The 144,179-nt window shown below is 30.0% G+C and overlaps 7 protein-coding genes across 7 annotated transcripts; all 7 read right to left on the bottom strand.

Moving 5' to 3' along the window:
- Window positions 1–2,353: 2,353 nt before the first annotated feature.
- On the bottom strand, window positions 2,354–3,651 carry LOC129971962 (gastrula zinc finger protein XlCGF8.2DB-like). The gene has a single exon (XM_056085942.1). It carries the CDS (start codon window positions 3,649–3,651, stop codon window positions 2,527–2,529), a length of 1,125 nt encoding a protein of 374 aa, XP_055941917.1. The 3' UTR covers window positions 2,354–2,526.
- Window positions 3,652–17,820: 14,169 nt separating this feature from the next.
- Window positions 17,821–18,840, bottom strand: LOC129971961 (zinc finger protein 85-like). Its single transcript, XM_056085940.1, has one exon. The coding sequence runs from the start codon at window positions 18,838–18,840 to the stop codon at window positions 17,821–17,823; it is 1,020 nt and encodes a 339-aa protein (XP_055941915.1).
- Window positions 18,841–32,703: 13,863 nt separating this feature from the next.
- LOC129971960 (zinc finger protein 235-like) lies at window positions 32,704–57,644 on the bottom strand. Its single transcript, XM_056085939.1, has 2 exons — window positions 56,944–57,644; window positions 32,704–33,334 (listed from the first exon to the last, which is right to left on the bottom strand). Exons 1-2 carry the CDS (start codon window positions 57,642–57,644, stop codon window positions 32,704–32,706), a joined length of 1,332 nt encoding a protein of 443 aa, XP_055941914.1.
- A 7,905-nt stretch (window positions 57,645–65,549) lies between these two features.
- LOC129971959 (gastrula zinc finger protein XlCGF8.2DB-like) lies at window positions 65,550–73,764 on the bottom strand. Its single transcript, XM_056085938.1, has 2 exons — window positions 73,642–73,764; window positions 65,550–66,386 (listed from the first exon to the last, which is right to left on the bottom strand). Exons 1-2 carry the CDS (start codon window positions 73,762–73,764, stop codon window positions 65,550–65,552), a joined length of 960 nt encoding a protein of 319 aa, XP_055941913.1.
- Window positions 73,765–92,808: 19,044 nt separating this feature from the next.
- On the bottom strand, window positions 92,809–94,387 carry LOC129971957 (zinc finger protein 2-like). The gene has a single exon (XM_056085937.1). It carries the CDS (start codon window positions 94,385–94,387, stop codon window positions 93,311–93,313), a length of 1,077 nt encoding a protein of 358 aa, XP_055941912.1. The 3' UTR covers window positions 92,809–93,310.
- A 5,662-nt stretch (window positions 94,388–100,049) lies between these two features.
- Window positions 100,050–100,859, bottom strand: LOC129971956 (zinc finger protein 624-like). Its single transcript, XM_056085936.1, has one exon. It carries the CDS (start codon window positions 100,857–100,859, stop codon window positions 100,050–100,052), a length of 810 nt encoding a protein of 269 aa, XP_055941911.1.
- Window positions 100,860–141,811: 40,952 nt separating this feature from the next.
- LOC129972863 (zinc finger protein 836-like) lies at window positions 141,812–143,128 on the bottom strand. Its single transcript, XM_056087160.1, has one exon. It carries the CDS (start codon window positions 143,120–143,122, stop codon window positions 141,995–141,997), a length of 1,128 nt encoding a protein of 375 aa, XP_055943135.1. The 5' UTR covers window positions 143,123–143,128; the 3' UTR covers window positions 141,812–141,994.
- Window positions 143,129–144,179: the final 1,051 nt, after the last annotated feature.

Genomic DNA, 144,179 nt, shown 5'->3' with positions numbered 1-144,179 from the left:
CAGTATTCTACTCTATTGACACTTCAAAAAATATGCAATAAATCTTTGAAACATTAGAAGAGCTTTCTTATTTAACTATATATTTTATCATTACTTTGTTAGAAATATCTTTACTAAATTTATCAAGTTTTCTTTCCTTTCCGGTTTTAGAACAGCTTTTCAAACTGTCATTTAATTATTCAATAACACATTGATTGCAGACCAAATTACCAATCTATAAACATTTTCTGGTTTATGTTCTGAAATACATTCGCCATAATCATGTATTTGTTCCTAATTCATTGAACTATTGAAAATTATCTCTACTGCTAAATACTTTTGATTGGATTCAAAAATTCTTCTTCATGTATGGTACATAATTTCATAATTATAATGTAATAATATAAAATTACATTTACAATGCATTTTTGGGGGTATAACATTTTTCCTCGACTTAAATTTTGAATGAAAGAAGTTGAGCAGTCCAGTTCTTTTTCATTTGATAAAAAAATTCCAGAAAATGCTGCATTTCAACTTTTTAAGGACTATGTGGATGCAGTAACCACCTCAATAAACCAACACTGGTAAAACATCTTCTAATTTTTTAAAATCTTCTTTTGTAAGCAAAATGCTACATACAGGTAATTTTTCAGAAATAGAATTTTTACATTCTTCCCAATTTTCGTCAACTGCTTCCTGAAAAAGTTCGAGATTTCCATGTTTGTTCGATTTTAAACAAATTTTTAAAGTACTTTGCATTCTTAATTCGTTTTCACCTTCAAATACCTGTCGGAGTGAAACATGATATTGTGCTCCTGCCAGTTGTCTATATAAACCAAAGCGTGCCTCTAAATTGTCGGTCTGCAATTTTCCTGGGAGAATGTACTTCAATCCGAATGCCACGTGGTAATATTTAGTTGTTTCTTTTAAAGCAAATTAGTCATGAAAAGAGCAGAATAAGTTTCTTTTGTTAGCATGCCGGTATCACATTTCACAATTTTCCTGTCTTCCAACCAGTTCAAAAATCCATCTAAAAACTTGTATCTTTTGTCGGTTTCAGATGATGGTTTTTTTATATATATTATTTTCATGGATTCCTGTGAATGGAGTTTTTACATTAACAATATCCCCCATCTATTTATTATTCTTATATATTTTGCTGTTTCTTTGTAGTGTAGAAATTCATATTTTTCTCCCAAATTCATCAGACTTTCAGGTATAAATTTATTGAAAATTTTAAGTACTAATTTGACATTTTGTTTTTCTAAATTATTGGGCTTCAATGCCTTTAATGATAAATTGTATGCATATTTAACGATGTTATTCTTTTCAGTTTCATACAATAATTTTAATGTTTTGAAGGATACTGTATTAAAATTCACTTTATTGTCAGATTTACTACTAAAACCCTGAATTATTTTATCATTAGAGTGAATGACATTGTCATTAGTTTCTAGAGCATTTTAATACAATCTTTTGAATTTTTTTCTGGGATGGTTTTTTAAAAATTGGGGTAAAACATACACTTATCAACATTCTTCTAACTGACCCAGTTATTGAGAATATTCTTCAATAAATGGAAAGTATCGATCATGATTTTTTTGTTTGTTTTAGTTATATTAACGTCCCGTTGTAAAGCAACACTAGGGCTATTTTGGGACGACCTCGTAATTTTGAACCACGGTTAGATGACGAGGACGACACCTGAGCAGGCATTTTTTCCTTAATTCCCAAAATAATATTTCATATTGGCCCTGAAATTCGGACGAGTTTTCTTTCATCAAATATTTTTTCATCTGAATTTCTTCCTTTATTCAAAACTACAAAAGAATTCTAATTAATAAATGTAGTAGTTTACAGGATAAATACAAAACGATAGCTGAGCAAGAGATTTACGTTTTTGAACCTTATATGATAGTATGAAAATGGCCTTAATTAGAATGATTCATGTACAAAATAAACAAAACTTAATTTAGATTATCAAAATAACACATACTTTAATAACAAATATTTTAGCGTAATTATGGATATGAGATATAAATGATTCATCTGAAATTAAGTACAATCATTGTTTCTGGTGAAACAAATAATCGTCTGAGCTGATATGTATAAAATAATGAGGACAATAGATGACAGTCTAATATAAAAATTCATATTATTATTGAAATTAAATGCAAAATACCATCATTTTTTAATTACATATACATTTAAGAATAACAATTCTGAGTAAAAACTTCAAAGAATTGAGTCAAATATTCAAAAAAAAAAAATTTCAATGACTTTGAATTCATATTCGTCAAATCAATAAAATATAAAATGTCAGTAAAAAATAAAATGACTGAAATTATTAATTAATATTGATGGTGGAAAGAGGTTGGATAAGTAAAGCATATATCTCCAGAAAAATTTCCACAGTGGTGCTATTTTTTTCTTTTTTAGTTTGATGTTCGGTCTATTAACGATATTTTCTAGATTCTTCTTTTACTTATATTGATAAATCTTCTCATGATTTGTAGGCTTCTTTTATACAAAACTTTCTTTCCATTTTTAATGTTTGTCTTCTATGTGCTTGTCCTCATGATTCTTTAAAGAACTCCTTTGAGTATATGATTTTCCGCAGATTTTACACGAAAATTTGATTCCAGCGTGGATATTCATATGTTTATTCAAATCAGATTTTTGTCTAAATCCTTTCCTGCAAATAACGCAAGTGAACGGTTTCTCACCTGTATGATGCATAACATGCATCTTCAAAGAATACTGGTGTGTGAATGATTTGCCACAAAAGTCACATTGGTGAGGTTTTTCTCCTCCATGGATAAGCATATGAGATTTTAGATAATATTTTTTTCTGAATTGCTTCCTGCAAACAAAACAAGAGAATGGTTTCTCACCTGTATGAATCTCTATGTGCGACTTTAATCCATACTTTCTCAGAAACGATTTACCACAAACGTCACATCTGTGTCTTTTCTCTCCCACATGGATTTGGATATGCGATTTTAGATAATATTTTTTTCTGAATTGCTTCCTGCAAACAAAACAAGAGAATGGTTTCTCACCTGTATGAATCTCTATGTGCGACTTTAATCCATACTTTCTCAGAAACGATTTACCACAAACGTCACATCTGTGTCTTTTCTCTCCCACATGGATTTGCATATGGCGTTTTAAGTGATATACTTTTTTGTATACTTTTCGGCAAATGTTGCATGTCCACCGTTTCACATGAGCAGGCTCTGCATGGTATGGTTTAGGTTGAAATACTTCTTGAGACACACTTCCTTTGCTTTCATTGAAGGGCAAATGGGAAGGACCAGGAACTGCATCGACATCACTCACGGAGCGTGTGGCGTAAGCCTCAGATTTTTCTGGAAATGAAACAGGACTTGAACCGATTTGTTGATGATTTTCAGAAGTCACATCTTTCGATAGACTGGAATCGGCTTTAGGATCGGAAATTTTGTTGAATATTTCACTACAGACGGATGATAAGTCAGGTAATTGCTTGCGAGCCAATGAGATAAACTCATTTTCAATTAGTCCATCAACAATATCCTCCGATATTTTGTTTCTATCCTCAGTTACTAGCATCCAACGGCTATTTAAGCAGCGATGTCCTTGTTGACGGTCAAAAGGCTGATTGCAGTTCAAACACTTGAGCTCCTTCATTCTTTATCCGAGATTCTCTTCAATCTTTATGTTTCGTTTTTAAAGATAAATAAGTGATTCTTCTTATTTTTTTTTCAATTCACTTCATAAAAAAATTCTTTAACACAAATGATGGAATATTCTTCTGACAGAGGTTTAACGCCAAATTTGATAATCCTAGAAGGCTTATTTAGCACATATTAAGAAAATATTATTTAGTAATTTAAATTTTCGATGTTTTGCAATAGATAATTTAAGATATCAACATAGGTAAATTTTCTGAGTTATGATAATAACTGAGTTCTAATAATAATCATTATCGTTCTAAAAAATCTTTAGGAAAACGTTTACAACAATATGAATAAATCTGTCTAGTCACTGCTTCAAGAAAATATTTGAAGTGTAAGAAGGCATTGAACTTCTAAAAAGATCGTATGCTTAAAATATATCTTAAACATTGAAATGAATATATTCTTCAATGGCCGCCAGGGCTGGTCTTCAAATTACACTAGGGCATTTGGAAATAACCATTTTTAATTTTATTTCAAAATGATTTTCATTCGCATTTGACTCGAAAATTTTCTTTAGGGTTGAAATCACAGACATTATTTCAGGAAAAAAATATTGTATACAAATATTTTTTTTACAAGATATTGAAAAATACCTAATATTTTTATGCCGAGAAAGCTGTGAATATTGAGGACAAAGGGTTCTTTACATTATTTGAATCCGTTCAAAAAGAAATTTAAAGTCCTTCCTGCTTTATTTTGTAGAGCTTCAAGTCAGTTTTTTTCTACATTCAGAAATGAAATCACAAAAGCAAGATAGAATGAAATTCTGAATACGCGAGATTACGAATGCGGTTCAAGTATTTATATACAATTACTATTCAAGAATACATGTTATCCAGATAATTTGAACCCGTGCAAAAAGAAATCACACAAGCAAGATAGAGTGAAATTCTGAATACGCGAGATTACGAATGCGGTTCAAGTATTTATATACAATTACTATTCAAGAATACATGTTATCCATATAATTTGAACTCGTGCAAAAAGAAATACTTTAATAAAGAAGTCTTTCCTACTTAATTTTCTGGCCGTTCATCAAGCAAGCTTCTTCAGCATTCAAAAATGAAATGACGAAACGAAGTTAAAAAAAAATTGAAATCACTCATAAAAAAATGAGATCATTCTTGCTTTTAAATCATACAATATATGTTTTATTATTTAAGCACTACAAAACTGCAAAGTAGTCAGTTTTCAACTTTCATTTGATTTCGTTACATGGCATGTGTTCCCAAAACAAAATATATGATTCATTATATTATAAATGAATGTTAGATATTCTTTTTTAATATTCTCTAATAAAGTTGCAATTCAAGTACACGAACGTTTATTTAATTTATAATTAATGTATTATAATTTTAAAAAAAATGCTTTAAATCAATTGTACTTTTCTTGCAAACACAACTATGATTATTTTGTACGGTATCTATGATAAGAAGAAGTTTTTCTAAATTAGGGATAATAATATCAGTAATAGATTTTATAGATTGCTGTTTTAAAAACTTCTTACGAATCAAAACCCTCAATAAAATATTATGTTGATCAATAAAGTAAAAAAAAATGAAAATTTCTCATTTTAAAATACTAATGGAAAGCAGAGATATTACGGAATCTTTAACTGTGAGTTGCGTATATAAGAGTTCAGAAGAAGTTCGAGAAGGTAAATTTGATTCCGAATACATTTTTATAATAAAAAATCAGATCTTTATTTAGAAATAAAAAAATAACATGAGCATAGGACATTTAGAGAAATTTTTTTTCTCCTTTGGATGTTTTGAAAATAGTACAAAAAATGCATTTAAGTACATCAAGCATTTGTTTAACCCTTTTTCAGATGGATTATCACCTGTCTCTAAAGAATTTCAGAGCTAAAACGAATAGCCCCACACCATGAATGCAGTGCCTGCAATTTAGTACTATTAGTTTCTGAGAATGGTCTTCAAAAATTGACTAGTCTCCAATTTGTTAAATAATCATGAATAGTTAAAGCCATTTTCCGTAATTCTATCGGTAAGACTGAATTGATCTATTTCTTAATTTACTGATCATTGACGCTTTAAAATGCCTATCGCATTATTTTCAATAATAATCAAATTAACAGATTATTTCGTTACGTTTTTCTGTTTCAAACTCTATCACTTCTTCAATACTTATTGTAGTGGATTTTTCCCTTTACTCTCTTGCCGCATCATAAGGTGTCTCAATACATGCATCGTTTTATTGATTTTTTAGTATTTATATCTGAAATTAAATGTAAGTGATACGGCATTTAACTTGCAAAAATCACTAGGTAAATCCATCATTCTTGGTTATCCATCTAGTTTTCTTATCTTGTTGCTAAGCAACGGTCACACTATTGCGGGCAATCGAAGGACACGCCTACTTCAGAGAGATCATGTGACCGCATGGAACAATGGCAAATAATTGCCCCAATGAAATAATCCATTGCCCCAATGAAATAATCCATTGCCCCATTGGGTTCACGTGATATTACTGAGTTGGCTTGCAATAATTTCCTCCTCTGTGAACGATGCCTTATAGTATTCACTTATATGGAACAACCGGACAAACTTTCTTTCTATGAATTTACTTTACTCAAAATTCGATAGAGATCTAAAAATTTGTTGATAGGTTATATCAAATTTCATCCATTAAGTTCAAAGAAATTTGATTAAGAATGTGTTCAAGAAATGTGATTTTCCATTTTTAGGGAGGTGTAAAGCATGGAGATGGTAAAAAAAGCCAGTTCCAATATTTTGACAATTTAATTTCCTATGAATGAGATTTTATTGTGTATGCTCTGAACACTTATCAGAGTTTCCATTTACAAACCTCAGCATTGAGATTAAGATGAATCCATAACAGATTTGTAGAGTCTGTAGATTTTATTTTTTAATCTCTCAGTTTAGGAAGTGTTATTATGATGTGGGAACTTGAAGAGAAAATATGGATTCCAGAATTTTGCATGACTAAGTATCAGAATTTATCTTTTACATATAAAGTATTTTAGCTTGTAATAATTCTGATCCATTTGAAATCAAACTGCGATTAAATGTAACTATATTGAATTGGAATGAGTTTACAATTTTGCACTGGCTATGATGGGATGGTTGGTTGACTCTATTTTTTTGGCTCAAAAGCCATGTTTAGCCATGCTGCGCCAAGCAAATGGTAAGAAAATAAGGCAGACAATAAAAACCACGCATGTTAATATATAAGAACAAAAGGTATCAACTTAAAAATGTAAAAAAAATTAATGTGCAAGTATGTTAATAAATTTAAATGAAATACTGATGCAAAAAAGTGATGTAAAAAGTCAGACTTTTATCAGGTAATTAAAATGTGGTAGGTAAGGGACAACTTAACGTTGCAAATCGGAAGTCCTTTGGTCAAAAATGTCGAAGCAGATTTTCCGACTCGATCTGTTTCCTCATTCCCTAAAATGAATATATGAATGGGAAACCAAAAAAATACGACATTAAAATCAGCTTGTTTTTTAATATGCTCAACGGGAGCAAGATGCGGATAGCAATTGGATGCATTCAGGTTGTGATAATTAGAAAGTGCTTTCAAGTCACTCATGCAATCATAATAAATAAGGATATAATGCTAAGCAGGAGGCGAAATTGACGGCGTCCTGAATTAGGGGTAGCGTGTCTTCCCCATGATCTGGGCATCCCGGGCTCGGGTCCTAGTTCGGACATGGTTCTTCACCTGAGTTCTATCTGTGAGGTGTGTGAAAGACCCCCCCCCTTTCCCTATAGAAAGGCGTTGTACAAGAGATTGTGGGATTGTCATCTTCATATGAGCTAAAGTCAGACTTCCGCCCTCGGTTGCTCAGAGGCCTTTTCTCTCAGAAGCTACTTCACCCCTCTTTCTCCGATTTCTTGGATTTGGTTTGAATTGGTGCACAATATAAGGGGGATAAGCAACAACAACCACAACCCCCGATAGACAACGCCTCTGCGGTCTTCCGTGACGTCACAACGAGACGTGACACTTCATTCCCTTAACTTTAAGTCTCTGCGCGCTAGAGAGTCAGGATAAATTACTTTTTACTTGTAAATATAATTTCATATACATCCATATCATTCAATTCAACACACATATATTGCAAAATTCCTTAATAATTAAAATGCAACCGCTTTCTACACCACCTTGAGGTACGGAGCTTGGTATGCATTACCTTTTTTGCATTATGTGCAGGGAAGGTTTCCCAGTAGGTAAAAATGAATGAACAAAAAATTTTTTTAGTGAATTTTAAAACAACTCCAAACAAAAATGGTTTTATAAATATTTGCTGTGGCGTCAAGTCCAAGAAAGCAATAAAAACAATATTTCACGAAACAGTATTCTACTCTATTGACACTTCAAAAAATATGCAATAAATCTTTGAAACATTAGAAGAGCTTTCTTATTTAACTATATATTTTATCATTACTTTGTTAGAAATATCTTTACTAAATTTATCAAGTTTTCTTTCCTTTCCGGTTTTAGAACAGCTTTTCAAACTGTCATTTAATTATTCAATAACACATTGATTGCAGACCAAATTACCAATCTATAAACATTTTCTGGTTTATGTTCTGAAATACATTCGCCATAATCATGTATTTGTTCCTAATTCATTGAACTATTGAAAATTATCTCTACTGCTAAATACTTTTGATTGGATTCAAAAATTCTTCTTCATGTATGGTACATAATTTCATAATTATAATGTAATAATATAAAATTACATTTACAATGCATTTTTGGGGGTATAACATTTTTCCTCGACTTAAATTTTGAATGAAAGAAGTTGAGCAGTCCAGTTCTTTTTCATTTGATAAAAAATTCCAGAAAATGCTGCATTTCAACTTTTTAAGGACTATGTGGATGCAGTAACCACCTCAATAAACCAACACTGGTAAAACATCTTCTAATTTTTTAAAATCTTCTTTTGTAAGCAAAATGCTACATACAGGTAATTTTTCAGAAATAGTATTTTTACATTCTTCCCAATTTTAGTCAACTACTTCCTGAAAAAGTTCGAGATTTCTATGTTTGTTTGATTTTAAACAAATTTTTAAAGTACTTTGCATTCTTAATTCGTTTTCACTTTCAAATACCTGTCGGATTGAAACATGATATTGTGCTCCTGCCAGTTGTCTATATAAACCAAAGCGTGCCTCTAAATTGTCGGTCTGCAATTTTCCTGGGAGAATGTACTTCAATCCGAATGCCACGTGGCAATATTTAGTTGTTCCTTTTAAAGCAAATTAAAGCAGAGCAGAATAAGTTTCTTTTGTTAGCATGCCGGTATCACATTTCACAATTTTCCTGTCTTCCAACCAGTTCAAAAATCCATCTAAAAACTTGTATCTTTTGTCGGTTTCAGATGATGGTTTTTTTATATATATTATTTTCATGGATTCCTGCGAATGGAGTTTTTACATTAACAATATCCCCCATCTATTTATTATTCTTATATATTTTGCTGTTTCTTTGTAGTGTAGAAATTCATATTTTTCTCCCAAATTCATCAGATTTTCAGGTATAAATTTATTGAAAATTTTAAGTACTAATTTGACATTTTGTTTTTCTAAATTATTGGGCTTCAATGCTTTTAATGATAAATTGTATGCATATTTAACGATGTTATTCTTTTCAGTTTCATACAATAATTTTAATGTTTTGAAGGATACTGTATTAAAATTTACTTTATTGTCAGATTTACTACTAAAACCCTGAATTATTTTATCATTAGAGTGAATGACATTGTCATTAGTTTCTAGAGCATTTTTAATACAATCTTTTGAATTTTTTTCTGGGATGGTTTTTTAAAAATTGGGGTAAAACATACACTTATCAGCATTCTTTTGATTGACCCAGTTATTGCGAATATTCTTTAATAAATGGAAAGTATCGATCATGATTTTTTGTTTGTTTTATTTATATTAACGTCCCGTTGTAAAGAAACACTAAAGCTATTTTGGGACGGACCTCGTAATTTTGAACCGCGGTTAGATAACGAGGATAACACCTGAGCTGACGAGGATGACCCAATATATGCATATATTTCTTAAAGTTACCGGATGAGGTAACAAAATATATGCCAGACTTTCTGACAAATTTATATGCATGCGGAGCCTTTGAATAAAATAATGAGCAGAATATCATCATTTCAGTGGAGTACCTTTTACTATGTTCATTTTGAATAATCAAGGCAGATTGCTCAATAAATGCTATAACATTGGTTAAACTTTCTTTTAATATATTTAAACTATCCATGAAACTGTGAATCTGGGATATATATAGGAATATTTATCCCAGATATAGGAATATCTGAATTCAGCTATGAATTATTTGTCTTCATTTCTGGCAGATGCTCTAATATTTCATTTAAATTGATGTCATTGATTTTTATTGGTAAAGAATAGATATTTGGAATATTTGACAGGCTTGTTTTGTCAACAAAAACTGACGCCTCTAATAAATCATTTTTTACAACAGACAATGCAATTTCAGGAGCAGAACTTAATTTAATATTCACGAATAAAATTTTGTTTTCTTTATGAATGATATTCCAGAAATTTTTCAAATTTACTAAAGAAATGCACTGCTTTAGTTCTTCCAAATTTTTAAATTCTCTTTTCTCCTCTTATTTCTTTTTTTCTGTTATGCTTTCCTGGAGAGCTTTCTATATATAGTGTTGCTCCAATTTCATCTTTTTTATTTCTGGATTTTCCCTATGAAATGTTGAAGATGACATGTAAGAGGCTCAATTTGGCATCTTAGATAGAATTTAAAGACTAGTCTCGAATATTTAAGAGGGACACTTAATAATTTTCCTGACTTCGAATCAAATAGACTAGTGTCTCTTTCAATATCATTTGTTTTAAACTGTAATTCACAGACCTACAGTAAAGAAAATTATTCGTAAATATTGACTTTTTTCAATGTGCAATTTAAATACAGTAACAAATATACAGCATAAAATAATATATAAGTACGAAGATTTTTTATTTTGTTTACTCTTAGGTTTTTATCATTATGTTATACAATAAAATTTAACTATGCAAGCGTAATTACAGATATAATAGTAAACAAAGCATGTATACATAATTATGGTAAATATTATAATTATTATTGACAATAATACTGCTACATTACAGTATTTTACGAAATAATTCTTTATATAATGCACTCAGCGGTTAAATTTCTAAAGTGAGAATAAAGGATTTTTCATTTAGAAACATTTGGCATTACTTTAAAATAATTAAATGAGCTTACTCTTCTATGCTGCGTCAGATAAAATCCTTCACGATGTATGGCACTTAACCATTTCTTTTTAAGCTCTTCATTTTTAGGAAAGGCAAAAACACTTACTCTTGGATCATTCCTGTAATTTCCATTACAGATTGGAACACAAAAGATCAAAGGCATTTCTGTTCCTTATTTTTAGTAAATCCAAATGATTTTTCTTGCAAATAAGAAAAGGCGCTTCCTGTATACTCAATCACAGAAGCACCACTGGCTAAAAAAAGGCGTGGGAAGGGAAGAGTTCATTTCTTATCAGTAAACTTGATGAGACCTCAGGAGAGATGAACGGGAGGAACCGTACACCCATAATCAATTCGGGAAAGAATAACTGTTTCGTGTATTACAGGAATCGGAGCATATTTTATTTGAATTTTGGGATCCTGATGACTGTTTCTTTTACGGCAGAAGTGCATGCAACTACTCTACTCCGGGAAGATATTGTGACCATTGTTATTGCACAAGATTACCAATTTATTTGCAGCGTTTTGTAATTGCCACTCTATTAGTGTCATTACCTTGGCATGATATCAGCAGGTCATCAACATATAGTGTTCCAGTAACAGATGAAGACAAATGATTCAAAATATGACATAAATGAACAATAAAAAGTGTGATATTGAGGACGCTTCCCTGGGGAACACCCTCAGCTTGAGCAAAATGATTAGAATAAAAATTACCAATTTGAACATGAAAGGCATATTGTGTTAATTTTTTTTTGTAAAACTATGGGCAGATTTTTTCTAAACGCAACGTTAAAAAGGGTATAAAGTATTTAGGTTTCCAGTAATACGAGGTTGTCAAACATCGATCGACCTCTATGTAAACATCTATCTCTCTGCAACAGGGAGAAGCATTTGTGCTTCTCCAGATCGAAAATTAGACTACTATTGACCATAAGCTTGAAGGTCTTATAATGGCAGTTTGTAAGAGCAATTGGTCTGTAGTTCAGAGAGAAAGATGGTTCTTTGCCAGGTTTTAAGATATGAATCCCTATAGGAATCGCCGTTGTGAAGGGTATCTCTGCTCAGTCTATATTCTGTTAAAAAGTAGTAACAAGTTGGAATGGGAAATCGTATTCAAATGGCAAAGCATGTTATATGTGATTCTATCTAGCCCAGGACTGGTATAAAAGACAAGGTCATTTCCGGTTCAAACATCCAGAATTCACAGTTATATGGAATGGGGCTTTAAAACGCAGAGGCACCCATTTCATGCGATTCTTAATTTCCAGAAAATCAGGGCTGTTAGAATTAGTTACGGAAACTTGTGCAAACGCTTGGCCGAGAATGTTAGCAATGTCTAATGGACTCGAATGCATCATATTACCAATTTTTTAAAACAGGAATAGAAATTTGATGATAGATCCCTTTAGCAGCTTTTACTTTTTTCCATTAATGATTACTGGAAGTAGAGGATGCGATGGATGAAGCAAAGTTAGTCCATGATTCATGTACCATTCAATTCTCAGTCATAGGGTAACTTATAAAATATTCTGCATTTTTCTGGTTCTTATGACTGTCACGACAGGCGTCATTCCACCACGGGCTATGAAATATTCTTAGAAGTGAGGAAGTTTTTGGAATGGTGGTATTCGGGGAGTTCATTATCGCATCAATGGTATTTTATACTGCTTTCGAAATATATGCATCACTGACCATAGCCTCAAAGATAACTGCTGGTTGGGAGAATGTAGTCTGCCCGCTAGGAAGAAAAAACGCGGAGGTCAAATAGCCACACCGCTGCTCTTAACATGGCATATTAGTAAGGGAAAATGATAGCTGTTATGCAGACCAACCCCAGCTCTCAAATTCAGTAATGGTAGCAGATCAGGAGAGCAGATGACTTGGTCAAGAAAATGGAAACTACGTGTGGGTGCTACTTGGAAGTACGTTTGCTCGTCATTATTGAGCAGGCAGAGACAGTTATTAGCAAATAAACTGTCCTAATCTGCTGCCCCCGAGGGATTGTATCTGGTATCGAACCCCACAAAATGCTATATACATTGAAGTCGGTGAGTATAATAAATTCCTAAGGACGCTGGTTTACTAAGGTGCAAGATCTTGTTGACGTATGATATTATGAGACGGTAGATAGATACAGCAGACTGACCAAAGATCATATATGACCCTGTGCGGCCACAGTCTGAAGAGACGTATGTAAAATAAGATGTGTGCTCGGATAAACTTTTGAAGTGAGGATACAGATACCACCGGGATCATGAGATTCAATGTATACATCATTCCGAACTCAGCTATATCCGCGTAATATGATAAGAATGTTGGGTGTCAAGAAGGTTTCTAGAACACCGAAACAAACAGGATGAAAATTGTTAATAATAGACTTGATGTCCTACAATTTGGACCGAATGCGGCAACAATTCCAAGAAACGAAGATACCCATTAAGAAAAATGTTTGCTGGAGAAAGAATAAAAGCATTTGTTTGAGTTGCCAATTCATCGCAACTCATTTCTTCACTCTCAGAGCGATGTAATTTTGTGTCAGATCGATTAAATGTGTCCGCAAATAGAGTGGGCAAATCTTTGTGGACATTACCCAGCGTCGCCATCGCCAAAGCGACGAAAATTTTGAAAGTTTATTTTTTTAAATTTCGTAGAGAGAAATACCAAGTTTTTCAAGTTTTAATGTAAGTGAACTTCGTGTTTTGAGGTTAGACTTAGTCTTTACAACCTTAGGTGCTCGGAAGTGCTATTGTTAAATTGCTCTGAATCGGAATCTGTAAGGTTTTCAGATGATTTGGACTTTTAAAGCTTTTTTCACACATTTTACGCATGAGCAGTTTGGACAAAACGTGTTTTGAAGTGAGAAAGCATAACTTTAACCAGGGATAAAGTAAGGTAAGGTAGGGGTAAGGTGCTTGCGCTTGCACCTTACGTCTGGCTTCGGGATACGTAAGACCTTCATTGAACTTAACAAGAATATTTCTAATATCGCTTTAGTAAGAATATCCGATAAATTAATTTTTTGGGGTTAAAAATATAGAAAGTTAATGTTATTTTCTTATTTTGAAATTTATATCGTTTATGTCAAGAAGTATAATGAAGATCTGAGAGGGTATCTTTGACCTAACTTTTGCTGGAAGGTGTATCATTTTCAAGCGCATTAGTGTAATAGGAATTCGGTTCTCGAAATGAGTTTTATTTTCTTTTGATTGAATCGGATAACATAGAAACGAGAACGAAAAAGAGTCCTAGATTTGATGGTTTGTTTAAGATAAAATATTTATCTTTAGCTTTGTTTCTTCTCTTGAAAGATTGAACATTCTTGAACAATAGAAAAGTCGACAAACATGATTTTAAAAAAGTCATACAAAATGTAACATTTTTCTAGTTATTACTATTCATTATTTTAATAACATTTACCTTTATAAAAGAATCTTCATGTTTTATATCATAGGAAGGAAAAATCTTCAGTTGAGATTTCCACATTTATACTGATAATCTATAGCTGAAAGAGAGAAACAACATTATCAATTTTGAACCGATATTTTTAATTTTAAATATTTTATTATACATAAAATACTGAAGTTATCTTAAGAATCTATCTATTTATGGAGTTTTGAATATTACAATTATTTTAACCTCAATTTTTCATAACCTCAGGCCAATAAGCTTTGGAAAAATTGTAGGTGCTGATTGGCATATCCGCTTTTTAACGGTTGATGGAGAGATTTAAAATCAAAAGAGGTTTTCATTAGACTAAAAACCATTTAAGATGAAGATTAAAATCCACTAAACGACTAAAAACCATTAAAGTGGTTTTTATAGGATTAAAAGCCACTTTTAAATGTGGTTCTTTAGTGAGAGCAAGCTTTGCACAGTTTTAGTCGCAATAGAGTGTATATTTCTTTTTTTTTAAACCTATTTCCTCTTCGTGACCAGCTGGTTACCTGGAAATATTGGTTAAATTTAATTTCTATAATTTTTGTTGATATAACACCATGTCTATGATTCCAGCAATTTATCCGACATTAAAGCTGTGTTATTTTAACTGTCCTTTATATATTCTTAGTTTATTGAGTACGTTATCCTTTCTAATGGAAATCAGTTCCCGACATGGCGTTATTGAAAGCGCATATATCAGGTTGATATATCTTTGACATTTCGCTATATTGTAAATTCACTTCGTTATACATCTCACAATTTACTTATAAAGTACAGACTTTAATAATAACAGAAAAAATCATACGATTATATACTTAATGAAACAATTAAAATAGTTGGAGCTTCAGTGCAAAAATGTAAATCAGGAAAAATGTTGGAAATCAAACAAGTAAATATTTTTTTAAAAAATTCCAAAATTCAGCAAAAACCGGATTACTAACACAGAAAAAATTGATTTTAAAAAAAAGGAGCAGTTTTTTTTTTCTGATTTTTTTGAAATTTACGTTTTTAAATATCAGTTAAATTGAAATTGAAGTTATTCGAAATCTTTTGGCTGATATATCATTGTTTTTTGTAATATGCTTTTTTTAATGAATAATTTCAAAACGAAAAAATGCAGTTCAAACTGTATTATTTTAACTTTGTCAATACTGAAATGCCCCAAACACCAATTGAATGAAATGACGGTTGGTGCCTGAGATGACAGGATGTCACTGCAGAATTTCATCCTGTTTAGTTAAGTGAGATTGCTTGAAATCAGAGGTATGCATTCTTTTCCATAGAGACAATTGACCAGAGATATTTTGGGGCCACTTTGGATTTGTGGTAAGGTCTCGTCTTCGGAATCTTAGGCTTCAGGTTCGAGGCCTTATTAAACCGATAACCATCGTGTAATCGTGTTCGGTGAGCGTTAAACCCGTCCGAGCCAAATATCATTCCGCTGGTGTGGTGTGGTGTGGTAGCTTGGTGAGAGGGTGCCAGCTCAGATGTCATCCTTATCATCCGACCGCGATTCAAATTTACGAGATGCGTCTCAAAGTATCTCTAGTGCGGCTTTAAAAATGGGATGGTATTAAAACTAAACTTATCCCCGGGATGTTTTGTGAGTAATCTCAAATTATATCCGATCATATATTTGTTTAGTAGCTGTACGATAAGTGGACTCATCTTTTAAATATGGACCCCCTTAAGAACACTGATTATCAGACAATTCCTCTTGTTTTTGAAATAGAAATTCGGTCCTCCCAGTACATGGACTTAGAAATGAGACACCTAAACTTGCATTAAATCTGCTATTGTAAATAGGAAATAATTAAATGCAAATATTGAATACTTATTCTAATAAGCTTCATAAAATAGAAGCAAAGTTTCATTTACCATTTTGCTTACAGGAATGAATAATATTTGATATAGGTGAGGGAACATGAAATTTGTGTTCATTCATTAGGTTAAAAATTACTGATTTTCATATCGTATAAAATTTGTATTTATCACGGGATTTTTTCGTATTTTGTGAGAAATTAATTTTTTTTTACAATACAGTGGATAACTCATATTATAGTTTTTACTGTGAAGAGTATTCATAGGATCCTGAAAACATCTCACAGAGTCGTGTTTTTGCTATTAACTTTATTATTAGATGCCCAGATTATTATGAGAAATAAATGAGTAAAACGTTTAAAGTAAATTTCTTTATTTCATATCCTCAATTAAAATAACCTAAATCTGAAGAATAATTGATCCTTTAGGGGGATTGTGTCAGATTATCACAGAATATTCTAAGTAACAGTTAAGTTGAGTAAGAATACATAATTTTCTTATTATATCCAGGATGAACTTTATATATGCATTAATGTATTCTATGTTATTAAAGTAATTTTCGATGGCTCTTTGGTATCATGAGAATTGCATATAGATTAATTTATGCATATAATAAACAACTTAACTAAGGCAATTAAAATAACACGGTTTAAATGTCAAACAGTTTAGAGGAATCAAAGACATGAAATTATACCTAAACAATTCTTCTGAAATCAAATACAATCATATTCATTTCAAACCAAATTGTTGTTTGAGGTAACTAGTGTAAAATAATGATATATTAGATGATATTCAGATTTACAAATCTAAAAAACTCTTGAAGATAAATGCAAATTTTATTTGTTTTAAAATACATATAGAATTCAAAACAATTATAAGCAAATACACCAAACAATTGAGAGATATAATCAATAAAACATTGCAATGTCTTAGATTTCATATTCGTCAAAGGAATAAAATATAAAAATCTTTTTCTCTAAAATATCAATAAAAAACTAAAATAATACTTAGAGATAATTCCTCCAACAAATAAAATTAATGGAGTAAAAACATTAGATAAATAAATCGTATTTTTCTACAAAAACGTTTGAAATGTTTTTCTTCGTTGCTTGATGCTATTAACGATATTTTCAAGGTTTCTATTTTTACTTATGTTCATGAATCTTTTCATGTATTTGCAGACTTGTTTTATACAAAAACATCTTTCCGCAGATGTCGCATTCATATTGTTTATTGTCTATGCTTCTTTAAATAATGCATTTGAGTATATGATTTTCCGCAGATTTCACATGTAAATTTTTCACAAGAGTGGTTAATCATATTATGTCTCGTCAAATCTCTTTTTCTTTTATATCCTTTCCCGCAAACATCGCAAGTGAAAGGTTTTTTACCCGTATGGTTCCAAAAATGCATCTTTAAAGAAGAAATATCTACGTATGATTTACCACAAATTTCACATTTGTGTGGTTTTTCACCTCCATGCATATGCATATGCCTTTTTAAATGATGTTTTTGTCTGAATCGCCTTCCGCAAACGTCACAAGGAAATGGTTTCTCACCCGTATGCGTCCGGATATGAATCTGTAAAGAATTCGTTAGAAGAAAAGATTTTCCACAACGTCACACCTGTGTTTTTTTTCCAATAGATGAGTTTGCATATGTCTTCTAAAACTTGGGATTTTTTCGAATACTTTTTGACAAACTTCGTAAGTCCACCCTTTTACATTAGTATTCAATGCTTGGCATGGTTTGGGTTGAAATTCTTCTTGAAACAAACTTCTTTTGCTTTCATTGAAGGGCAATCGGGAAGGACCAGGAACTGCATGGACGTCACTTACGGATCGTATGTCGTAAGTCTCAGATTTTTCCGAAAATGCCACAGGGCGTAAACTGTTATGTTGATCAGTCCCGAAAGTCACTTCTTTCGATAAACTGGAATGAGTGCAAGGATCGGAAATACTTTTGAATATTTCAGTGCAGACTGTTGATAATTCAGGTAATTGCCCGCTACCCAGAGTAATAAACTCATTTTCATCAGGATCTAGTTCATCATCAATATCCTGTAATATTGTGTTTTCATTCGCACTTCTCAGCCTCTTTCTGATTTCAGTATGCCTTTTAAAATTTTGCCTCTCTTTGAATACTTTTCCACAGGTTTCGCGTGTATCCCGTTTGACATTCTTCGGCAATAAATGGTATGGTTTCTTTTGAAATTTTTCCTGACACAAGCGATTTTTGCCATCATTGAAAGGCAATCGGGAAGGACCTGGAACTGCATGAGTATCGCCTACAGAGCATTTGTTGTACATCACAGAGTCTCCCGAGAAGAGAGAAGTCTGTTGATCAGTCCCGGCAGTCTCTTCTTTCAATAAATTGGCATCAGTGCTAGAATTGAAAATATTCTGGAATATTTCATTGCAGACTGATGATAATTCTGGTAATTGCTCACCTGCCAAAGAGATAAACTCATGTTTATCAAGGTCAAGTTCAACCGCAATATCCTCTAATATTTTATTTTCATCCCCATTTTCTAGCATCCAAGGGCTATTTAAGCAGCGATGTCCTTGTTCAGCGACAAACGGCTCATTGCAGTTCAAACACCTCAGCTCCTTCATTCTTTAACCAAGACTGTCTTCAACTTTAATGTTACATCGTTTGAGATAAATTAGTGATTCTTATTATTTTCTTTTCACTTTACTTCACAAAAAATTTCTTTCACGCAAATGTTTGAATATTCTTCTGACAGAGGTCTAACACAAAATTTGATACGACTTTAAATCGTATTTTTTAGCATAACAATTTAAATTCCCGGTTTTTTGCATTATGTAATTTAAGATATCAACATCGATGAATTTTCTGAGTTACACTAATAATGATTTTTAACGTACTAAAAAAAAACTGCTAAGAAAAAAATTTACAATATGAATAAATCGCTCCAATCAGGGTTTGAAGAAAATATTTGCAGTGAAAACAGCTATTGACGTTTTAAAAGTGTTGTATATTTAAATTATATATTAAAGAATTCAAATGAATGCATTCTTCCATGGCCACCAAGACTGGCCTTGAAAATACCCTAGGGCATTTGTACATAACAAATTTTAAATTTTTTTCAAAATGATTTTCTTTCGCATTTAATTCACATTTTTCTTTAGGGTTTAAATCATAAAAATTAGTACAAGAAAAAAAATATTACAAAATACTGTAAAATAGTTCATTTTCTTACGATGAAAAAGTTGTGAATGTTGAGTAAAAAGCGTTGTTCATATTATTTGAATCCGTTAAAAAAGAAATATGTCGTCCTTCCTGCTTTATTTTCGGGAGATTCAAGTCAGTTTTTTCTACATTCAGAAATGAAATCACAAATGCAAGATGGACAAAAATTCTGAATATACGAGATTATGAATGAGGTTCAAGAATGGAATTCCAGATACTGTTCAAGAATATATGTCATCCAAATTATGTGAACCTGTGAAAAAAGAAATAGAAAATCCTTCCTACTGAATTATCACTCATCTTTTTAACTCACACATTATATATTTATCTATTAAAAGTCTTCAAAACTGCAAATTAGTCAGTTTTCAACTTTTATTTGATTTCGTTACATGGCATGTGTTCTCAAAACAAAATATATGATTCATTATATTATATATAAATTTTAGTTACTTTTTAAATCTGCTCTAATAAATTTGCACTTCTAGTACATTAAAGTTTATTTAATTTATCCTTAAATTATTATAGTTTTAATAAAATTTGCTTTAAACAACTACGCGTACATCTCAAACATATCCATAAAATTCCCTTATGGAGTATATATGATAAAGAGAAGTTGGTGCTTTTAAATAGGAGTAATAATTCTAGTTAAAAATTATATAGATTTTGGTTTTAAAAACTTCTTTTCAATTAGAAACCATCAATAAATTGTTATGTTGATCAAGTAAAAGAACGAAAATTTCTTCTTTTAAACATCACCGTTAATTATTAACTTCAGCTGCGCATATAAGAGTTCAGGTTCAAATTTTTTTTTAAGAATTCTAAATACATTTTTGTAATAAAATATCGGATATTTATTTATGAAAATAGCATGCGTGCAGGAGAATTAGAGAAATTTTTCTGCTCCTTTGCATATCTTGAAAATAGTACACAAAATGCATCTAAGTACATCAAGCGTTTGTTTAACACTTTTGAGATGGATTGCACACCCGTTTCTAAAAAGTTTGAGAGTTAAAAAGAAGGGCAGCACGCCATGGAGGCAGTGAATGCAATTCAATAATTGCAGTTACTTGCGATGGTCTTCAAAAAGAGCGTCGTCTCGAATTTGTTAAATAATCATTTATAGCTAAAGCCTTTTTCCGGAATTTCTGTGTTTAAGACTGATTTTATCGACTTCATGATTTTTAATCATTAATCAGTGACACTGTAAAATATCTATCGCATAATTTGCAATAAAAATGAATGTCTGAAATGAAGAAATTATCTGATTTTTTAATTAGTTTTGTGTGATTCAACCCTACGGATTCTTCATTCCAAATTAAATGGATTTTCCATTTAGTCTTGAGCCACCATGACGCGACTCAATACGTGTGTCAAATATTTCAATTCTTTGTATATAAATCTGTTGTGTAAGTGATTCGGAATTTAAATTGCAAAAATCACTTGGTAAAGCCTGAATATCATAAGCATCTTTTATGTTATTATTAGGAATGGAATAGCAATAAATGTACCTAGGATATGCCGTCTAATTAAGAGGTTAAATAAATTTGTAGAAGAGATTAAAGCTACAGCGATTAACACTATTAGCATGAAAGGCCCACTAACAAAAATATGGTGTCTTAATGATATTGGCAGTGATTCAGAATATCGAAAAACATCGAGAAATCATAGTATAATACTTTGTGCTAGTGGAGGAAGCAATAATTATTTTAAATGAATTCAGAGCCAGTTGTAAATTCTGATGCATTCATTAGCATATTTGTTAAGCTAACAACAAGTGTTAATTTAGGAGTAAATGTAAACAAATATTCATTATTTTCTTGAGTTTCGACAACAAACTATCCTTATTAAAAATATCAAAATCTTTATTCCTGCCTATATTATTGACAATAACGGAATGTGATTTGATCATGTTGCGAAAGTTTTCAAATTTTTTTATATCGGGAATTTGAGATTCAAATGTATTGTCATTCCCATTTCTGTTCAATGGAATGTGAAAATTTTCCAATGATAAGAATTTATAAAATGTTTTTCGCCTTTCAAATTTGATTGCCTTGCACTTGGTTTGCCTTTCAGATTTTCAAAATTAGTTAGTTGAAATATCATATAATTGTTTTGTTTAAATTTAGGTATTTTTCTTTCGTCTTAATTTGTAGAATCTTTAATATTAATCAATTAATTAATCTTTAATATTAATTTAATATGAATCAATCTTAACAATATTGATTCAAAAATACAAGAAATAGTAAATTTATCACAATAGTTCATCACTGATTCAACAAAATGAATTTACTAATTCTTGACAGCTCGTGGCATTGGACAATAATTATTTCAAATACAAGCATAGGACACAGAATTTATACATTTGAAAGAAATCTTGAATTATCCAGAAAATCCAGAGTGATCTCGAGTTGATGAAAGAAATTTTAATATTTGACATGAGACACTATAACAATCATATATTGTGTAGAAATGAATAAGCACAATTGATGGAACCAAGAACTAACATAAGAAATGTATGAAAGAATTAACAGAGGGCTTTTTGACAATTGCTTATGATCGTGAGAGCTAAATTTGAACTAATATTAAAAAGTAAATAATAAATAATAAAAGTAAAATTTGTATTCCATACATTCTAATGATTTTCTTGAAATGGAAGGAAAGTTTGGTTTAACATTTTACTTCTACTGAACCATAATATTTGACATAGGACAAGCAGTGAGGACTTTAAATGATATTCATCAGTTTTGTGATTTTTTTTTTCATTTGACAAAAAAGTTACCTCGCTTCAAAACTTACAAAATTCAAATTAATCAAAAACGTTTCTTTTTTGTGTTTTGAAATGTGCTAGGAAATAGTAACATTTTCCTTAATAATATTTGAATTTAATTTTTTTTCAATATACTGGACATTTTATGCACATTTCATAACTTATTTCTATGAGGAATAGATATAGCATCATGAAAATATCTTACAATTCTGTTTCTTTTGATTTTAACCTGTTTATTAGATGCATCGATCATTATTAGGAATTAATGTTTGAAGAAGTTGAAATTTTTTATTTCGTATTTACAACTTAAAGAACGTTAACATGAAGAATTAAATTATCTTTTCTTTCTGATGATCATAGAACATTTTTTAGCAACTGTTGAGTAAGTATATAGACTTTTTATAATATTTCCTGGATGAATATTGTATATGACTTAATATACTGGTGTGCAAAACGTAAACAGCAATGTAAATTTTAAGCAGGTAGCCATGAAATTGCAGAAAAGGGGTGATTGCGATCAGTGCAATGAACACGCAATTCAGTAGAAAGGTGATGCATATGCAAATGTCAGGAACAAAACATCATAGGCGACGTGAGTTTACGCAAACAGCGTACAGTTGGTGAGCGCATCTCAAGACTAGAAGGAAAGGAAGAACGGTTGAAGACATTAGTTGCAAGTTCAAGTTAGTTCGTTTGTGAAATATGGCTGGAAAAAATCACCTGGACGAGTTCACATGTGAAAGAATGATCGGAAAGCTGGAGGAGGGGCGCAGTTTGACCAGTGTAGCTGAAGAGTTCGGAATCAACAAAAAAGTCGTTTCGCGAGCTTGGAAAGCCTTCCAAACCATAGTTGCAAGTGTTAGAAAGGTTGGTGGTAGCCGCCCTTCAGAAACAACTGCAGTCGTCGTGGTTTATTGCGACCAGTGAAATATTCGCCCACCGACCTGGACGCTTATCCCTTTGAAAGATAGCAATTGTTGGCATTATTTAGAATGGTATAAGCAGCACAAAAACTGGACATCTCATCAATGGAGTCGTGTCCTCTTTACGAATGAGAGTCGCTTCAGTGAGACAAGTGATTCTCAACGCCAGTTGATTTAGAGAGAGGTCGGGACACGGTTTCATCTCCGTGACATCACGGAAAAAGACCTGGAGTTGTCGTCAGGGAGACATTATACTGGATGGGCGTACTGAGTTCCCTGTTTTCTACAGATATTCTGTAATCAGAGATAGCTATTGTAAAGTGGTGATCCTTCCCAATGTACGTCTGTTCCGAGGTGCTACTAGAACAGACTTCGTTTTTATGGATGACAATGCACGGCCACACCAGACTGCTGATGCTTAGTATGGACTGGAAAGTGAAGATATCACTCGAATGGATTGGCCAGCATTCTCTCCTGATTTAAATCCCAAAGATCATATGTGGGATGCTTTGGGGTTTGGGCCTTGCTGCACGATTACATCCTCCGAGGAACATCCAAACACTAAAATAGATTCTGATTGAGGAATGGGCACTATTACCTCAAGAACTGTTGGACAATCTGGTGCTGAGTATATAGAGATGGTACGAAGCAACCATTGTAGTAAGTTGAGGGAATATTCCATACAAAGGAACATCTGGTTGTTGTTCTTCCGCTCGGACAGACAATCATGTGTAACGATACTATGAGTTCAATAAATCCTTTTTTTGTTTGATTCCATACTAAGTGCATCGTATTCCTTTTTGGGCAACTATGCATTCGTCATCGTTTAAGTACAAAATGCTGTCTCTCATATGTGAATTTCAAGTCTTTCAGAGGATTTCTCATGGCAAAAATAGCACCTGTTGCTGGTTTTGCACACCAGTGTATATTTTACGTCACTGAATGAAAATATCTTTTTAATGACTAAAGGTTTTATGAAATAAGAAGAACAGTAAGAACAACTGAAAGATGATAAAGAGGTTAAAAGAATCAAACGGATAAAGAATGATACCAAAATTAATAAACATCTATATACAAATCTTCAGTTATAAATATATTATATACAAAATAAAATTTAATAATTGCATTTTTAAATTTCTTTAATGCTCAGATATTCTGCTAAACGATGTAAGATTGACTATATAAAGATAGATATCAAAAATAATATTAAATAATTTCGAAATCAAGTTGTAATTTTAGTTGGCGATAAATTGCCAAATGTGACAATCTTCTGCATTATTTTCTAATAAAACTAAAAGCGAAAAATTGATGCCTCAAAAGCGATAAATCGCCATTTTGAGGCTTCAAAAACCTGAAACCAAAACAACATCATGGTCTCGATAAAATGAATTACAAGTACAAAAAAGGAAGAGATAAGCCAATTCTAATGTCAATACTTGAAATTTCCCAGCATTTTATTTCTATGATTAACGATTTTTATATAACAGTATTTACAGAAACAGCTCTGACCTTAATCAAAAAAAATTATTGAAAACTTCCTCAGAATAAAAGTAAATCATAATATGAAAAAAGAAAAAAAAAAACACCTACCAACACTAAAATAATGTCTCAATCTCAATCTACACACACAAAAGTAGATTGAAATACATGGAAATCTAAGACTAACTCGCAATCAAGAAATTTCATGAGTGTAGCATTTCACAACAGAAGATATTCTATTAGATCTGATTGAAATATATTGTGATGCAATATTTCTGTTCATAGGATTACTTAAATAATAGAAAAATATAAAGATAAAAAATTAAAATCGTTAGCAATTAATTTTTTGTAAAGTAATGAAGTAAAAGGTTATTTAAATTAAAGCACTAATTTTCACGGAAATTATGTATGTCACTAACGCATCCTTTTTCTCATTTAATTTTGCAGAAGCAAAAATGAAACAAAAAAAAAAGTAACTAAAAATTGTAAAATATTCTGCTAGCATAATATTTGTAGTGAAAAATGTTTATATTTCCGAAATAGAAATAAAATGGGAAGTTATTAAATAGCTTAGCATAATTTTAAGTCAGTAAGTCAATAAAGAAGTGTTATTTCTTATTTTTTCATATTCATTGTGAAACCGTACTTTTGTCTACAGAAACTTTATCCTGGATAAATTTGAGAGCAACAACACAGTTTAAATGTTAACTTCTCAAATGTTTCAAAATCTTGAGTTCAGTTCTTTTCGTTGATTATGCTTCACTAAGGGGTAGCACGCAAATTGATGAGCCTTCTAATTCAGTGAATAATATGAATTCCCATGATTTCTAAATGTAAACATCTCCTTTCTTTTTTTCTGACATATTTCTGGCGAAAACATGCATCTTGGCGTATGCGCAAAAGGTACCTAAATGCAAGAATGAATAATGAGTTTGAATCAAAACTTGCAAATAGATATGGATTTCGTTAAATATAAAACACAATTACTTCTGAAGCTACTTTTATCAGAAAATGATTTTATTTTTTTATTTTTACGAAAATGAGTCGCTATAATAAGGTTAAAAACGTAGAATATTAAACAGATCTGCCGTTTACGATACGTAAGTTTTGTCCATTATTGTCAGAATGTTTCTAAATTGTTCTTTAAAATGTAGATAAGAATATTTTTGAATCCTCGTCAATATATAAGAAAACATTTATATTTTAAACTTTTCCGAATAATTTTTTGTTAATTTCGGAAATATAAATACAGAAAATTAATGAATTGAACTCATTAACGAAAGTCCGAAAGAAATAAATTCGAAGCTACTCATAGTTTTAAACACGCACAAAGTATATTTTTCTATTTTATCCCTTCAAAATTGTAAATCAGATAGTCTGAAATTCTTATCTGATTTGTTACAATGCATGCGTTTCCGATTCAAAATAAATAATTCCTTATATTATATATAAAGGCTAGTTATTAGGGTATTTATAGTTTCTGCCTTCTATATTCTATTAAAGTCACATTTCAAGCTAAAATTAATTTAAATTATGAGTAAACTGCTATTTCATAAGTAAATTCGAAACATGTTTTTAATTTATAAGTAAAATGATATACTTGATTTACAGTTACTTATAAATGACTGTATTTATAAGTGAACTGCTATTTCATAAGTGAATTCTAAACATGTTTTTAATTTATAAGTAAAATGATATACTTGATTTACAGTTACTTATAAATGACTGTATTTATAAATGAACTGCTATTTTATAAGTAAATTCTAAACATATTTTAATTTATAAGCAAAATGATATACTTGATTTACAGTTACTTATAAATGACTGTATTTATAAGTGAACTGCTATTTTATAAATAAATTCTAAACATGTTTTTAATTTATAAGTAAAATGATATACTTGATTTACAGTTACTTATAAATGACTGTATTTATAAATGAACTGCTATTTTATAAATAAATTCTAAACATGTTTTTAATTTATAAGCAAAATGATATACTTGATTTACAGTTACTTATAAATGACTGTATTTATAAGTGAACTGCTATTTTATAAATAAATTCTAAACATGTTTTTAATTTATAAGTAAAATGATATACTTGATTTACAGTTACTTATAAATGACTGTATTTATAAATGAACTGCTATTTTATAAGTAAATTCTAAACATGTTTTTAATTTATAAGCAAAATGATATACTTGATTTACAGTTACTTATAAATGACTGTATTTATAAGTGAACTGCTATTTTATAAGTAAATTCTAAACATGTTTTTAATTTATAAGCAAAATGATATACTTGATTTACAGTTACTTATAAATGACTGTATTTATAAATGAACTGCTATTTTATAAGTAAATTCTAAACATGTTTTTAATTTATAAGCAAAATGATATACTTGATTTACAGTTACTTATAAATGACTGTATTTATAAGTGAACTGCTATTTTATAAATAAATTCTAAACATGTTTTTAATTTATAAGTAAAATGATATACTTGATTTACAGTTACTTATAAATGACTGTATTTATAAATGAACTGCTATTTTATAAGTAAATTCTAAACATGTTTTTAATTTATAAGCAAAATGATATACTTGATTTACAGTTACTTATAAATGACTGTATTTATAAGTGAACTGCCATTTTATAAGTGAATTCTTAACATGTTTTTAATTTATAAGCAAAATGATATACTTGATTTACAGTTACTTATAAATGACTGTATTTATAAGTGAACTGCTATTTTATAAATAAATTCTAAACATGTTTTTAATTTATAAGTAAAATGATATACTTGATTTACAGTTACTTATAAATGACTGTATTTATAAATGAACTGCTATTTTATAAGTAAATTCTAAACATGTTTTTAATTTATAAGCAAAATGATATACTTGATTTACAGTTACTTATAAATGACTGTATTTATAAGTGAACTGCTATTTTATAAGTAAATTCTAAACATGTTTTTAATTTATAAGCAAAATGATATACTTGATTTACAGTTACTTATAAATGACTGTATTTATAAATGAACTGCTATTTTATAAGTAAATTCTAAACATGTTTTTAATTTATAAGCAAAATGATATACTTGATTTACAGTTACTTATAAATGACTGTATTTATAAGTGAACTGCTATTTTATAAATAAATTCTAAACATGTTTTTAATTTATAAGTAAAATGATATACTTGATTTACAGTTACTTATAAATGACTGTATTTATAAATGAACTGCTATTTTATAAGTAAATTCTAAACATGTTTTTAATTTATAAGCAAAATGATATACTTGATTTACAGTTACTTATAAATGACTGTATTTATAAGTGAACTGCTATTTTATAAGTAAATTCTAAACATGTTTTTAATTTATAAGCAAAATGATATACTTGATTTACAGTTACTTATAAATGACTGTATTTATAAGTGAACTGCTATTTTATAAGTAAATTCTAAACATGTTTTTAATTTATAAGTAAAATGATATACTTGATTTACAGTTACTTATAAATGACTGTATTTATAAATGAACTGCTATTTTATAAGTAAATTCTAAACATGTTTTTAATTTATAAGCAAAATGATATACTTGATTTACAGTTACTTATAAATGACTGTATTTATAAGTGAACTGCTATTTTATAAGTAAATTCTAAACATGTTTTTAATTTATAAGCAAAATGATATACTTGATTTACAGTTACTTATAAATGACTGTATTTATAAGTGAACTGCTATTTTATAAGTAAATTCTAAACATGTTTTTAATTTATAAGTAAAATGATATACTTGATTTACAGTTACTTATAAATGACTGTATTTATAAATGAACTGCTATTTTATAAGTAAATTCTAAACATGTTTTTAATTTATAAGCAAAATGATATACTTGATTTACAGTTACTTATAAATGACTGTATTTATAAATGAACTGCTATTTTATAAGTAAATTCTAAACATGTTTTTAATTTATAAGCAAAATGATATACTTGATTTACAGTTACTTATAAATGACTGTATTTATAAGTGAACTGCTATTATATGTGAATTCTTAACATTTATTTAAGTTATAAGTAAAATGATATAAATTTCTGATGGATATCAATTCCTTGCCATCATCATGATAAAAACGAATTATACCGATCATATTTAAAATAGTTTCTAAGAAATTAAAAACGGAAGATCAGAACATCAAAAAACCGATACAGATAAAAGCGCTTTTTTTGTGTGTTTCTATAAATTTATTTTGGTAAATATCAGTTAAATTTGAAATACAGTTTTTTCCTAGCATTTTTTATTGACTAATTAATCATTGATAATGGTCATTTACTAAAATGTAAATGTGTGATTCCAACTGTATTATTTGAACTCTATCAATAATGAAACGCTCTAAACGTCAGTTCAACGAATTACGGAAGGTGCCTCGGACGACTGGATATCTCTACGAAATTTCTTTTTCTTTCCTTAAATATGATTGATTAAATATGACGGCATATACTCATTTCCTCAGAGGGAGACACTCCCCCAGGGATGTTCTCTATTTAGTCCGAAAGGATGTCCGAGAAAATATTTGCATAGTAGCTGACAGAAAGAAAGCTGAGAATTTCTTTTATATATCAACCGCCTTAAAATCGCTAATTGACAAAGCAATTCTAGAGCGGATAGGCAATTTATCTTTAAAAAAAATTCGGGCGTGTCAGTATTCTAAAGTACATGAACTTAAAAATCAGACATCTAAGCTTGGATTAAATCCGCAAAAAATTAAATTCTAATTTTGAACTCCACTCATTCATAAAATCAAGGAAAAGTTTGCTTTACATTTTTATTTATAGGAATAGATAATATTTGATATAGGGTATTGAAATAAAACATGATATTCGTTAGTATGAGACTTCTGTTAATTAATAAGAGAAAAAATTACTACGCTTCAAACCGTATATAATTTTTATTCATCAAGTAGGGTTTTTTTTTTGTATTTTGAGAATACTTGTTATTTTTCAAGATACACTGAATATTTCCTGTAATACCTTTTGCTGAGGAGTAGACAGAGTATCTTTAAAATGTATCACAGCTTCAAATATATAATATATCCAGTTCAACGAATTACGGAAGGTACCTCTGTAGATTGGATATCACTACGAATTCGTCTTTCCTTAATTGTAATTGACTGAATATCGCTTCATATACTCTGTTCCTGAGAGACGGTTTCCCAAAGATGTTCTCTATTTAATCTGAAATTAAGATCGAGCATATATTTGCATAGTAGCCAACATCAAAGCGGGACTTTCTTTTATACAATCCACCTCCTTAAGATCGCTGATTGATATGCAATTCTAGAAAGGGTAGACAATATCTCTTATCTTGAAAAGAGAAACTTAGGCACCTCAGTATTCTGAAGTGCATGAACTAAGAGATATATAAACTTGGATTAAATCTGCAAATGCAAAGAACAAATAATTTAATGTAAATTGTGAACTCCACTCTTTCTAATGAATTTCACAAAAGCGAAGCAAAGTTTGGTTTACCTTTTGCTCATAGGAATATATAATATTTTATATACGGTAGGGAAAGAAAGCACGATATTCGATATGAGACTTCTATTAATAAATCAGATAAAAAATTACTACGCTTCAAATCATATAAAATTTGTATTCATCAAGAAGATTTTTTTTCGTATTTTGAATACACTGAATATTTACTGTAACACTTTTCGTTGAAGAGTAGGCATAGCATCATTAAAATATGTGACGGTGCTGTTTGTTTTGCTGTTGACTTGCTTATTAGATGCATTAATATTAGAAATAAATGAGTAAAAAAATGGGAACTTATTTTATCATTTTATATTCACATTAAAATAGCGTTAATGTGATGAATAATAGATAATTAAAATTAATTATTTCTGATTATCCCTGAAAATTTTAAGTAATTGTTGAGTAAGAATATATAGTTTTCTATTATATTATGTTTGATATATGTCTGAATATATTATATGCAACTAAATAAAAATTTAAAGAATCTCTGCTTTACTTATTGAGGTACACTATTTTAAAGAAAATAAAAGCTCCACTTGACAATAAATTTAAAAACATGAGATAAATACTCTTTTAGATTAATTAACATAAAGCATTACTTAAAAATTGAAAAACAAACAAAACATTTCAATGAGTACCTTGTTTACCTAGTAAGTCATACATAATCTCACCACATCATACCTTCAAAATTAGTATGAAACATCAACTAACGTGTTTCATTTTATTAAAAAACAAGTTATTCACTCGTAATGTAATAAGTACCCTTAACTCACTAGTACATTTTATCTGTATAAATTTTTTTCTCATATATTTAAGTTTTTATCGTTGATGCCTACAATTTTGAATTGCGAAAGAAACTGTAATCTGCTTCAAAAATTCTACTAAAAAATTCAAGATAAATTTTACTAATATAATGATCAAAAGTAATAGTAAAAATGGATCACAAAAGGGGAAGAGATTAACCAATTCCAACACCGATACTTGACATTTCTCAGTCATTTCTTTCTATGATTAACGATATTTAACTAACGCAATTTACAGAAAGAATCAAGGTCTGACACATTATTCTGTCAAAAATTAAAGTGTGTGTTTAATTGCGTATAAGTCTAGTGACTTTCAACCGGCAAAATGGTTTGGACTACAACTTAAAAATTATTTTCTTATTTATACCTTGAAGGATGAGAATGTAAAACTTGCAAAGATATTTTTGAAATTTTAATTAAATAAAAAAAGCTTAATTTTTCATTTTTCAGCGACAACATCAAAACTATTATTGCTGAAAAATGAATGTTAACCATCATAAAATTTTAAAACATTATCTATTTAATAATATTAATCTGGTAGTCAAGCAGTTTTTTATTTATTTTGATAACTTTTTGACAGTTTAATTCCCCTTATTCCCAAAATTATATTACATTGCTCACATGAAATTTGGGCAAATTTTTATTCATCAAATATTTTAGCGCATGTTCTTTTTTCCATTGTTCAAAACCATTGCAGAATTCTATGTAATAACTACGGAATTTTCGAGACAAAGAGAAAAAAACATAAACCAGACTCGTACGATTTTGATAGCTCTGCGATTTCATGAGAATTGTAAATTTAGATGATTCATGCACATAAAAAGACAGAACACATTCAAACATTTAAATAAATATGCCTTTAATGTCAGAAAGATTTGAGGAATCATAGACGTGAATTTGCCCCTTAAAAATTAATCTGATATCAAATACAATCATATTCAATGCAAACCAGATAGTCGTCTGAAGTTACTCGTATAAAATAATGATATTATATGATAAAATATGATATATGATATGATAATGATATGATAAAATATGATATATGATATGATAATGATATGATAAAATATGATATATTAGATGATATTTTAATATACAAATCTATATTATTCGTAAAGTTAAGTGCACATTTTATATTTTTTTAAAATACATACAGAATTTAAAATAATTATAAGCAAATATTACAAAGAATTGTGCCAAATGCCATTTCAATGACTTTGAATCTATAGTCATCAAAGGAATAAAATATAAAACCATCTCTTCTTTAAAATGTCATTAAAACAATAAAATGACTCTTGGAGCTTATTCAATTGAAATTGATGGATCAAAGAGGCTAAATAAAATAAGCACATATTTCTATAAAAGCAACTACAATTGTGATTATACAATTGTCAATGCTACTCAGTCTATTAAAATATTTTACTTGATTCTGCTTTTACTTATGTAGATGAATCTTTTCATGCTTTTTTAGATCTCTTTTATACAAAATTTCTTTCCGAAAATGTCACATTCTTATTGTTTTTGTCTCTGTGTTTGCAAATATGTATCTTTACAGAATACATTCGAGTAAATGACTTTCCACAGACTTCACATGAAAATGTTTTTCCAGTGTGCGTTATCATATGACAGTTCAAATTAGGTTTATGTCTATATTTTTTTCCACACACAGCGCAAATGAATGGTTTCTCATTCGAATGGCACATGACATGTATATTTAACGAATTCTTTCGTATGTATGATTTACCGCAAATGTCACATTTGTATGGTTTCTCTTCCCCATGGGTTAATATGACTCTTTAAATCATCGTTTGTTTCGAATCGCTTCCCACAAACATCACAACTGAAAGGTTTGTCACTTGTATGACCCCTTGTGTGTTTCAGTAAATTCGACTTTAGCAGGAACGATTTTCCACAAAGATCACATCTGTGTGTTTTTTTTCCTCCATGAGTTAGCATATGTTTTTTCAAATAGTTTCTCTTCAATACTTTTTGGCAAATGTTGCATATTACAATTTTCACATTAGTAGGCACAGCACGATATGGTTTTGGTTGCAAATACTCCTGGCAAAGACGGCCTTTGTCTTTACTGACCTGCAATTGGGAAGAACTAGGAACTGCCTGGATGTCACTTACGAGGCATTTCTCGTAATCCTCAGATTTTTCCGAAACTATAACGTAGCTTGAACGAGTATGTTTATCAATCCTGAGAGTATCTTGTTTCAATAAACTGGAAGCAGTGTAAGAATCTGGATTTCTGTTGAATATTTCAGTAGAGACGGCTGATAATCCAGGCAGTTGCTCACTGGCTAATGAGACATATTCTCGTCCTTCAAAGGCTAGTCCATCCGAAATATCCCGCACCATTTTTCTTCCATCGACAGTTCTAAGAATCCAACGGTTGTTTAAGCAGTGATGTCCTTGTTGAGGATCAAATATTTCATGGCAGTCCAAACACATCAACTCAGTCATTCTTTAATTGACTCTCTCTTGAGATTTCATTGTCAAAGATAAATAATGTAATCCTATTATTTCCTTTTCAATTCAGTTCAAAAAATTCTTTAACACAAATGCCTGAATATTATGTTGACAGAGATGTATGCAAAATGTCATACATTTTTAAAGCATGTTTAGGAAATATAATTTGGTGATTTAGATTAATCTTGATTTTTAATGCATTCAAAGAAAGAAAGTATTAAGAAGGAAATGTTAGAATAAATATAAATGGCTCAATAAAATATTTCAAGAAAATATTTGCTGTGAAACCGGGATTAAAATGTTAAATGTACCATATATATTTAAATTATGTCTTAATGATTCAATCGAATATATTCTTAAAACGCAACAAAGACTGGTCTTAAAAATAACCCAAGGACATTTGGAAATAATCATTTCGAAATTTCTTTCAGAGAGTCGAATTCTTAGCAAATATGTAGTAACCTATTTCTCAATGTATTTGAAATAAACATTAAATAACTATATCATAATTTTACTGGATTATATCTAAGTCATAATCTTATATCAGTATTATATTTCATTACTATTCTACAAATAATAATGCATGCAATTAGAGTTTAAATATTTAGCACTATTTTAGGAAAAAAATATGAAAAATTCTACAAAATAGTTGAGAAGGTTTTAATTATTGAAGAAGATGTGTTATTTAGATTATTTGAATTCGTGAAACAAGAGATATGAAATCTTCACTACGAAATTTAGTGGTGCTTCATAAGTCAGCATCTCCATCATTCAGAAATGAAATGACAAAAACAAGATTATATGAACTCGGAATAGCTGGGAGTATGAATGCTATTGGAGAATAGATATTCTTCTTCTGTATTGAAAAAATACAAAAAAAAAAAAAAAAAAATCTGCAAATAATTATCTGTAATTTAATAATGTGATTACATTAGAGGAAAGGGAGGAGGCTTTATTCTGTTTCTGTGGGTCTTTTTCTATGCTAGTTCCTTTTATATTTTTGGTATATGAATGCCAAATGTGTTCAATTATAATATCGTCGTAATGTTCTCTATCTTAGTACGTGCATTTGTGAACTAACACATCATAAGCGCATACTGTGTCAGTGAATTTCAAGTAAAATGAATAATATTTCCAAACCAACGTTTGCATTTCGAAGTGAGGAAAGCGATTTTGAACTACTTCTTCACAAGAATATTAGTGTTTTTTGATTACGACGAATTTTATTGAATTATATACATTTTGAAAATTTCTCCATGTTTAAAAGGAAACATAAAATTTTTATATAAATATATTCCATGCGTAATTAAATTATTTATTTTGTTTCGAAAACACGTAAACTTTTCACAGTGGAGCTTTTCTTTATGCGGTCACATTTCTCGCATAGAAACATTCTTTAATATGATGTAAAGATAATATTTAATCCTCTTTATGAAGTTTTTTAATATCTTTCATGTCGATTCTTTTAATCGGTCCCTGTCTGCCGTACCAAAATAGATTTGATTGTATTAGATACAGTTGTTGATCTTTTTAAATTAGTATTCGATTAACTAAATTTGTTTACTCTACGTTTCGGTGAGTATGGAATAATTTTGAATGGTTGTTTTTAAAACTGAATATAAAACAATTCTTTTAGTCCAGATATGTAATAAAAACTAATTATGACAACAACGTTTGTCACTTAAAAGGAAAGCTCTCATGCGTCATAAATAATTAAATAAAATAAAATGTGAAAGCTGAAATCCTCTACAAAAATTAAATATTAAAACAAAATCAAACAAGACAACCGAAATCCTCAATAACTATTAATAAATTAAAATAAAACTAAATAGGAAAACTGAAAACCTCTTTGTATTGCAATCTTGAATTTTTTTGGTTATTCCAGTTTTCTGCGATAAAAGTATATTTTCTAAAAATTAAATTGAACTCAGATATTAAGAATTTATTTTTATCTGATACATTGCTGTGATTGTATGTTCAAATCTTTTTCCTAGATATCGATATAAAAATGCTCCTTCAATCAATCAATGTCTTCTAATGGTCGTATTTATTACGTAAACGCAACTGAAAACGCAATTTTTTTTTCCATCTTTGTTAATATTTAATACTAAAGAAAATAAAAACATCAAGCTCTTTCGCTATAAATTAATGCAGAGAAGTATTTATAGCGCAATCCTTTAAAACATTCATAAACAAGACAAATTCTCGCAGATCATTCGAAAAAGTCAAATGTTTAATTTTTTTTCTTAATTTGTAGGTGACATTCTTTAATAGAACTTACAGGCTTTGCTATTATCAGCAAAGTTTATAAAGTAATTTCACGATCGTTTTTATTTGAATTCTTTTGAATGGCAATATGAATGGAGTTTAGTTTAGTTATATTAACGTCCCGTTTTTTAAAGCAACACTAGGGCTATTTTGGGACAGACCTCGTAATTTTGAATCGCGGTCAGATGACGAGGACGACACCTGAGCTGGCACCCCCTTCTCCATACCACACCAGCGGGAGGACGTTTGGTCATGACGGATTTAACATGCAACAGATTCCCTTACACGACGGTTCATCGGTGGAATCGGGTCACGAACCTGAAACCTTACCGAAGCCGAGACCTTACCACCAGGCCACTGCGGCCCGCAATTTGAATGAAATTTGAATGACAGTGCAATTCTTGAAATGATAGACAATTTTTATTATCTTTGAAACAGAAACTCGCACTTCACACTGTTCTGAAGTGCAGGAATTAAAGAAATGAGACAACCAAACTTCGATAAATTTCTACAAATGCAAACAGTAAATAAAAATTAAATGTAAATTTTGAACTCCACGAATTCTAATGAGTTTCATAAAATTAAAGCAAAGTTTGATTTATGTTTTAATTTATAGGAATTGATAATATTTTATATAAGATAAGGAACGAAAACGAGATTTTCGTTAGGTAGGAGACTTGTATTAATTAGTGATACCGGAAATTACTAAATTTCAAACCGTATAATCTTCGAATTTATTTAGAGACGTTTTTCGTATTATCAATGTACTAGCTATTTTTTTATAATACACTGAATATTTCCTGTAACACTTTTTTAACATTTTTTTGTTGCGAGGAGTGACATAGGATCTTCAAAATATCTCACATCGATACTGGCTTTTCTGTTAACTTGTTTATTAGATGCACCGATTATTATCAGGAATAAATGAGTAACAAATTTCAAGTTTTTTTATTTCATATTCACAATTAAAATAATGTTGATGTAAAGAATAATTGATCATTTAAGTTGATTGTTTCTGACATTCATATAATATATTCAGTAACCGTAAAGTTGAGTAAGAATATATAGTTATGCTATAATATTCTGGATGAACGGTGTATATGTTTTAATATATTCTATTCGAGTAAATTTAAACTTGAAGTATATCTGCTTAACTGCTTGAAGCACATGATTTTAAAGGAAATAAAAATTGTAGTTGCTGACAAATTTTGTAAGAAAAACACGAGGTAAATAATTTTTAGATTATTTAACATAAAGTATGACTAAAAAACAACAAAAAAATAACATTTCAATATTTTTTTTACATAATTCAGACCCTTCCTAGCTTCAAATTAATTTAAAATATTAAATATCGTTTTTCTTTTTGCTAAATTAAATTTATTCACTCATTATAAAACAACGCATACCGTTATGAACGAAAAAAATCAGTGCATCGTGTAATTAGCTAGTTTTAATCGCAGCAACACTCACAATTTCTGGATTAGTTTTGATCTATATAAATTTTTTTCCCACGGATTTATGTTTTAACCGTTTGTGCATAGCTTTGACAAATGAATGAGAAATTTTGAATAAAATCTGTATCTATATTCTGCTTCAAATATTCTGCTAAATGATGCAAGATAAACTATATTGAGATAGCGATCAAAATTGATAGTAAAAAATCGTTTCAAAAGTGGAGGAGATTAATCAATTCCAAAGATGACAATTGAAATTTCTTAGACCTTTCTTTATATGGTTAAAAAATTTTAATTAACACAGCTGACAGAAAGAACATGGGCCGTAGATATTATTCTGTCAAAAATTAATTTGATGCATCTGTTGACGTTCTGTAGGCCAGTCTACAGACAAATTTTTATTATTCATACTTTAGAAAAAAAATGTACTACTTGGAGCAATGTTTTTAAAATTTTAATTAGAAAATAACCTGAATTTCAGCAGTTTTCTATGGAAATTTCAAAAATATTATTGCAGAAAAATGAATTTTATAACATCTCAAAGTTTAAAAAATTATTTTTTTTAATAATATTAGTTTAATAGTTTAGCAATTTTTCCCCTTATTTTGGCAATGACTTTATAGATTTTTTTTCTTCATTTCAAAAATTATATTACAATGTTATCCTGAAATTGGAACCGTTTTTCTTTTTTTAAAATATTTAATCGTTGATTGTTGAAAACTGGAGAAGAGTTCTGCTTATTATCTATCTAATTTACAAAACAAATTAAAAAAGACAGATGAACCAGATATTTATATTTTAGACAGCGCTATAAGGTCATAAGAATCGACCAAGTTAGAATTATTCAAGTACATATTAAACCAAATTTCATAAATACAATTAAAATAACGCGGATTCACTGACAGATGCTTTAATGTAATTATGTACGTAAAGTTTAAGCAGTATTCCTGGCAAAACAAGTAGTCCCCTTAGGTAACTTGGATAAAATAATGATGACAGTAGATAACATTCTATTATAAAAATCGATATTATTATTGAAATTAAATGAAAATTTTCATCTGTTTTAAATAAATATAGAATTAAAAATAATAATTCTAGCAAATACTCCAAAGGATTGTGTCAAATATTCAATAAAACATTTCAATGAATTTGAATTCATATTCATCAAAAGAATAATCTTTTAAAATATAAAGCATTCTTTTCTTTAAAATTTCAATAAAAATAAATTTTTCAATCAAATTAATTATCAATTAATTTTTTTCAATAAAAAATAATGATAGCGAACAAAAAAAATGATGAAAACACTCAAAAATAATAAATTTTTAATTAATAAAAACTGTGAGAAAAATTTCAAAAATTCGCCCCGAAGCTCACCATCCCGCGCTCCAAAGATGCATGCACATACACACAAGTAGACACGCACACACTCACAGAAACACACACACACACAGACAGACAGACAGAAAGAGTCATATTTATTAATAATTTAAACTAGCTTCAATGTAATTAAAAATGCAAGGCAAGAAGAGCAAAAAATAGATACTCATCAAAGCGTAATTTTTTGTCTTTCTATATATTTATTTTGGTAAATACCAGATAAATTTGAATAGCATTTTCTCCTACCATTTTAATTGACTAATCATTGATCATGGTAATTTACTAAAATGTAAATTGCTATCCCAACTGTATTATTTGAAATCTTTGAAATCTATCAATAATGAAAAGCCCTAAGCGTCAGTTCATCGAATTACGGAAGCTGCCTCAGACAACTAGATATCACTACAAAATTTCTTCTTCTTTCCTTAAATGTGATTGATTAAATACCGCGGCATGTATTCTGCTCCTTAGAGACTCTGTAATCAGCAAATATAAATAGCAAATACTGACTTGTTAATAAATTATATTGATATAACGATCAAAATGTATAATAAAAATAAATTTCAAAAATGGTAGAGATTAACTAATTCCAACGTTGATACTTGATATTTCTAAGTTTTTTCTGTCTATGATTAATGGTATTTAACTAAAGCAAATTTACAGAAAGAGTACGGATCTGACTCATTATTCTGTCAAAGATTAATGCATGTGTTTATTTGTATATGAGTCTGGTATGTTTCTACAGATAAGACGGTTTGGCCTACAACTTATAAATTTTTTTCTTATTTATACCTTGAAAGATGAAGATATAAAACTTGCAGCAATATTTTTGTAATTTTAATTAAATAAAAAAAACTGAATTTCTTCATTTTTCTATGACAACATCAAAATTATTATTGCTTAAAAATAAATGTTATACCATCTTAATTTTTTTAAAAAAAATATCTAATTAATAATATCAATCAAATAGTCAAGTAATTTTTATTCTTCATTTTGGAAATTTTTTAACAACTAAATTTCCAAAATTATTTTACATTGATCTGAAATTCGAGAAAATTTTCATTCATCAAATATTTCAGCGCGTTGTTTTCTTCTATTGTTCTAATTCTAGAGAAATATTTTGATTAATAAATATGCAGTTTACAAGACAAATTAAAAATAAAAGATAGATAAACCAGATTCTCACGATTTTGATAGCACAATAAATTCATGTGAATAGTAAATTAGAATGATTGATGTATATAATGAACAGAAATTAATTAAAACTATTAAACTATCAATGCATTAATGTCACACAATTTAGAGGAATCATGGACATGACGTAATATCTAAACAAATCATCTGAAATCAAATAGAATCCTAATAAACCAGAGAGTCGTCTAAGGTAACTTGTATAAAATATTGATGGCTGTAGAAAACATTCTAATATACATATCTACAATATTCTTGAATTTAAATGCAAATTTTAATCTTTTTCTATATACATACAAACTTCAAAATTACAATTCTATGTAAATGCTTCAAATAATTGAGAAAAATAATCAATAAAAAGTTTCAATGACTATATATTCATATTCATCATTTGCAATAAAATATAAAATATTATTTTTGAAATGTCAATAAATAAAATAAAATGACTCTGTAAATGACTAAAAGCAAATACATTAATATTCAGTGCAAATCAGATAGTTGCCTGAGGTGACTCATATAAAATAGTGACACATTAGATGATATTCTAAAATACAAATTAACATTATTCTTGGAGTTAAATGCCGAATTTTATCTGTTTTCTAATAATATAGAATTCACAACAATTTTAAGCAAATTCTCCAAAGAATTGAGTCAAATAATCTATAAAACATTTTAACGAATTTGAATTCGTTCTCGTCAAAGGAAGAAACATTCTCTACTTTAAAACGTCAATAAAATGTGAGATGAGTCTTGGAGATTAATCAAATTAAAATGGTGGTGTATAGAAGTTAGAACATCCGCAATGTTTTTCTTCCTTTCTTGATGCTGGGAATATTAACGATACTTTTCTGGATTCTTCTTTTAATTCTCTAGATGAATTTTTTCATGTTTTCGAAGACTACATTTGTGAAAATATTCCTTTCCACAGATATGACATGTAAAGGTTTGTCCAGTATGGATAGTCATATGTATATCGAAATCACCTTTTCTTCTAAATCTTTCCCCGCAAACTTCGCATGTGAACGGTCTCTCAGCCTTTTCAAATTGTTCTCTTTCATGGATTTGCATGTGATTTCTAAAATTGCCTTCTAGTTGGAATACGAAATTGCAAACTTTGCATGTCCATTGTTGTCCATAAGCTACATGCTATGGTTTGGGTTGACATTCTTCCTGACATTCATTTCCTTTGCTTTCATTGAAGGGCACTCGGGATGGCCCAGGAACTGCATGGGCGTCACTTGTGAAGCTTTTCTCGTCGTTCTTAGATTTTTCCGAACATGAAATGGTGCTTGAATCAGTAGGTTGATTAGTCCCGAAAGACACTTCTTTCGATAAACTGGAGTCAGGGACGGGATCGGAAATTGTGTTGAATATTTCAACGCAGGCACTTGATAATTCAGGTAATTCCTCGATATCCAAAGAGATAAACTCATTTTCATCAACGTCTATTTCATCCGCAATATCCTGCAATATTCTGTTTGCTTCACCTGTTTCCAGACTCCACGGGCTATTTAAGCAGCGATGTCCTTGTTCACGCTCAAACGACTCATTACAGTTTAGACACCTCTGCTCCTCCATTCATTAACACTCTCGTCAATTTTTATGTTTCATTTTAAAGGATAAATACGTGATACTTTCAATTCACTTCACAAAAAATCCTTTAACAGAAAAGTTTAAATATTCTTCTGTCTGAGATGTAACGTGAAATTTCATAAGCATATATTTTTTAGCATATATTTAGAGGGAATATTTATAACTAAACAATTTAAATTTTCGATTTTTGCAATAGATAATTTTAGATATCAATATCGATAAATTCTGGGAGTAAGATTAATAATGATTTTTTAAGTACTAAAGAAATCATTAAGAAAAACTCTTATAAAATGAATAATTCGCTCCAGCCGTTGCTTAAAGAAAATATTTGCAGTGGAAGCTGGAATTGACATTTTAAAAGTATCGCATATTTAAGTTATGCCTTAAAGATTCAAATATATATATTCATCAATGACGACCAAGACTGGTCTTAAAAATAATCTAGGGCATTTGGAAATAGCCATTTTTAAATTTCTTTCAAATCATAATATATTTATTCATAGATATTATTTCAGGAAAAAAATTTTACAAAATGTTGTAAAATAGTTCATTTTCTTATGCTGAGAATGTTGTGAATGTTGAGGGAAAGACGTTTTCACATTTTTCGAATCCATGCAAAAAGAAATGTAAGGGCCTTTCTTCTTTATTTTCCCAAACTTCAAGTCAGTTTCTTCTACATTCAGAAATGAAATCTCTAGATCAGAATTTCGCATATTCAAGATTCTGAATATCTGACAATATGATTGCGCTTCAAGAACAGATGTTTTCCAGATTATGTGAACTCCAGCAAAAAATAAAATAAAATTATTCCTACTTCATTGTCACTCATCCTTTTAAATCTCGCAATATATATTTTGCTATTGAAGCTCTTCAAAACTGAAAATTAAGCAATTTCCGACTTTTATTTTATTCCGTTGTACTGCGTATGTTTCCAAAACCAAATGTATTATTTATAATATTGTAAATAATGTCAATTATTCTTTTTTTTTAAATCATATGTAATATAGTCGCATTTCTGGTACATTTACATTTATTTACTTTATAATTAAAGTATTATAATTTTTTTTAAAATTTTTTCTTTAAATCAATTGCATTTTCCTTGCAAACATAACCATGAAATTGTTTTTTGCTGTATATATAATAAAATTTTTTTTTTGAATTTAGTAATAATAATTCTTGTCATAGATTATATATGTCCCTGTTTAAAAAAATGGGCTTAAAACTACAGTTCAGTTATTATAATAAATTTAGTTCTATTTTATTTTAATAATAAGATAAATTACATTAAAATATAATATACTAGATATATTATAACAATATATTAGATATTGGAACAGTCTGTGCAACAGGAAATATTTAATAAATCCTATCGTAAATTACAACTCTTCTTTATATTATAATTAAAGTATACTGCAAACAAAATATCTGAGGTTTTTTTTTTTTTTTTGTAACAACTATTACATTTCTTTTGATAAAATCATAATACAAAAGAAACAAATGCGTAAGTTTCTATGCATTATTGAAGGGAAAAAAATTCTATTGTTTTAACCCGTAACTTCAGACGGGAGTCAAAATGACTCTGCGTTGTTCATTAGCTCTGATTATCACGTGGCATTTTGTCCTTGAATACAGTCATCTCCTCTGTACCTTCAAGTTCTTCTTTCAGCAGTATGTTGGGTAAAGTATGAGTATGAACACGTGCGCATAGCTGAATTAATCTTTTTTCAGAATTTCTGTTGCTATTTGAGATGACATTGACTCTGGATCTGCCTGTAATTTGATTAATGTAAAAATAATAAAGAAATATTCTTAAAATAATATTTTAAAGTATTGTATTCATCGCTTTTCTTTGTTAAATTTTAAAAGTTATTAACATTAATGCCATTCCGTAATATCTAAACAAAGTAATTACACATAAAAAAATGTTTAAGCGTTTCTTATAACATCTTTAAAACATATATAATTATAACACTTAACATTTTAATATAAATATTTAAATATTTTGATAACCACATGATTTCCAGAATGTGTTGTGTTTCCAAAATAAGTTCCAATGCTGTTTACAAAAGAAAAAAAAATGAACGAAAAATCAATGTTTTCACTTTGACTCTAGACTAGTAAATTGTTCGCGTGAAAAGATTAACATCTCCAATTACCGGTTAAATAAATACACAAATATTTATTCCAAATAAGGTACATTGCAGAATTTGACTGAATAATACCTTATAAGACAAAAACAGTCAATACTATGTAATGTTTATTAACCAATTTTATAAAAAAGAAAATTTCTGCATTAAAAATACTTTTGGAAAGCGGATAAACTGAAGAATCCTTACCGTTAGTCAACTATTATTTACTGTGAGTTGCGAATATAAGAGTTCAAAAGTGATTAAAAAAGTCCGATTTCGAATGCATTTTTAATAATAAAATATCTGATATTTATTTTGAATTCAAAATAGCATGCATACAGGAGATTTAGAGAAATAATTCTGCTTCTTTGAATGTATAGAATATAGTACGCATAATGCATATAAATACATAAAGGATTTCTTCAACCCATTCCAGGTGGATTTGGCACCTGAATGAAAAGAACTTTAGACCTAAAAGGAAGTGTAGCAGACTGTGGTTGCATTGGCTGCTCTTCAACAATTTCAATTTCGTGGTCTTTAAAAAATTGCATCGTCTTTAATTCAAATAATCATTAAACGTTTAAAACTGGAGCCCAATTTCTGTTGGAAAAACTAAATTTGCCTACTTCTATTTTTTTATATATCGACACTGAAATTATAAAATGTCTATGATATTCAAAATCAGAAACGATACCTGATATGATGAAATTATCTGATTTTTAATTAAGTTTTTTTATTTAACCGTATCTATTAATCAATACAAATTTTTAAAGATTTTTTTTTTGAATTTAATGCAGCAACCGTCAATGGTAATTCCTTGTTTTTAAAGAAATTAAAATTCATATAGAATTTCTAAAGCATATTTTAAGTTCTTAATGAGCTTAAAAAATTAATTTATTCATTCTAGACAGCTCGTGGCATTCGGCAATGAAGATTTTAAATACAAGCACAGAACACAGAATTTGTACATTTGCAAGAAATCTTGAATTATTAAGTATACTAGCCGCCTTTGGCGACCAGCCGGTTCGCCAATCTTAATGTTCGTTTAAATTTTAATAATTAAATAGGTTGAACCGAAGTTTAACCCCCTTCTTATCCAAGTTGCGATAACGCGCCAAAGCTGGCAATCTTTATTATGCATTATAATTGAACATCTGCTCCTTTGCTTTTGAACATTTCGCAAGGCCGTTGTTGGCGATTTTTAAAAATTCCGCTAAGCAAGGGGTTAAACTCCGGTCGTACCATTAAATATTTTACGCAATTCCAACTTTAATAGATTCTTCAGCAAAATATTTTAAAACTTCAAATTTTGATAGTCATATAATTAATTCACTCATAATATTATAAAGGCCTTCAGTCATAACGTGATATGTATCTCTCTAATTTTCTGTTACCCATCGTAGAATTTATGCTTTAAATTAAAGTGTAAATGATTAATCTGCAATTAATATAATAATATTTTTTACTGAAACAAAGCATTTTTTTTAATAATATGATTACTGATAATAGAGTCACTGAGCGTTTAAACTTTATGGGCACTAAAGAATCTTTTTTAATTTATGTAATATCTCAAGAATTTGTCAACAACATTTTCTCAGATTCATCATGAACAGATCGATTAATTAACAATGTTTCATTTTAAATGCATCAAACACTAAGAAAATAAAATGAATCGTTTAAAATAATCGGTCGAAAACCGGTTTAAAAAACTACTTAAAAAACGATGTACTTAAAACTATAAGCATATACCAAAAAATATATAACTAACATAAATACAATTTACTTACAAAAGCATGCAACTAACCTAAAAATAATTTAAATCATCCGTTGATAATGGTTGTCATGACAACAATCAGAACACAACGAGCATGTGTGAGTTTTCTTCGCTAGTTACGGTAACGCAGATGTGTGAATTTTTCTACGCCAGTTGGGGCAAAGCTATGCAGATTATACATTTTTAATTTCCTTTATTCTCTGTTATTTTAATTCAAAAGTATTAAGTATGGATTAATTAACAATGTTTAATTTTAAATGCATAAAACATTAAGAAAATAAACAGAATCGTTTGAAATAATCCGCCGAAAAATGTTAACCCTAGCCTCATTACTGTTGGGAGAAAAAAAACAACTGAAGCCTTTTTTGGCGGAAAAGTTGGTGGTGGGGAAAATGGGAGATTTTTTTGGCGTGAAAGTTAGTTTTTAATTAATAATTAAAATTCTAATTAAAATTTCAAAAAAGGGACCCCGGGTGCACATTCCCGACCTCTAAGGTATACATGTACCACATTTGGTAGCTGTATGTCAAATGACCTGGCCAGTAGAGCGGCAACACACACACACACACACACACATACACACACACATTGAGCTTTATTATAAGTATATAGTTAAAGAGTGATCTCGAATTAATGAAAGAAATTTTATTGTTTGGCATGAGGCACTATAACAATCATTTACAGTATGGGAATAAATGGGCGCAAGACATGGAATAAAGTCCAAACTCAAGAAATGGATGAAAAGATTAATAGAGTGTTTATTTCTAGCTTTCTCTAGAATTGCTTAGGAATGAGAGAGCTAAACATGGATTAATACTGAATAAGGATACAAATTGGATTAATACAAAATAAGTTTCAATGCGGTTTCCAAAAGATAAAAAAAGAAAAAAATAACAATAGATTCTTTTTCACTGCAGGTCTTTTCACTTCAGTTAAGGGTGAACCCTTAACATTATGATGACTCCTGCCAGGCACCATTCAAGGCGATTTTGAAGCTTTATTTATTTATTTTTCTATTTTGATTGTTAAAAATGCCTACAGAGTGGTAAAAAGTCATAGATTAATTTTTCGCGGAAATTCAACTTAAAACAATTGCATATTAATATTTTTTGGAACAATAAACAAGTTCTTGTATTAAGTGCATAGTTATGCATCTTCCTAATTTTCAGAGTACAAAGGGTTAAATATATCCGGAAATAAATATTTTAAATAAGATACGGAAAATGATTTGATTAATTAATATCTTATAAGACAAAAATCGCCAATACAATATTATATTGATGAATAAAGTAAAAAAATGAAAATTTCTGATTTCAAAATACTGATTGAAAACTGATATACTGCGGAATCATGAACGTTAATCAGTTATTATTAACTGTAATAAGTTGCGCATATAGCAGTCCAGAAGAGGTTCGGAAAAAAATATGATTTTGAATACAGTTTTTATAGTAAAATATCAGATATTTAATTAGAAATAAAAATTACATGCTTACATGAGATTTAGAGAAATTGTTCTGTTCTTTGGAGGTCTTCAAAATAGTAGTGAAGACCGGGGCAGGTTGATTCCAATTTTGATTGAGAATAGTTTTTTTTTATTTTTTGATGATGATTAAATAGTATATGATATCAATTGTAACACATTCTTACAAACTTTGGCTGGTATAAAAAGGAAGTAATAACAATTTGGTTAAAAAAACTAGCAAGATATAACGAGTTGTATGAGCTGACTCCATCGTTGTCAACTTGCCCCGGGACCGGGGTACGTTGGCACCATACGAGGAGCAGATTGGTATTGTATATTTGCACTTTTCTTAATTATTTTTTTTGTACTTATCTAATAAAAATGTTCCATTTTGGACCTTTTATTGAATAAAGTTTAAATAAAATTTAACTAAAACTTGGACTTTAATTTTCGTATTTAGGAAAATTTAATCAAGATACAAGAAAATTATATCGATTTCAAAGTGCAAAAATGCTTTTTTTTAATCTCTTTGTTGATAAATGTCCAAAGGCAGTGGCAGGACCATTTTTAATTCAGCTTTTAAGACAACTGCTACTTCAGCGTTTTTGGGGAAAATAAATACATTCGTCATTTTAGATCTTTTCTAGATCAAATTCTTTTCATTTTTGAGAGCTCTTTTGATTCAAAACTTTAGAATCGAAAAATTTCAAATTTTTTATCTTCAATTAACATTTTCATTAATACAAAATCATTACCCTCTGGATCTTTTTCAAATTTAAATATTCCGAGTCCTCAATCAAATCACAATCGATATCAAAATCGTTTTCATCATCATCCTTCTTCTTCACTCTCAGAATGAAAGATTTGCTTCCTGAATTTCATTTTCTTTCTCTGCATTTCTTATTTTGCCACTTTTCTACTTTTTAGCTTGCCTTCTCCTTTTTTTTTATTGTGTGCTATTTTTGTCTAGGTTTTCTGGTGAATCGCATCATACACACTCGCTACTCAACTGGGTAGGCCCATTAATACAACATCTAATAATACCTCACCACACAACAGCCATATCGTTCATGTCACCTCCGACTTACTGGAGGGAGAGTACTGTAGGTGAATAGCATATAAGCCAGTTAACAACTGTTCTACCCGACAGCTGTTTTGGTAAAATGGGTTACTGGACTAGTAACCAAAAGGTCCCAGGTTCTATCCTGGCGCGTCCCGTACCGCTAAAGTTTTCACAGTTTTAAATTTTGATTATCGTAACAACTTGATTTTTGTATGAAGTGCATCTTTCACTGGGGTATCTGCAAAATGACAGCCTGCCTCTTTCATCCTCTTCATTCGTTTTCTTATTTCTCGTCTTGTGCCGGCTTTTCATAATGGCCATAGTTCTTCAAACGGTGAAACAGTGTATGAGATCAAAACTTAGGATAAGGAGGTGATAACACTTACAGCAGTTGAGTGTCATTTCTTTCATACTCTGCAGCAGACAGTTTCGTAGTGATCAGTAGACATCAGATTAGATCAAATGCAATCCACAAACGAAGATACATTAGATGTGTCTTAATAAAGGTTCGCTACGTACCATGAAAGAAATTCCGAACTGAGAAGTACGTCTGGGTTTAGTGAACTTATTCCAGAAGCTAAAATGCCGCCTGTTATATTGATGTCGGTGCTAACCAGTGGGAGTTAGCAGTCGCTATGGAATATGGAATATGTATGATCCATATTTCATATGTCCGCAAGTCCAAAACTGTATTTGTTGTAACACTACTTTAAAAAAATTGAGCAACGTTGGTTTTATTAAATGAGGTATCCAGACAGACACTCGTTGCGTCTGTCCTTATATTGGATAAAGTACAGTTCCTTTTATAAAAATAAGCTGTACCATTCCACGCCTACTTATTGATTTTCCATCCATGAACCAGGCATTTCACATTTTAATGAAAGAGCGAACTAGTAAGTAAATTTTAGTACATTTTTCACATCGAGACCAAATTAAACATCTGACGCTCTTTTTACATATTATGCGATAATTGCTTCTCCTGACAGCAGAAAAATTTTTGTATTGGCAGGTAGCTGATAAGCACTCCTGTATTTTGAAGCTTTTTGGGAGTAGCGTTTTAGAGAAAGCAAAGATGTCCCATACTTTTAGCAGCCTTTGAATACTACCATTCTTTATGAAGAATCTGTTTTACTGTTTCAAAAATGACGTCCGATTATTCGAAGCTCGATTTGTCGGAGTCCTGTTCCTAACCATGCTTTTGAAAAAGAAATACTAGTGGTCGACATCATTCAAAACACAAGGCCAACCTGCTCCACTGGTGCCTCTCCCGGTTTGATGCCAACATGCCCCGTCAGCCTATTTTTATTTTTATTCCATTTTTCTCCAGAAATATTAAATTAATTAAAAGACATATTCTCATGAGTACTTTCATGAACGTCAAAATACTAAATATAACACGCAATAAACTTCATTGCTAGTATTGTTTACTCCAGAAGAAAATCAAGTGAGTAGTAAATAATTACTTTTCATGCAAAATATAACAATTTAACCTTTAGCGTCTGGTGATCTATATGAATCTAACTAAAAACTTCTGAGCGTATGAAGTCATACTTCCTGTTCATTCTATTTCCACTTCTACTGTCATTTAGTGGTTTTTAACTGCCCTATTAGACGAGTGTCAAATCGTCCCTGGTGCAAATAGCCCTGGTCTCCCCTACAGAAAAATAAATCTAAGTACTTCAAGCAATTCTTTTACCCATTCGAGATGGATTGCGCACATACCTGTCAAAAATTTCAGAGCTAGAAAAAAGGCAGTTCGTTGTGGATGCATTGACTTCATAATTAAAAATATGAAACAACCAAAGCAAAATAGACGAAAATCTGAATAGGTGAGATTAAGAATGCCGTTCAAGAATGAATATCCTTAACTGTATTAAAAAATGCAGAAGAAAATTATCTGCCCAAATAAAGCAGTAACAGCAAAGGGATGGAAGAGAAATTAATTTTTTGTAGTCTTTTTACATGCGAAGATTGTTAATTTTTGAGGTAAATGTATGCAGAATTGTTGAATAATAATATCGATGTAAACATTTCTGTCAGTAACTAATGTATGGATATTCATACATTACTTATGGTATACAATGTATTCAGTCGATTTCATAACAAAATGAATAATATACTCCAAAATCAAATCAATTCTTGCATTTTAAAGTGACGAAAGGGATTATGAAATTGTTCTTCAGAAGAAAATGCTCATTTTGAATTCCAACGAATTGTATTATATTATGAGAATTTTGAATATCTCTCATGTTTAAAATGATAGATAATTAAAAATATAAACTTATATTTTTATGCGGTCCACCTGCTCGCATAAAAATTTTCTTTAATATGTTGTAAAAAATTATTTGGTATAATTTTTTACAACATATAATTATTTCAGAATTTTTGGAATATTTTTATGCGGTATTTTTTAAGCGGTGCACATCAATCACACAAAATTGAATTTCTTCGATGACTCCAATTTGTAGCAAATAAAAGTATATCTTCTAAAAATTGAAATCAACAGAAATATGAAGAAATTGTTTCTATCCGATACATTTCAGTCAATTTATGTTCGAAGCCGTTTTCCGATGTATGAATATAAAAATGCTCCTTCAATCAACACATATCTCCTATTTTTGATATATGTTACATATATAGCAAGGTTATAATATTTTTCTCGAAAACACAATATAATAATTTTTTACAAATTTATTAACACTTATTGCAAACTGAAATAACAGCCTTAAACTCATGCGCTATAAATTAATGTGGTTAAAGCATTCACAACTACAAAAATTCTCACATATTTTTTCATCAAATGGATTATTGGATTCTTTTATTAGTTTCTAATTGACATTATTTTACAAAATTTAAAAGATTAGCTTATGTTTTCTAGGATTCAGAACAAACTCCAGGATTATTTTAGTTCAATTTTTGGCCTTTTCATTTGAACCTAAGTTCTATTCATATAAAATTTCCAGGGTGTTTTCAGATTCTAGGTTCAGGCTTGGATGGGTAGGTAGCGAACAATTGTGGTAGAAATATTCACAACCCAGATTACAATCCATTTTTTAAATCATAAATAAAGGGTGAATCAATTCAATTGACTACTAGCTTTTAACAGTTAAATGCGTATGGAAATTAAAACATAATGAAATTATAAATTTTGAAGTACGGTTATCTGCACAAGAGCTGTGCAAATTCATGTTGCAGAAAGCTTTCCTCCCCTCTGCTCTTCCGGTCAAGCTAATATGAAATATTTAGTTTTATTATTGAATTGTTCGTTTTCTTTGAAAGACAAAAGTTAGAATTTTTAATGATTTGCTCCGTATTCGTTAATAGAATATTTAATTTCATAGAATAGCAGTCTTAAAATAATTTTTAAAAGTAATTTTCTTTGCAAATGCAATAAAAAAATTTGGGTATATTAATGTAAGTGTTTTTCTTTCCTTGATAATTGACCATCTGTTAGCGAAATAGCAGGTTTTATCTTTTTTCAGTTAGTTGTCTCCTGTGGTGCCCCTCCCCCTTCTCATTGTGACAGACCACTTGGGCTTTTGGCAACTGAGAGCATGGCAACTCATGACAAATAAGAAACCAGAGCAATTCTATCACAAAAAAATTACTACACCAAAATATTCTTTGAGATTAAATCTTTAACCAAACCTTTGAGATTATATTGTCTCTATTTCGGCATCTTTGGGAAGTACCGTTGAGAGAATATAATCTGGAACAAGGATTCTATTAACTAACCATTTACTGAAAGGTCAATAATTTTCACTAGCGATTCAGGAAAGGAAAATATAATCTTTTTATTCAATGGCATACTTTAAGAATACTTTACACACAAGAAAGATTCCTAGATTTGACGTTTTATGAAATAAAATACTGATCTTACAGCCTTTTTGTTTCTTAAAAGCTATAATATTCTGGAAGCAACAGAAAAAACGATAAACACGGTTTTATAAAAATTCATGTAAAATGTACTGTTATCTTAATATTAATTCTTAACTGTTACTCTTAGTTATTTTTAATAATTTATCATTATTAACTAAACGCATCTTTATTTTTTGTTTCGCAGGAATCAAAAGTTTCACCTGAATTCTACGCAACCACACTGATGATATCTAAACCACAATATATCTTGAACTGGAATTGACTGTGGAATTTGTGACTCATTTCATAAATGTGATTGATTGAATACCTCGCCATAATTTTTTTTCCTTACAGACGCTCGTCTAGGGATGTGTTATGAGTATACTGAAAAGTGTCGGAGCATGCATTTGCTTAGTAGCCATCAGCTAAGCGGTGTCCTTTTCTATATATGAAATCTCTTAAAAACACTGTTTGTCATTCCAATGCTTGAAGGGGCAGAAAATTTTTATCTTTGAGAGAGAAAGTCGAAGTACATGAACTTAGAATTAAAGAGTGTAACTTGGATTAAATCTGCAAATTGTAAATAGCAACTAATTAAATGTAAATTTTGAACTCCACTCAATTTACGAATTTCATAAAATTGAAACAAAGTTTAGCTTATTATTTTGCTTATAAGAAAAGATATTTAATGTAGATCAGGTAACGAGAAGCCCATATTAGTTAAGTTTGAGATTTGTGTTAATTTATACGAACAAAAATTGCAATTCTTCAAAGCTATAAAATTTGTATTCATCAAGAAAGAGTTTTTTTCGTATTTTGAGAACACTTGTCATTTGTTTTGCAATACACTTGGATATTTTATGTAACATGTTTTGTTGTGAGAAGTAGATATAGCATCCTGAAAACATCTCAGTTTTGTTACTTTTGCTGTTCTTTCAATTTCACATCCACAATTTAAATAATGTTAATGTGAAGAATAATTGATTTTTGCATTGATTTTTTCGATGATGATAGAATATTATAAGTAAACGTTCAGTAAGAATATGTAATTTTGTTATTATACCTGCACTAACATTATATATATTTCAATATAGTGTATGTGAGAATTAAAACGTGAAGAACGTCTGCTTTACTCTTTGAAGAACCCGTCTAATAAAATTATATATGTATATATCTATACTTATAATAAAGCTCAATGTGTGTGTGTGTGTGAATGTGTGTGTGTGTGTGTGTGTGTGTGTGTGTGTGTGTGTGTGTGTGTGTGTGTGTGTGTGTGTGTGTGTGTGTGTGTGTGTGTGTGTGTGTGTGTGTGTGTGTGTGTGTGTGTGTGTTGGCGCTCTATAGGCCAGACCGTTCGACCAACAGCTACGAAATTTGGCACGTGTATACCTTGGAGGCCGGGAATGTGCATCTCGGGGTTATTTTTTCGAATTTTTAATTAAAATTTTATTTATTTAAAAAATAAGCGAAATTTAGTGTGTTTCTGCTATAACTTCCGAAAATATTACCGCACAAAAAAGATTTTTACATCAAGTTAAATATCAAAAATTTATCTTTTAAATGATATCAATGTTTTAACCTTCAAATTAAATTTCTATTTTTAATTAATTTTTAAATAAATTATTTAACTATATTTTTCAACAATTTTTTTCATACAAAATAAAAATAAAATTTAAACTGCACGAGCACGTTTCGCATTCATGGGGAAAAAATTAGCTTTTTTCAAAGTGTTGCCATCACATCGATTAAAGCTCTATTTAAAAATAAATTAAATCTTTTTGGAAATGAAATCTGCAAAAATATGATTTTCGTCACGTGTCTGTAGGAAATGAAACAAATATGAAATATTATTATTTTTTTAAAAATAAATTCAAGAAAAATTATTTTATGATCTTTTACACTATCTGTATTATTAATCCAATAAATCAGTTTTATTTTAAGGCAAGTTTTGTTTAATATGAACAGGATATCCATTCAAATCAGGGCCACACTGCTAATTTGTAAACCTTTAGTAATAGACACAGATCAGCTAAAATGGTCTAAATGGAAAATGATTATATTTTATGTAACTTGATCCAATAAATACGCTAATGTATAACGAATTTTTGATTTTACATAAAGCTTCTGCTGTGGAAATCACATTTAACAAAATGTTCTTGAAACACTAATATTTTAAATAAAGAATTAATTTCCAATCAACAAAATCAATCACTTAAACTGACTGATTTATAAAAATTTAAATATCACTATTCAAAAAAAAAAAAAAAAAGGATAATTTTAGATTTTTCATCGATTGTTTTAAAGAAAATACGCCAATCAGCGCGCAGGTTTCTCAAGATTAATTGGCCTAAGATTATGAAAATGTTGAGTTTTTCTAAATTTTTAACATTCAAAACTTCATAAATCAGTCTTAGTTAATCGTGGAAAATAGAAACATTCATTCATTTATTTAAAATTTGGCGTGTCCAGAATATTTCTCAGAATATGATACCTTACTGCATAAAATTTAGACTTCATAATTTTTGAAATATATTTATAGGCCGGAACAAAATATTATTATTTTCATTTCAATCCTTTTGAAAGCAAAACTAAAAACTGTAATTTATGCTGAATCTGAGAAATTTTTGTTGAATTATTCTTTGAGATATTACGCAAATTATGAAAAATATTTTGTAGTTAACATAAGACTTAAATACCGAACGATTCTGTTTGCAGTACTCATATTCAATAATAATAATAATAAATAAAAAACAACAAAAATGATGAATAAAATAAAACGCTTGGTTTCATTAAAAAATATCTTTACATTAATTGCAATTTCAGCATTTCCACTTTAAATTAAAGTTGAAGTTTTACCGGAAATGACAACAAATTAGCAAAATATATATAGTAAATTGAACGAAACGATCTAAATAACAGTATAAGTTTGGTATGACTATCAAAATTTGAAAATTAAAAATTTTTTGTTTGAGAAGCTATTAAGAGACAAGTTACTTAAAATATTTAATTGAAAATTGTAGCGAGCGATAATACTGGTGAACCGGCTGGTAGCCAAAGGCGGCTAGTATATATATATATATATATATATATATATATATATATATATATATATATATATATATATATATATATATATATATATATATATATATATATATATATATATATATATAATATATTGTAGTTTCTGATAAAATTTATAATAAAAACACATTCCATTAGATTATTCTATATAAATTATTAAAGGAAAATAAGAAAAAAATGACTTCTCAATATATTTCCCGTCTTACTCCTTAGTCATAGGTAATCTCACTACTTCATAGCTTCAAAATTTTTATGAAATATCAAAAAATGTGTTTCTTTTCATTAAACATTTATTTATTCACTCGTAATAAAGCGGCGTATACGTTATAGACAACAAATTCACTGCATCACATACAGCACAAATTTGAACCACAATAGTACCCAAAACTCATGGATGCGTTTTAATCTGAATAAAGTATTTTTTCACTTAATTATATTTTTACTGTTGTTGCATGGAATTCACAATTCAAGAGAAACTTTGAGTCAAATATTAAACAGTATTCTGCTTCAAATTTTCTGCTAAAAGATGCGAGATAAACTGTATTAAGATAGCGATTAAAAGAAACAGAAAAAATGGGCCTTAAATGTGGAGGAGATTAGCTAATTCCAACGCCGATGCTTGAAATTTTCATTCATTTCTTTCTTTCTATGATTAACGATTTTGAATTAACTCACCTTGCAGAAAGAATATAGGTGTTACATATTATATTCAGTCAAATAATAACATGGGGGGGGGGAGGATGCGACTGATGACGTTTTGCTGTCAAGACTCTTTTACTACAACTTCCAAATTTTTCATATTTATAACATGGAAGATGAAATCTGCAACTTGGAGCAACTTTTTCCAAATTTTAATTAATTAAAATATAAGCTAATTTTTTATAATTAAAAAATAGCTGAATTTCTTATAATTAAAAATAAGCTGATATTTTTTCCGTAACGACTTCAAAAATATTACTGCACAAAAAATTAATTTTATACCATCTCAAAGTTTAAAATATTTTCTTTTTAATAATACCAATCTAATAGAGAAGCAATTTTTTTCTTTAATTTGGAAATTTTTGATTAGCCTTTTTCCATGATTTCCAAACTTATTTTACAAATTGTGCCTTAAAATTCGATCAGTTTTTCTTTCATTTCCTTTCTTTCTACCACTGTTGAAAGCTAGATTAGACTTCTATTTAATATATATGTAGTTTGCAAGATTACGGAAAAAAGATAGATGAACAAGACAATTACGTTTTTGAACGCGATATAAGAGAATCGACTAAATTAGAATCATCCATGCACATAGAGAAAAAAGCTTGAACATTTAAAATAACACGTCTTTAATAGCAGATATTTTAACATAATCATGAATAGGAAATATAAATGATTCATACGAAATAAAATGTAATCAGTATTCTTGTCAAACTAAATAGTCACCTGACGTGATATGTATAAAATAATCAGGACAGTAGATGGCAGTCTAATATAAAAATTCATATTATTGTTGAAATTAGATGCAAAATGTTATCTTTTTTTAATTACATATAGAATTAAAAATAACAATTCTAAGGAAACACTCCTAAGATTTGTGTCAAATATTCAATAAAACATTTCAAGGATTTTGAATTCATATTCGTTATAGAAATAAAATATAAAATATTCGTTTCTTTAAAATGCCAATAAAAAATTACTCGTACATCTTATTCAAATGAAATTGATGGAGCAAAGAGGTCCGATAAGTAAAGCCTATATCTATAGAAAAAATTCCGCAATGGGGCATTTCGTTTCTTTCTTTTTTTTCCGCATGATCTTCGGTTTGTTAACGATATTTTTTAGATTCTTCTTTTACTTATATTGATAAATCTCCTCCTCATTTGTAGACGTCTTTTATACAAACATTTCTTTTCATAAATGTTCCATTTTTAATGTTTGTCGTCTGTGGGTTTGCAAGAATGCATCTTTAAATAACGCATTTGAGTATATGATTTTCCGCAGATTTCACACGAAAATTTGTTTCCAGTGTGGTTATTCATGTGTCGCTTAAAGTCACCTTTCCATCTATATCCTTTCCCGCAAACTTCGCAAGTGTATGGTTTCTCACCCGCATGGCTCCTAACATACATCTTTAAAGAAGAACTCAGTAGGAATGATTTTTCACAACTGCCAAATTTGTATGGTATACTGTTTAATATTTGACTCAAAGTTTCTCTTGAATTGTGATATGGTATTTTTCACAAAAGTCACAACTGTATTTTTTTTCTTCTCCGTGGACTTGCCTATGCCTTTGTAAACGATAGTGTGTTATGAATCGCATCCCGCAAACATCACAAGGAAATGGTTTTTCACCCGTATGCGTCTTGACGTGTGTCTGCAGATTATTCTTTCGATGAAACGATTTTTCACAAAAGTCACATGTGAGGTTTTTTACTCCTTCGTGAATTTGCATATGCCTTTTTAAGTGATATTTCTTTGTGAATACTTTATGGCAAATTTTACATGTCCGCAGTTTTACCTCAGTAGGCACTGGATCAGTAGGATTTACTTCAGTAGGTTTGAATTGGAATTCTTCCTTACAAAAACTTCCTTCGCTTTCATTCAAGGGCAATCGGGAAGGACCAGGAATTGCATGGATGTCGCTTACGGAGCGTTTGTCACAAGTCTCAGATTTTTCCGAAAATGAGAGAGGGTTTGAATTTTTATGCTGATCAGTTCCGAAAATTACTTCTTTCGATAAACTGGCATCAGTGTCAGAATCGGAATTTCTGTTGAATATTTCAGTGCAGACTTTTGATAATTTAGGTAATTGCACGCTCACCGAAGAAATTACCTCATTTTCATCAAGATTAAGTTCATTCTCATTATCCTCCAATATTGTGTTTGCATTCTCAGTTCCCAGCATCCACGGGCTGTTTAAGCAGCGATGTCCTTGTTCACGCTCAAAAGCCTCATTACAGTTTATACATCTGAGCTCCGCCATTCTTTAATCAAGACTATCTTCAATTTTTATGTTTTCATTGGTCTTTATTGGTCTTTGCGATTCTTAGTATTTTCTTTTCACTTCACTTCACAAAAAAAATCTGAATATTCTTGTGACAGAAGTGTAACACGAAGTTTGATAAGCCTTTAAATTGTATTTTTTAGCATGTACTTAAAAAATATAATTTAAGAATTTAAATTTCTTATTTTTTGCAATAGATAATTTGATATATATGAACATCGATAAATTCCCTCAGTCAGACTAATAAAGATTCTTAATGTACTAAAAATACTATTAAGAAATAATTTTACAATATGAATAAATCGCTCCAGAAACAATTTGAATAAAGTATTTGCAATCAAAGCAGAGATTTTAATTTTAAAAATTTCATATATTTAAATTACATATTAAAAATTCAAATGGACATTTTCTTCGATGACCACGAAGACTGGTCTTAAAAATACCCAAGGGCATTTGGAAATTACCATTTTCAAATTTCTTTCAAAATGATTTTCTCTCCTATTTAAATCGCATTTTTCTTTAGGGTTTAAATCATAGAAATTAATTCAGGAGGAAAATACTGCAAATTATTGTAAACCGCTTCATTTTCTCTCACAGAGAAAGTTGTGAATGTTGAGGAAAACGCTTTGTCAAATTATTTGAATCCGTGCAAACAAAAATATATAATCCTTCCTGAATTATTTTATAGGGATTCAAATTATTTATTTTATACATTCAGAAATGATATGACTGAAGCAAGATAGAGTGACATTCTGAATATTCGAGATTATGAATGTGGTTCAAAAAGGGATGACCAAATACTGTTTAAGAATAGAATTTTAATCGATTATTTGAACCTGTGCAAAATGAAATACAAACATCCTTCCTTCTTAATTTTCTGGCCTTTCATCAAGCTAATTTCTTCAATGCATAGAAATAAAATGACAAACGCAAGATAAAAAAATTTGAAATCACATATGAAAATATTAGAAATTCGAAACCACTCATCCTTTTAAATCACACAATATATATTTGGCTATTCAAGCTCTTCAAAACGGAAAATGAGGCAGTTTTCAACTTGAATTTGATTTCGATATATTGCATATGTTTTCAAAACCAAATATAAGATATATTATATTTTAAATGAATATTAGATATTCTTTTTTAAAATCTTTTTTAATAAAGTCGTATTTCTAATACATTAACATTTGTTTAATTTAAAATTAAAGTATTATAATTTTAATAAAATTTGCTTTATATTAACTTACTTTCTTTTAAAGACAACCGTGAAATTAGTTTGTGCGGTATGTATGAGAAGAAGAGTTTTGTTTTAAAATTAGTGATAATAATACTAATCATAGTTTATATAGATTGCTGTTTAAAAAAACTCACCCGTAAAAAGGCCGTTAAATTATTTTAGTAAATTTGATTGTATTCTCTTTAAAATATAAGGTTAATGACATCAAAAAATAAGATGATTTAGATATTACAACAATATATTAGATATTGGAACATTCTTTGCAACAGGAAATATTTAATAAATCCTTTCGTAAATTAGTCCTCTTCTTTATATATAAAAAAATTACACAGCAAATGAAATATGTCACGTTTATTATAACAACCATAAAAGCATTTTAAGTGACAAAATCATAATATGAACAGAAGAAATGTTGAAATTTCTATTCATAGTTAAATGAAAAGTAAAATGTTCTAGTATTTTAAATATACCCGGGTGTAATTGTTCGAAATAAGATACATTAAAGAATTTGATTTTGAGTAAGGACCCCTGAGGATTCTCAGTAAGGACTTCTGAGAGTAAGGACCCCTGAACACCTCACTGATAGGACACAGGATAAAGAACAACCAAGCCTGAACCAGGACTCGAAATTGAGACGCTCAGAAGATGGGGAAGAAGCTCTACCTCTGGTCCAGGATGCCTGCTATTGTTTTTATAATAGTCAACAATTTCTCTTTGCTTTATCTTATTACTTGGAAACTGCATTTAAACAAATATATTACAGTGAATTTAGATCTTATAATATCTATGTTATTTAAACAAACATGAATAAAACTAAATAAAACTGGTGAATCTTGTTTTATCCACTTACAACTAAACTTATTGAACAACTATCGAATAGAGATCGTAATTTTGAATGTTGTTCAAGGAGATATCCAAAAAATCTGTGACAATTCCTTTTCCTCCAAACTTTTGCACCATATAAGCAGTACAAGTTACATCTTTCATGCAAATATACATCTATATACATCTTTCATGGAAAAAAAAAATCTTTGTTAAAGCATGTTTAGAAGTCGTGAACCAGCCATACTGACTCATATGCTGACTATAAATATTTAAATAATGATCAAATTGATTATTGGGAACAATTAAAATATAATGATTTCGTTCCTAGTCGATGGCATTACCTTGTAAATGCTTTAGCTCCTTTTCTGAGTTCGAATAGTATCTGACTTCAGTGCCCAATCTCCAATAAAAATATTGTACAAGAATATTTAAGGATAGATAATGAATTTCTTTAATAAAACACAAAAATAAAACGATTAAAACAATATTAAGACAATTATAGATTTTAGAAATAGAAGGTGATTTTGGAGACTGTCGTAACTTCTAGAGGATGAACCATAAGGAAAAACTGGGTGAACCAAAACTGGAGCTGAAAATAAGAACCGCAATTCAACTTCAATGGCAACTGGAATTCAAGCTGAAACACGAGGGCATATATAACTAGTTTAGATGCATCATTTCATTTTATTTTAAGCTTCGGCAGCAACACTAATAAGCCTAATTAAAACACACACGCGCGCGCGCACATACACACACACACATTTTTGGATGCATTCTTACAAACAAAAAAACTAATTGTTTACAAAATTTGCCAGAGAGGTTTCAAGTACAAAAGTAATTTGAAACAGCATAAGTTAAAGCATACAGGAATTAAATTTCACAAATGTAAATTTTAGGAAAAATCTTCCCTTCTCAAGAAGCACCTAACTCTACACGCCATTGTTCACACAGCTAACAAACCGTTCACTTGTAATGTTTGCCTTAAATGATTAAAAAAAAAGTAAATCCTTTAAGGCAAAGGATTCATTCAAAGGAAGTGAAGTGAGCTCATACATAGACATCAGCTCACTAGAGAAAAATCTTTCAGATGGAGTTTTTATGGAAAATATCCAGACAGAAGCAACATTGAATCAAATCAAACCATAGGGATAAATTCTTTCTTTGCGAATTCTGCGGATTGTCATTCTCATTTTTTAAATTACAACCTGTCACGTTCTTATCACAGAACAAAGCGGTATAAACACTGATTATTGCTACTGGTTGTTCTGCTCGTTAACTATCCACATTTTTGCATAAGGAAACAACGGCCAACAGTAGTTCAAAGAATTTTCAAACTGTTGATAAAAGGATATAAATCTTTCCCATTATTTCTTTTAATATTTTTTTTTCCCGGGGTATTGTAACATCGTGTTACTATAGATAATGAGGCTCTCTCTCATTTCTTTGAGTTCGACACATTCTGTTATGCAGTGCTGAAATGAGGATATTTCCCCTCTATTGTCTTTCTACGTCTCTTTATATTGTCTTTCTTCTTTCCGAATCTGCAGAAGCATTCAGGAAATCTTCCCCGTTCAGAGATAATTTGCACTATCGTAGGGTGAAATATTCTTTTAATAATTTTTGGTGCCGTTATGAATTCATATGTCATGCGTCCTTTGCACAACGTAATCTGTCTATCCCACCACTGCATAGTCATCTCTCTTCTAATTTCATTCTTTAACATTTGGAATGATTTTGGGACTACAATATCTATTTTTTTGTGTGCAGCCTTTTTGCATATTCATCTGTTCTTTCGTTTGAATATATTCCGATTTGAGCCTTAATCCAGTTTAATCTAATCCAAATCATTCTCATTCAAAGGGAACTTAATAATGCATCAAAGAACTCACAAATCTAAATGAAACAAGTAGGAGTGATCCCCGCAAAACTTTATCGCTTTCTAATGAAGGTATTATGCTCCTTTCACATTCGCTCCACATAAAATTATGGATCACAGGTAAGACCACGAATGCCATTCAGGGTGTAGGAGAACAATAGTTGCGAAATATTGATCTCTTAACAAGAATAAATCATTTTTGCTGAATCGATCGTGTGATCCTTGTGGATTCATCCCTGGCATTTAGCAATTGATATTCAAAAAGTGAATTGCATTTTAGATGCAATATTTGAAACAGAATTTTGACGGAGAGCTACAATTGTAATCACAAAATCACACACCAAATTTCATATATTTAAATACTTTTGTTTTTAAACTATCGCGTTTTCATGCTTGTGAAAGTGTCGACTAATAGATGATCAATCTTTTGACGGATTTGGTTCAAATTTTGATACAAACTTACATTCTGTGTATGCCAAATTTTCCATCTATCTCATTTTGCCGTTATCGTGTTAATTTATACAGAAATAAAAGGCAGAAATCTACAAATTTAGTGAAAAAAACTACATTTAATTTTCATCCGGTTAACTCATAGCGTTTTTAAAATATCTTCGCCACAGTCATATGGACATATAGACATAATGCAAAAAATAGTGCTTTTAGAATTCAGGAAAGTTTGAAAATTTAAATTTGTCAAAATTTCAATTTTTATTATTATTATTATTATTTTTATGATTCCTATACTTTCTGTACTTTTCGTATACGAGAAAGTGAAAAATCCGTTACCAAAACCTTGATTTAGATAGTTGCATATTTCATTGTCTAATATTTGAGTTAATGCTACCTGTCCTGAAAGCAAGAGTCTCTGAATTTGACAAATATATCCTTCTAGAAGAGACTGGTTATGTTTTTTATTACTTTCAGATCTGATTATATTCATGAATTAATAAACACAATCGAACATTTGATATCAACTATTGTATATAATTAAAATCTGTACAATTACATATACATTATTATTTTTGCGTTTTGTATGGCAAATAGTGCAACTACTGTTAAATTTTAGTAAATAATCCCGAGTTTATTACTATGCATGCGCGAAAATATATATTGTCAATTTCAATGTGAACTGTACTATGATGGCACCATATACATATAAATAATTGTATATACAGGGAATACATAGAAGGAAATGATGTAGGAAATTTAATTCTTTTTTGTACTTATTGATGGCAGTACTGCTTCAAATTAAAGTTCTGAATTAAAAAATAAATTTGAAATCATTTAATTTACTTTTAGCTTTTTTTTTCTTGATGGTTATAAAAATATAACTAATACTAAACAAATATATACAAAAGAAAGATTTTTCTGTAAAATAAAATAATCATAATAGAAATTCTAGGTGAGACTTCTTTTTCGTAATGACCCATCTGCCAGAGTGACTTAAAAAGATGCAAGCATCAATTTATACGCAAATAATTATGTAAGCAAATAGTTTATTATATATCGTCTAAAAATAAAATAATTATCATGAAAAAAGGACAGTAAATGAAAGTATTTAATGCAAAATATCGAATCTTAACTTTCGTTTAATTTTTAATTATTTTTAAACTTATATACAAAGCATTCCTAGCATTTTTAACTGGCTAATTTATCATTCATAATGGTAATTTACTAAAATGTAAATGTAAAAGTGTGATCCCAACTGTATTATTTAAAGTCTATCAATATTGAAACGCCCAATGCGCAAGTTTATCGAATTACGTAAGGAACGAAAACACGATGTTTGTTAGGTGGGAGATTTCTGTTAATTAATAAGATTACAAATTACTACGCTTCAAACTGTATAAAATTTATATTCATGACGAAGATTGTTTTTCATATTTTGAGAAAACTTGTTATTTTTCACGATTCACTCAATATTTCCTGTAACATTTTTTTATTGAGGAGCAGACAGACATCTTTAAAATATGTCACAGAGCATTTTTTTATGTTAACTTGCTTATTAGATGCATTATTATTAAGGGTTAATGAGTAAAAAAATGTGAACTTATTTTTTATTTCATATACACAATTACAATAACGTTAATGCGATGAATAATTAATCATTAAGATTTGATTAATTATTCAATAGAAGATGAATAGAATATTTTAAGTAACTGCTGAGTAATGATATATAATTTTGCTATTATATCTTGGATGAACGTTGTAAATGTCTTATTATATTCTATTTGACTGAATAAAAATTTAAGGAATCTGTGCTTCATTCTTTGAAGCGGACTATTTTAAAGAAAATAAAAAATCTAGTTGCTGATAAAATAAAAACATAAAACATGAGATAAAAATTCTTTTAGGTTATTTAACATACAGTATTATTGAAAAATAAGAAAAAAATAACATTTCAATAAACTGATTTTTTACCTGGTACCATACATAATCCCACCACTTCATAGTTTCAAAATTAGTATGAGACATCAAACAGCATGTTTCATTTCATTAAATACGAATTTATTTACTCGTAATGTAGTAAGTACTCAAAACTCAAGAATACGTTTTGATCTGTATAAATTTGTTTCCCACATATTTTAAGTTTTACTGTAGACGCATACAATTTCGTATAAAACTGCATTTGTCTCTAAATGTTCTGCTAAAAGATAAATTATACAGATTTAATGATCAAAAGTTATAATAAAAAAAAGTTTCAAAAATAGAAGAGATTAACTAAATCCAACGTCGATATTTGAAATTTCTCAGTTCTTTCTTTTTATGATTGACGATATTTAACTAACGTAATTTACAGAAAGAATACAGGCCTGACTCCTTATTCGGTCAAAAATAAATGTCTGTTTTTTGTTGTTGTTTTTTTGTGCATGAGTCTAGTTACTTTCTACAGGCAAGTCTGTTTAAATTACAACTTATAATTTTTTTTCTTATTTATACCTTGAAGTATGTGAATATGAAACTTGAAACAATGTTTTTCAAATTTTAATGAAATGAAGAAATAAAGCTGAATTTCGTCAAGTTTCTGTGACAACCTCAAAAATATTATTGCACAAATACGAATTTCCATCTCAAAATTGAAAAAAAGAATCAATTTAATAATATCAGTCTAATAGTCAAGTAATTTTTTCTTTGGAGTTCTTTTTCCCTTAATTTTCAAAATTAAATTACATTTTTGACCTGAAATTCGGACATTTTTTTTTCTTTCATCAAATATTTCAAAATGTGATTTTCTTATAATAATCTAAATTTGTGAAGATACTAGTTTCTGTTCATTTCTCTTTTAAATTAGAAGACAAATGAAAAATATAAAAGCAGATATTTGTATAAAGTAGATATTTGCATTTTTGATAGATAATAATTTGATCAGATAGATTTCATAGATAAAGCAGATATTTCTATACATTTATTACAGCAGAAATTACATGTATATAATAAACCGAGTTTAATTAAGACAATTAAAATAACGCGTCTTTAATAGCAGAAATTTTAACGTAATCATGGATATGAAAAATAAATGATTTATCTATAGTAAATAAAATAATTATTCCCTGCAAACCAAATATTCGTCTGAGGTAATATGTATAAAATAATGATGACAGCAGGTGACTTAATATAAAAATTGATACTATTATTGATGTTAAATGAATATTTCCATATGTTTTTAAATAAATAATAGATCAATCAATTAATCAATAATAGAATTAAAAATAATAATTATAAGCAAATACTCCAAAGAATTGGGTCAAATACTGAATAAAACATTTCAATCAATTTCGTCATATTCGTCAAAGGAATAAAATATAAAAATTCTCTTCTTTAAAATGTCAATAAAAAATAAAATGGATATTTTAGGTCAGTCAAAAAATACTGGTTTTGTAAATAGGCTATAAAAATTAATCGTATACTTTGATAAAAACGTCAACAATGTTTTTTAGCGATATTTTCATAGATTGTTCTGCTCATGAATCTTCTCATGTTTTCGTAAGTTTCTTTGATACAAATATTGTTTTCCACAGGTGTCGCATTCATATAGTTTTTCGTCTGTGTGTTTGCGAGCATGCTTCTTTAAAGAGTACATGAGATCAAATGATTCTCCACATTCTTCACATGAAAAATTTTGTCCTTTGTGAATTTTCATATGCGTCTTTAAATTACATTTTTGTGTGAATTTTTTCCCGCAAACACTGCAAGTGAACGGTTTCTCACCCGTATGCGTCCGCACATGAGTCTGTAAATTATACTTTCTCGAAAATGATTTTCCACAAAACTCACATCTGTGTTTTTTTTCTCCCTCATGGATTTGCATATGCCTTCTAAAACTATTTTTTAGTTTGAATACGTTTTTACAAACATTGGAAGTGAACACTTTTACATCAGCAGTCTCTGATTTAAATGGCTTGGGTTGAAATTTCTCCTGACACACACTTCCTTTCCTTTCATTGAAGGGCAATCGGGAAGGACCAGGAACTGCGTGGACGTCACTTACGGTGCGTGTGTCGTAAGCCTCAGATTTTCCCGAAAATACGACCGCACTTGAACCGATTTGTAGACCAGTCCCGGAAGTCACTTGTTTCGATGCACTGGAATCTGTGTAAGGTTTTTGATTTCTATTGAATATTTCTGTGCAGACCGATGATAAATCAGGTAATTGCCCGGTATTCAAAGAGATACACTCATTTTCATCAATGTCCAGTTCATCTACTATATCTTGCAATATTCTTTTTGCATCCTCAGTTCCCAGCATCCACGGGCTATTTAAGCAGAAGTGTCCTTGTTCACGCTCAAATGGTTCATTGCAGTTCAAACACCTCAGCTCATTCATTCTTTAACCTAGACTCTATTCAATATTTACACTGAATTGCTAAAAACTAATATAGATAAGGGGGCCTTATTTTTATCTCTTCAACTCATTTCACAAAAATTTATTAATGCAATTAGATACAGATAATTAATGTGAAATTTGATAAGAGCGTGATACTCAATTTTTATCAGATGGTCAGGAAATATAATTTATCAATTTAAATTTTCTATTTTGAGCAAAAGATATTTGAAAGTTTAAAAATTGGTAATTTTTTCTCCGGCTGGGGAGGAGTTTTAATGAAAAATAATATATATTTGAAAACAAATTCTATAGTGTGAATAAATCGCTGAATAAATTATATCATGAAAATATTTTCAGTGAAACAAGTAATTGAAATTTTAAAAGTATCCTATATTTAAAGGTTATCTTAAAGATTCATTCCAATATGTATTTCAATCGCAATCAAGGATCTCCTTAAAAATGATCCGAGGACATTTGGAAATAATCATTTTGAAATTTCTTTAAAAAAATTTCGTCCGTATTTAATTTGAACATTTATTTAATTAGGGTTTCAACAATCAACAGCATTTCAGAAAGAAAAAGAAAAATCATTTAGCAAAATAGCTCATTTTCTTATGCTGAGAATGTTCGGAATAATGATAGACCGTGGGGTTCATAGTAAGTTCTCCGCATTATAACCAGAGAGTTTCAGGTTCGAGACCCGATGCCACAAAGGAACCGATATAAAAGCGGTTTGGTGCCCGTTAAAACCGTCGTATCCTAAAATCATCCCGCAGCAGTGGTACGGAAGTTAGGGGCAGGGATGCTCGCTCAGGTTTCGTCCTCGTTCGTGAATAATAATGAAAATCTGACCGCGGTTGAAAATGGCAAGGTTCTTCCCAAAATAGCCTCAGTGTTGCTTTAAAACGGAACGTTAATATAACTAATCCAACCTGATGGTGGATATGGACGAAAACGCGTATCCACATTATTTCAGTTAGTGTAAAGGGAGGCAAAATCCTTCTTACTTAATTTCCTGGTGCTTCAAGAAGTCAATTGCTTCCTCATTCATAAATGAAGCAACAAAAGCATATCATGTTTTTGAATGAAACTCTGAATAGGTGAGATTATGAATGATGTTTAAGAGTAAATGTCCTTAGCCTGCATTGAAAAAAGTACAAAAAAGAATTTCCATAAAGAGGAAAATTTTATAACAGTAGAGGGAATCAAGGGATGTTAAATCTCTTTTTTGGCTTTTGTTATGAGATATTTCTAATTCTTGTTGTATATGAATAACAACGGCGTTGAATTACATCATCGCTGCAATGTTCTTTAACATTGCATACACACGGATTGACAAAATGTATGTGAATACTGTGTTAGCCAATTCCAAAACAAAATGAATAATATAGTCCAAAAACCAAATCAATTCTTACTTTTTCAAGTGACGAATGCAATTTTGAACAAGTTCGTCAGAAAAATGCGCGTTTTGGATTACGTTGAATTATATTAAATTTGGATTACGTTCAATTGTATTTGAGCGGGTTATAGGGACTGCAAACAGCTCAAATCCATTAAAACCGCATTAAATTAGATTGTTGTTTTTTTATTTAATTTGTATGCGTTTAAATAGATTTGTTTAAGCTACGTTTGATCAAGTATTTAAAAGATTTTAAAGGTTGTTTTGAAAACTAAATAGAAAGCAAATCTTTTAATCCCCATATGTAATAAAAACAATTATGATAGCATCTTTTGCCTCTTAAAAGAGAAGTTCTTGTTTTTCTTATAAATCCATATAAAATCAAACGATAGAACAGAAAACTTAAATAAGAATTGAAAACTACATAAAATAAAACAAAGGAACCGAAATCAACCGAGTACTGAAATTTTGAATTTGGTCTATTTGTAGAGTTTGTTGCAGATAAAAATGTATCTTCTAAAAGTTGAAAGGAAGGCGTTAAAAGTTTCTTTTGTCCGATAGACAGCTATGATTCTACGAGGGTGAGTAGAAATGTTTTCGGACTAACAAGGAAAAAAAAACTTGGTCCAGCTGTCAGGCAATGCTTTTATCCCCTCTCTCTAAGAGCATAATTCTAAATCCTGAAAGCAGGCATTCGTTCGATATCAGAATAGAATTTCCTTTCAGCCAGATATTTTTTCAGTTTGAGGAAGATATTGTAGTTTGAATGACCATATCAGGAGGACAGGGTATTTAAGGAAGAATTTCAAACTTCCTTTCATGAAGTTTTGCTATCACAGTGACACCCTCGTGGAAGGGAGCATTTTCCTAGTGAAACAAAACTTTCTTGACCAAACATGGTCTCTTTTCTTTGATTTTGGAATTCAATTCATCCAGAAAATTAGCATAATATTCAGAATCGATTTTTTTCTATATAATCTAATAATAAAATTCCCTTAACGTCCCGAAAAACTGTTGCCATAACCTTTCCAGCAGAAGACGCCCTTTTTGCTTGTTTTGGTGTTTATTCGTCCTTCGCTGCTTACTGTTTTAATTGATGTTTGGTCACCGGAGTATAGTGAATGATTCATGTCTCATCCACAGTATGTAAACGCTTGAAAAAATCAGTTGGGGTTGAATTGTAGAGCTCCAATATCGTTATGCGCTGCAATTTTTGATCCTAGGTCACAGCAAATGCGGCACCTATCGTTATGATAACTTTCTCGTACCCAAAATATCGATTAAAATATGATATGTTCACGTTTTAGATGTACTAATAGTCTCATCAACCATTGTCAATTTCAGTCGGCGATAATTCAAAATAGTTTTGTGAACTTGTATAACGATTTCATCTGTAATGGCTGATTTTGGTTTTCTAGAATGCTTCGCAGCCAGAGTGTTTATAGATCATGTTTAAAATCTGCAATCCATGTTTTAATATTTGCAAAGGAAGGAGCAGATTCCCGCATTGTGGTATCTAGCTCAGTTTTTATATCCTTTGGAGATACGCCTTTTATATATATATATAAAAAAAATATCACAGCTCGCACTTCAGTTTTTTCCATATTCGGCAAAAAGCTAAAGAACATTTTAAAACAGCAAAGCATAAAAACAACGAAACACAAATCTTTGAAAATACGCAAGAAATATCAAACAAAGAATACTTTTTGTAGTCAAAGTAATTCCGGGGACGCCACTTCTAGTTCAGGCCCGAAACTTTTCATCCCACCCTCATATGTTCGAATCTTTTTCTTAGATGCCAGTATAAAAATGTTCTTTAAATTAATTAATGTCTTCTGTGATATTTATTTCATAAATAGTTAGGTCAATATATTCTTTTTGAAATTCAAAGAAGCAAAATAATATATATTTTTTTTCAATCTTATTAGCACTTATTGCAGTAGAAAATAATATCCTTAATCTCTTGCGCAATAAATTAATGGACAAAAGGGTATGTGGTGAAATAGTTATAGCACATGTGGTTACAGCATTCAGAACTACGAGAAATTCTGACACATAGTTTATCAAATTGAAAACTGAATTCTTTTCTTAATTTTGAATTGACATTCTTTTATAAAATTCACAGGATGAGGTAACTTCTGCTAAGTTTAGAAATTAAATCCAGGATTTTTTTTTATCTGAATCCTTTGCATTTCATTTGAAAATTTTCTTTTATTGTCTATATGAAATTTACAGAATGATTCCAAATTAGTTGCACAGATTTAGATCTTAAGTAGAAAACAGGTGTAAGAATGACATTCACCTAGCAAACTCTGGTCACAATCAATTTCTTTAGTCCAAAATTATTACTAAAGAAGTTTCAACTAAGTTCCAATTCAGTTGAAACAAGTTGTATACTTTTTTAACGTCTATTCTAGTGAAGTTACTTTAATGAAGTTTCCAACAGTGATACATTAATTTAAATTCATAAACTATTTCAAAGGACTGAATGAAAGAAAATTGCACAAGAAATGAAAAGAAAGACAAAGAGTTTAATGACGTCATCGTTGACCAACTGGAATGTTTACATGAATCGCCAACAAATATTTACTGTTGGTTTCAATATAATGAGATGACCACTTTTCGACAATTCTTTCTCACTAAGGGATAAGACGCGGAAAGATATACGTATTTCTGGAATTTACTTTAATATTAAATGCAAACATCTTCTTTGGTATTTCTTCTCACTCTTAATTTGTCGAATTAAACTCATCCTAACTCATAACTTTAAAACTCAGAGGCACCCATTCCGCTCGATTCTTAGTTGCCAGAAAATCAGGGCTGAAAGAATTAGTTGCAAGAACTTGTGCAAACTCTTGGCCGAAAATGTTAGCAATGTCTAATGGACTCGAAAGTATCATATTACCAATTTTTAAAACAGAAATAGAAATTTGATGATAGATCCCATTAGCAGCTTTTACTTATTTCCATAAATGTTTACTGGAAGTAGAGGATGTGATGGATAAAGCAAAGTTAGTCCATGATTTTCTCTGGCTACGACGCCTAAGGCACCGAGCTAGCAACTTGGCACTTTTAAAAGTGATCAAATTCTCAGTCAAAGAGTATCTTCTAAAAAATTCCAGAATTTTTTTCTGATACTTATGACTGTTGTGATTGGCTTCAGTCCATCACGTTCTATGAAATTTTCTTAGACGTGAGGAAGTTTTTGAAATTATGAAGTTCGATGCGTTCATTTTCGTATAAATGATATTTTGTACTGCTTTCGAAATATCTGCATCACTGACCATAGCCTTACTGATAACTGCTAGTTGGGATATGTAGTACAGTCTGACCACTGGAATAGGAAACGCGGAGGATAAATAGCCGCCCAATTGCTATCAGCATGATGTATTATTAAGGCAAACTGATCGCTGTTATGTAGGAATCCTGCACTAAAATTGTATATGTTTAAATATAGTATATGTGAGAATTGAAAACTTGAAGAATGTCTGCTTAACTCATTGAAGAACCCGACTTTTAAATATATATATATGTATATAAATTCTAGTTTCTGATAAATTTATAATAAAAACATGATAAAAGCATTCTTTCAGAACTATTCTATTTAAGTATTACAGAAAAATAAGAAAGTAATGACTTGTCAAGAAATTTTCTGTTTTACTCCTTAGTCATAGGTAATCCCACTACTTTATTTTAATTTCATATCCTCAATTAAAATAATGTTTATATGAAGAATAATTGATTTTTAGATTGATTATTTTTTTATGATCATAAAATATTATAAGTAAACGTTATGTAAGAATGAGTGATTTTTTTTTTTTATTATACCTATATGAAAGTTATATAGGTTTGAATCTATTGTATGTGATTGATTTAAAACTTGAAGAACGTCTGCTGAACTCTTTGAGGAGAACGACTTAAAATAATATATATAAATTCTAATATCTGATAAAATTGATAGTAAAAACTTGATAAAAACATTTTTTTCGGTTTATTCTATATAAAGTATTACAGAAAAATAAGAGAGAAATGACATTTCAATAAATTCTCCTTTATACTCCACAATCATAAGTAATCCCACCACTTCATAACTTCTAAATTTATATGAAACTTCAAAAATTGTGTTTCCTTTCATTAATAAAATTTTTATTCACTCGTAACAGAGCGACGCATACCGTAATAAACGAAAAAATTCACTGCATCACATATAGTGAAAATTTAAATCACAGAAGTACCTACAACTCATTTAGGTGTTTTGAGTTGTATAAATTCTTTTTTCACTTAATTATATTTTTACCGTTGGTGCATGGTATTATCAATTGAAGATAAACTTTGAGTAAAATATTAAACCGTATTCTGATACAAATATTCTGCTAAAAGATACGAGATAAACTATATTGAGATAGCGATTAAAATCAATAGTAACAACGGGTTTAAATGTGGAGGATATTAGCTAATTCAAACGCCTATACTTGAAATTTTCAGTCCTTACATTCTATGATTAACGATTTTGAACTAAACCAGTTTATAGAAAGAACATACAGGTCTTACACATTATTCAATCAAAAATTAACGTATGGTGTTTGGGACTGTTAACGTTCCACTGACAAGACTGTTTGCCTACAAGTACCAAATTTTTGCATTATTATTCTGTGGAAGAAGAAAATGTGAAACTTGAAGTAATGTTTTTTAAATTTAAATTAATTAAAAAATAAGCTAAATTTTTTGTAATTATAAAAAAGCTGATTTTTTTAAATTAAAAATAAGCTGACATTTTTCCATGACAACTTCAAAAATATTACTGTTCAAAAATCAATTTTATACCATTTCAAAATTTAAAATATTATCTATATAATAATTCCAATCTAATTGTGAAGCAATTTTTTTTCCTTTAATTTTGAAATTTTGAAATAGCCCTTTTTCCTTAATTTCCAAAATTATTTTAAAAATTTGCCCTAAAATTCGTATAGTTTTTCTTTCATCAAATTTCATTTCTTTTTAAAATTGTTGAAAACTAGAGAAGAATTCTATAAAATATATATGTAGTTTACAAGATAAATGAAAAAAGATAGATGAAGCAGACAATCACGTTTTTCAACGCGATATGATACTATGAAAATGTCGTAAATTAGAATGATTCATGTAAATATTAAGAACACTTCAGTATTTACAATAACACGTCTTTAATAGCAGATATTTTAACATAATCATGAATATGAAATATAAATGATTCATCTGAAAGGAAATACAATCAGTATTCTTGTCAAACCAAATAGTCGCCGGAGGTGATACGTATAAAATAGTGAGTATGACATTGTAATATGTAAATTCATATTATTATTGAAATTGAGTGCAAAATTTCATCTTTTTTAAATTACATATAGAATTAAAAATAGCAATTCTAACGAAACACTCCTCAGATTTGTGTCGAATATTCAATAAAACATTTCAACGATTTTGAATTCATATTCGTTATACAAATAAAATATAAAACATGCGTTTCTTGAAAATGTCAATAAAAAATTACTCTTATTTTTTTTCGCTTGATGATCAGTCAGTTAAAGATATTTTTTAGATTCTTCTTTTACTTATATTGATAAATCTCCTCCTGATTTGCAGACTTCTTTTATACAAACACTTCTTTTCATATATGTCCCCTTTTTAATGTTTGTCGTCTGTATGTTTGCAAGAATGACTCTTTAAATGACGCATTTCACAAAATGATTTTTCGCAGATTCCACACTAAAATTTTCCAGTGTGTATATTCATATGTATATTCAAAGTATATTTCCGTCTAAATCTTTTTCCGCAAACAGAGCAAGTGAATGGTTTCTCATCCGTATGACTCATAATATGTATATTTAAAGAATATTTCTGTGCGTATGATTTTCCACAAAAGAAACATCTGTGGCTTTTCCCCACTTCATGGATTTTCATATGCCTATTTAAACCATATTTGTTTTTGAGTACTTTATTACAAATTTTGCATGTCCGCAGTTTTACCTCAGTAGGCACTGAATGGTATGATTTGGGTTGAAATCCTTGCTGACACAAACTTTATTCGATTTCATTTAAAGGCAATCTGGAAGGACCAGGAATTGCATGGACGTCACTTACGGAGCGTTTGCAGTAAGCCTCAAAATTTTCTGAAAATGAAACAGAACTTGAATCGATTTGTTGATCAGCCCCGAATGTCACTTCTTTCGATAAAGTGGAATCGGTGCAAGGATTGGAAGTTCTGCCGAATATTTCAGCACAGACCGATGATAATTCAGGTAATTGCTGGGAAGCCAAAGAGATAAACTCATTTTCATTAAGGTCTATTTCATCCTGAATATCCTGCAATATCATGTTTGCATCCGGAGCTCCCAGCATCCACGGGTTATTTAAGCAGCGATGTCCTTGTTCACGATCAAACCGTTCATTCCAGTGTAGACACCTCAGCTCATCCATTCTTTAAACAAGACTAACTTCAATTTTTATACTTCATTGATAAAGATTCATAAGTAATTCTTATAATTTTCTTTTCACTTAACTTCACAAAAGAATTCTTTAACACAAAATGTCTGAATATTCTTGCGACAGAAGCGTAACACGAAGTTTGAAAAGCCTTGAAATCGTAGTTTTAGCATGTATTTAGAAAATATAATTTAGCAATTTAAATTTAGTCTTTTTTGCAATATATAATTTAAGATATAAACATCGGTAAATTTTCGGTGTTATTCTAATAATGATTTTTATCGTTTAAAAAAAAGCTATTAAGGAATAATTTTACGATATGAAAAAATCGCTCCAGCCACAGTTTGAAGAAAATATTTGCAGGGAAGGAAGAGATTGAAGTTTTAAATGTATCAAATGTATCGCATATTTAAATTATATCTTAAAGATTCATATGAATATATTCTTCGATAGACCACCAAGACTGGTCTTAAAAATACCATAAGGTATATGGGAATTATCAATTTAATTTTCTTTCAAAATGATTGTGTTTCTCATTTAATTCGCATTTTTCTATAGGGTTTAAATCATAGACATTATTTCAGGAAAGAAATATTATAAAATATTGTAAAACTATTCATTTTCTTAACCATAGGAAGTTGTAAATGGTGAGGGAAAAACTTTGTTCAAATTATTTCAATCCATGCAAACAGAAATATATAGTCCTTCCTGCTTTATTTTCTAGATATTCAAGTTAGTTTTTTTTCTACATTCAGAAATGATATCACTAAAGCAAGAGAGAGTGACATTCTGAATATACGAGATTATGAATGCGGATCAAAAAGGGATGTCCAGATACTGTTTAAGAATAGAATTTACACCGATTATTTGAACCTGTGCAAAATGAAATACAACATCATTTCTACTTAATTTTCTGGTTGTTCATCAAGCCAATTTCTTCAACATATAGAATTGAGATGACGAAAGGAAGATAAAAAAAAATTGAAATATCAAAATGAAAGTACTAAGCAATTCGAAATCGCTCATCCTTTTAAATCACATAATATATATTTTGCTATTTAAGCTTTTCAGAATTAAAATTAGGCAATTTTCAAATTTAATTTTATTTCGTTGTATTGCATATGTTTCCAAAACCAAATATAAGATATATTATATTTTAAATGAATATTAGTTATTCTTTTTTCAAATCCTTATTAATGAATTCGCATTTCTAATACATTAATATTTATTTAATTTATAATTAAAATATTATAATTGTAATAAAATTGCTTTATATCAATTTTGCTTTCCTTGAACACAACCGTGAAACGATTTTCTGCGGTACATATGATAAGAAGAGTTTTGTTTTAAAAATTAGTGATAACAAAACTAGTCATAGTTTATATAGATTGCTGTTTAAAAGCTCACCCGTATAAATGCCGTTAAATTATTTAAATAAATTTCATTCTATTTTTTTAAATATAAGGTTAATGGCATGAAAAAATAAGATGCTAGAGACATTACAACAATATATTTGACGGAATATTCTTTGCAATAGCAAATATTTAATAAATCCTTTCGTAAATTTGTTCTCTTCTTTATATTAAAAAATAAAATGCACAGCAAATGAAATATCTCACTTTTATTATAAGAACCATAAAAGCATATTGAGTGATAAAATTATAATATGAACGGAACAAATGTGGACATTTCTATTCATTGTTAAATGACAAATAAAATTTTCTATTATTTTAAATATATTTAAAATAAGATACATTAAAGAAGTTGACTAAATTATATCTAATAAGACCGACATCGTCAATACAATGTTATATTTATCAACAAAGTAAAAAGGAACGAATATTTCTCATTTTAAAGTAGTGAATGAAAGCATTGATACCGCGGAAACATCAACGTTAGTCAGCTGTTATTAATTGTAAATAATTCATATAACAGTTTAGAAAAAAAGAAAGAGGTTCAAAAGAGAAAATTTAATTTTGAATAGAGTTTTTATAATAAATTATCAGATATTTATTTAGAAATTAAAATTGCAAGCGTAAGAGGAATTAGAGAAATGGTTCTTTTCCTTTGGAACTTTTGAAAATAGTACACATAATGCTTCTAAGTACATCAAGCATTTCTTTAACCAATTCCAGATGGATTGCGCACATGCCTATCAAGAATAAAATAAGAGATAAAATAAGGGCAGCACGCCGTGGATGCAGTGACTTCGTCATTGAAATTTGAAACAACAAAAGCAAAACTGACGAAACTATGAAGAGACAAGAATGTGAATGCTCTTCAAGAATAAATAGCCTGTTCAAGAATAAATAATAAAAAAAATGCAAAAGAAAATGATCTGCCCAAATAAAGCAATATTTTGTAACAGCAGAGGGAAGGAAGGGAAATTAATTTTTTTACGGTCTTTTTCCATTCGTAGTTGTTACTTTTTTCAGTAAATGTATGCAGAGTTGTTGAATTATAATATCGATGTGAAGTTTATTGTCAGTATACAATATATAAGTTCTCATACACTGCATATAGTTTACAATTTATGAACATATTGTGGCAGTCAATTCTGAAACAAAATGAATATTATATATTAAAAAACAAATAAAATCTAACGCTTTCAAGTGATGATAACGATTTTAAAATAGTTCTTTACAAGAAAATGCTCATTTTGAATTATGACGAATTGTATTGAATTGTATACATTTTGAAAATTTATCTATGTTTAATCTGAGATAATATGATAAATCTGAGATAATTCATTTGTCTCCAATCTTTTGCACCATATAAGCAGTACAATTTACAATCCTGACGGATTATTATAAATCTTTCTTGTTAAAAACCTTTGTTAAAACATGTTTAGAAGTCGTGAACCGGCCATCCTCACTCTTATACTCTCCAAATATTTTAATAATAATCAAATTGATTATTGGGAATAATTAAATTATTGGGATGGCATTTACTTGTAATTGCTTTGAGTCCTCTTCTGAGTTCTACTAGTATCTGACTTCCGAGTCCAATTTGCAATAAAAACGTATGGATACTTAAGTTTAAGTATTGAATTACTTAATACAAATACGCTGAAGTGCCAGAAAAATAGGTACACCAATCTAAAATAGTATAAATTCCCCAAGACCATGCATAGGTGCCGCTATACGGCGTGGCATGGATTCAACTAATTTGTGAAAATATTCTGTAGACATTTCACACTATGATTCCTGAAGGGCAACCCAAAAAGCCATAGTAGTGCTAGATGGTGCATCTCCTAAATACAGCAGCTTGCAAAATATCCCAGATATGCTCAATAATGTTCATGTCAGGGGAATTAGGTGGCCAAGAGTGGAAACAAATTTCAGAAAAGTTCTCAAACCACTCGGCAGCTACTGTAGATCTGTGGGGTGTTGCATTATCCAGTTGGAATTGTCCAAGTCCATCGGAATGTATACAGGACCTGAATGGATGCAGGTACTCAGAAAGGATGTTAACGTACCGCTGACCTGTCATGGTCGAGTATAGACGTACCAACGGCTCCATACTATCACAGAGCCTTCACTAGCTTATACAGTTCCTTGAAGGCATGAGGGATGCATGGACTCATGGGTTTTCTCCACACCAGTACACGTCCATCCGCTCAATACAATTGGAAACGTAATTGGAACGTTAATCATTAAGAGTCCAATGACGGTGTGGCGAACGAAGGCAAGGCTTAGAGCTTTGTGACGCTAAATTAACATTGGTGCACGAAAAGGTCTGTGGCTGCGAACGACCATATCAATTAGACCGCATTGCACAGTGCCTACGCTGACACTTGTTTATGGGCCTGCATTTAAATCCACAGCAATTTGAGGAGGTTTTACACATGTAAGATATATGAGTAATAATTCGTTTCAGCCGTCGATGATTCCGTTCTGTCAAGATATTTTTCGTGCCGCATCATTGTGGGAAATTTGAAGCTTTACCAGAAAGCTGATATTCGCGGTGAACCCTTGAAATCGTCGTGCACGAAAATCCAAATTTCATCGCTTTTTAGAAAATGCTGTGCTTTACTTCTCGGGCGCCGGCAATTAGTCTCGGTTGAAAAATCACTTAAATCGTGTTAACCTGCCATTGTAACAGCAGGATTCGATGTAATAACCTCCTCAGACACCTGATGCCTTTTTTACTTAAGGTCAATCGCATGGTGATCGGTTTAACGCCCTCATTATTTGCATACGACATGCTATACTAGTTTTTCCTGGTCTTCAGTGTAAATAAAGCAATTCAAACAAAATTAAAACAACAACAGATTGTAGCAATAAAAAATTGATTCCAGAAACTTTCATAACTTTTAGAATTAGAACCATAGGGATACAGAGTGAACCAAAACTGGAACTGAAAGTCCGAACTTCAACCTCAGTGAAAACTGGAATTGAAACTGAAATTCGAGTGCTCACCCAAGCAGCAAGAGAAGTCGCTAAACGATTGGACAAGCATCGCAGCAATCTGATATACGCCGCCCGTATTTTGCCAATGTCACCTTTGCATTGGCGCGACATCGGATTTTGACCATATTTTTTTCTGTCGCCTCTGAAGATCGCTTTTTCATCGGGGCGAACTCCTACGGCGACTTAGTGAAAAAGACCGGCTCAAAGCAATCGGCCCATAGTCGCCTCGATGTCGGGAAAGTTGCTTTTCCTAGGTGGCGCTATGCGAACATATTTTAGAAATTTCCCATGAATCACCTGGCGTGTATTGGATTTTGAAATTCAACCAGCAACGCATACTGTCATTTCAAGAAACTTGGTAAGTGTAAAGTTTTTATTATTATATATTTGTAAATAATATATTATTAATTCTAAATAGTGAATAAAAAATTTTATTTTTGTTGAAGCCGTTCGAACTCGTTGCTTACCTGAAACATGGAGTTGCACGTGATATTATTAGCGTTAGGCGTAAGCGACCATTATCATTTCTTTTCTTGTTTGTATTCTTTGCAAGTGATTTTATTTCCTATCTTTTTTTTTTTTGTGTGTCTGTTCTTAAATTATTGCAGATATTTTTCCATTTCATTTACAATGCCTTTCCTTTTGTTAACAATTTCTAATGAAAAAAGTTCCTTTATATAAAAAGAATATTTAGAGAAAATAAAATGCATAGAGTTAAATGTGATAATGGTTAATCTAACGGTTAACTCAACAACGGTAATGCATTTTTACTACACTTACATTTATAATAAAACTTCATGATGCTTACCTCAAAAGAAGTGCTAGCTTGCAAATTATTACAAAGTTAATTAAGAAGTTTAATGAAATCGGTAAATTAAAGTGGATGCATAAATTTTGATTCATCCTCAACTACAAATAATATTGTCTTTCATTTTTAATTATATGCAATTTCAAAATTACGAATAAAAACATTCGCTGAGGAATTTAGTTAAATAATGCGTAATTTTTTTTTTTTCTAAAAAGTCAATAAACTCAAAAAATAACTACAATTAATTTTTAAAATTTTTAAATATATTTGCCACACAGAATAAAAGAAAATGCTTTTCTATGCAAAGTATAATAAAAACTTTTTACTAAGTTTAGTATAACACAGTTTAAGTTCAAATAAAATTGAGGAAAAAGCTGCTAAGAGAATGAAAATTTCTTTTAAACTTTTAGCAAGGAATATCCACCATTTGTTCTACATTCAGAACAGCAAAGTGTTTCTTACACTTTATTTCATTATTTAGATTTTTTCGGTTTTCTAAACCTTGTTAAAAAATCTTGCATAGCTGTCTGTAAAAGCTTTTTTCTCTTTGATTTAGGTTATATTTCTTCAGGCTATCAAATTGGATACATTTTGGCTGTATGGATGATGATGTGTCGCTTCAGATTACTATTCTCTGTGTATTCCTTTCCACAAAAATCACATTTGAAGGATTTTTCTTTTGCGTGAACTGCGCATGTGCCTGTTTAAAGTACTTCTATGTGTGAATTCTTTAAGACAAACATTACCACAGAATTGTTCGTCAACGGTATGGACGCGCACATGTGATTCCAAATGGTGCTTAAAATAGAATGTCTTTCCACACAATCCACTTTTGTGATTTCTGACCCCAGTATGGATAACTTGTTGTTTCATTAAAAGTTTTTGAATTTGAATCGTTTTTTCCCCAATATCGCATTTAAACGGTTTCGCGTCTAAGTACACAATAGGATGTTTTTTTTTAAAGTATTTTTACTACTAAATTCGTTTTCATATACATGGCAAATGTGCTCAAAATGTGTACGAATTTCGACTTTCATGTGGGAAACCTTATGCCTCTTTAAACTAGTCTTGTGAATCCGTTTTGTCAGATATCATAGATAAACGGTTTTTCCCCGGAATGTCTCACAAAGTGCTCTTTAATGCATATTTGGAACCAAATTCTTTCTCACAAACAGGACAAATTCGCTCATTTTTAGCTAATTTTGATGTGTCAGCAACTTCAACGGAGAGCTTATTTATTTCATAAGACTTTTCTAAAATTGAAAGTTCCTTTTCAACAGGCTTTGTGTAAACTGTGAGTGTAACGCTATCTCTTAATGAATATAGCATTTCGGTCAGCTCAGTAGTAGATTTATGTTACACAATTTTTAGCGTTTGTTCTAATATGATTCACTTGATTTTTTTTCTAAACTAGTACATGCATCCTCTGGTGTATTACTGGGCACCGAACTGCGACTTCGTTCTATTGTTCTTCTGGCGAAATTATCAGTTGCGCTATAGAAGGTACATTTCACCAATACATTTTCATTTCTTTCTGAAAGATTGATATTTGATTACTGGTATCGGATAATTCATCAGCACCTTATAAATAATTGTGTCCAGATCATCATTTTGTAATAAGATGAGGCGGACTTGAGAGCGTGTGTTCTTCAGCGAAAAAGTAAAATAAAGTGAAGCAATTGAGCCTATATCATTAGATCTCTCAATTTCAGCATTCGGTTTCTTTACGTTATTTAGTTTCTCGTGATTACTTTCGCGGAGTTCCAGCACTAATTTCTATTTTTTTTTTCTAGAATATATTTAACGTAAGTTATCATGATCCGAAACCGAAAGGTGTTCTTTTTTGGTTGACCACCTGTTAGTTGTCTTCATTTAATGATTTACATTTTAGCTCGTGGTTTTTTTTTAGTAAGGGAATTTATTACTTATCTTGTATATTAACACAAAAAGCTTCTTTTTATGATTATAGAGGACAAGGTATAGCCTAATTCACAAACAATCGCTTCATTCTTTTAAGCGATGTTTGAATTTTCTCCTTTTGACTTGTTGCATCCTGGTATCAATTGATCTTTTAATTCGCTTTATTACTTAGCTATTTCAGGATCTATGCCTTCAATCTGTTTGCAGTTAGTTTATTATTGGATGTCATAATCGCGTATTCATTTCTCATATCATTTCTGTGAATATAATTTACTTTCCATTTCAAGGACACTCTAAAAATACATTTTGACCTGACGAATTCCGGCATTATTCAAATCAGTGCTAACGTTTTCGGTTTTATTTTAGTTGGATGTAGGAAAAAAAATATTTCATTATTATTATCCAAGTTTTTGTCATTCAATTTATTATAAAATCCTGGATTTATTATTATCAACAATATCTAATATGTCTTTAGTATGAATATCCGTTGTAAATTGCATTTTTTCGATTAGAAATATCGAAAGTTAATGTCGGTTTTTATTTCTAAATTTATATCGCACCCACTCGGTTTTCTTCTTTTATGTCAAGAATATCTGAAAATGTATATCTGACCTAACATTTTCCGGACGGTGAATCATTTTCACTGACGCATTAGCATAGTAAGAATTTGCTTTTTAATTTTTTTTTTTTTTTTTTTTTTTTTTTATTGAATCGAATATTTTAGAGAAACTTTATGAGCCAGAAAGATTTCTAGATTTAACTTTTTAGGAAATAAAATATTTACCTCACAGACTTTTTATTTGTTTTGGGAGTTTTATTTTTTTAAAGATACAGAAAAATTGACAAACATGGTTTTGAAAAATTCATATAAAATATAAAAATTTTTCCTTGTTATTATTTATTATTTTAAAAATATTTACCTTTATAAATATATCTTTATGCTTTATTTCATAGGAAGGCAAAATCTTCAGTTCAGTTTTGCACATTTTTACTGATAATCTACAACTAAAGAGCGAAATAACATTATCTATTTGAACTGAAATTTTCAATATTAAATATTTCATTATCTTTAAAATACGGAAATAAGATTCTGCCAAATTTCGAAGTTTTGAATAATAGAACTTTACAATAATCAACATTTTCATAACTTTGGGTAAATTCATGGCGCTGATTGGCGTAATTGCTTTGTAACGGTCTATGGAAAGATTTAAAATCAAAAGTGGTTTCATAAAACTAAAGGCCAATAAAGATAAAGTTTAAAACCCACAAAACCACTAAAAATAAAAACTTTTAAAGGGGTTTTTATAAGAATAAAAGCCACATTTAAATGTAGTACGACTTTAAGTACGACTAAAATTCGCACATTTTTAGTCGCAATAGAATGGAACTTTCTTTTTTTAAAACCTATTTCCTTTTCGTGACCAGCTGGTTACCTGGAAATATAGATTATATTTAATTTTCTTTTAATATTGTAGATATAACTGCTTGCCTATGATTCCGCAAAGTTATCAAACATTAAAGCTGTGTTATTTTAATTATTTATTACATATTCTTTCTCTTTATTTTTCTCTTCTTTAATTATTTTTTACATATTGTGCACGTTAACCGTTCTAATGGAAATACAACAAAATTGAATTCAGTCTTTCGTCTCGGGAAATTACTTAAATAATCGGTAAAATGTCGATATAGATATAAAGTCTTCAGAAATATTTTTGTGAAACAGTGAGGTAACAAGGAAATGACGTAATTTCCTCGGAAATTCAATACTTCCCAAACGCATTCTTTTCATCACCTAATTTTAGATAAGAAAACCGAAAAGCAACAAAACACGCAATTACTGATTTATAAAATCTTGTGCTAATCTAATATTTGTCATGAAAAAATATTTGAATTTCGTAATAGTAATAAAGTGGGAAGTTATTAAACGGCTCGGTACAAACCGAAAGTAGTAATTGAATATATATATATATATAATTCTCTCATACCTTTCATGGCAAAATAAACGCCACCTGACGCAACCACAAAAGCTTTCTGAATCTGAAAATTAAGAGTACATTTGAAACATATAATATTAATAGGTGTTTCCTTCCCTTAAATGTTAAAATCAATTTATTCTAAAACTACTTTAATCAGAAGATGATTTTATTTGCTTTTCTTAAAATGTTTCGCTTCAATAAGATTAAAATATAGAATAATAAAAATAATGAGGCTTCTTAGCAACTAGAAAAAATACAGGGTGTCCATAGTTAAATTGAGAATGCTCACAGTGTTCTGTAGCGCGATCTATTTGCGTGAATGACGTCACATTTTGTAGGAAGATTAAACAAGACGGGAGACGAAGGATTCCTCGAAAAAAAAATTAGTGTCCAAAAGTCACCGCTAGGAGAATATGTGGCGTTGTGTAATAGAAAATAATGTGTTAAAAAATACATATCAATACGGAAATAAAATTACCTTTCATTTTGCACATTAAAATCATGTTCAATGTGGCTGCCCTGTTTGTGGACCACATATTGAAATTCTGTGCACAGTATTCACAACAGCAGAAAGTAACATGTCTGCAGGAATCTCCCATACAGCCCGTGATATGTTATCCTTCAACTTAGCCTTGTTCTGGGCAACTCCTTGATAGACCTTGGACTTAAGGTAACCCCTTAGCCAGAAGTCACATGGGGTAAGATCAGGGGATAGAGGTGACCATGCAGTTGGAAAGCAGAAACTAATGAATCTTTCTGTTGTGAATTTCTGTCGTAGCAGCTGTTGTACCAGTAAAGCAACGTGTGGAGGGACCCCATCTTGCATGAAAATGATTTCCCCTAGGCATTGATTGTCTTTGCTGAAGTGCCGGAATGACAAAGCTGTTCAACATGTGGTGATATTTCTCTCCGGTAACACAACAAATTACCGGTCCTGTCGGGGTAATGCTCTCATGGAAGAATGGACCTATGATAAATTCCGCTGTGAACCCACACCAAACAGTTACCTTTGGTGAATGTAAGGGAATTGCTGTGACTGCATGTGGTGATGTGTCACCCCAAATTCGGTAGTTCTGGGTATTCACAGTTCCATTCAGGTAAAAGTGGGCCTCGTCTCCCCATAAGATTTTCCACGGCCAAGCATCATCCACCTCCATTCTGGCAAGAAAAGTGAGAGCAAAAGTCAATCGCTTATCGTGATCGGTATGACGTAACTCTTGTACACGGCTGATCTTGTACGGATAGAAGTGGATAATCTTTCGTAAGATTTACCATACCGTACTGTAAGGCATATCCATATTCCGAGATAATCCACGAGCGCTAGAAGAGGCAGCAATTTTGTCCTGTCCTCTGTCGACAATCGCCGTGGCAACTGCTTCGATTGTATCCTGTGGTACAGGTTTTCGTCTTCTGCCTGACTGAACCTTCAGAGAACCTGTTTACTCAAACTTCGTAACCATTGCTTTTAGCCCATTAACTGACAAAGGACTGTTACCTTTGCGCATTTTTTTTTTGTGCTTTCTAAAAGCACAAAGAGCGGTTGACATGTTGCACTGGTTGAGGTAAAAGAATTTGACCAGTAACGCACGCTCGACTAAAGAAGGAGACATTGCACATAGACTTTCAATCCGATTGTTTCGAGAAGTAACACATTGCCTTTTAAAGTCCAAGCAGCTGGCACTGTGCCAATGGATGTAACGTGAAATTTGAATAAAGAACTTCTTCTGCTCAGTGTTCTCTGTTACCCAGTAAGTGAAATTGCAGATAAAGAGACTTTATCGGTGTTTATGTAAATTTTTCGCTTTTTTAAAATTGTTACCATATTGCACTTGAACTAAATCAGCAAATGTGCAAAATAAAAGGTAATTTTATTACCGCATTTGTTGCACTCTATTTTTGCATTTGTTAACACTCTATTTTCTATTACACAGCGCTACATATCCCCCTAGCGGTGATTTTTGGAACTGTTTTTTTTTTTCCTGCGGAATCCTTTTCCCCCCGTCTTGTTTAATCTTCCTACAAAATGTGGCGCTATAGAACACTGTGAGCACTGTCAATTTAATTATGGCCACCCTGTATGTTAAATTAATACATGAAAAAAACTTTCTTTATGTATGCTTTCAAATGGAATAGAAATATGGTACTGATATTTCCGAATTACAAATCTAAAACGCTTCATTTCTACTAATAATAAATGCATGTGTGTGAGATAGAGTGCGTGTGCGCGCGTATCTATTGCCGTTCTTGAGGCCAGAGAGTTTGGCCTATAACTAACAAATGTGTTATATTTATACTTAACGGATGAGAAAGTGCAACTTGAAGCATTTTTTTAAAATTGCAAATAGAATTTTTATTTATTAAAAAATAAGCAGTATTGTTTGGAATTTACCGTCACAACAAAAATATTATTGTAAAAAGGAATTTTATGCAATTTCAATTTTTACAAATGATTTTCTTAATAATTATATACATAATAGTCATGCATTTTTTATTTTGAAAAATACTTAGAAGCTTCTTTCCCTTAAATTCAAAAATTATATTGTATTGTTGCCATGAAATTCCAATGGTTTTTCTGTCATCAAATATTTAATCACGTAAATTTCTTCCATTATTAAATATCACAGAAGAATTATGATTAATATCTCTGCAATTTATAAGTCAAATTACGATAAAAAGAAGATAGATGAAACTGACACTAATACAAATGATAGAGCTATGATATCATGCAAATATCTTAAAATGGAGAAATTCGTGTGCTTAAACATAAATTAATTAAAATAATTTAAAAAAAATAACATGGATTTAATGTGAGTTAGTTTAGTGGAATCATGGGTATGAAGTTATATCTAAACAGTTCATCTGAAATCAAATGCAACCATATTCAATGCAAATCAGATAGCCGTCTAAGATAGCTTGTCTAAAATAAAGATGAATTTAGACGGCATTCTAATATACAAATCTACATTATTCTTGAAGTTGAATGAAAATTTTTATCTCTTTTCAAAAACATGCAGAATAAAAAATAACATTTCTAAGTAATTACAACAAAACTACTGTCATTCAAATAATCAATAACAGATCTCAATGACTTCGAATTCTTTCTCGTCACACGCAACAAAATATAAAACATTCTCTTCCTTAATGTCAATAAAAAATTAAAGGAGTCTCGCAGTTTAATCTCATACCTCTGGTGGAGCGAAGAGGCGAGATAAATATATATAGCACATATTTCTATAAAATTTCCGCAATGGGCCGTGTTTCGAATGATCGAAACGAATATCATTCGAACGATTCCATTAATGATATTTGCTTAGATTCTTCTTTCATTTATGAATCATCTCATGTCTTTGCAAATTTGATTTATGCGAGAATTTCCTTTCGCAAATGTCGCATTCGCATTGTTTGTCGCCTGTGCGTTTGCGAGCATGCATCTTTAAAGAATGCAATCAGGTAAATGATTTTCCACGGACTTGATATGGAAATTTTGTTTCTTTGTAGCTATTCAAATGTCTCTTCAAATTATATTTTCGTATCTATCATTTCCAGCAAACATTTCAAGTGAATGATTTCTCATCAGTGTGGCTTGTTGCATGCCTCTTTATAGAAAACTTCCGTATAAATGATTTTCCACAAATACCATATTTCTATGGTTCTCTCCTCCATGGATTTGGATATGCCGTGTTAAACTATTGTTTTTCCTGAATCGCAGCCTGCAACAACACAATAGAATGATTTTTCACAGGTATGCTTCCAAACGTGCCTCATTAAATTAAATTTTTTGAGAAACGATTTTTTACCAACGTCACATCTGTGTTTGTTTTCTCATCCATAGAATGCATATGCCTTTTAAAATTTGGCATTTTTTCGACTACTTTTTGGTAATCAATGTCCACCCTTTCACATTCTTAGGCACTGAATGGTATTGTTTCATTTGAAATTCTTCCTGGAACGCATTTTCATTGCTTTTATTGAAGAGCAATCGTCAAGGAACAGAAACTGTATGGATATCGCTTACGGAGCATAAGTTGTACGTCACAGAGTTTTCCGTACTGGGTCTGTTGATGTGTCCCAAAAGTCACTTCTTGATATAAATTAAAATAAGTGTATGAATCGTGATTTCTATTGAATATTTCTGTAGAGACCGATGATACCCTGGGAACTGCTCATTGGCAGCAGAAATCCCTCCACTTCTACTCCATAAATAAGATATCGAGTAAGACCAGGAACTCCATGGACGTCACTTACGGAGCATTAATCGAAAGTCTCAGAATTTTCCGAAAATGACAGAGGAGTTCAACTGTTATATTGATCAGCTCTAAAAATCACTTTCTTCGATAACCTGAAAATCGGTGTAAGGATGAGAAATTCTGTTGAATATTTCACTACAAACCAATGATAATTCAGTTAATTATTCGTTAGCCAAAGTGATAAACTCCTATCCCTCAAGGTCTACTCAACCCTCAATATCCTGCAATATTTTGTTTTCATCCGCACATCCCTGCATCCAACGGCTTTTAAGGAGAGATGTCCTTGTTGACGGTCAAACGGTTCATTGCAGTTCAAACACCTCAGCTCTTTCATTCTTTAACCGAAACTACCTTCAATTTTTACGTTTCGTTGTCAAAGATAAATAAGGGATTCGTATTATTTTCTTTTCAATTCACTCCATAAAAAAAAATTCTTTAACGCAAATATCTTAATATTTTTCTGTCAGAGTTGTAACTTGAAATTTAATAAGTATTTAAGTTTGATTTTTTAGCATTTATTTAGAAAATATATTTTTACAATTTGAATTTTCGATTTATTGCAGTAGATAATTTAAGATATCAACATCGATATCTTAAATTATCTACTGCATCGATATCAAATTTTCTCAGTTAGACTAATAATAATTTTAACGTATTAAAAAAACTAAATCTTTCCAGCCACAGTTTGAAGAAAATATTGGCAGTGATACCCAGAATTTAAATTTTAATACTAACATATATTCAAATTATATTTTAAAGAACCGAATGAATATTCTTCAATGACCACCAAGACGTTTCTTAAAAATTCCCTAGGACATTTGGAACTAACCATTTTAACCTTTTTATAATTTCTTTCAAAATGATTTTCGTTCGTATTTGATAAGAAATTTTTTTCATTTTTTCATTTACATTCGAAATTTTAGAATTTAAATAAAAAATATTATTTTAGGAAAAATATTACAAAATATTGTAAAATATTTCTTTTTTTACAGTTTTTTTTTTTTTTTTTTTTTGGTAACAGCCGTAAAATCATTTCTTGTGATAAAATTATAATACAAAAGAAAGAAATGTGGAATTTTCTATTAATAGTTAAACGAAAAATAAAATTTTCTAATGTATTAACCCGTAACGGGAGTCAAAATGACTCCACTTTCTTCATTAGTTCTTATTATCACTTGGCATTTTGTCCTTGAATACTTTCATCTCTTCTGTACCTTAAAGTTGTTCTTTCAGCATTTTGTTGGTCTAAGTGTGAACACGTGCGCATAATAGAGTTATTCTGCTTCAGAGTTTTTCTTGCTATTTGTGGAGTCATTAACTCCATTTCTCTGAAACTGTTTTAATTTGAATAAGGCAAATAGATTAAAGAAACATTCTTAAAATAATATTTTAAAATATTGAATTCTTTACTTTAGATTGCTGAATTCTAACAGTTTTTAATATTAGTGCAATTCTGTGATATCTAAAAGAAGTAAATACTCATTAAAAGATTCCTTTGCTTTTTCTTATTACATCTTTCCAACATTTAATATTATAACATTTAATATTGTTAATATTATAACATTTAATATTTTTAATATTAATATATTTAATATTTTTGGTATCTACATGATCTTTAAAAGAAATTCCAATGCCAAGACAAAAATAAAAAAATAACAATGAAGTTAATTTTACACCATGTGTCCGGCCGCGAGAATAATTTCGTATCTGCAGTTATCTCTTAATATAACTGTAAACAAATATTCTAAATAAGATACATTAAATTATTTGATAAATAATATCTTATAAGAAAAAATACCGTCAAGATAATGTTAAATTTATCCACAAAGTAAAAAAAGAACCGAAAATTTTTCATTTTAAAACACTAATTGAAAGCGGATATATTTCGGAATCATGGCTATTAGTCAGCTATTATCAATTGTAATAATTTGTGCATTCAAGAGTTCAGAAGAGGCTTGGAAGACAAAAATACTAATTTCGAATACAATTTTTATAATAAAAATCAGATCTTCAATTAGAAAGAGAAATAGCATGCGTACAGATGATTAGAGAAATGTTTCTGCTCCTTTGGAAGTCTTGAAAATAATACACAAAATGCATCTAATAAGTACATCAAGCATTTCTTTAACACATTCCAGATGTATTGCGAACATACCTATCAGGATTTTCAGAGCCAAAAAAAAAAGGGCAGCACGCCTTCATCACTGAAATATGAAACATCAAAAGCAAGATAGACTGAAACTCTGAATAGGCAAGATTGTGAATGCTCTTCAAGAATAAATATCCGTAGCCTGTATTGAGAAAACGCAAAAGAAAATGTTCTGCCCAAATAAGGCAGTATTTTGTAACAGCAGAGAGAAGGAAGGGAAATTAATTTTTTTTATACGATCTTTCTCCATGCGAAGCTTGCTAATTTTCGGAGTAAATGAATGCGGAGTTGTTGAATTATAATATGGAATCAAATTTTCTGTCAGTATATAATATATGAACAACCATACAATGCGTATAGTTTATAATGTATAGACATATTGTGTCAGTCAAATTCCATAACAAAATGATAATATATTCCAAAAACAAATTGTAACATTTCATAGTGAAGAACAATGATTTTGGAATAGGTCTCCTTAATAAGACGGGTATTTGGAATTACGACGAATTGTATTGAATCGTATATATTTTGAAAATTTCTTTATGTTTAATAAAATAAATTATTTTTTAAAATATCATGGGTAATTGAAATATGTATTTTGATAGAAAAACTCTTTCTCTCTTTTTGCTAAAACTTTGAGATAATTTTTCAGTAAGACTAGAATGGAAGCTAGAAGCTAAATACCTACCTGCATTTATATTCAATTGGGAAATCCAGAATTTATGACAATTGAAATGGATTATGACTTCGGTTTCTCATGTGAATATTATTCGAATCTTTGTCTTTTACATTCTATTCATACTTGTACCACAAATTAGAAACTATCCCGTACAATAGATCAGCTTATCTATTTAAATGGAATGACACTGAAACGATACATGTGCCATCCAAATCATAAAACTTTTGCATGAATCTCTTTAAGGAAACCAAAATTTCAATAATACCCCAGAATTCAATAATCCAAATCCATTTATTTTCTATTGCAGAAAACAATTTCTCTTTTTCTTTATCTTATGATTACGTACCTGCTTATAAAAACATCTTATTGCAAATTTATATTTTATAATAAAGCTAATATTTCAGAAAATTTACATAAAACTAAATAAAGAAACAAAATAGTTTTAATTTTTTTTTATCCATTTGACTAAAGATAAATACTAAAAGCTTTACTATTTCAAAAAATTATAATGCAAAGCATTTCTATATGCACGGAGATTGATTTTTTTTTAATGTTTTACTTCGTAAAATTTTTAATAATTGGACATAGTCTTACTGGCTACTTAATGTAAGGAAGCATTTCCTTAAATGCGTAGTATGATATGTAAAAATTAATTTGACTGGAATTTAATCGTTTACTTAAACCTGCATAGATATGAGGTTCTCCCGACTAATGAGTTGAAAAGAAGAAAATTCCGGACAAAGTTATTTCAGTTACTTAAAGCAAAAATTGAAAAAAGGAAGGATGTGATATAAATTCCGGGATACAAGCAGGATATTATTTCACAATATTTCCATTCAATAATTTCTTTATTATTTTTCTATTTCCTATTTATTCTTCGTACAAAATACTGTTTCTAATGAAGAGTAATTTGTAATCAGATGAAGCGTAAAATTTTAACTTGAAAAAAAAGCTTATTTATTCAAAATTTTAGAAATGCAAAACAAAAAGAATGTCTTTTGCTCATTCTTAATCCATTTAGTTCTTGGTTTGCTACAATACTTACAGCTTTTGTCTAAAAGACATGAAAGCATTATTTTAGTTCCTTAATTTTTTATTTCGCTACTTAATCTGCGTTTTTATTTCTTTTAAAATCAGAAATAAAATTATTTTCAGATGAAAAAAGTTGTTCATTCAAATATTACATCTAACGCAAGATTAATTTTAAAATTTTATAAATTCATAAATTGCTAGCCTTTAGACGCAATTTTCATTAAAGTAAAATTAAATAGGCTGTTATTTAACGGATAATTAAAACTGCAGTCAATAATTCAATCCAGAAAATGCTTAACATGTTATTTCTTTCTAAAAAGGAAATCGGCAAAAACTCGCTAATTCATGTATTTAAATGGTTAACAGATGAAAAAGGAAAAAAGTTAGAATTTTAATTTCTTTTGCAATCATTATCTTGACAGGTTATTCTCGGGCCGTGGTGGATTGGTGGTAAGATCTCGGCTTCGGAACCGGAAGGTTTCAAGCACGAGCGCCGATTCCACCGTGTCTGCTGATCTGATGCACGTTAAATCCGTATGGGTCAAACATGTACACCGCTGTTGTGGTGTAAAAATTTTGACACTGGGGTGCCAGCTCTAGAGTCATGCTTATCATCTGACCGCAATTCTGATTTCCGAGGTCAGTTCGAAAATTGTAACTTAGTATTGATTAAAAAAGGGGAAATTAATAAAACTAATCCCAGGGATGTTTTGTGAGTAATCTGAAAGGATATCCGATCATACATTTGCTTAGTAACCACTTAAGAACATAGATTATCATTGCACACAATTTTACTTACCAATTGAGAAAAAGGGTCATGCTGTCACTATTTCCTTGATTATGAGATGCCCCTATTATTATCAGGAATAAATTACTAAGAATTTTAAAGATTTATATATTTCATATCCAAAATTAAAGAAATGTAAATGTGAAGAATAATGTATCATTTGTTGGGATTGTAAGAGATCATCATTGAATATTTAAAGTAAGCGCTAAGTTGAGTAAGAAATATAATTTTGTTATTACATCCAGGATGACCGTTATATATGTATTAATGTATACTATGTGATTGAATTAAAACATGAAATATCTCTGCTTAAGTGTTTGACACATTTGAGTTTTCAATCGCGCTTTCATGTCATGAGAATTGCCTAAATTGAATAATTCATGCACATAATGAACAAAACTTAACAAAAATACTTCAAATAACACACTTTAATGTTAAAGAATTTAGAGGAATCATAGCCATTCAATTATATGAAAAAAATTCATCTGAAATCAAATACAATCATACCCAAAGCAAGTCAGAAAGTCGCCTGAGGTGAATCGTATAACATAACGATATATTAGATGATATTCTAATGTACAAATCTACATTAATCTTGAAGTTCAATGGAGATTTAATGCAAATTCTTATCTGTTTTTTTAAATTCATATCTAATTCGAAACAATTCAAAATAAATACTCCAAGGAATGGACTCAAATATTCAATAAAACATTTCAATGAGTTTGAATTCATATTCGTCAAGGCAATAAAATATAAAACTTTCTCTTCTTTAAAATGCCAATAAAAACTAAATTGACACTTGGTGGATATTCAAATAAAATTGGCGTAATAAAAATATTAGACAAATAAATTGTATATTTTAATAAAAACGTCCGCAATGCTTTTCTTCTTTGTTTGATGCTCGGCCTACTAACGATATTTTTATAGATTCTTCTTTTACTTAAGTTGATGAATCTTTTCGTGTATTTACAGACTTGTTTTATACAAAAAATTTTTTCCACAGATATCACATTTCTACTGTTCATGCTTGCAAGCATGTCTCTTCAAAGAATGCATTTCTGTATATAACTTTCCACAAATTTGACATGAAAATTTGTTTCCTATATGACTAATCCTATAATGTCTCGTCAAATGACCTTTTTGTTTGTATCCTTTCCAGCAAAGGTCGCAAGCGAATAGTTTCTCATCCCTATGGCTACGAACATGCGTATTTAAAGAACTCTTATGTACGTATGATTTACCACAAATGCCACATCTGTATTGTTTCTTTCCATCATGGGACAGCATATGCGATTTTAAAAAAGGGCTTATTCTGAATCGTTTCCCGCAAACATCACAAGAAAATGGTTTCTCTCCCGTATGCAACCTGACGTGTTTCTGTAAATCACTCTTTTGATGAAACAATTTTCCACAAAATTCACACCTGTGTTTTTTTTCTCCTCCGTGGAATTGCATATGGCTTTTCAAACGATATTTGTCTTTGTATACCTTTCGGCAAACGCTGCATGTCCACTGCTTTACTTTAGTAGACACTGCATGGTATGGTATAGGTTGAAATTCTTCCTGGCACAAACTTTCTTCGCTTTCATTCAAGAGTAATCGGGAAGGACCAGGAACTACATTGACGGCATTTACAGTGCATTTATCGAAAGTCTCAGATTTTTCCGAAAATGAAACTGGGTTGGAACCGATTTCTTGATTAGCCCCAGAAGTCACTTGTTTCGATAAACTGGAATCAGAGCAGTGATCAGGACTTCTATTGAATATTTCATTACAGACCGATGATAATTCCGGTAATGCTAGTGAAACTGGTCTTGAACCGATTTGTTGATCAGTCCCGAACGTCTCTTCTTTCGATACACCGGGATCAGTGTAAGGATCAGATATTCTGTTGAATATTTCAGAACAGACAGACGATAACTCAGGTAACTGCTCGCTATCCAAAGAGATAAACTCATTTTCATGAAGGAGTAGTTCATCCTCAATATCCTGCAATATTTGATTTCCCAGCATCCAAGGGTTATTTAAGCAGACATGTCCTTGTTGAGTGTCAAACGGTTTGTTGCAGTTCAAACACCTGAGCTCTTCCATTTTATCACCGAGACCCTCTTTAGTTTTTATGTTTCATTTTTAAATATGAATAAGCGATTCTTATTCTTTTCCTTTCAATTCACTTCAAATTCGTTTTTGGCGGATTATTTGGCATATATTTAAAAAGTCTAATCTAGTAATTTAAATTTTCAATTTTTTTGCAATAGATAATTTAAGATATCAATATCGATAAATTTTCTGAGTTAAAAAAATGATTATTAACATACTAAAAAAACTATTGAGAAATAATTTTACAATTAATAAATCGCTCCAGCTAATGTTTGAAAAAATATTTGCTGTGAAAAATGGAATTGATGTTATAAAAATATAGCATATTTTAATTATATCCTAAAGATTCAAATGATTATTTTCTTTAATGGCGATCAAGACTGGTCTTAAAAAATACCCTAGGGCATTTGGAACTAACCATTTTTAATTTGCTTTGGCATTGATTTTATTCGCATTTAATTTGCATATTTCCTTAGGGTTTAGATTTTAGACGTTATTTTAGGAAAGAATTATTACAAAATATTATAAAAACTTCATTTTAATATGCTGATGAAATATAAAGCACTTTATTTTATAGATCTTCAATTCAGTTTTTTCTACATTCAGAAATGAAATCACAAATGCAAGAGAGGGTGAATCTCTGAATATTCGAGATTATGAATGCGGTTCAAGAATTTATATCCAGATACTGTTCAAAGATAGATGTAATCCAGATTATTGGAACCCGTGTAAAAAGAAATGGAAAATCCTTCCAAATTAATTATCATTCATCCTTTTAAATCTCACAGTATATATGTTGCTATTGAAGTACTACGAAACTGCAAATCAAGCAGTTGTAAACTTTTTTTTTGATTATCATTATATGGCATGTGTCCCCAAAAACCCCAAATGGCATGTGTCCCCAAATACAAGCCAACTAATCACAATCCTCTTTTATGTCACTATTGTGACTGGAATAACAATAAATGTACCTAATAGGATGTGCTGTCTAATTAAGAAGTTAAATAAGTTTGTAGAAGACATTAAAGTCACAGCCCTTAATCTTATTAGCATGATATGCCTACAAACAATATTATGATATCTTAATGGCATTGCCAAGGTTTTAGAACAATGAAAAACACTGTGTATATTATTGGCAATAAGAAAAGGATTTAATCGTATTGAACCATCTTTCAAATATTTGATATCGGCTGTTTAATATTCAAATGTATTACCATTCCCATTTCTGATCAATTAAATGTCAAAATTTTTCAAATATTACAATTTATAAAATATTTTTCGAGCATTCCCTTGATTTTTCTTTCAAATTTTCCAAATTAGCATGTCATGTTTTGGATTGTCTTAAAATATCATATAATTGTTTTGTTCTAATTCAGACATGTTTTTCGTCTTAATTTGAAGATTATTAACCAATATTGACTCAAAAATACAAGAAATAGTTAATTTAATACGATAGTTCATAGTGGATTCAACAAAATGAATTTACTAATTCTAGACAGCTCGTGACATTGGGAAATAAAGATTTTAAATACAAGCGTAACGCACAGAATTTATTAATTTGGAGAAAATCTGGAATCACGTACAATATCCAGGGTGATATCGAATTCATGATATAAATTTCAAGGTTTGGCATGGGCCACTATAACAATCATATACTGTATAGGATTTAGTAGATGCAGAGATGAAATGAAGTGCTAACACAAGAAAAAGACGAAAGAATTAACAGAGTGCCTATTGACACCAATTTTGACAATTGCTTATGATTGGGAGAGCCAAGTTTGGATTAATATTAAAAAGATAAATAATAAATAATTAAATGAAAAAATTTGTATTCCATATATTCGAATGATTTTCTTGAAATTGAAATGAAAGATTGGTTTATATTTTACTTCTAATAAACCATAATATTTAATATAGGGTAAAAGCGAGAACTCTGAAAGATATTCGTTAGCTTTGAGATTTGTTATTTCTTTCTTTGACAAAAAAACTACCAGGTTTCACAACTTTCACAATTTGTATTAATCATGAAGTTTTTTTTTGCGTGTGTGTTTCGAAATGTGGTATAAAATAGCGCCCTTTTCATTCATAATATTTGATACTATTTTTTTTTTTTTTTGAAATACACTGGACATTTTATAACTTTTTTCAATAAGGAATAGATATAGCATCCTCAAATACATCTTAAAATGCCGTTTCTTTTGCTTTTAACCTGTTTTTTAGATGCACGAATTATAATCAAGTATAAATGGTTAGAGAAGTTGAAAATTTTTATTTCGTATTTATAACTTAAATAACGTTAACATGAAGAATAAATTGTCGTTTGTTTCTGATGATCGTAGTTGAAACAACTGTTGATAAAGAATATATTCTTTTCATAATATTTCATGGATGAAAATTGTATATGACTTCATACATTTTATGTCACTGAATGAGAATACTTAATGAAAATGCTTAATGATTAAAAGTTTAATGAAGTAACAACAAGAAGAACGATCGAAATATGATAAAAAATTCAAAAGAATAAAGAATGATACAAAATCATTAAACTTCTTGATACAAATCTCCAGCTATAAATTTATTATAGTCAAAATAAAATTGAATAAATGCATTTTTAAACTTCTATAATGCACAAATATTTTACTAAAAGATTCAAGATTAACTGTATAAAGATAACGATCAAAATTTATATGAAGAATGAAGTACAAAAAAAGGAAGAATTAAGCCAATTCCAACGACGATACGTGAAATTGATGTATCTTTACTTTCTATAATTAAAACCTTTTATATAAGGCAATTTACAGAAAGATCGCAGACCTTACACATTATTCTGCTAAAAATTAATTTAATTTACTACAGTGAAATAAAAATAGTCTTTAGAAAACCTATTTTTGCCACAGTACGGCCAAGTCAATATTTAATTATGTTTGAAAAAGTATTTATTATTATTTTTAAAATTAAAGATGACTTAGTTTCTACTTTTTCAAATAATATACCCATATAATACAGTTTGTGAAGTCAATATTTAATTATATTTGTAACAGAATTTATTAATTTTTTAAAAAATTAAAGAGGACTTTGCCTTGTTTGCATTTTTTTTTGTCAAGATATTTTATCATTCTGATGGATTAAAATAAATTACTGTTGCGGTGAAATCCATAATCAAAAGATGATTTAAAACTTCGAAGGTTTATAAACGTGTCATTTTATGAGAAAAAACCCTCCAAAGTTAAAATAACGTTTTAATCGCATTTTACATACTCACTAGTGGATTGAAATACATGGAAATTTAAGAATAACTCGCAATCAAGAAATTTTATGAGCGCAGAATTTCACAACAGAAGATATTCTAATAGGTCTTACTGAAATCGAATATGATGCAATATTTCTCTTCATGGAATTACTTAAATAATAGAAAAATATAAGGATATAAATGTAAAGTATTTAGAAATAATTTTTTTTTGAGAAATGTTGAAGTAACAAGGAATATAAATTAAAACAGTAATTTTCACGAAATTTTAATATTTCAAAAACAAATCCTTTTTATCACCAAATTTCAGGTGAAAAAAAAACGAAAAGCGTCAGATTCTTGCCGTGAAGTAATATTTGGATATTAATAATGAAAATAAAATTTGAAGTTATTATGTTTCTCAGTAGGAGAGTAAAGCAAAAAATCTTCAGTCCTTTCTCAAATCGCCAGTTTGTGGACAAAAATTTTCTGTTTTTTTTAAATTACAGACCAAGAGTACAATTAAAAGGCTAACTTCTCAAATGTACTGATTACTAACGCATCCTTTTTTATAACCAAATTTAACATAAGCAAAAACGATGCGCATAATAAATTTGTAACTCCTAATTTGTAAAATATTCTATATTATATTAATTTTCTATATATTTATATAATATGGGGAATTATTAAATAACTCAGCATAATTTTAAGTCGGTAATTCAATAAAGCGCTTTTTTTATTTTTTTATTTTCCTTCTAAAATCATCATTTTGTCTATACAAACTTCAACTGGGATAAATTTGGGAACAACTACACCATTTAAATGCCAACTTCTGAAGAGTTTCAAAATCTCGGTATTGGCACTTTTCAACAATTATATTTCACAAAGGGGTATCGAGCAGATAAAAGAGCCTTCTAATTCCGTGAATAATATGAATTCAATCTATTTCAAAATGTAAACATCCCCTTTCATCTTTTCTGTCACATTTTTGGCAAAAAAGCGCATCCTGATGCATGCCCAAAACGTTCCCGATTCCGAGAATGAAAAGTAACTTTGAAACCAAATATGCAAATAGATATGTGTGATTAGATTGTAAGATTTTCATATTTATACCTTGAAGGATAAGAATAAAAAAATTCAAGAATATTTTTTCAAATTTTATTAAAATAAAAGAAAGCTGAATATCTTCATTTTTCTGCGACAACCACAAAAATATTATTACACAATAATGAATGTTATACTATCAAAAATTTTAAAGATTTATTTATTTCAGAATATTTATCTAATAGTCAAGCAACTTTTTTTTTCTTTATTTTGGAAATTTTTTAACAGCTCAATTCTCTTTATTCCCAAAATTATATTACATTGCTCACCAGAATGTCCACCAAATTTTCATTCATCCATTATTGCAGCCCATGATTTTCATTTGTTCAAACTATTGAAGAATTATTTTTAATATCTATGTAGTTTTAAAGACAAGCGGAAAAAGAAGATGGATAAACCATTCTCTTCGATTTCGATAGCGCTGTGATTTCATGAGAATGGTAAATTCGAATGATTGATGTATATAATGAACAGAACTCTATTAAAACGATTAAAATAATACTGTTTTTATGTCAGACAGTTAGAGGAATCATAGACATTATGTTATATCTAAACAAATCATCTGAAATCAAATCAAATCCTAGTAAACCAGATAGTCTTCTAAGGTAACTTGTATAAAATAATGATGACTGTAGAAAAAATTCTAATATACAAATCTACATTATTCTTGAAGTTAAATACATATATAATCCCAATTCTATGTGAATAATTCAAATAATTGAGACATATAATCAATAAAATGTTTTAATGACTAAGAATTCATATTCATCATTTGCAATAAAATATAAAACCTTATCTTTATAATGTCAGTAAATAAAATAAAATGACTCTATAAATGACTCAAATGAAATATAGCAATATTCAATGGAAACCAAATAGCCGTCTGTGGGGACTCGTATAAAATAATAATGATATATCAAATGATACTCTAATATAGAAATTTACATTATTTTTGTAGATAAATGCCTATTTTTATATGCTTTCAATTAATAAAGAAATTGTAACAATTCCAAAAAATACTCCACAGAATTGAGCAAAATAATCAATAAAACATTTCAACGAGTTTGAATTCATATTCGTCATAGGAAGAAAGGCATAGGAATGTAAAACATTCTCTACTTTAAAACGTCAATAAAAAATTAAATGAGTCTTGGAGATTAATCAAAGAAAACTGGTGGTGTAAAAAGGTTAGATAAATAAATTGTATATTTCGATAAAAGTGTCCACAAAGTTTTTCTTTTTCTAGCGATATCTTCATAGATTGTTATTTTACATTTGTTCATGTAACTTGTCATGTTTTCTTAAGCTTTTTTGATGTAAAAATTATTTCCCACTGGTGTCGCATTCATATAGTTTTTCATCTGCGTGCTGGCGAGCATGCATCTTTAAATAAAGCTTTTGAGCATATAATTTTCCGCAAATTTCACATGAAAATTTTGGTCCATTGTGGCTAATCATATTATGTCTCGTCAAATGACTCTTTCTTTGATATCGATTCCCGCAAACAGCGCAAATGAATGGTTTCTCACCTGTATGAACCCGTGTGTGTCTCTGTAAATCTGTCTTACGCTGAAACGATTTTCCACAGAAGTCACATCTGTGTTCTTTTTCTCCCTCTTGGTTTTGCATGCGCTTTCTAAAACTATCTGTTGGTTTAAATACTTTGTCACAAACGTTGCTTGCGGACTGTATTACATTAATAGACTCGGCTTGGTTTGGTTTGGATTGAAATTCTTTCTGACACACACTTCCTGTGCTTTCACTGAAGGTCAATCGGGAAGGACCAGGAACTGCTTGGAAGTCAGTTACGGAGCATTTGTTGTACTTCACAGAGTTTTCCGAACAGGAAGAAGTGTGTTGAACAGTTTCGCTAGTCACTTGTCGCGATAAACTGGAATTTGTGTAAGAATCGTGATTTCTGCTGAATATATCAGAAGAAACCGATGGCAAACGAGGTATTTGCTGCCGAGGCACAGAGAAGGATTCCTGTCCCTCAAGGTCTTGACTATTCATAATTTTATGCATCCTGTTGATTCCGTCTCCAATTTTCAGCATCCAACGGCTATTTAAGCAGCAATGTCCATGTTGAGGATCAAACTGCTTATTACAGTCCAAACACGTCAGCTCCTTCATTCTTTAACCGAGAATCTCTACAACGTTTATTCTGAATTGCTAAACGTAAATATAAATAATGAAGCCATATTTTATTCTTTTCAACTCACTTCACAAATATTTATTTATCGCAAATTCCTGCTTTTTTTTCTCACAGAGAATTAATGTGAAATTTGATACTTATTTTTTAGCAGATGTTCAGGAAATATTATTTTACAATTTAAATTTTCTATTTTGGCAAAAGATATTTTAAAGTTAAAAAACTGGTAAATTTTTTCAATTAGACTGGTGATTTTCAACAAAAAATAGTACATATTTGAGAACAAATGTTTAATATGAATAAATCGCTCAATAGGTTATATCATGAAGATATTTGCAGTGAAACAATCAATTGGTATTTTAAAAGTATCGTATATTAAAACGTTATATTAGAGATTCAATCCAATATATTCTTCAATCGCTACCATACGTGTCTTTAAAATGATCCGAGGACATTTGAAATAGTCATTTTGAAATTTCTTAAAAAGAAATTTCGTCCGCATTTCATTCGTATATTTATTTAGGGTTTCGATCATCAACAGGCTTTCAGAAAGAAATATAAAAAACATTTAGTAAAATAGCTCATTTTCTTAAGCTGAGAATGTTGTGAATAATGTTAGGTCGCGGGGCCCGTAGTAAGTTCTCGGCGTTAGAACCAGAGGGTTTCAGGTTCGAGACCCGATGCCACAAAAGAACAATAAAAATTAGGTCTGGTGCACGATAATTCCTTTGGAAACTGAAATCATCCAGCTGCAGTTGTGCGGAAGTTAGGAGCAGACATGATCATTCAGGTTTCATCCTCGTCATCTGACCGCTGCTCAAAATGGCGAGGTCCTTTCCAAAATAGCCTCAGTGTTGCTTTAAAACGGGGCGTTAACATAACTGATCTAACCTGAATTTGTGCATATTGACTAAAAAACGTTTCCACAATATTTCAATAATAGTGCAAAGAGAGGCAAAATCCTTCCTACTTAATTACCTGGTGTTACGAGAAATCAATTTCTTCATCATTTAGAAATGAAGCGACAAAAGCATAATAGAATGAAACTCTGAATAGCTGAGATTATGTGTGCGTTTTTAAAATATATGTCTTCGCCTGCATTGAAAAAGTACAAATAATAATTACAAATAAAGAAATATTTTATTCAAGTAGAGGGAAGGAAGGGATGTTAAATCTCTTTTCTTTTTGTCTTCTGTTATGCGAGGCTTCTTATTTTTGGTTGTATATGAATTACAACGGCATTAAATGTCATTATCGCTGCAATGTGCTTTACGTGCATATACATGTATTGATACAATGCATGTGAATATTGTGTTAGACAATTCCAAACCAAAATGATTAATATATTCCAAAAACAAATCAAATTTAACATTTTCAATTTACGAATGTAATTTTGAACTAATTCGTCAGAAAAACGCGCGTTTTGGATTACGTTGAATTTTATTTAATTATGGCCCCTGTAAAATGCGCAAATCCTGTTTGATTGCTTTAAATTAGAATTGCTGTTTTTTTATTTAATTAGTATGCGTTTGGGCAACTATTTAAAAGATATGAATGTTTGTTTTGAAAACTGAATAAAAAGCAAATCTTTTAATCCCCATATGTAATAAAATCTAATTATGACAGCACCTTTTGCCTCTTAAAAGACAAGTTGTCCTTTTTCATATAAATCCATATAAAATCAAACGATAGAACAGAAAAAATCGGTAAGAATTTAAAACTAGAAAAAATAAAACAAAGCAAACGAAATCAACTGAGTATTGCAGATTTGAATTTTTTCGATTTCTAAAAATTTGTTGCAGATAAAAGTGTATCTTCTAAAAATTGAAAGGAACAAGGACATTAAAAGTCTCTTTTGTCCGATAGACTGATGTCATTATAAGAGGGTGCGTAGAAAAATTTTCGGCATAATAAGGAAAATAACCAAATTCTGTTTAATAATTGCTTTATTCTTCAACGTTATCTTCTTCCAAATGCATGCACTTGGTCCAGCTGTGAGGCAATGCTTGCATTCCTTCTCTCTAAGAGCTTTCTTCTAAATTCTTAGAGTAAGCATTGTTTAATGAGATGACTTCAATATCAGAACAGAATTTCCTTCCAGCCAGAAAGTTTTTTCTGGTTGGGGAAGAGGTTGTAGTCCGAGGGCACCATATCAGGAGAATAGGTTTATGAGGGAGGATTTCAAACTTCATATCATGAAGTTTTGCCATCACAATAACAGGCTCAATGACGGGAGCATTTTCCTAGTGAAACAGAAAATTCTTCTTGACCAAGCATGGTATCTTTTCTTTGATTTTAAAATTCACTTTATCCAGAAGTGAATATCCATAATATTCACCATTGATGGTCCTGCATTTATATATTATTTTTTTATTAATAATCTAATAATAAAATTTTATAAATTATCTAATAATCAAATTCTTTTAACGTCCCAAAAAACTTTTGCTGTAACCGATCCAGCAGAAGACACAATTTTTGCTTGTTTGGTTGCTTATTCGTCCATTACTGCCTACTCTTTTAATGGCTGTTTGCTCTTTAGAGTTTAGTGAATGATTCATGTATCATCCACAGTAAGGAAAAGCATAAAAAAAGCACGTGTTTGAATTGCACTGTTCCAATATCGTTATGCGCTGCCGTATTTGATCCTAGATCATCTAAAGAGGCACCCATCTTGCTGATAACTTTTTCGTAACCAAAATATCGAATAAAATCTGATATGTTCACGTTTTAGATATACCAACAATCTCAGCAACATCTGTCAATTTCAATAGGTGATCATTCATAATATTCTTGTGAACTTTGCTAACGATTTTATTTGTAGTGGCTGATTTTTCTCTTCCAGAGCGTTTCGCATTCAGAGTGCTTGTCCGACAACGTTTAAAGTCTGCAATCCACGTTTCAACGTTTGTAAATGAAAAAGCAGATTTCCCCATTGTGGTATCTTGTTGAGTTTTTATACCCGTTAGAGATAAGCCTGATATAAAAAAAAAATATTTTATCACAGCTTGCGCTTCAGATTTCTCCATATTCGCAAAAAGCTAAAGGACATTTTAAATCAACCCAATATCGAAACAAAAAAACACAAATCTTTGAAAATACGCAAAAAGTATCAAACAAAGATATCCCTGTGAAGTGCTTTAGTCAAAGTACTTCCAGGGGTGCCACTTCTAGGTCAGGCCGGAATCTTTTCTTTCGAATCTTTCTTATAGACATCAATATAGATATGCTGTTTCAATTAGTTAATGTCTTCTAACTATGGTTTTTATTTTGTAAATAGCTAGGTTAACATTTCTTATTGAAACTAAAAAAAAGCAATATATATATATATATATATATATATATATATATATATTTCAATTTTGTTAGCACTTATTGCAATGGAAAATATCATCACTAATATCTCGCTCTTTAAATGAACGGACAAAAGGGTCTATTTAGAAGTAATTAGTACGTCATTATAGCGAAAATGGTTAAAGTATTCCCAACTAAGACAAATTCTCACAGAAAGTTTATCAAATTGATAATTGAATTCTTTTCTTAATTTTGAATTGATATTCTTTTACAGAATTTACAGGATGAGCAAATTTCTGCTAAGTTTAGAAACTAACTGCTGGGATTTTTTTATTTGAATGCTTTGCATTTTAATTTGAAAAATATTTGTTACACTATTTGAATTATCAAGAGATTACAGATGATGGGTTTAGGTAGAAAAAAGGTGTGCGAATAATATTCACTTATCTAACTCTGGTCAGGTTTAAAGAAGTTTAAATTTAATGGAAACAAGTTGTTTAGTTTCTAGCTTCTATTCCAGTGATCATATTTCAATAAAATTTCTAGCAGTGGTGCATTTATTTAAATCCATCGTTTAAAATGTATGTGATTGGATAAATGCAAATCACACAAATAAGGGATGATAAGAATGGCAAAACGCTTAATGACGTCATAGCTGACCAGGGCAATGTTTAGAAGAACTGCCAACAAATATTTATTGTTTGTTTTAATATACTGAGAAGACCACTTTTCGACGATTTTATCTCACTAATGGGTAAGACGCGGAAAGATTAGCGTAATTCCGGAATTTCCTTTACTATTAAATGTAAAAATCTCCTTCTTTCGTCTTTCTTCTCATCCCTAATTTGTCGAATTAAACTCATCCTAACGCATGCGCAAAAGTGAGGAGGGTTTTAGAATCCGCTGCCAAATATTAAATCATAAAATTAATCATTGAAAATAATGATATAAGAATATGATGCTTTCGTTTTCAGTAGGATCCTCGCCTGAATTCGTCAATATAGATATTAAATCTGCGTATAGAATTTTATCCATTTAGTGTTCTTGTCTTGTGGCTAAGCAGCGTTCATATGGGGCCAACTATTGCGAGCAATAGAGGGGCACGCATACTTTAGAAGGATCACGTGACCGCAATCGAACAATGGCAAATAGTTGTCCCAACGAGACAACCATTTGCTATTGTCCCATTGTAATCATGTGACATTCCTTATGTAGGCGTGCCCTTCTATTGCGCACAATAGTTGACCCTTTGTGAACTCTGTTTTATTGTCTTATATCAAACAAACGGGCAAACTTGCTTTCTACGAATGTATTTTCCTTAAAATTCGATAGCGATCTGCAAATTTCTAAAAACAAGATCTGCAAATTTCATCCGCCAAGTCCAAAGAAATATGATTAAGAATGTGCTCAAGAAATGTAATTTTCTAATTTAGGGAGGTGTAATGCATGGGGATGGTCAAGCACTCGAGTTCAAAAATTTTGACAATTTTGTTTCAAATGAATGATTCAAATGGATGCTTCGAACTCTCATGACAGTTTCGACTTACAAACCTTAATATTAAGAATATGATCTGTAATTAAAAGATCTGTAGAATATATAGGTTTGGTTTTTGTTAAATCTCACCTTTTAGGAAGTGTTGATGTGGGAACTTGAAGTGAAAATACGGATTCAAGAATTTTATATGTCATCTGACTATACAACAGAATGTATCTTTCACATATAAAGAATTTAAGCTGGCAATAATTCTGATCCATTTGAAAACAAACTGCGATTAAATGTTATTAAATATAATTGGAATGAGCTAATATTTTGTGCTGGTTATGAGGGGATGATTGGTTGTTTCTGTTTTTCCGGCGCAAAAGTCATATTTGGCCATGCTGCGCCAAGCAAATGGTAAGAAAATAAGGCGGACAATGAAAACATAATGCTAAAATATAAAAGCAAAAGGTATCAATATAAAAATACAAAAAATTAATGTGCAAGTAAGTTAATAAATTTAAATGAAACATTGATGCGATAAAAGCGTTACAATAAAGCGATGTAAAAAGTCAAACATGAACATAAATTCAAAATTACTAATTACAAGTATTAAAAGCAATGATTTTTAAAAATTTAAAAATATTTGGGGACAATTTTTCACTCACCATGTCTTGTTGATGGTTTAAAAAGATTTGTAAAGGATAGGAATTAAAATATGGACATTCGATTAAAATTCGATTTACAGTAAAATCCGCACTACATATTGGGTTGCTACTCTCTCGCCAAAAATGAGATGCCTGTGCGTGTAACGAGTATACCCTATACGGAGACGAGACAATTTGACATCAACCTCTTGTACAAAGTGAACAGATCACAAATCAATTGTCGGTTTGACTGAATGCAGTTTATTATGGATCTGCAAATGCCATGCATTTTCTCAGGTAGATAAAATGTGGTAGGTAAGGGACAGCTTAACGTCGCAAATCAGAAACTCTTTTGTCAAAAATGTCGAATCAGATTTTGCGGCTAAATCTACTTTCTCATTCCCTGAAATGTCTGTCACTGGGAACCCAACAAAATACGACATTAAAACCAGCTTGTTGCAATATGCGCAACGTGAGTGAGATCCGGATAGCAATGGATGCATTCAGGTTGTGATAATTAAAAAGTGCTTTCAAAGCACTCATAATGTCAGAATAAATAAGGATATTATGCTAAGTAGGGGAACGAAATTGCCGGCATCCTGGCCTAGGCGTAGAGTGGTCTGGCCTTCCCGGGTTCAGGCATGGTTGTTCTTTAACTGTGTTTTATCTATGAAGTGTGTCAAAGAACCCTCCCCCCTGTAGAAAGGGGCTGTGCAAGCGAGTATGTGATTGTCGTCTTCGTATGAGCTTCTGCCCTCGGGTTATCAAGGGTCTTTACTTTCAGAAGCTACTGACCCTTCTTTCCTCAATCTCTTGGACTTGGTTTGAATTGGAGTTCAATCCATGCGGTATAAGCAGCAGCAACAAGGCGAAAATTTCTGAATATCACAGGAAACAAAACAGACCAAATAATTTCTTTCGCCTTGAACAAAGAGGTAACTGTAACACATAACACAGAGGCTTCCAAATGGTGAAGAACGAAAAGCACCAGAACAGATACGCAACGAAGAGAGGTGGACAGGATCTGGACGCCTCAGGAGAGATGAAGTCGAGAAACCATACCTCCATAATCAATTCGGGAAAGAATAACTGCTTCGAAAATTACAGGAACCGGAGCATCTTTTATTTGAATATTGGGATCCTGATGAATATTTCTTTTCCTACAAAAGTGCAGGCAACTACTCTTCTCCGGTGATATAGTGTGACCAATGTTATTGCACAAGACTACTAATTTATTTACAGTATTTTTTAATTGCCACTCTATTATTGTCATGTTACTATCTTGGCATGAGATCAGTAGATCATCAACATAAAGTGTTCCAGTAACATATGATATCAATATCTGGCTCAGAAGAACAATAAAAATTGTGACACTGAGGACACTTCTTCGCGGAACACCCTTATCTTGAGTAAAATGATTAGAATAAAAATTACCTATTCGAAAACGAAAGGCACATTGTGTTAAAAAAAATTGTAAAAATATGGGCAGATTTTCTCTAAGCATAACGTTAAAAAGGATCGAAAGTATAACATAGTGCCATTCACAGTCATACACTTTATCGATATCGAAGAATATAGAGAAAAGATGGTTCCTCCTAACAAATGCGTTTCGAATTTGGGTTTCTCGAAATACAAGGTTGTCAGAAGTACACCGACCTTTATGGAAAAAACTCAGCAACCGGAGATACATCCTTGTTTTTCCAGATCGAAAATTAGACGACCATTGACCATAAGCTCGAAGGTCTTACAAAGGCAGTTTGCAAGAGCAATCTGTCTGTAGTTTAGACGGACAGATGTCTCGCTGCCAGATTTTAGGATAGGAATCCCAATAGCTTCCCGCTATTGCGAAGGGTATTTCTGCTCAGTCCATATCTGTTAAAAAGTAATAACAAATTAGAAAGGGAAATGGTATTCAAATGGCGAAGCATGTTATATCTGATTCCATCTGGTCCAGGACTGGTATGAAAAACAAGGCCATTTCCAGTTTAAACATTCAGAATTCACAGTTATATGGAATTTTATTCCGGGCTTTAAAACGCAGAGGCAACCATTCTACGTGATTCTTAATTGCCAGAAAATCAAGGCTGTAAGAATTAGTTCCGAAAACTTGTGCAAATGCTCGGCCGAGAACGTTAGCAACGTTATTTCCACTAAAACCGATATCTTAAATAACGAAATTATCAGATTTTTTAATTACGCATTTGTGATTCATCCCTATTGATTCTTTATTGCAAATTTATTGGATTTTCCCGTTAGATTCTTGCCTCATTATGACGTGTCTCAATGGGTGCATCGGTTGTTGCACTTATTAGTATTTAAATCTGAAATTAAGTGTTAGTGACTCGTTATTTAAATTGCAAATATCACTTGTTAAAGCTTGAACATCACAAGTGTCTATTATGTTATTTTAGGGACAGAAATAACAATGAATGTAAATAAAATATTTTTTTTATATGTATTCGTTAAGTTTGTGATTTGTGTTGGTTCAATAAATAAAAAATTACCATGCTACAAAACTTATAAAGTTTTCATTAATAAGGAAATTTTTTGTGTTTTGGAATGTGCTATTGAAAGGCAATTTTCTCAATCATTATACTTTATAACATTTTTACAGTATATTAAATATTTCATACACATTTGAAAACTTTTTGATTAGAGAAGTAGATATGGAATTCTAAAAATATAGTCTTGTTTCTTTAGAATTTAATTTGTTTCTTATTAGATGTACCGATCATTAGCATAAATAAATGAGTAGAAATTTTGAATAATTTTTATTTCATATCTACAATTAAAATAAAGTTAACGTGAAAAATAAATGATCGTTCAGATGATCGTATAACATTTTAAGCAATTATTGAGTAAGAATTCATGCTTTCGTTATTATTCACTGGATGATTATTGTTATATCTTAATGTATTTTGTCATTGAATTAAAACTTGGAGAATTACTTCTTAGTCAATGAAAGGAGATGAAATAAGTAGAATATTAAGAACGGTTAAGAGATGAGAAAGATTTTAAAGAATTAAAGAAACAGAATATTGAAATCAAAATCAATATGGGTATTTACTTGATATGGATTTCTCTCTCTCTCACTCTCTCTCCTTTTTTTTTTTTTTGCAAAATAAACTATGATGAGTTTGCAATCAAAAGTAATAGCTAAAATGGATTTCAAAAGAAGAAGAGATTATCTAATTCCAACGCCGATACTTGAAACTAACCAGTTTTTACGATCCTACATTTAACGATAATCAGATAACGCAATTTATAAAACGAACATAGTCCCCCACTTTATTCTCTTAAAAATTAACATAATTTATTAAAGTTAAATGAAAATATTTCTTAAAAACAACAATATTATTATAACATCATTTTATTATATTTTTAAGACAATTTAGTAATTTATAAAGTCAAAGATCATTTAATTCCCACTTATTCAGATTCCCTTTAAATTATCTTCTTTTTTCATAAACACATTTTGTTATTCTAATAGATTAAAATAAATTCTTATTTGCTCTGAAACCGGTACTCAAAAGATTATTAGATAATTTGATAACAGAAACGCGGATTCTAATATGACCAAAAACACCAGTGATAAACTAATGTCTAAATCTCACTGCGCATACAAAATAGAGAGATGAATTATATAAAAATTTAAGATTCCAACTTGCAATCCAGAAATTCTATGAGTGAAGCGTTTTACAACAAACTATATTCTATTCGGTCTGATTGAAATCGAGTCTGATGCAATATTTCTGCTCGAGGAATTATTCAAATAATCGAAAAATGTACCTAGACACTAAAGCAGTCCAAGTATCTAATTCAAGCAAGAATTAATATCTATTAGTTTAAAACGTCTCTTACACCTAAATATTTGTTTTTCAAACAAAATTTGCATCAGGCCAACGAAACAAATCTACATAATCAATTTTTGATAGGAATCCCTTTCAATCATTAACCACTTTAAACGTCCCATCTTTAAAATGTACACATTTCGGAACGAAAATCCTTCGAAGCAACAAGTATCTTTATTTCATTAAGGAATCGATCAAAATGCCTGCTACGAAGTATCGAATCTTTGCGATGCCTTTCATTCCCCACCTAAGAACATTGATTGTCATAGCAAGCAATCAATTTTCTTGTCTTTGAAACAGAAACGGCCGTCTCAATATTTTGAAATACATGAAAGAAATGAGACATCTAAACTTTGATTAAATTTGCGGATGATTGAATGTAAATTTTAAACTCCACTCATTCTAATGAAGAAATGAATCTAATGAAATGAATCTAATGAAGAAATGAATCTAATGAAGAAATGAATCGAATGAAGAAATGAATCTAATGAAATGAATCTAATGAAGAAATGAATCTAATGAAATGAATCTAATGAAGAAATGAATCTAATGAAGAAATGAATCTAATGAAATGAATCTAATGAAGAAATTAATCTAATGAAGAAATTAATCTAATGAAATGAATCTAATGAAGAAATTAATCTAATGAAGAAATTAATCTAATGAAATGAATCTAATGAAGAAATGAATCTAATGAAATGAATCTAATGATTTGATTGAAGAAATGTTTAGTTTACCTCTTTACCTCTATAGGAATAGACAATATTTGATATAAGGCAGGGAATTGAAACGCTATATTCATTAAGTATGAGATTTATATTATTTCATAAAGAACTAAATTTTATCGTTTCAAGCCGTATAAAATTAGTATTTATCAAGAGGTTTTTCTTTGTATTATGAGAATAATTGTTATTTGTATTATTTAGAATACACTGAAGAATTATTCTAAAACGTTTTGTTGGGAAGAGTAAATATACCCTCCAAAAAATATTTCGGATCTTCTTTTGCTATTAATATGATTATTGGATGCACCGATAATTTGCAGAAATAAATAATTACAAAATGTGAAGTTAATTTTAATTTCATATTCACATTTAAAATAATTTTAATTTGTAGGATAATTTATCCTTTAGTTTGTTTGTTTGTCATGGAATATTTTAAGTAACCGTGGCGTTACGTAAGAATATAAAGTTTCGCTATTACATTCTGTTTGAACGCTATATATGTCTTAATGTATTCCATGTGACTGAATTAAAACTTGAAGAATCTCTGCTTAATTCTTTGAGGCACAAGATATTAAAGAAAATAAAAACTCTAGTCGCTCATAAGTTTTATAATAGAAACATGAGAAAAACATTTTTTTAGATTCTTCAGTGCAAAGCATTACAGAAATATATGAAATTTAATTATATTTCAATAAATTCCCCTATTTATTCCATAGTCATAGGTAATCTTACTGCTCCATAGCTTCAAAGTTTGTAAGAAACATCAAAAAATGCGCTTCCTTTCATAAAAAAAATATTTATTCATTCGTAATAAAGCGACGCATACCTTTATGGACGAAAAAATCACTGTATCAATTTCAGAGCAAATTTGAAACACAGCAGTAACCACAACACATGAATTTGTTTTTAAATGTACAAATTCTTTTTTCACTTATTTATATTTTTAACTTTGGTGCATGGAATGGATAATTGAAGAGATACTTTGAATAAAATATTCAACTGCATTCTGCTTCAAATATTCTGCAAAAGGATGCAAGCTAAACCATACTGAGATAGCGATCAAAAGTAATAGCAAAAATCGGTCTCAAAAACGGAGGAGATTAGATAATTCATTGAAATTTTCAGTCCTTTCTTTCTATGATTAACAACTTTTAACTAACGTAGTTTATTGAAAGAATATACAAGTCTTGCACATAATTCTGTCAAAAAATTACGTGCGGGCTGTGCGACTACTGAAGCTCTACTGGCAAGACAGTTTTGTCTACAACTACCAACTTTTTCATATTTATACCTTGGAAGATGAAAATGTGCAACTTGGAGCAATTTTTCTCAAATTTTAATTAATTGAAGAAAAAAGATGAATTTCGACGTTTTTCCGTGACTACTTCAAAAATATTATTGCACCAAAACGAATTTTATTCCATCTCAAAATTTAAAATAATTTCTATTTAATAATATCAATCTAATTGTGAAGCAATTCTTTTTTTTTGGGGGGGGGGGATTTTTAACATATTTTCCTAACTAATTAGCCTATTATTAGCTTAACTATTTAATTTCCTTAATTTCAAAATTATATTTCATATTTGTCCTGAAATTCAACAGTTTTTCTTTCATCAAATATTTCTTTGAATGAATTTTTGCCATTTACCAAAATTAGAAAAGAATTAAATTTTATATATATATATATATATATATATATATATATATATATATAGTTTAGAAGATAAATGAGAAAAGATAGATGAAGCAGATATTTACTTTTTCGATCACGCTATAACACCATGAGAATGGCCTAAATGGGAATAATTCATGTACATAATAAACAAAACTTAATTTAGACTAAAACAACACATATTTTTATAACAGCTATTTTAATGTAACCATGGATATAAAATATCTAAATGTTTCATCTAAAATCAATTATAATCAGTATACCTAGATAACCAAATAGCCGTCTGAGTTAATATGTATAAAATAATGAGGACAGTAGACGACATTCTAATATAGAAATTCATATTATTATTAAAATTAAATGCAAATTTATATGTTTTTAATTACATACAGAACTAAAAGTAACAATTATAAGGAAATATTCCAAAGAATCAAGTCAAATATTTAAAAAAACACCATTTCAATAAATGTGAATTCATATTCGTCAGAGGAGTAAAATATAAAACATTAACTTCCTTAAAATGTCCATATAAAACTAAAATGTCTCTTGGACCTTATTCAATTAAAATTGCCGGAGCAAAGAGATTAGATAAATAAATTATATTTTTCTATAAAAGAGTTCGCAATATGTTTCTTCTTTGAATGACGCTCGATCTATTAACGATATTTTCATTGTTGATTAATCTTCTTATGCTTTTGTAGACTTCTTTGTAAAAAATTTCTTTCCGCAAATGTCAAATTCTTACCATTTATTTTCGTATGCAAGAATGGATCTTTAAAGATTGCATATAAGTATATGATTTTCCACAGCTTTCACATGTAAATTTTTGTCCTGTGTGGATATTCATATGAATATTCAAGTAACCTTTTTGTGTAAGTTTTTCCTGCAAATATCACAAGAAAACGGCTTTTCACCCATATGCATCGGTTTGTGTCTCTGTAAACGACTCTTTTGTTGAAAAGATTTTCCACAAAAGTCACACTTGAGTTCTTTTTCTCCTCCATGGATTTGCAGATGCCTTTCAAAATTTTGCTTCTTTTTGAATAACTTTTTGCAAACTGTGCATGTCCAGCCTTTCACATTAGCAGACTCTGAATGGTATGGTTTCAGTAGAAATTCTTCTTGACACATACTCTCTTTGCTTTCATTGAAGGGCAGTCGGGAAGTACCAGGAACTGCATGGACGTCATTTACGGACAGTTTCGATGAACTGAAATCAGAGTCAGCATCGGAAATTCTGTTGAATATTTCAGTGCAGACTGCTGATTATTCAGGTAATTGTCCGCTAGCCGCAGTAACAAACTCATTTTCATCAAGATCTAGTTCATCATCAATATCCTGCAATATTGCGATTTCATCCGCACTTACCCACCTTTTTCTGATTTGAGTATGTCTTTTAAAATTCTGACTTTCTTTGAATACTTTTCGGCAAATTTTGCGTGTCCACCGTTTGTCATTTTCCGGCAATAAATTGTATTGTTTCTTTTGAAATTCTTCCTGATACACGCGATTTTTGCCATCATTGAAAGGCAATCGGGAAGGACCAGGAACTGCATGGATGTCACTTATGGTGCGCTTGTCGTAAGTCTCCGATTTTTCCGAAAATGAAATTGGGCTTGAACCGATTGCGTGATAAGCATCGAAATTCATTTCTTTCGATATACTGGAATCAGCATAAGTATCAGAAATTCTGTTGAATATATCAATGCAGACCGATGATAATTCAGGTAATTCCTCTCAATCCAAAGAGATAAACTCATGTTCATCAAGGTCCAGTTCATCTGCAATATCCTGCAATAAAGTGTTTGGATCTTCAGTTCCCAGCATCCAAAGGCTATTTAAGCAATGATGCCCTTGTTGACGATCAAATGGTTCATTGCAATCCAAACACCTCAGCTCCTTCATTCTTTATCCGAGACTCCCTTCAATCTTCATGTTTCATTGTTAAATATAAATAAACGATTCTTAATATTTTCTTTTGAATTCGCTTTATTAAAAATTCTCTAATACAAATAACTGAATATTCTTCTGACAGAGTTGTAACGCAAAATTCGACAACCTTTAAGCCTTTTTTATCACATATTTCGAAAATATAACTAAGCAATTGAAATTTTCTATTTAAAAAAAAAAAAAATTAAAATATCAGCATTGCTAAATTTTTTCTTTACACTTATAATGACATTAAATGTACTAAAAAGCCTTTAAGAAAATTTTTTACAATAGGAATTAATGGCTCCGAACCTTCTAAGAAAATATTTGCAGTGAACACCAGGATTGAAAATTTTTAGTATCGTATATTTAAATTATATCTTAAACATTAAAATGAATATATTCTTCAATGGCCACCAGGACTGGCGCTAAAAGTACCCTAGGAAATTTGGAAATAATCATTTTAATTTTCTTTCAAAATGATTTTCATTTTCATTTGACACGAACATTTTTATAGGTGTTTTAATCACAGACATTTTTTCAGGAAAAAATATTGTATACAAACATTTTTTATACAAAATATTGTAAAATACTTGATTTTCTTATGCTGAGAAAGATGTGAATATTGATTAAAAGGATTTGTTCCCATTATTTGAATCCGAGCAAAAAGAAATATACAGTGTCCTACCTGCTTTATTAAGGAGAGATTCTAGTCAGTCTTTTCTAAGTTCAGAATTGAAATCATAAAAAGTATATGGAGTGAAATTATGAATATACGACATTTTGAATGGTATTCAAGAATGGATGTCCAAGTACTGTTCAAGAATAGATGTTATCTATATTATTTAAACCAGTGTAAAACGAAAGACAAACTCATTCCTACTTAATTATCACTTATCTTTTCAAATCACACAATATATATTTTGCTGTTTAAGATCTTCTAAACTGCAAATTAGGCAGTCTTCAACATCTTTCAACATTTAATATTATAGCATTTAACATTTTAATATTAATATTTCTTTATATTTTGATAATTACATAATATCCAGAATGTATTGTGTTACCAAAATAATTTGCAATGCTGTTTATAAAAGATAAAAAAAAAATTATAACAATGGAATCATTGTAACTACATGTCTCCGTCCGCGTGAGAAAATCCATTCCATTTATGGATTCAATATATCCGGAAATAAATATTCTAAATATGTTACTTTATATAATTTGACTAAATAATATTTAATAAGACGAAAACCATGGACATCGTGTTAAATTTATCAACAAAGAAGACGTTTGAAAAAGAAAATTTGATTCCGAATACATTTTTCATTATAAAATACGAGATATTTATTTAGCAATAAAAATTGCACGCGTACAGAGGATAAAAGAAATGGTTCTGCTCCTTTGGAAGTCTTGAAAATTGTACACAAAATGCATCAAAATACATGAAGCATTTCTTTTTCCCATTCGAGATGTATTGAACACATACCTGCAAAGAATTTCAAAGGTTGAAAAAGGGCAGCACGCAGTGGATGCAGTGACTTCATCATTGGAAACTGAAGCAACAAAAGCAAGATAGACTGAAACTCTGAATAGGCAAGACTATGGATCCTCTTCAAGAATAAATATCATTTGACTGTATTGAAAAAGAGTAAAAAAAAATTATCTGCCCAAATAAAGCAATGTTTTGTAACAGCAGAGGGAAAGTCGAGACATCTTTTTTCATGCGAAGGTTACTTTTTGGGATAAATTTATGCAGAGATGTTTATTTATAACATGGATGTAAATTTTTCGGTCAGTATATACACTTATACAATGTGCTTATTAAATTCATTAGGTAGGTTTTAAAGGTAGGTAAAGAACAAAGATTGGAAAAACATTTACATACAAACAGAAGATGTAATCAAATTCATTAATCATTAATAAGGGATATTTCAATTCAACTGAAACAAGATGTTTAGTTTCTAACTTCTACAGTAATGATAATATTTTGAAATTTATCACTCAATGATATTTTCAAAATCATATGTTTTACATAAATGCATGGACGAAGTGAAGCAAATAAGATATATAATATATCATATATTGTAAGGCAAAGGGTTTAATGATGCAGCTATTGAAAAATGCAATGTTTACTTCAAATGTAAAACTGTATCCCGCAGTGCGTCTAGTGATTGGCATAGACTGCCAAAGATGCTAGATATTTCAATAACACGTGCAACAGCTAGTGATGTTCTAGCAATAAGGTGCAAAGCTTATTCAACAGCGTTCTCATAATCACGTCCAATGAAATGTCCTCCAAAAAATTATTTTATTCTCTGTATATCGGGTGATTAGGGTGGTCAAGGGATTAGTCACCTTAGATTCTTATTTCAATAAATGATTGTTTTAAATATACGTTCTCATTTTACACATGCGTGGGCAAGCATAGGTTTTAATTCACGACAATATTTTATTCTCATTTGGCAAATACTGAAGATGAGCAGTTTTACTCTTTTATACATATTTACTCTTTTTTACTCTTTTATACGTCTGCGAAATTCTTGTATCGAAATTCTTTCAAATACAAAAAGCACTTGCACTCATTGAATTGCTGGTTGAAGGGGCTCGCAATTCTATTGATGTCATCAGTGGGAATTTCATCTACAGACTCAGAATTTCCTGCAATAAAAATTTGATCTAAACCAGTGGGGGTGATCTTCCTAAAACATTTTTGCATACTCTTGAATAAGAACAGAAAACTATGATTCCAATCACAAATCACATTCCAAATTCGAGGTATTTAAGTCTTTTCGTTTTTAAGTTATCGCGTTTTCGTGTTTCTGAAAGCACAGACCGACAGACATTCGACCCTCTTGAATTTGGTTCAAAGTAAAATAGGATTCTTCAGAATGGATATCAAATCTGTATAACGAATTTTATCCTTTTAGCTCTTTCCGTCCTTTAGTTATCGAGATAACTTATATCGAGCAACCGGACGAAGAGACTTTCTCTGAATAGATTATATGCAAATTTTGACAGAGGTCTACATATATATTTGGACCGTTTTAGTATAAAACCCATATTTAAAATTGCCTTCTGTCTATTTTAAAGCATTTTTTTGAGTTATCATGTTCACAAACAGACAGACAAGATGCCAACATGAGAGTTTCATTCTCAGTGAAGTGTGAGACTCAGAGATTCGTCAAAACCTCTAGTTTGAATTTTTTGACGATTATTGCACTTTCTCAATAATTCGTATCCAAGAAAGTAACAAGTATGTTGATTATTATTATTAGATAGATTTTGGTTAAAGTTATTATCCAGAGTTCTATTTAATAAATCAGAACTGACCAATGTTATTTCAGGAGTTTGTTCGTAATTCATCTGTAGTCTTTTACATTGTTTTATTGTCTTAGTCTTTTGCATTATTTTATTTTATTTGCATTTATTGCTCGGCTTCGGTATCGGAGGCCTTTAGGCTCGAGACGAGGTTGCACCGAAGAAGCGTCGTGAAAGTGGGTCTGGTACACGTTAAACCCATCGGGACCAAATGTCTTCCCACTTGTGCGCTCTGGAAGAATGGAGGTGGTACTTTCTCAGGTAATGTCCTCATCATCAGACCACGACTCAAATTTACGACGTCCATCACGGAATAGTCCTAGAGTTGCTTTAAATATGGGAAGTTAATAAAACTAAACTAAATTAAACCCAGTGATGTTTTGTGAGTAATCTCAAAGGATGTCCAATCACATATTTTCTTAGTGGCCATCCGCTCAGGGGAGCCCTCATTTGTATATCAACCCCCTTGAGAATAATGATTGTCATTAAAGACAATTTTTCTAGTCTTTGGAATAGAAACTCTGGTGTCAGTGTATTCTGAAGTACATGAACTTAGAAATGTAACGTGCAATATAGAAATCTTGGCCTTTAAATTTCAAAAACTAAAAAAAAGTTACAAGATTATATAGTTGATTCAACAATCAAAAGGTTTCGAGCTTCAAATCAACAGAGTAATCTATCGTTGGAAATCGAATAGAAATGTACTTTAAAAAAATTTCAGAATTCAGAAAAAAATCGTACATTTATTAAATAGGCATTATAAAAAAGTTCATTTTTTTCGATTTGGAAATGTTGTAATATTTACTTTTTTTACGATGATATTTTCAGATACAGTACAAGAAAATGCTCAAAATTAACTTAATTTCTAATTTGTTTAAACTGTGAGTAAAATTTCCAAAAAAAAATCGCTCCGAAGCTCTTACTCTCACCCTCCAATGACGCACACCTACACAAAGAGTCGTGTTTATTATAAATATAAAATGGTTTCAAAGAAATTAAAAACGGAAAAACAGAATAACAACAAATAAATACAGATAAAATCGTGTTTTTTTTCTTTTTGTCTTTCTATAATTTTAATTGACTAATTAATCGTGGTAATTTACTGAAATGTAAGTGTAAAAGTGCGATTCCAACTGTATTATTTGAACTCTGTCAATATTGAAAGGCCCTAAACTCCAACTCAACGAATTACGGAAGGTGCCACAGACGACTGGATTTCATTTTGATATTTCTTTTTTTTCCTTAAATTTGATTGCTTGAATATTGCTGCATATACTCTTCTCCTTAAAGCCGCTCACCCATGGATGCTCTCTATTTAATCTCAAAGGATGTTCGTGCAAACATTTGCTTTGTATCCATCAGCTAAGTGGGTCCCTCTTTTAAATATCAACCCCCTTAAAATATCTGATTGACAAAGCAATTCTAGAAAGGGTAGGCAATTTTTCTCATCTTTAAAAGAGAAACTTGGCGTCTAGGCATTCTGAGGTACATGAACTTAGAAAATATATAGCTAAACTTGTATTAAATCTGGAAATATAAATAACAAATAATTAAATGCAAATTTTGAATTCCACTCTTTTAAATGGATTTCACAAAATCCATCCCTCAGGTGCTCACCTACTATAGGTGAATGCGGGCGTCCCAATCCCGAAGTTCCCAGGGTTCTTTACTTCCTTTATGTTTACTATCCTCTATGCCTTCTGCTGTCTGCTTGATTCTTCCATCTATCGACGGCAAGCAAAAGCCCCACATGTTTGCCGCCCATGGCGACCCGTAAGAGGGTGGCACATTTCGGTCCCTGATTTGTCAATCGGCCGGTATCCCAGACATTTGACAGGATTGCTTAAAGGGATCAAGCGAAGGGGTTATTTCTTGGGCTTAGCATTAAGGGAGGTTGCTGTTCCAGGGGATGACTCTCAGCGTATAGGTTCCTAGTAGCACCATGGTAAGCGCCTAGGCTAGGAATGTCTAGAGCCGATGGCTGTCATCCCTTGCAGGGCTCTGGTGTGTGGTGCTGTCGGAATGCGAATTTTTTTTTTTTTTTTTTTTTTTTTTACTTCTGACAATGACCATCTTCTGAAACTGCGCACGTTGCTATTCTCTCCATTCCTGATGGAAAACTGTCTGAATTATCTTCATTTTGCCGTTGAGAAAGCTGTGAAAGGTATTGGCAGTAGTACACAGTTAATTAAAAAACTTCGGTGGGGCGACATACTAATCAAAACAATTTCTTCTCTTCAAACCAAGTCTTTTTGCAATCTTTTTTTCAAGCCAAATTATTTTTAAATCATTTCGTTTCTGTAACACTTCACTGAACACTTAATTTCTGCCGTGATGTCATATTTGAAAAGGAACTATTGAAATCTGCCGAAAGCGAAATTCTTTATAGCCTTGCCAGCCAAGGTGTAATTGCAGTGAGACGTATTTTTATGAAAAAAGGAAATGCTCTGGTTTCCTTTTCAGTATAACCTTAACTTTTATACAACAAAGCTTTTAATACAACAAAATTACCATCCAGAATTAAAGCAGGCTATTTAAACTGCAAAGTACACCCTTATATACCTAATCCTATCAGGTGCTATAATTGTCAACGTTTCAGTCATTCCAAGACAGCTTATAGAGGGACACAGACCTGTTCTACATGTGCGACTGCTGACCATCAACGGACTGATTGCATTGCAGACCCGCAATGTGTTAATGTAAACAAACACATTAATCCGACTCCCGAGACTGTACATAATGGAAATTAGAAAAGAAAATTCAAGAACTTAAAAAAAATACTGTACTTTGAAGCTAAAAAGCTGTTGACACCTGAACAAAGACCACTTTCTTATAGAAATTAGTAACGTTCTCAAGTACATTGACGAATAAGAATATTACAAATATAATTTGTCCCCATTATCTAAATTAAAACCCATAACTAAGAATTCTCCACTCAAAAATATTTCTGCGGCCATTGAAACTCAGAAATCTAAACCAAACACCAAGTAGGAAGTTGAGAATAAGAAAAGGAACAAAAAATCTGACCAAATAAAACAAGCTAAAGAAACAAAAACCAATAAACGTGCTAGAATTGTAACAGTACGTAGAGCCCAAATGAAGTCTTCACCAAAACATTCCTTAACACAGGAAGACTTCTTAAAAGAACAGGAAAAAAAACTGAAGACATAGACTCAGATAGTGATCCTCTCTTCAGAGTTCACCCGTCTGAAGACGAAATGCCCCTTAGTGACTCTGACGAACCTTATTTTTCTAAGAAATTATAAGGCGGTTTTTCTCCTTTTTGCGTTTCTTTCCTTCAATGGCAAACTTTCTTTCTTGGAATTGTCGTAGGTTAAAAAATAAAATTTCTGACTTAAAAGATCTCATCAATACCTATGCATCATTTTGTATCATTTTATAGAAGACCCATGTGAAATCGGGTGATAACATCCATGTTTCAAACTACACTGCATCTTACAAAAATCATATAAATGATAGAGCTAGGGGCGGAGTTGCACTGCTTGTTGCAAGCTATCACCCATCCACCCCATTGAATTTCAAAACAAATTTACACGCTATTGCTATTCGAATTTATATAAAATCTCTAATAACCATATGTAATTTATATTTACCTCCTAATGAATACATCAATCAAACCGATTTAAATTGTTTTATTCAACAACTTCCTTCACCATTTCTTATCATCGGAGATTTTTATAGCCATAGCCTCATTTGGGGAAATTCAGGCACCAATGCAAGAGGTTTGCAGATTGAAAAGCTTTTAAAGGATCACAATCTATGCCTTCTAAATACAGATGAACTAACCAATTTCCACCAGCTTACAAATTCCTTCCATGCAATCGTCCTTGCCATTAGTTCCCCATCAATCTTTCTTAATCTGACAGTAGACAAGTATCTCCACAACAGTGACCATTTTCCTCTGATTATAATAGACATAACCATCATAATTATTATCAACCATCTAGATATATATTCATAGCGGCTGACTGGAATACATTCTCTGTTCTTTTAAAAATAAGTAAAATTATGGTAAAAAAATTATTATATTGATCAGGCATTAGATTTAATTACCCAAACTATAACCCATGCTGTAAATGCGTCCATTCCACAGACTAAATGCTCTCGGAGGAAGCAAAGTAAACCATGGTGGAATAGTGAGTGTCAAAAAGCCCGTAAGAAACAGGGGAAAGCAGGGGGCATCCATCTTTCGCAGTTATCCAATATCCGAAAATTTAATTGCATACAAAAGAACCAAAGCAGAGTCTCGATGTATTCAACGGTATAGTCATAGAATGCCATGACGAAAATTTGTTTTAACCGTAAAACCTTCTATTTAAAGCCAAGACATTTAGCAAAAAATTTAAAAAAAACAAAACTACAGGAACTCTTTTCTCTAATACTGTGTCAATATTAAATGTTAATAATCAGATTATATCATCTTTTAAAGACATAGCAAATACAATAGCTGCTACTTTAGCAAATACATCCTCCAGTCAAAATTATAATCCATATTTTTTAAATTTCAAAAAACTATCTGAGAAAAGAAAATTGAATTTTAAGCCCGAGTTTGATTTACCTTAGAATGGTAATTTTACATTTCAAGAACTGCAGATTGATTTTTCATACGTTCATAAATATTCTCCTGGTCCAGATAAAATCACCTATGCAATAATCCAGTATTTAACTTAAGAATCGCAGAAAAACTTGTATCTCTTTAACCGAATTTGGAAAAACAATATTTTCAACAAGCAATAATTATCTCTCTCTTAAAGCCGAATAAAGATCCCACGAATCCTTCGAAATATCGGCCATTTGCTTTAACAAACTGTCTCTGCCTACTCTTAGAAAAAATGATTAACCGACGATTTATATACTTTTTAGATACAAACAAAATTCCCAGTCAATTCCAAAGTGGTTTCAGAAAGGGGATATCAACTTTCGACAATCTTTTAAGTTTAGAAAACGAGATTCGTTCTGCATTTTAGCAGAGGAAACACTTGGTGGCCATCTGCTTCGATATCGAAAAAGTCTACGATCGCACATAGAGATATGGCATCCTGAAAGAACTCTACGACATTCATCTACGAGGAAACTTGCCAATTTTTATTCAAACATTTTTACGATCAAGATAACTAAAACTAAGACATGAGTTTTCTGATATTTTTATTCAAGAAGGTGTCCCAAATGGCAGTGTTTTAAGTGTCCCTCTTTTCATTATAAAAATTAATAACTTTTTAAACCAGTTTCCATCATATGCCAAAGGATACCTTTATGTAGACGATCGATATATTTCTTGTATAGGAAATCGTATGTGTTATATAGAGAGACAACTGCAAACGGCAATGAACAAAATTAAACAATGGTCAGACTTAAATGGTTTCACTTACTCATCGGGAAAAACAGCGGGAACACATTTTTGTCGGAAGAAAAATCTTCATCCAGACCTTGAAATTATATTATATGGTCAAAAAATTCCTTTTCTCAGTGAAATTTATTTTTTAGAAATAATTTTCAACAAAAAACTGACGTTTCAATCCCACCTAACTTTTTTGTGAGAGGGCTATAAATATCTTGAAAGTTTTTTTTTCTAATCATCTTGGGGAGCTGACAGAAGTTCAATGCTGAGGATTTATAGAGCTACCATCCTTTCGAAAATAGATTATGGGTGTGCTTTCTATGGCTCAGTTAGGAAAAGCATACTGGAAAAAATGACCCTGTTCAGCATAGAACATGCTCTGGAGTTTTCCGCACCTCTCCAGTTAAAAGTTTTTATGTTGAGTGTTATGAACCGGATTTAGATCTTAGAAGACAAATGTTTTCTTAACAATATTATTTCACCTCAGCAGAACAATTGCACGAGTAATATTCCCAACCTAGATCACATTTCTTTAGTCATAAACAAAGGGTGCCTGAATTCAATTGAAGTAAGATGTCCAGTTTCTTATTTGTGAAGATATTTTAATGAAATTTCCAGCAGTGGTATGATTCTGTCACAAGGCTTCAGTTAACTTACAGTTTGCTGAAAGATGAACAATGTTCACTAGCGCTTGTCGAAAAGAAAGATATATTCTTTTTATTGAATCGCATGTTTTATTAATACTTTATAGACAAGAAAAAATCCTAGATTTGACATTTTCTGCAATAAAATATTTATGACACAGCCTTTTAGTTCTTTAAAAGCCTTTAAGATACAAAAAACAAAACAAAAAAAACGACAAACACGGTTTAAAAAAATCATGTACAATGTAATATTATCTTAATATTAGTTCTTAATTGTTACTTTTCGCTGTTTTTAATAATAAAACATTATTAAAAATAATATTTTACTTTTTATCTCATAGGAAGTCAAAATCTTTATCTCAGTTCTACGCAATTACACTGATAATAATCTACAGCTGAAATAGCAAAATAACACAATGTATTTTCAACTGGATATGACTGCGAAATTTCTTACTTTTTCCATAAATACGATTGATTGAATACCGCGACATACATGTTGTTCCTTATAGGGATGTGTTATGAGTATACTGAAAAGTGTCCGAGCATGTATTTGCTTAGTAGCCATCAGCTAAGCGGGGTCCTCTCTTATGAATCAAATCCCTTAAAAACACTGTTTGCCATTGCAATACTATAAGGGGAAGATTTCTTATCAGTGAATGAGAAAGTCGAAATACGTGAACTTAGAAATGAAAGGGCTAAACATGGATTAAATCTGCCAATTGTAAATAGCTGAAAATTGTAAATAATTGAATGTAAATTTTGAACTCCACTCATTCTATGGAGTTTCATAAAATTGATACAAAGTTTAGCTTATCCTTTTGATAATCAGAATAGATGATATTTAATGTAAATCAGGTAAATAAAAAAACATGAAAGTTAGATTTGAGATTGGTGTCAATTCATACGAGCAAAAATTGCTATTCTTCAAATCGTATAAAATTTGTATTCATCAACAAAATTTGGTTTTCGTATTATTTTTTTCTTTTTTTTGCAATACTCTTGAATATTTCATGTAAAACGTTTTGTTGTGAGGAGTAGACATAGCATCCTGAAAATATCTCAGTTCTGTTACTTTTGCTGTTATTTTAATTTGATATCCGCAATTAAAGTAATGTTAATACGAAGAATAATTGATTTTTAGGTTGATTTTTTTTATGATCATAGAATATTATAAGTAAACGTTAAGTAAGAATGTGTCATTTTTTTATTATACCTGTAGGAACGTTATATATGTTTGAATCTATTGTATGTGATTGATTTAAAACATGAAGAACGTCTGTTTAACTCTTTGAGGAACAGGACTTAAAATAATATATATAAATTCTAATTTCTGATAAAATTGGTAATACAAAATTAATAAAAACATTTTTTTCAGGTTATTCTATATAAAGTATTATTAAAAATAAGAAAGAAATGACATTTCAAAAAATTCTTCTTTATACTCCACAATCATAGGTAATCCCACCACTTCATAGCTTCTAAATTTCTATGAAACTTCAAAAAATGCGTTTCCATTCATTTTTTTTTATTCACTCGTAACAGAGCGTTGCATACCGTAATAAACGAAAAAAATCACTGCATCACATACAGTGAAAATTTGAACCACAGATGTACCCACAACTCATGTATGTGTTTTCAGTTGTATAAATTCTTTTTTCACTGAATTATATTTTTACCTTTGTACATGATATTGACAATTGAAGATATACTTTGAGTAAAATATTAAACCGAATTCTGATACAAATATTCTGCTAAAAGATGCGAGATAAACTATATTGAGTTAACGATTAAAAGCAACAGTAAAAATGGGTCTCAAATGTGGTGGAGATTAGCTAATTCAAACGCTGATCCTTGAAATTTTCAGTTCTTTCTTTCTATGATTAACGATTTTGAACTAAACCAGTTTATAGAAAGAACATACATGTCTTGCTCATTATTCCATCAAAAATTAACGTATGGGGTTTGGGACTGTTAACGTTCCACTGGCAAGACTGTTTTGCCTACAAGTACCTAATTTTTCATATTAATACCTTGGAAGATGAAAATGTTCAACTTGGAGCAATGTTTTTCAAATTTAAATTAATTAAAAAATAAGCTAAATTTTTCAAAATTATAAAAAAAAAGCTGAATATTTTATAATAAAAAATAAGTTAACGTTTTTCCATGACAACTTCAAAAATATTACTGCTCAAAAATCAATTTTATACCATCTCAAAATTTAAAATATTATCTATATAATAATAACAATCTAATAGTGAAGCAATTTTTTTTCCCTTTAATTTGAAAATTTTTATATAGCTCTTTTTCCTTCATTTCCAAAATTATTTTACAAATTTGCCCTAAAATTCGTACTGTTTTTCTTTCATCAAATTTCATTTCTTTCTATCATTGTTGAAAACTAGAGAAAAATTCTATTTAATATATATGTAGTTTATAAGATAAATGAAAAAAAGATAGATGAACTAGACAATTACGTTTTTCAACGCGACATGATACTATTAAAATAACGTAAATTCGAATGATCCATGTACATATTAAAGAAAAAAACTTAAACATTTAAAATAACACGTCTTTAATAGCAGATATTTTAACCTAATTATGAATATGAAATATAAATGATTCATCTGAAATGAAATACAATCAGCATTCTTGGCAAACTAAATAGTCACCTGAGGTGATATGTATAAAATAAAGAGGACAGTAGATGACATTGTAATATAAAAATTCATATTATTATTGAAATTAAATGCAAAATGTCATCTCTTTTTTAAATTACATATAGAATTAAAAATAACAATTCTAAGGTAATATTTCTAAGAATTAAGTCAAATATTCAATAAAACATTTCAACGATTTTGAATTCATATTCGTTATACAAATAAAAAATAAAACATTCGTTTCTTGAAAATGTCAATAAAAAATTACTCTTACAGATTATTCAAATGAAATTCACGGAGCAAAGAGGTCAAACAAGTAAAGCGTATATCTCTAGAAAACCTTCCGCAATGGGGCCTTTTTTTTTTTTTCCGCATGATGCTCGGTTTGTTAACGATATATTTTTACATTCTTCTTTTACTTATATTGATTGATAAGTCTCCTTCTGATTTGTAGACTTCTTTTATACAAACACTTCTTTTCATAAGTGTCCCATTTTCAATGTTTGTTGTCTGTGTGTTTGCAAGAATGACTCTTTAAATAACGCATCTGAGCAAATTATTTTCTGCAGATTTTACACAAAAATTGGTTTCCAGTGTGGATATTCATATGTTTATTCAAATCACGTTTCCATCTATACCTTTTTCCGCAAACAGAGCAAGTGAATGGTTTCTCACCCGTATATAACTCGGGCTCATAACACGCCTATTTAAAGTATGTTTATCTCTGCATAATTTTGCACAATAGTCACTTTTGTGGTTTTTTCCTCCTTCGTGGATTTTCATATGCCTTTTTAAATTACATTTGTATGTGAATACTTTTTGGCAAAATTTGCATGTCCATAGTTCTTTCATAGAAGGCACTGAATGGTGTGATTTGGGTTGAAATTTTTCCTGATACATACTTCCTTCGCTTTCATTGAAGGGCAATCGTGAAGGACCAGGAACTGCATGGACGTCACTTACGGAGCGTTTGTCGTAAGGCTCAGATTTTTCTGAAAATGAAACAGAATTTGAATCGATTTGTTGATCAGTCCCGAAAGTCACTTCTTTCGATGAAATGGAATCAGTGCAAGGATCGGAAGTTCTGCCGAATATTTCAGCACAGACCGATGATAATTCAGGTAATTGCTCGGTATTCAAAGAGAGAAACTCATTTTCCTCAAGATTTAGTTCATCTTCAATATCATGCAATATTGTGATTGCATCCTCAGTTCCTGGATTCCACGGGCTCTTTAAGCAGCGATGTCCTTGTTCACGGTCAAACGGCTTACTGCAGTGTAGACACCTAAGCTCCGCCATTCTTTAATCAAAACTATCGTCAATTTTTATGTTTCATTGGTAAAGATAAACAAGTGATTCTTATTATTTTCTTTTCACTGCACTTCACAAAAAATTCTTTAACTCAAATGTCTGAATATTCTTGTAACAGAATTGTAACACGAAGTTTGATAAGCCTTTAAATTGAATTTTTTAGCATATATTTAAAAAATATAATTTAGCAATTTAAATTTTCGATTTTTTGCAATAGATAATTTAAGATATAAACATCGGTAAATTTTCTGCGTTATTCTAACAATGAATTTAATCGTTTTAAAAAAAGCTATTAAGAAATAGTTTTAAGATATTAATAAATCGTTCCAGCCGTTGTTTAAAGAAAATATTTTCAGTCAAGGAAGAGAGCAAAGTTTTAAAAATATCACATATTTAAATTTTATCTTACAGGTTCAAATGGACATTTTCTTCGATGACCACCAAGACTGGTCTTAAAAATACCTTAGGGCATTTGGAAATTACCATTTTTAATTTTCTTTCAAAATTATTGTCTTTCGCATTTAATTTGCATTTTTGTATAGGGTTTAAATCATAGAATCATAGAATAATCATTTTTTTAGGAAAAAAAAATATTAAAAAACATTAAAAAGCAATTCATTTTCTTGTGCTCAGAAAATTGTAAATGCTGAGGGAAAAGCTTTGTTCAAATTATTTGAATCCGTGCAAGTAGAAATATACATTCCTCCCTGCTTTATTTTCTAGAGATTCAAGTTAGTTTTTTCTGCATTCAGAAATGATACCATTAAAGCAAGATATAGTGAAATTTTGAATATACGAGATTACGAATGCAGTTCAAAAAGGGATGGCCAGATACAGTTTAAGAATAGAATTTAGAGCTATTATTTGAACCTGTGCAAAATGAAATAAAAACATCCTTCCTACTTAATTTTCTGGCCGTTCATCAAGCCATTTTCTTCAACATATAGAAATGAAATGACGAAAGCAAGATAAGTAATTTGAAATCACACGTGAATGTACTAAAAAATTCGAAATCACTCATCCTTTTAAATCACACAATATATATTTTGCTATTTAGGCTCTTCAAAACTAAAATGAGGCAGTTTTGAAATTGAATTTGATTTCGTTATATTGCATATGTTTCCAAAATCAAATATAAGATATATTATAAATGAATATTAGTTAATTTTATTTAATATTTTGTAAAATAGGCGGATTTCTAATACAATAACATTTATTTAATTTGTAATTAACGAACATTTTAATAAAATTTGCTTTATATCAACTTCACTTTCCTTGCAAACACAGCCGTGAAACTAGTTTGTGCGGTATATATGATAAGAAGAGTTTTGTTTTAAAAATTAGGGATAACAATACTAATTACAAATTATATAGATTGTATAGATTTAAAACACTCACCTGTTAAAATGCTGTTAAATTATTTCAGTAAATTTCATTGTATTTTCTTTTAAATATAAGGTCAATGACATCAAAAAATAAGATGATGGAGATATTACAACAATATATTAGATACATTCTTTGCAACATGAAATATTTAATAAATCATTTCGTAAATTAGTTCAATTTTTTATTTAAAAAAATTAAATACACAGCGAATGAAATATCTCACGTTTCTTATAAAACCCATAAAAGCATTTTGAGTGATAAAATTATAATATAAACGGAACAAATGTGGACATTTCTATTCATTGTTAAATGACAAATAAAATTTTCTAGTATTTTAAATATATCTGGAAGTAATTATTTGAAATAAGACACATTAAAGAATTTGACTAAATTATATTTTATACACATAATATCTTAGACAGAAACCATTGATACAATGTTATATTTATCAACAAAGTACGTTTATCCACAAAAATATTGAATGAAAGTATTGATACCGTGGAAACATCAACGTTAATCAGCTGTCATTAACTGTAAATATTACATATAAGAGTTCAGAAGAAAAGAAGAAAGAGGTTCAAAAAAGAAGATTTTATTTTGAATGGAGTTTTTATAATAAATTATCAGATCTTTATTTAGAAATTAAAATTGCAAGCGTAAGAGGAATCAGAGAAATGGTTCTTTTCCTTTGGAAGTTTTGAAAATAGTACACAAAATACATCTAAGTACATCAAGCATTTCTTTAAGCCATTGGAGATAGATTGCGCACATATCTGTCAAGAATTTCAGAGATAAAATAAGGGCAGCACGCCGTGGTTACAGTGACTTTGTCATTGAAATTTGAAACAACAAAAGCAAAAAAGACGTAACTATGAAGAGGCAAGAATGTGAATGCTCTTCAAGAATAAATATCCTTTGCTTTTATTGAAAAAATGCAAAAGAAAATGATCTGCCTAAATAAAGCAATATTTTGTAACAGCAGAGGGAAGGAAGGGAAATTTTTTTCTTAACGGTCTTTTTCCATGGGTAGTTGTTACTTTTTTTTGGAAAATGTATGCAGAGTTGTTGAATTATAATATCGATATGAAGTTTATTGTCTGTATATAATATATCAATACTCATACATTGCGTATAGTTTACAATTTATAAATATATTGTGTCAGTCAATTCCAAAAGCAAAATGAACAATATATTCCAAAAATAAAATAAATTCTAACATTTTCTAGTGACGAGAACAATTTTGAAATAGTTCTTTACAAGAAGATGTGCATTTTGGATTATGACGAATTGTATTGAATTCTATACATTTTGAAAATTTCTCTATGATTAATAAAATATATTGAATTTTTAAAATAAAATTTCCATGTGTAATAGAATAGGCATGAGGGATGCATGCATTCATGGGCTTAGAGGGCTGCAAGGCTTAGAGCTTTGTGACGCTAAGTGAACATTGGTATACGAAAAGGTCTGCGACTGCGAAAGACCATATCAATTAGACCGTATTGCACAGTGCCTACGCTGACACTTGTTTATCGGCCTGTATTTAAATCCAAAGCAATTTGAGGAGGTTTTACACATGTAAGATATATGTGTAATAATTCGTTTCAACCGAGATGATTCCGTTCTGTCAAGATATTTTTTCGGGATGCATCATTGTGGGAAATGTGAAGATTTACCAGAAAGCTGATATTTGCGGTGCACCCTAGAAATAATCGTGCACAAAAATGCAAATTTCATTGCTTTTTAGAAAATGCTATGCTTCAACTCTCGGGCACCAAAAATTAGTCTCCGTTGAAAAATCATTTAAATCTTGATAACCTGCCATTGTAACAGCAGGATTCTTTGTAATAACCTCCTCAGACACCTGTTGACTTTTTTTTACTTAAGGTCAATCGTATCGTTTTATGCTGATCGGTTGAACACCTACATTATTTTCAATTGGGATTTTTGGGGATATTTGGGATTTGATAACTGGCATAATTCCTCAGCACCTTATAAATAATTGTGTCAAGATCATTATTCTGTAATAAGATGAGGTGGACTTAAAAGGTCGTGTTCTTCACCGAAAAAGTAAAATTAAGTGATGCACTTGAACCACTATCATTAGATCGCTCATCTTCAGCATTTAGTTGCTGTACTGTATTTAGTTTCCTGCGATTACTTTTCGCAGAATTTACAGTTGTTGTTGTTCCAGCACTAATTTCAATTTTTTCTAGAATATATTTAACGTAAGTTATCATGATCCGAAACCGAAAGGTGTTCTTTTTTGTTGGTTGACCACCTGTTTGTTGTCTTCATTTAATGATTTACATTTTACCTCATGGTTCTTTTATTAAGGGAATTTATTAGTGATTTTGTGGTATTAACACAAAAAGCTTCTTTTTATGGCGATAGAGGACAGGGTATAACCCAACTCACACACAATCGCTTCATTATTTTAAACGATGTTTGAATTTCCTCCTTTTTAGTTGTCGCATATTGGTATCAATTGATCTTTAGATTCGCTTAATTACTTAGCTATATCAGGATGTATGCCTTCAATCTGTTTGCAGTTAGTTTATTATTGGATGTCATAATCTCATATAATTTATCTGAATATAATTTACTTTCCATTTCAAGGACACTCTAAAAATGCATTTTGACCTGACAAATTCCGGCATCATTCAAATCAGTGCTAACGTTTTCGAGTTTTTTTTTTTTAGTTGGATGTAGCAAAAAAAATATTTCATTCTTATTATCCATGTTTTTGTCATTCAATTTACTATAAAATCCTGGATTTATTATTAGCAGCAATATCTAATATCTCTTTAGTAAGAATATCCGATGTAACTTGCATTTTTTCGATTAGAAATATCGAAAGTTAATGTCGGTTTTTATTTCTAAATTTATATCGCACCCTCTCGGTTTTCATCTTTTGTGCCAAGAATATCTGAAAAAGTATATCTAACCTAACATTTGCGGGACGGTGAATAATTTTCACCGGCGCATTAGCATAGTAGGAATTTGCTTTTCAAAAAAAAAAGGTTTTTTTTTTTTTTTTTTTATTGAATCGAATATTTTAGAAAAACTTTATGTGCCAAACAGATTTCTAGATTAGACTTTTTGTGAAATAAAGTATTCACCTCACAGACTTTTTATTTATTTTGGAAGTTTTATTTTTTTTAAGATATAGAAAAACTGACAAACATGGTTTTGAAAAACACGGATTTAAAAAATTTATATAAAATATAATACTTTTTCTTTGTTATTATTTATTATTTGAACAATATTTATCTTTATAAATACATCTTTATGCTTTATTTTATACGAAGGCAAAATCTTCAATTCTGTTTTACACATTTATACTGATAATCTACAGCTAAAGAGAGAAATAGCATTATCTATTTTGAACTGAAATTTTTAATATTAAATATTTCATTATCATTAAAATACTGAAATTAACTTAAGATTCTGCCAAATGACGAAGCTTTGAATATTACAACTTTAGAATAATCAACATTTTCATAACTTTGGGGAAATTCATGGCGCTGATTGGCGTAGTTGCTTTGTAACGGTCTATGGTAAGATTCAAAATCAAAAGTGATTTCATAAAACTAAAGGTCAATAAAGATAAAGTCTGAAACCCACAAAACCACTAAAAATAAAAACTTTTAAGGCGCTTTATAGGAATAAAAGCCACATTTAAATGTAGATTTTAAGTACCACTAAAATTCGCACAGTTTTAGTCGCAATAGAATGGAACTTTCTTTTTCAAAAACCTTTTTCCTCTTCGTGACCAGCTGGTTAACTGGAAATATAGATTAATTTTCTTTTAATATTGTAGATATTAACTGCTTGCCTATGATTCCGCAAAGTTATCAAACATTAAAGCTGTGTTATTTTAATTATTTCTTACATATTCTTTCTTTTTATTTTTCTCTTCTTTAATTATTTCTTACATGTGCACGTTAACCGTTCTAATGGAGATACAACAAAACGGAATTCAGTCTTTCTTCTCGGGAAATTACTTAAATAATCGGTAAAATGTAGATATAGAAATAAAGTATTCAGAAATCTTTTTTGTGAAACAATGATGTGACAAGGGAATGACGTAATTTCCTCGGAAATTCAATACTTCCCAAACGCATTATTTTTATTACCTAATGTTAGATGAGAAAACCGAAAAACAACGAAAGACGCAATTGCTGATTCATAAAATCTTGTGCTAATCTAATATTTATCAGGAAAAAATATTTGAATTTTCATAATAGTAATAAAATGGGAAGTTATTATATGGCTTGGTACAAACCGAAAGTAGTAATTCAAAAAAATGTATCATTCTCTCATACCTTTTGTGGCGAAATAAACGCCACCTGACGCATCCACAAAAGCTTTCTGAATCTGAGAATTAAGAGTATATTTGAAACATAAAATGCAAATAGATGTTTCCTTCCCTTAGATGTTAAAATCAATTTATTCTAAAACTATTTTAATAAGCAGATGATTTTACTTGCTTTTCTTAAGATGTTTCGCTTCAATAAGATTAAAATATAAAATAATAAAAATAATGGGGCTTCTTAGCTACTAGAAAAAATATGTTAAATTAATATATGAAAAAAAATTTCTTCATGTCTTCACTCAAACGGAATAGAAATATTATACTGATATTTCCGAATTACAAATATAATAATAAATACGTGTGTGTGAGAAAAAGTGCGTGTGCGCACGTGTCTATTGCCGTTCTTAAGGTCATAGAGTTTGGCCTATAACTAATAATTTTTTTATATTTATACTTAAAGGATGAGAAAGTGCAACTTGGAGCAATTTTTTAAAAATTAGAAATAGAATTTTAATTAATTAAAAAAATAAGCCTTATTTTTTGGCGATTTACCGTCACAACAAAAATATTATTGTAAAAAGGAATTTTATGCAATTTCAATTTTTACAAATGATTTTCTTAATAATTATTTACATAATTGTCATGCATTTTTTTTATTTTGAGCTACTTAGAAGCTACTTACCCATAATCAAATATTATATTGCATTGTTGCTATGAAATTCCAATTGTTTTTCTGTCATCAAATATTTAATCACGTAAATTTCTTTCATTATTAAATACCACAGAAGAATTATGATTAATATCTCTGCAATTTATAAGTCAAATTACGATAAAAAGAAGATAGATGAAACTGACACTAGTGCTAATGATAGAGCTATGATATCATGCAAATATCTTAAAATGGAGAAATTCGTGTGCATAAACATAACTTAATTAAAATAATTTAAAAACTAACATGGATTTAATGCGAGTTCGTTTAGCGTAATCATGGATATGAATTTATATCTAATCAGTTCGGCTGAAATCAAATACAATCATATTCAATTCAAACCAGATAGTCGTCTTGGATAACTTGTACAAAATAAAGATGAATTTAGATGGCATTCTAATATATAAATCTACATTATTCTTGAAGTTGACTGAAATTTTTTATCTCTTTTAAAATAGATGTAGATTTCAAAAAATAACATTTCAAAAGAAATACTCCAAATAAACTGTCAAACAATCATTAATAAATGATTTCCATTCATTTTCGTCACACGTCACCAAATATAAAACATTTTCATTTTTAAAATGTGAATAAAAAGTAAAAAAAGTGTCTTGGAGATTACTCAAATAACACTGGTGGAGTGAAGAGGTGAGATAAATAAATATAGCGCATATTTCTATAAAATTTCCACAGTGGGCCGTGTTTTGAATGATATTCAGTTCCATTAACGGTATTTGCTTAGATTCTTCTTTACTTATGAATCCTCTCATGTCTTTGCACGTTTGATTTCTGCGAGAATTTCCTTCCGCAGAAGTCGCATACACATTGTTTGTCGCCCGTGTGTTTGCGAGAATGCATCTTTAAAGAATGCACAAACTTCACATGGAAATTTTGTTTCTTTGTGGCTATTCAAATGTCTCTTCAAAATGCATTTTCTTTTGTATCCTTTCCCGCAAACATTGCAAGTGAATGGTTTCTCATCCATATGCCTTGTTGCATGCCTCTTTAAAGAAAACTTCCGTTTGAATGATTTTCCACAAATACCATATTTCTAACAATTTGTTTTCTCCTCCGTGGATTTGGATATGCCTTGTTAAACTATTGTTTTTCCTTAATCGCTTCCTGCAACAACATAAGAGAATGGCTTTCCACATGTATGCGTCTGAACGTGCCTCATTAAATTAGATTTTTTGAGAAATGATTTTCCACAAGTGTCACATTTGTGTGTGTGTGTGTTTTCTCCTCCATAGATATGTATATGCCATTTAAAATTTTGTCTTTTTTTTTTTTCGAATATTTTTTGGCAAACTTTGCATATCCAACCTTTCACATTCTTAGGTACTGAATGGTATTGTTTCTTTTGAAATTCTTGCTGGAACACACTTTCTTTTCTTTCATTGAAGGAAGATCGGCAAGGAACAGAAACTGTATGGATATCGCTTACGGAGTATAAGTTGCACGTCACAGAGTTTTCCGAACTGGATCTGCTGATGTGTCCCAAAAGTAACTTGTTGAGATAAACTAAAATAAGTGTATGAATCGTGATTTCTATCGAATATTTCTGTAGAGACCGAAGATAATCCTGGGAACTGCTCATTGGCAGCAGAAATACCTGCACTTCTACTGCATAAATAAGATATCGGGTAAGACCAGGAACTGCATGGACGTCACTTACGGAGCATTAATCGGAAGTCTCAGATTTTTCCGAAAATGACAGAGGGGTTCCACTGTTATATTGATCAGCACTAAAAGTCACTTCCTTCTATAACCTGGAAATAGGTGTAAGGATTGGAAATTCTGTTGAATAATTCAGTGCAGACCGATGATAATTGTTCAGTTAATTACTCGCTGGCCAAAGTAATAAACTCATGTCCCTCAAAATCTACTCCATCCTCAATATCCTGCAATATTGTGTTTGCATCCTCAGTTCTATGCATCCAAAGGCTATTTAAGCAGACTTTTCCCTGTTGTTAATCAAACGGTTCATTGAACGGTTCATTCTTTCTTCAATTTTTATTTTTCATTGTCAAAGATAAATAAGGGATTCTTATTATTTTCTTTTGAATTCCCTTCATAAAAACCTCTTCAACACAAATATCTTAATATTCTTCTGACAGTGTTATAACTAGAAATTTGATAAGCATTTAAGTCATTTTTTGCATATATTTAGAAAATATATCTAAACAATTTGAATTTTCGATTTTTTTGCAATAGATATCAACATCGATACATTTTCTGAGTTAGTCTAATAATTTTTAACGCGTTAAAAAAACTATTAAGGAAAAATTTTACAAAATGAATAAATTTTTCCAGCCGCAGTTTGAAGAAAATATTGGCAGTGATAGCCGGAATTTTAATTTTAATACTATCATATATTTAAATTATATTTTAAAGAACCGAATGAATATTATTCAATGACCACCAAGACTTTTCTTAAAAATACCCAAAGGCAATTGGAAATAACCATTTTATATTTTCTTTCAAAATAAATTTCGTTCGCATTTGATAAGACATTTTTTTCATTTTTTTTTTTTTCATTTACATTCGAAATTTTTTAAGTTTAAATCAAAAATATTATTTTAGGAAAAAAAAAATATTACAAAATATTGTAAAATAGATCTTTAGTTTTTACAGTTCTTTTTTTTTTTGGTAACAACCATAAAATCATTTCTTGTGATAAAATTATAATACGAAGAAAGAAATGTGGAATTTTCTTTTCATTGTTAAATGAAAAATAGAATCTTCTAATATTTTAACTCGCAACTTGATACGTTAGTCAAAATAACTTCACTTTCTTCATTACTTCTGATTTTCACGTGGTATTTTGTAGTTCAATACATTCATCTCCTCTGTACCTTAAAGCTGTTCTTTCAGTAGTATGTTGGTCTGAGTGTAAACACGTGCGCATAGCAGAGTTATTCTGTTTCAAAGTTTTTCTTGTTATTTGTGGCGTCATTGACTCCATTTCCCTGAACCTGATTTAGTTTGAATAAGTCAAAAAGATCAAAAAAGTATTCTTAAAATAACATTTTTAAATATTGAATTCTTTACTTTTGATTGCTAATTAGTTATAAATAGTTATTAACATTAGTGCAGATCTGTAATATTTAAGAGAAGTAAATACTCATTAAAAGATTCGTTTTGGTTTTTCTTATAACATCTTTCCAATATTTAATGTTATAATATTTAACATTTTTAATATTAATGTATTTAATATTTTTGGTATCTACATGATTTCCAAAAGAAATTCCAATGCCAAGACAAAAATAAAAAAATAACAATGGAGTCAATTTTACACCATGTATCCTGCCGCGAGAATAATTTCGTATCTCCAGTTATCTGTTAAATATAACTGTAAATAAATATTCTAAATAATATGCATTAAATTATTTGATATATAATATCTTATAAGACAAAATACCGTCAAGATAATGTTAAATTTATCCGCAAAGTAAAAAAAATTGAAAATTTCTCATTTTAAAACGATAATTGAAAGCGGATATATTTCGGAATCATGGCTGTTAGTCAGCTATTATCAATTGTAATAAGTTGTGCATTCAAGAGTTCAGAAGAGGCTTGGAAGACCAATACTAATTTCGAATACAATTTTTATAATAAAAATCAGATCTTTATTTAGAAATAAAAATAGCATGCGTACAGATGATTAGAGAAATGGTTCTGCTCCTTTGGAAATCTTAAAAATAATACACAAAATGCATCTAATAAATACATCAAGCATTTATTTAACCCATTCGAGATGTATTGCGCACATACCTATCAGGATTTTCAGACCTAAAAAAAAGAGCAGTACGCCGTGGACTTCATCACTGAAATATGAAACATCGAAAGCAAGACGGACTGAAACACTGAATAGGCAAGATTGTGTATGCTCTTCAAGAATAAATATCCGTAGCCTGTATTGAGAAAACGCAAAAGAAAATGATCTGCCCAAATAAAGCAATATTTTGTAACAGCAGAGGGAATGGAAGGGAAATTAATTTTTTTATACGATCTTTCTCCATACGAAGTTTTGTTAATTTTCGGAGTAAATGAATGCGGAGTTATAATATGGAATCAAATTTTCTGTCAGTATATAATATATGAACAACCATACAATGCGTATAGTTTACAGTGTATAGACATATTGTGTCAGTCAATTCCATAACAAAATGATAATATATTCCAAAAACAAATTAATTGTAACATTTCATAGTGAAGAACAATGATTTTGGAATAGGTCTCCTTAATAAGACGCGTATTTGGAATTACGACGAATTGTATTGAATCGTATATATTTTGAAAATTTCTTTATGTTTAATAAAATAAATTATTTTTAAAAAATCATGGGTAATTGAAATATGTATTTTGATAGAAAAACTCTTTCTCTCTTTTTGCTAAAACTTTGAGATAATTTTTCAATAAGACTAGAATGGAAGCTAGAAGCTAAATACCTACCTGCATTTATATTCAATTGGGAAATCCAGCATTTATGACAAAAGAAATGGATTATGACTTCGGTTTCTCATGTGAATACTATTCGAATCTTTGTCTTTTACATTCTATTCATATTTGTACCACAAATTAGAAACTATCCCGTACAATAGATCAGCTTATCTATTTAAATGGAATGACACTGAAACGATACATGTGCCATCCAAATCATAAAACTTTTGCATGAATCTCTTTAAGGAAACCAAAATTTCAATAATACCCCAGAATTCATTAATTCAAATCCATTTATTTTCCATTGCAGAAAACAATTTCTCTTCTTCTTTATCTTATGATTACGTACTTGCTCATAAAAACATCTTATTGTAAATTTATATCTTATAATAATGCTAATATTTCAAAAAATTGACATAAAATTAAATAAAGAAACAAAATAGTTTTAATTTGTTTTATCCATTTGACTAAAGATAAATACTAAAAGCTTTACTATTTCAAAAAATTATAATGCAAAGTACTTCAATATGCACGGAGTCTAAATTTTTTCTATGTTTTACTTCGTAAAATTTTTAATAATTGGACATAGTCTTACTCGCTACCTAACGTAAGGAAACAGTTCCTTAAATGCGTAGTATTAAATGTAAAAATTAATTTGACTGGAATTGAATGATTTGCTTAAATCTGTAATAATATAGATTTCTCCCGAGTAAGGAATTTAAATGAAGAAAAATTGGGGCAATGTTTCTTCAGTTACTTAAAGCAAAAATTGAAAAAAGGAAGGATGTAATATAAATTTCGGGATACAAACAAAATATTATTTCACTATATTTTCATTCAAAAATTTCTTTATTACATTGGATAGCCTACCACAGCGTCAGAGATTTCTAAGTAATAATTTAAAAAAAAAACAATCTCTTATTGGAAAAATTTTAATAACCAGCGGTCTAAAAAGAATAATAAGCATTTCTCCCCTGTAGCTGATTAAAATATCATGAAAAACTATCAGGATGGTTGAAATGGAAACGGATGAAGCACTGCTTAGTTTTACGAACTTAAAAGATATTATTGATGATAATATAGAGATGGACTTTAAACGATTAACTTCTATTTATAATGAAATTCTAATACTAATCCAAATAATCAATTAATTCAGACCGATTACGAGCTAAGAAATATGGATCGAGAGAAGAAACAACGCCAGAATCCTAAATGGCGTTCTGGATCCTCTCGAAAAGGATTCTACCTAGCTGGATTAGTAGAAACGTCAGTCTAAAACATTTTTGATCAAATCGAATCATTTTAATATGCAAGGATTTAAATTGTTTCTCTTGGAATTAATTATATTTATAAATGCTTTGAAACTTATTTCCATTTATTTTTGAAATTGAAAAAATTCCTTTCATTTAATATAGTTATATTTTTCAATTTCCTATTTTTTTTTCGTATAAAATACTGATTCTAATGAAGAGTAATTTGTAATCTGATTATGCATGAAAGTTTTAACTAGAAAAAAGCTTATTTATTCAAAATTTAGGAAATGCAAAACAAATAAATGTCTTTGGCTCATTCTTAATCCGTTTAGTTCTTGGTTTGCTACAATACTTACAGCTTTTGACTTAAAGACATGAAAACATTATTTTAGTTCCTTAATTTTTTTATTTCGATGCTTAATCTCCGTTTTTATTTCATTCAAAATCAAAAATAAAATTATTTTTAGATAAAAAAAGTTGTTCATTCAAATATTACATTTAACGCAAGATTTCTTTTAAAATTTTATAAATTAATAAATTGCTCCCCTTTAGATGCAACTTTCATTAAAGTAAAATTAAACAGACTATAATTTAATGGATAATTAATATTGCAGTCAATAAGTCAATCCAGAAAATGCTTAACATGTTATTTCTTTCTAAAAAGGAAATCGACAAAAGCTCGCTAATTCAAGTATTATTAAAATTGTTAACAGATGAAGAAAGACAAAATTTAGAATTTTAATTTCTTTTGCAATCATTATCTTGGCAGTTTATTATCGGGCCGTGATGGACTGGTGGTAAGATCTCGGCTTCAGAACCGGAAGGTTTCAAGCATGAGTCCCAATTCCACCATGTCTGCGGGTCTGATGCATGTTAAATCCGTAGGGGTCAAACATCCTCCTGCTTATGTAGTGCACAAATTTTGACATTGGGGTGCCAGCTCTAGAGTCATGCTTATCATCTGACCGCAATTCTAATTTGCGAGGTCCGTCCCAAAATTGTGACTTAGTATTGATTAAAAAATGGGAAATTAATAAAACTAATCCAAGGGATGTTTTGTGAGTAATCTGAAAGATATTCGATCATTCATTTGCTCAGTAGACATCAGCTGAGCAGGAGCCTCTTATGTGTATCAACCGCCTTAAGAACATAGATTGTCATTGCAGACAATTTTACTTACCAATTGATCAAAAGAGTCGTGCTTTCACTATTACCTTGATTATTAGATGCCCTATTATTATCAGGAAAAAAGTAATAAGAATTTTGAGGTTTTATTTATTTCATATCCAAAATTAAAATAACGTAAATGTGAAGAATAATTTGTCCTTTATTGGGATTGTTAGAGATTATCATTGAATATTTAAAGTAAGCGTTAAGTTGAGTAAGAAATAAAATTTCGTTATTATAACCAGTATGAACGTTAAATATGCATTAATGCATACAATGTGATTGAATTAAAAAATGGAATATCTCTGCTTAACTGTTTGAAACATCTGAGTTTTCAATCGCGCTTTCATGTCATAAGAATTGCCTAAATTGAATAATTCATGCACATAATGAACAAAACTTAACAAAAATACTTCAAATAACACACTTTAATGTTAAAGAATTTAGAGGAATCATAGCCATTAAATTATATGAAAACAATTCATCTGAAATCAAATACAATCCTAACCAAAGCAAGTCAGAAAGTCGTCTGAGGTGACTCGTATAAAATTACGATATATTAGATATATTCTAAATTACAAATATACATTAATCTTGAAGTTTAATGGTGATTTAATGCAAATTCTTATCTGTTTTTTAAATTCATATCGAATTTATATCGAAAAAATTCAAAATAAATACTCCAAAGAATGGACTCAAATATTCAATAAAACATTTCAATGAATTTGATTTCATGTCCGTCAAGGCGATAAAATATAAAACCGTTTCTTCTTTAAAATGCTAATAAAAACTAAATTGACACTTGATGGTCATTCAAATAAAATTGGAGTAATAAAAAGATTAGAAAAAAAATCGTATATTTTTTATAAAAACGTCCGCAATGTTTTTCTTCCTTGCTTGATGATCTGCCTCTAACGATATTTTTAAAGATTCTTCTTTTACTTATGTTGATGCATCTTTTAATGCATTTGCAGACTTCTTTTGTATAAAACTTTCTTTCCACAGATATCACATTTATACTGTTCGTGCTTGCAAGCATGTCTCTTCAAAGAATACATTTTTGTAAATAACTTTCCACAGATTTCACATGGAAATCTTTTTTCTATGTGACTAATCGTATAATGTGTCGTCAAATGACTTTTTTGTTTGTATCCTTTCCCGCAAACGTCGCAGGTGAATATTTTCTCATGACTAAGAACATGCCTATTGAAAGAACTCTTATGTACGTACGATTTACCACAAATGCCACATCTGTATTGTTTCTCTCCATCATGGGTCAGCATATGCGATTTTAAAAGACTGTTTATTCTGAATCGTTTCCCGCAAATATCACAATGAAATGGTTTCTCTCCCGTATGCGTGCTGACGTGTTTCTGTAGATTACTCTTTTCATAAAATAATCTTCCACAAAAGTCACAACTGTGTTTTTCTTCCTCCCCATGGATTAGTCTATGCCTTAGTAAGTGATATTTGTCTTTGTATACCATTTGGCAAACGCTGCATGTCCACTGTTTTACTTTAGTAGTCACTGCTTGGTATGGTTTAGGTTGGAATTTTTCCTGACACAAACTACCTTCGCTTTCATTCAAGGGCAATCGGGAAGGACCAGGAACTGCATAGACCTCATTTACAGTGCATTTATTGTAAGTCTTAGACTTTCCCGAAAATGAAACTGGGTTAGAACCGATTTCTTGATTAGCCCCAGAAGTCACTTGTTTCGATAAATTGGAATCATTGTAAGGATCAGGATTTCTATTGAATATTTCATTACAGACTGATGATAATTCCGGTAATGCTAGTGAAACTGGTCTTGATCCGATTTGTTGACCAGTCCCGAACGTCACTTCTTTCGATACACCGGAAACAGTGCAAGGATCAGATATTCTATTGAATATTTCAGTACAGACAGACGCTAACTCAGGTAACTGCTCGCTATACAAAGAGATAAACTCATTTTCATGAAGGAGTAGTTCATCCTCAATATCCTGCAATATTTGGTTTCCCAGCATCCAAGGGTTATTTAAGCAGACATGTCCTTGTTGAGATTCAAACGGTTTGTGGCAGTTCAAACACCTGAGCTCTTCCATTTTATCACCGAGACCATCTTTAGTTTTTATGTTTCATCTTTAAATATAAATAAGTGATTCTTATAATTTTAGTTTCAATTCACTTCAAATATAATTCTTTATTACAAATGATTGAATTTTCTTAGCGTATTATTTAGCATATATTTAAAAAATTATAATCTAGCAATTTAATTTACAATTTTTTTTGCAATAGATAATTTAATATATCGATATCGATAAATTTTCTTGGATAAACAAATAATGATTATTAACATACTACAAAAAATATTGAGAAATAATTTTACAGTATGAATAAATCGCTCCAGCCATTGTTTGAAGAAAATATTTGCTGTGAAAAATCGGAATTGATGTTTTAAAAGTATAGAGAGAGAAGTCTGTTGATCAGTTCCGAGAATGTCTTCTTTCAATAAACTGACATCAGTGCTGGAATTGGAAATTTTCTTGAATATTTCATCGCAGACTGATGATAATTCTGGTAATTGCTCTCCTGCCAATGAGATAAACTCATATTCATCAACTTCTAGGACATCCGCAATACCCTGTAATATTTTATTTTCATCAACATTTCCCAGCATCCAACAGCTATTTAAGCAACGATGTCCTTGTTGAATGTCAAATGGCGCATTGCAATTTAAACACCTTCAGCTCCTTCATTCTTTAACCAACTCTCTTCAATTTTTATGCTCCAGTGTTAAAGTAAATAAGTGATTCTCATTATTTTCTTTTCAATTCACTTCATATAAAGTTTTTTCACGCAAATGTCTGAATATTCTTCAAGACAGAGTTGTAACGCGAAATTATATAAGCTTGTAATTTTTTTAGCATATATTTAGAAATATAATTTAGGAATGGAAATTTTCGTTTTTTTTTCAGTATGCAATTTAAGATTTCAACATCGGTACACTTTTTCAGTTAGACTAGTAATGATTTTTATTGCATTAAAAAATCTATTAAGTGAAAATATTATAATATGAAAACATCACCCCAGCAACTGTTTGAAGAAAATACTTTCAAGGAATTCAGGGGTTACATTCTTTTAAATTAACGAAAATTTAAA

The sequence above is a fragment of the Argiope bruennichi genome, chromosome 6, assembly GCF_947563725.1.
Source record: "Argiope bruennichi chromosome 6, qqArgBrue1.1, whole genome shotgun sequence".
Classification (NCBI taxonomy): domain Eukaryota; kingdom Metazoa; phylum Arthropoda; class Arachnida; order Araneae; family Araneidae; genus Argiope; species Argiope bruennichi.
This window is presented reverse-complemented; position numbering and strand designations above follow the sequence as displayed.

Coding starts and splice junctions, on each gene's coding strand:
- LOC129971962 (XM_056085942.1), bottom strand. CDS start 3,651: ATGAAGGAGCTCAAGTGTTTGAACTGCAATCAGCCTTTTGACCGTCAA.
- LOC129971961 (XM_056085940.1), bottom strand. CDS start 18,840: ATGAAGGAGCTGAGGTGTTTGAACTGCAATGAGCCGTTTGTCGCTGAA.
- LOC129971960 (XM_056085939.1), bottom strand. CDS start 57,644: ATGGCGGAGCTCAGATGTATAAACTGTAATGAGGCTTTTGAGCGTGAA. Junction 33,335..56,943: donor TATCGTTTACAAAGGCATAG/GCAAGTCCACGG, acceptor TTGGATTCTTAG/AACTGTCGATGGAAGAAAAA.
- LOC129971959 (XM_056085938.1), bottom strand. CDS start 73,764: ATGAAAATCCATGAAGTGGGGAAAAGCCACAGATGTTTCTTTTGTGGA. Junction 66,387..73,641: donor AGAAACCATTCACTTGCTCT/GTTTGCGGAAAA, acceptor GAACCATTTGAG/CGTGAACAAGGACACTTCTG.
- LOC129971957 (XM_056085937.1), bottom strand. CDS start 94,387: ATGGAAGAGCTCAGGTGTTTGAACTGCAACAAACCGTTTGACACTCAA.
- LOC129971956 (XM_056085936.1), bottom strand. CDS start 100,859: ATGAAGGAGCTGACGTGTTTGGACTGTAATAAGCAGTTTGATCCTCAA.
- LOC129972863 (XM_056087160.1), bottom strand. CDS start 143,122: ATGGAAGAGCTCAGGTGTTTGAACTGCCACAAACCGTTTGAATCTCAA.